At 40.4% G+C, this 121,078-nt stretch overlaps 2 protein-coding genes across 5 annotated transcripts; both read right to left on the bottom strand.

Annotated features, from left to right (window-relative positions):
- Positions 1–10,490: 10,490 nt before the first annotated feature.
- On the bottom strand, positions 10,491–44,525 carry map3k15 (mitogen-activated protein kinase kinase kinase 15). Of its 2 annotated transcripts, none has more exons than XM_066666748.1 (29): positions 42,940–44,525; positions 37,804–37,943; positions 36,875–36,898; positions 33,404–33,597; positions 32,032–32,200; positions 31,836–31,942; positions 30,928–31,098; positions 30,468–30,580; positions 30,071–30,230; positions 29,632–29,782; positions 29,410–29,517; positions 29,095–29,144; positions 28,753–28,848; positions 28,471–28,558; positions 27,818–27,951; positions 27,603–27,730; positions 26,234–26,364; positions 25,954–26,059; positions 24,480–24,637; positions 24,212–24,395; positions 21,994–22,171; positions 20,304–20,478; positions 19,035–19,220; positions 18,636–18,741; positions 18,220–18,451; positions 17,008–17,123; positions 16,765–16,874; positions 16,567–16,643; positions 10,491–13,390 (listed from the first exon to the last, which is right to left on the bottom strand). In XM_066666748.1, the coding sequence occupies exons 1-29, from the start codon at positions 43,256–43,258 to the stop codon at positions 13,294–13,296; spliced, it is 4,008 nt and encodes a 1,335-aa protein (XP_066522845.1). In that variant the 5' UTR covers positions 43,259–44,525; the 3' UTR covers positions 10,491–13,293. The 2 variants fall into 2 exon arrangements, with proteins under 2 accessions (XP_066522845.1, XP_066522854.1); XM_066666757.1 differs by having other exon boundaries at positions 10,492–13,390; positions 16,765–16,871; positions 42,940–43,273.
- A 1,435-nt stretch (positions 44,526–45,960) lies between these two features.
- Positions 45,961–117,674, bottom strand: sh3kbp1 (SH3-domain kinase binding protein 1). Of its 3 annotated transcripts, none has more exons than XM_066666726.1 (18): positions 117,302–117,674; positions 96,367–96,524; positions 74,901–75,024; positions 69,607–69,713; positions 69,039–69,171; positions 66,923–67,116; positions 61,904–61,979; positions 61,717–61,811; positions 58,873–58,974; positions 58,513–58,567; positions 55,718–55,789; positions 55,213–55,372; positions 54,116–54,162; positions 53,587–53,696; positions 50,084–50,230; positions 48,444–48,676; positions 47,571–47,634; positions 45,961–46,752 (listed from the first exon to the last, which is right to left on the bottom strand). In XM_066666726.1, the coding sequence occupies exons 1-18, from the start codon at positions 117,303–117,305 to the stop codon at positions 46,714–46,716; spliced, it is 1,920 nt and encodes a 639-aa protein (XP_066522823.1). In that variant the 5' UTR covers positions 117,306–117,674; the 3' UTR covers positions 45,961–46,713. The 3 variants fall into 3 exon arrangements, with proteins under 3 accessions (XP_066522823.1, XP_066522808.1, XP_066522832.1); XM_066666711.1 differs by having other exon boundaries at positions 61,717–61,814; positions 117,302–117,673; XM_066666735.1 differs by lacking the exons at positions 96,367–96,524; positions 117,302–117,674 and adding an exon at positions 81,214–81,357 and having other exon boundaries at positions 61,717–61,814.
- Between the last annotated feature and the right edge of the window lie 3,404 nt (positions 117,675–121,078).

Here is a 121,078-nt window from a genome sequence, read left to right as displayed (position 1 = left end):
TATTTGAAGTTATTTACTGCTTTTCACTGAAGAAAAAAAAAATCTCACTGTTTATGAACACGAATAGATTTTGGTTCTTTGGTTTCAGAAAGGTATTTGAGAGATTACACTCTGTTACAAATGTTTACACCGAGAAGTAAGTGAGTGGTTTTGCACATTCCTAATTTGAAGTTGCTGGACTGAAACCTGCCCCAGATCCTGTGAAATATTAATCAAATATTAACTTGTAGATATTGTGAGAACGGTCACTCCATTCTTTGACCCCAAGAGTCTGGTCTGCTGTAAAAGCTTCCTTGAGGCCACCCTTGACTTTACAGAGATTGAACTGTTACAGAGATTCAACAGACTTTTCAGTTGAACATACACAGTGTTACTATAAAGACCTAGAAATGCTTCCAAGGCATGGCAAAGAGGTGGCAGGACTTGGTACAAGAGTCAAAGTTTTGGTCTTTGGGCTGTTCAAGCCCTAGTGGTGTCACAGCCCTTTGTGGCCACCTCAAGAAGTCATTCATTCATTCATTACCTGTAACCGCTTTTCCACTTCAGGGTCACTGTTGGTCTGAAGCCTACTCTGAATCATTGGGTGCATGGCTGGAATACACTCTGGAGGGGGTGCCATTCTTTCACGGGGCACTTCAGAAATTCTGTTTGCTAATTAGGAAATGTGCTGAGATCACCAATTGCATTGTGTCTCTTCAGATGAAGCTGGTTGTAGCTTAAACCTTCCTGGGTTGACAGCACTTTGTGACCAGGAATAACACGGCAGATGGTGGAACTGACAAAGAATTAGACTGGATTTAGTTTAGTGACTCATTTTAAATAGTTATATGCTTGGAATGGAAACTATCCGAATACATGTTCAGGGTTTGAAAGAAAAAAGACATTTCAGTAGTATCTGAGTAAACTAAGACAAAGGGCAAGGACACAGTAGTGGAAGACATTCCTTAAATTCTGAAAAGGTGTATCCAGAGACTGTTGCGTAATTGTTCTAAGGTGCTACAGTGAAAGTGATCATTTTTGTAGTGCCAAGAGAAGGCTGTATTTTAATTTTCTGATCTATTTTCTTATGTTAATTTCTAAAATCAACACAAAGGCCTGATTTACATCTTTAGAGAAAGTGCTCACAGGAGACTACCAGTAGAGATTAACGTGATATCGGAAAATAGTAAAATAATAATCAAAATCACAAAACAAAGGCTTTGGTCCTGATAGCTGTTAATTATTTAAACTTCTTGAAGATTTACAGTGACATGTTCAGTAAACCGCCCTGAGGCCACAGACCTAACTAGGTGGTATATTATATAATGACTTCTGTCCTCCATTTCAGTCACTGTCAACCACATATCCAATGTGTTGTGGTTAGGACACAACCTCTGATGGTATCAGTTATCAGAACAGCTTGTATAGAAATACCTTCTTAAGGACACCACAGGTGCATGAAATTTGCGCAATGATTCATGCCTGAGATTTAACTTTAGCAATAGGATTAAACCTTGGCGTGTTGCTGTAATTGAGATGGCTGGTAGTTCACCTACTACTAGACCATATTATCCCTTTTACAACAAACATGAATAAACAAGACAAGTGTGATTTCTTTCTTAAGGAAATTGCAGTGATGGGTTGCTGTTAAATTCCTTTGTATATTGTCAACTACTGGTTGTATTTGTGTATAGTTAATATAATAGGAACTTGCTAAAAATGCTAGCTAAGTCATTCTGAAGAGAGAAGAAGCCTCTGTTGCAGTCTGTTACCTATTACCTGGGGACTTTCTGTCCATGAGTAATTGACTTTATACCGCATTAGAAGCCGTGTTAACACCTAGAACAATGCAGTAAATGATGTAGTGAATTTGAGTTTATAAAAAGAGCTTGGCTCAGTTCCATCAGGATATAAGAAGCTTGCATGCTTTGACACGTTTAAGCAGTGTTTACTGATATTTATATTTCCAGTTTAACAAATACAAAACCATTGAAGTGCAATGGCCCACATGGTATTGTCATGCTAAGTCTACATACAGTGTCTTTGGTGGGCTGTATGTGAGAAAAAGGTGCCCCTTATAGAGCAATTCCTAAACATGAGTGAGTATGTGAATGAGGGAGTGAACTACAAGCCAGTTATGTGAGGTACTTTGCATCTAAAACGTTTTAGTACCCATGGCATGCTGATTTATTCATTCATTGTCTGTAACTACTTATCCAATTCAGGGTCATTGTGAGTCCGGTGCCTACCCAGAATCACTGGGCACAAGGAACACACCCTTGAGGGGGCGCCCGTCCAAAGGGAGACACACACACATGCACATTCACTTACACCTATGGACATTTTTGAATCACCATACTCCTCACAGACAGTCACCCGGAGGAAACCCACGCAGACACAGGGAGAACACACCACACTCCTCACAGACAGTCACCCGGAGGAAACCCACGCAGACACAGGGAGAACACACCACACTCCTCACAGACAGTCACCCGGAGGAAACCCAGCAGACACAGGGAGAACACACCGCACTCCTCACAGACAGTCACCCGGAGGAAATCCACGCAGACACAGGGAGAACACACCACACTCCTCACAGACAGTCACCCGGAGGAAACCCACGCAGACACAGGGAGAACACACCACACTCCTCACAGACAGTCACCCGGAGGAAACCCACGCAGACACAGGGAGAACACACCACACTCCTCACAGACAGTCACCCAGAGGAAACCCAGCAGACACAGGGAGAACACACCGCACTCCTCACAGTCACCCGGAGTGGGATTTGAACCCACAACCTCCAGGTCCCTGAAGCTGTGTGACTGCAACACTACCTGCTGCACCACCATATAGAATGACTGCACTTACTACTACTACTACTACTACCAATATTACAGTTGCTACATACTACTACTGCTGATAGCAGTAGGCCTTCCTAACAGGCTGAACATTATTTTCACCTGTTAGTCCTCTTCTCATGGTGAACTGGTTTATAGATGCTTTATACTATACAGTGATAATATTTTGAGTAGAAAAAAGAAACATGAAAAAACCTATGTCATTTTAATATGCTGTGCAACAAAAAAAACACATAATTTTCATTAACAAATGCTGTGGTTAGAGAAAGAACAAGATAGTTAAGGTGGTTTAACCAAGCAGAGTTAAAGAGGGATCACATATTGACGTAAACAATGTGTGTAATAAAATTTAAATTATAATGCCATTCATCACCTTGCAAACACCATACAACCTCTCTGCCAATAATGGACCTAATACTATGAACCATAGGTCATAATTTACACAAAGCAAATATCACCATTTTTATTTACAGTATGATTTTTAAGTGTTATAATTGTTATAAAGTGAAATTTAATGGGTTGAACTTCCTCACCAGTCAAATAGGCAACAAATGTCATCAACCCAAACATCGCAATTAGCATTTTGTTTGGAAAGAAATGTGCTCTACTTGTCCAATGTCGATTGGAGGATGTTTTAGCGTTTAAGAAGCTTCAGTCCTTAGCACCTAAAACCCATTTAAGTACACTTGAGTGACTGGCATGTAGAAGTCTCAGCCAATTTTGGTGAATACATAATAAAGACTACTACATAGTATTACTACTACATCATTTATAGTGTAAGATAGATATATAGATACTTTATTGATCCCAGAGGGAAATTTAAGAAACAGAAAGCCTTGCTAACATACAGCCCTGGATAGACTGAGGAGATGGAGAAGCCAGGAAGCCAGTATGTAGGATGGCCAGTTTGTCATTTTTAAACTGGACAGTCTAAATTTTCAACTCTTTGTACAGCAGAGGGGGCGGCACGGAGGCGCAGCAGGTAGTGTCGCAGTCACGCAGCTCCAGGGGCCTGGAGGTTGTAGGTTCGATTCCTGGTGACTGTCTGTGAGGAGTTGGTGTGTTCTCCCCATGTCCGCGTGGGTTTCCTCCGGGTGCTCCGGTTTCCTTCCACAGTCCAAAAACACATGTTGGTAGGTGGATTGGCGACTCAAAAGTGTCCATATATATGTGTGTCTGTGTTGCCCTGTGAAGGACTGGCGCCCCCTCCAGGGTGTATTCCCGCCTTGCGCCCATTGATTCCAGGTAGGCTGTGGACCCACCGTGACCCTGAATTGGATAAGCGGTTACAGATAATGAATGAATTTACATCAGAGTGAAATGCTCCTTATAGCCTTTTCAGCATCCTGTGATAATATTTGGTGTGACACTGGCTCACATACCTGTCAAAGAAAATCACGATATGACCTTATAGCTTACCTATTGACTAAGAGCATTCTGGGTAGTCAGCACATGGTGGAAGAAATTTGTTATTTGCTGCCTTTTGCACAATAAGGAAATATGGTGCTAGTGAATGTCTCTGATCCAGAGAAGCACAAGCAAAATGTGTAAGTGCAGGTACATGCTAGCATCATGCTAGGTGCTAGCATCGTTCTGTAGTACTACTACAAAACATGCTAAAACATCTGCTGCTGAACTTTAACAGGTTAATCATGCTGTGAAACACCATCACTCTCACAGCGGTGTGGATATTTAAGCAGAGGAAGGTTTATATTTACTCTTAAGTGGCAACAATGTGACCTGTGGGGAGAGGGAAAAAACATCTCTGGAAACAGTGTGCCCCTACTTCCTTCAGAGACAAATGGCAAATCGCTTTTCCGTGCATTTCTTATCTGTATGAAGTTTTCAAAGCCCATATGGTATAAAACACAAAGGACGCCACATGACTTCCTGTGGCTTCTTCTTTCAAAAAAGTTCCAAACATAATGCCTCTTGAATTATTTATGGTAACCAACGTAAACCATGGTGCTCTGTTACCAACAACACACACATTGCTTTTTATTAACAAACGCTTTGGCGTTAAAAAAGGAACACGCTGCGTTGCTTTAGCCAATAAGGATTCAAGGGGAATTACAGTAGTGTAATATGAAAGCTTTTTTTTGGTTATATTTTCAGTTACAGTAAGCACACCACTGAAAGGCAATGCAGATAATGTACCTGTTATATTTCTTTTAGACCTTTAATCCCTACACCCTGCCCCAAGTTACTTATTAATATTTCAGAATGTTGGCAACCCTGAAGTTTACAGCCCCTTAGCTCTCATAATCACCTCAGAGTTTAACACTCGCTTATTAGAAAAAAATAATTCTGTAACAGTCCTCGGGCGGCACGGTGGTGCAGCAGGTAGTGTTGCAGTCACACAGCTCCAGGGGGTTCAATTCCCGCTCCGAGTGACTGTCTGTGAGGAGTGTGGTGTGTTCTCGCCGTGTCCGCGTGGGTTTCCTCCGGGTGCTCCGGTTTCCTCCCACAGTCCAAAAACACACGTTGGTAGGTGGATTGGCGACTCAAAAAGTGTCCGTAGGTGTGAGTGTGTGAGTGAATGTGTGTGTGTGTGTATGTGTGTCTGTGTTGCCCTGTAAAGGACTGGCGCCCCCTCCAGGGTATACTCCCGCCTTGCACCCAATGATTCCAGGTAGGCTCTGGACCCACTGTGACCCTGAACTGGATAAGCGGTTACAGATAATGAATGAATGAATGTAATAGTCCTAGAGCAGGGAAGTTTACAATTATTCATTCATTCATTGTCTGTAACCCTTGTCCAGTTCAGGGTCGCGGTGGGTCCGGAGCCTACACAGAATCATTGGGCGCAAGGTGGGAATACACCCTGGAGGGGGTGCCAGTCCTTCACAGGGCAGTTAACAATTAGCGAAGGCTATTTAAATAAATATAAATTATGAAATAATTATATTAATTATTACATTAAATAACTATTTATATACATTTGAAAAGACATATTAAAATTAGACTATCATGTTTTACCATTTAATATATTAGTTTTAAGCATTCTTTGCTTATGTCCCAAGCCAAAAACCATTTATCCAGCTTTGACACAGAGATATCGCTAGGTTCATGCAGTGCTTGCTCTATTTATTGTATTCATGCTTGTCTAACATTTCCTAAACCGTTTTAAAGTCTTTATTGTACATTGTCAGATTTGAAAGTGCGGTTCTAGATGCCCACAATACTGATCCAACCTCCACATCTGCATTTTGGATCTTTAATCACACTTTATTTATATATGAATCCTCTGCTGTTCACACCTACAATACGACAAACCAAACCCAAGAATCAAATGTCCCAGCAAATCCACAGTTTACAGCCATTTCTGTGTGGCCATGTTGTTTCTTTTAGACAGTCACCTATTTTCACCAACCATTAACTATGCACTGGGACAAGTTAAAACAGAGTATTCAGTCTACAGAACAACTGATGAACGTTTGTTAATGGGTTGACTTTCCTTTAGGGATAGCCTTGACAACTTCAGTTCACACTTATCTGAGTAATCTTTCCACTGTGCCTAAAGGAAACTAAGAAGGAATGTAGGTGAACTAGTAAAATCATTTTAATATTTATCATGTCTGGCATACAGAAGCTTGTCTGTTGCTGTTTTACCCTTGGGGCCCGGTGCAGGTGTTGAGGGGAGGGGGGGGGGGGCTGTCAGATCATATATATCCTATTTACCTGTTATTATATAATTACAAAATATTCCCCATATTGCCTTTCTACTATTTTACCTTCCAAAATGCCTTTCTACTATTCCAATTAATTAATTAATTAATTAATTGTCTGTAACCTATTAATCCAGTTCAGGGGCGCGGTGGATCCAGAGCCTACCTGGAATTACTGGGCAAGGTGGGATCACACCCTGGAGGGGGCGCCAGTCCTTCACAGGGCAACACATTCACTCACCCCATGGACAGGTTTGACTCGCCAATCCACCTACCAACATGTGTTTTTGGACCGTGGGAGGAAACCGGAGCACCTGGAGGAATCATTTAAGGTGGAAAAAAATTGCAGTGTCACTGTGCACACCAACCAACCCACAACCTCCAGGTCCCTGAAGCTGGATGACTGCGACACTAACTGCTGCACCACCATGCCATGCCCATTCCAAACACTCTAAGTAATTTATAGAATAGTCTAAGTACTCAACTCCGGTTGTACACTGTTGCTGTTCACAAGATGGAGAAGGACTATAAGTTCCTGTGGCAAAACTGCAAAACATAATCAGAAAGTACAAGCAGTTCCGCCACACTATAAAAGGTAACAAATGTTGCCTATTTTTCAACCTCACAGGGCATATTATGACCCTAAAATAAAAACCCTATCGAAGATTCAAATTACTAACCCTAACATATTAACCATCTCTACTCTTTAAATCCATACACTTCTGAAATGCCATGTGAGATAATCTATGCTGTATTCCAACACAAGAAACAGAATAGACAAACACTAGATATCTCTGGCCCAAAATGTATCAGCACGCACAGAGAAGAAACAGTAGTCCTTTGGTTTTAACATTTACTTTTTAAGTTATTAATGTTGCTGTGGGCGGCGCGGTGGCGCAGCAGGTAGGTGTCGCAGTCACACAGCTCCAGGGGCCTGGAGGTTGTGGGTTCGAGGAGTGTGGTGTTCTCTCTGTGTCTGCGTGGGTTTCCTCCGGGTGACTGTCTGGGAGGAGTGTGGTGTTCTCCCTGTGTCTGCGTGGGTTTCCTCTGGGTGACCCTCTGTGAGGAGTGTGGTGTGTTCTCCCTGTGTCTGCGTGGGTTTCCTCTGGGTGACTGTCTGTGAGGAGTGTGGTGTGTTCTCCCTGTGTCTGCGTGGGTTTCCTCTGGGTGACTGTCTGTGAGGAGTGTGGTGTGTTCTCCCTGTGTCTGCGTGGGTTTCCTCTGGGTGACTGTCTGTGAGGAGTGTGGTGTGTTCTCCCTGTGTCTGCGTGGGTTTCCTCCGGGTGACTGTCTGTGAGGAGTTGGTGTGTTCTCCCTGTGTCTGCGTGGGTTTCCTCTGGGTGACCCTCTGTGAGGAGTGTGGTGTGTTCTCCCTGTGTCTGCATGGGTTTCCTTCCACAGTCCAAAAACACACGTTGGTAGGTGGATTGGTGACTCAAAAGTGTCCGTAGGTGTGAGTGAATGTGTGTGTGTGTCTGTGTTGCCCTGTGAAAGACTGGTGTCCCCTCCAGGGTGTATTCCTGCCTTGCGCCCAATGATTCCAGGTAGGCTCTGGACCCACCGCGACCCTGAACTGGATAAGCGCTTACAGATAATGAATGAATGAATGTTGCTGTTTTCTAAGTGTGTTCACGTTCTTTCCATAAGTCCTGTAACCTGTGAATGGCCGTGTGTTAGATTTATGACACAAAATTCCTCTGTGCTGGGTCTTACAGAGTATAATCTGACACTGCTAAGCACAGAAATAGAAAAGCATTAAACATTTCTCTCTGACCCACTTTCTCAAACAAAGCTCTTTCATATTCCATTACCTGGATAGAGACTGCCCTTATTATTATTCCAGGTATATGAAATACATTACAGTGTACTATTAGTTGGTTGACCCCCATCCAAAAACGGATTCTTAAACCTGGAGACACTGAATAAATACACACATCCAGTTCTCAATGGGTGTCTTAATCATTTACAGTCATGCATTCATCAGTGTGCACTTGTTATGTGGTCATAAAGGGGAGAAACATGAGCCTACCAGGCTACATAATAGTACGGACTTTCTCTATGCAAGAACTGGTATGTTGATGCTATGCACACCAAAAATGTCAGGGCCTCACACCTGATGTGTCAAGCAAGTTTAAGAGGCCTAAAGGCTGACTGTGCAGAGAGAAAAGGAAGAAAATTATTTTATTCCAAAATGTTTAAAGCAACTCCTCCTTCACCAATGTATATAAGCAACAACATATTCACTTCAGTAAAGTCATTTTCCACCAATTCACGAAAACAAAGTTGTCGCATAACGTAATCAAGCTTATGGTTTAGAACAACCAACAACCAATCAGATGCTGGAATGCTAAACATATGCAAATAAGTGTAGAATGAATGAATTAATGTTCTTTCATTCACTTATCCAATTCAGGGTCGCGGTGGGTCCGGAGCCTACCCGGAATCATTGGGCGCAAGGGGGAACACACCCTGGAGGGGGCGCCAGTCCTTCACAGGGCAACACACTCACACCTATGGACAATTTTGTGTCACCAATCCACTTACCAACGTATGTTTTTGGAACATGGGAGGAAACCGGAGGAAACCCATGCGAATATTGGGAGAACACACCAAACTCTTCCCTGACAGTTACCCGTAGCGGGACACAAACCCACAACCTCCAGGTCCCTAGAGCTGTGGGACTGAGACACTACCCGCTGCACCACAGTGTAGAATGACTGCGCTAAGTGTAGAATTATTGAGTGGAATTCAAGGTTAGCTACATGGAGTCAAAAAAGGGTCAAAAAGATTTTGAGTTTGTAAAACAATACTCACAAATGTAATGGACTTTGTAACTGCGTTTGAGCAACTACATACACGTAAAACTAAAATCCACAAATGTATTGGAATGCACAAATTTAAAACAACAACAACAACAACAATAATAATTTAAATTAACAAATATGAAAAAAAGATTTGCTTTTGTAAATCAAATGCAGACCTTTTTAAGTTTCCAAATGTGACAGTGAGAGTTTTTGAATGAGGTGGAAAAAATCCACACATTCGCCTTCTCTGCTGCGTGTGTGAATCTTTTTGAAGTTGCGGATTTAAGACCCTGTTTTGACGGACAATTGATGGACCAATAGGAAAGCTGTAGCGGGACCAATCAGATTGCGAGGTTTGTTTAACCAATCAAAACACTGATTTGTTGCTGTCAACCATAGCGCTTTTCCACAAAATGAACTCCGGTTCTTGAACCGGTTCTGTTCCTGATTCTTGGAACCTTGGTTCTTTCCAGTGAACCGCAGCGTTTCTACACGTTCAGAGGGGAATCAGGAATACGTCATGAAGGGGGGGACGCTGCGGCCGAGTTCAGAGGCGTCCTGCTGACCTTGTGAACAGCGGAGAAACGTAACCAAGAGCTCAGAGCTTCATATACAGCGTTATCGCCCAGTGGAGCTTGACGGGGTCATTTACAACGCTTCATATAAATAAATAATAGGACAAAAACAGGAACACGGTTTTATGTGTTTCTGGTGCAGTTAGGCGCGACACCATGCACGTTGGAAAAGCGCTATGGTTGACAGCAACAAATCAGTGTTCCGATTGGTTAAACAAACCTCGCCATCTGAGCTAAAGCTAAAGGTCCAGCTCAAGCTTTCCTATTGGTCCATCAATTGTCCGTCAAAACAGGGTCTTAAATCCGCAACTGCAAAGAGTCCGTTACATTTGTGAGTATTGTTTTACAAACTCAAAATCTTTTTGACCCTTTTTTGACTCCATATAGCTCTGTGTCCTAACTCAAACACTAGCCTAATTTTTGGATGGGGCTTATGGAGAAAATGTGCTGTATGGCAGTCCACTGGTGGTAGAAGCCAGTTTGGATTAATCAGGGAGATAATGTAGTTGTCCAACATCAGGGCAGAAGCATCTTGGTATTTTCCTGAAATTACTGAGAGGAATACTTTGTCTGGGGAGCTCTGGGGGGCACAGAGGCATGGAACACAAGTTGAGAATCGTCAAACCTACACAGTCAGCAGGCGTAAAGGAGGAATTTGTGAAAGGTTTGAGTTTAATTGGTGCTAAAATACGTTATAGGTCAGTCTAGCAGTAGATTCCATGTGAATTCCAGTGCAAAATTTTATAAAGGCCAAAGGCACACACAGAATAATAATTTAAAAGGCACAAGGAGCACACATGATCCAAACATCAACACCTACACTAAACAGATAAATACATTTCATACAGGTGATGTACCAAAACTTGCACAATATGGCAAAGACACAACATGGAATCAAAGAAATACACAAAGTACCGGCACATCAGGTGCTTGGGTCTTACAACTGTTGGACTGTTCCTTTCAGACTACAGTTCAGCGCTGTTGTGTGAAAACGGAACAAAGTCAAATGAAAGTCTTAGGCTCTGGGTTGCAGTATTTTTGTTTGGATATTGCAAAATCCAAGCCCATTGTGAGCCAAACTAAATCAATGAATCCCCCTTTGTCTTATCACTATTATAACTTATCAGTGCTGGGGAAGTTAACGCTGGTTGTGAAGAGGCAATAAGTAAAATGGGTTTGTGATTGTTCAAAGATCACAGAAACATTCCGTCATTCCATTAACACTGAGCTATTGCCTCATGTCTGAGTTGGTATCAATATGCTGCCCCTGACATTGTGGAAGGACATTTCCATGCCCTAATTCCTGGAACACCATTCCAGTTTCAATGAATCATGAGGCCAAACTATATTCAAGTTTCCTGTAGTACACAGTATAACTCTTAAAAATCACATCCCACACATTTTTAGACACAATTCTTAGATCAAATCTAAGTCCAAAATACGTAATTCATCTTAAATAAGTACAAGCTTTCGCCCACAGCTTGGCTCGGTGTATCAACAAAACAGATCTAATCAGAAGAGCTGGTTTAGTGAGGCTAATTAGCCCTGGTCCAAGAGGTTTTGCTTGATGAATTTTTGCAGACATTTCTGAGGAAGCCCCTCAAAGCAACAGTGGGCTGTCAGCCACAGCATCTGAGGCTAGGCTAGGCTAGGTGAATGTAATTTCAGCTGTGGATATTGAGGGAGCAGAAAGCCCAGCTTCTTCCCTCCCTGCTTCCTTGTATTTCCTGTCAATCCTGGGAACTGTACCAATGACCTTCAGGTCCCCAGACTGCCTCTTTAACATTAACTGCCCACGATTCTTAAGATATCGATAATGAATATAAAATATCAGCGAAAGCAGAAATAGGATTTGTCTTTAGAAGTCAGGCTCAGTTTTATGATAAGAATGATGCAAATTATTGAAAGAGGCCATCTACACAATGCATATTGTTTCAAATCAGACTGGATGTATGTGCCATTCAAAAGACAATCCTCATTTCTGTGGGCTGTTTTGCCACTTGTTACTCAGTGAGTGCCCAGTTTAGCGTCAGATTCATATTTCCAGGACTGGTAGCACTGGTGCGGTACCGAGGAACGCAGGCTCTGATGTTTTGTTGTGTTTATGACATAAATGTGATCTTGATAATATTTATAATGTGACAATAACAGAACAATAAATATATATATATATAAAAAACGACATATACATATTAGAACAGAAAAAAATAAACTAAATGAACACCAAGGCCTTTTAGGGCTTCCAGTACATTTCTTCTAAAAACACAACATTCCTCACAACAAATACATGACAATTACTGATGGCTACAATTCTGAATATAAATATGAATCTCATCCCTGTCATAAATATGGAAACCTAAAGGTTTTTACAGTGTCATTGGAATCCACTGTGCAACACTGTATCATTAAAAAACACTGAATTTTTTGGTTAAATATACTATTAACGTAATCGCTGATGTGTTTGGTAAACCACTCTAGACTTAACACACAAGTTGTCTCATGAAATGTAGCTCATAAGAACTACAACCATTAGGACTCTTAGGCACCAAGCTTTTAACATACAATCATCCCTTTTTCTCTGTGAAATACCCGCAAACATTGTGTAATGATTAATAACCCAAATAAAACATCTTTTACATTCCTTTAAAATGACTCTGAGCACTTAAATGCTCACCGTGCCCCTGAAATGGACGAAGTGGCAATGAAAATGATGATGATGATGACTTAAATGCTTGGACTCTTCGATAGATTTAGGTCAACATACATTTTGAATCAGAATAAAGATTATTTATCTATATTCAGAAATATACTTAAATATGTGAACGTATATTTACATTCTTGGACACGTGAATATACACAGACTTTAAAATAACACAGGGTTTATTTGAATATTGCAAAAGGACTAATGTTTGTAGCACTGAGGGTCAGTTCAGAGCATCACTGATGCTAATCACTCTGTTCACACGCCTTGTGGGTTGAAAAGATTAAAAGAAAGTGATTTTCAGGCTTTGGCAAGATATTTGCTTCCATTCTAACATCAAGGGATTGCATCTGCTCCCATTGTATCAATCAATAGAAGTGTTGGAACTGGACTAATGACAAGTGTGAAAACACGAGGCTGGGTCACATTTCAGGAAGTACACTCCTCATGACAGTCAGCAAATCAAAACACAGTAAACAAAACCTCTGGAGTAGAACAAAAGTTTCCCCATAGAAGGTCCACAGGAATTTCAGGGAAAACTGAAACCAAGTTACGCACGCAAATCCAAGGTGCTGAGGAAAAGAAGGATTTTATAGTAGACCCTTTTTTCTGAGGCATTAGAAATGGCAGGTGTTTTGAGGTGGCAATGACAGTTATACAAGTGTGATTTTGATGTCCATCGGAAAGAGAATTTCAAGGGTCTGCTCATCCCTCGACTGTCAACTCATTGCTTCTTATTCTCTTCTGGTCTCTGCTGCGATACCTTTGGATGGCCCTCCATATTCGACACAGTATCCCACCCCTGAAACAAACACACAGTCAAAAATTTATGCTGTGTTTAATGCTTGTTATTATTATCGTTGTTATTATTATTATGCCCTGTGAGGGACTGGCGCCCCCTCCAGGGTGTGTTCCCGCCTTGCGCCCAGTGATTCCAGGTAGGCTCCGGACCCACCGCGACCCTGAATTGGGTACATGGATGCAGACCTTGAATGAACATCCTGAATGTTCTGTCCCCTGTCTGGGTCCTCAGGTTTCTTAATGGCTCATTCATTATTACTTTGATTGTATCCATCCATCATGTTAATAGTCGTTACTGGTCGTCTTGGCCTCTTCCTATTATTTTCAAACATTCCAGGCAGAACTGTCTTTTCTAATTAATTGTTTCTTCTTAAAATTTCTCCAAAAGAAGACGGCTTCAGTTGCCTCATCTGCACAAGTAATGGTCATTTACACAAGAGGCCTGTGTAGACACTGCAGAGATGGATTATCACAGACACTTCCAACGCTCTTTGTTGCCAAGTGCTTGATCTGACTGTCAGTAACTAAACTAAAACGTACTTTCTGCCTAAACTGCCAGCATTCATATAACTGAAATCACAACATGCAAGTCCACCTGATAAGAGTTGCATACGGTCATATCTGATTGTAAAATGAACTACCGGTACATTCTTTTTGGGTTTTTTTTGGGTTTGTTATTTACATGAAACAATTTCAGCAGATCTCTGAGATTAAACTCCTGTCTGGTACAAGAGATTAGTCTGATCAAAGACATGTTTACAGTGTGCTTTCATTTTATAGGCCATATACCATCCACACTTAACCTATAAACACAGCTAGTGCAAATGTAGAAAATAATCACACTATCCATATTAAGTAATAGTATATTAAATAATCCTAAAATCTTTTTTTTCACATTTCATTTCTTCAATTTATTTTTTAACAGTTTAAAACTAATTACTTTGTTCATCAAAACACAGCCTTGTACTGTGTATCAGCACCTGACCTCCCATGACTTTGTAGTCTATGAAATGTAATCTAATGCCAATGCTGAAGACAGGGCTGACTTTACAGTGGGTTAAAGCAACCTCTTTTCAGAAGAGATTTCAAGAAAAAAAAATCTCTGAATTGTTTGAAGAGCAATCGTACAAACATTGGCCACAAAAAAAACCCCCACAATATTTTGTATTATAATAGTCATAAAAAGGGTTTTCAAGATTGTGCCACAAAGAATAAATGCTTAAGAACTGCTTAATTGAAATTCCCCAACATTAAAGGGACATCTAATACTTGATTTTGTAATCTAATATGAAGGGGGAAATAAAGAAAAATTAGGGGAAATTTGTACAATGAACAGATGAAGAAGAAATTGCATATAATTGAGTGAATTTGAGGAAAAGAAGTAGCTCAAGTCTTAAACTCTGATTGACCATGTTTAACACTGCTTTAAAGCACCTGCTTTTCCCAAGAAGAAAATTTTAAGTGTGTGCTGTGTTTTCTTGTGACCTTTAGAAACAGGGTAATCAATACATATAACACATTTTTAATTTAGTTTATTCTTTCTAATTATTTCATTACCATCTCCACCACGGTGAAAAAAAAATGACTTACTTTCTCTAGAACTGGGAATTTCACATTAAACCACGTTGAATTAATTTGGGTGCCACTTTAAAATAAGACTACAATTATAAAAGTTTATAAATGGTTTAGATCCTGTTTACTGCATTGTTATTTTGCTAGTAGGGGCTCAAACGTGGAGGTGAACTCAGAAGTCTTTGGGGAGGAGTAAAGGGTGGCTTATGAATGCGTATGAAGCCGGACCCCCGTTGGATAAATGAATATGAGAAAAGGGTGGAGGTGGGGGCGAGTTTAAAACAGGAGGCTCGGTGGGTTTGATAATGGCCGAACACGGCTCTGAATACGGGGATCAGCAGGAATGACCCAGCACGGAGGAGAGAGCTGACGTAGTGAATCATTTGAGTCGAGATCCGTCTCCTGAACTAAATGAGGCGAGTTTGTCCGACGCGGAAATGACGTGATTTGCGGGGTGTATATAGGGCTGAGAGGAGGAGTTCGGGCGTGGTCCTACTCCCAAAATTATGTTATTACATCAATAATTAGATTGTAAACACAATAAAAATTAACCGTTTGTAACACAGAGATAAAAAGGAAAACAGTGGCCGCTTTTATGTCCAATAGTGAAAGTGACAGAGAACAAGAATAACAAGAATTAAACAATAAGCTTAGACCTGAGAATGTGAATTTAGTCATTTAGCTTATTTACTATTTGGCAAACAACAGGTCACTGTTGCCTTTTCTATCTATGTGTTATAACTGATTATTAATGTATTAACCACATAATTAATAACTATTAAAAAAAGAGATTTTAATCCATGTTTCAGATGGTGGTACCTGAATTTGTTTACATCTATGTAACTGCAACCGTTAAATCAGGCAGAAAATGGAATAGAATTCTCATCTGCCATGGGAAAAATAGGCTAGCTAATGTGAAAAGCTTAGTGATAACATAAATGTTGTTAAAGAACCCACTCAACTAAACCTGTCTGATATCCCACTTTTAGCACACAACTGTCCCCATGGCAGTTTACCCCATATATGATCCATTTCAGAACAGAAGGACTTGTTTTAGAAATACAATGAGAGTCCTTTTATCATTATTTTTCCAAAAGTAGCACAAAAATGTATCAGACACTAATCTTTAACAGGAGTTTACTGGAAAGCCAGATCAGAGCTGCCCTATAGAAGTTTGCCATTAAATGTATTTTGATACAATAGTAAACTGAGTAAACACGAAGATCTTTAACACATTAATTAGAAATTTGTATCTCTTCAAAGAATTGCAGGAGAGCAGCAGCGCCATCTACTGGATAAATAACTTTAAAGACGTGTTACTTTACTGAGAGAAATAACAGCAAATTGTATAATTGTCATATTACAGAGCCTTAGCTGTAGGACAAATATTCAACCTGGAAATCTGGTCTCACACTTCATATTTTTTTTCCCAGAAAAGTGACTGTAAAAATGGTACTGTAAAATATTTAAAAGCATAAATTATTTTAGATATTAAGTATACATTATTAACATAATTACATAATATACCACATTCAATTTGTCAATATCAATATCTTACTCCTAAGTTATGAATAACAGATTATATGATGGAAAATTAGTCCTTACCGCAGCTTCAGGTATCGCAGGTCCTCTTTGGTGACATCATTGAGAATGTCATTCAACGAATATTCCTCCATTATAAACTGGGGAGATGCATGTTGTAATTAACAAGCAGCCATATTATCTATATATTATTATACACTGCAAATTATGTGGACAAAGGAAATATCTGCAAGCAGAAACAGAAAGCTATGCAGTATTCACCTTGTCTATTGTCTCTGAATCTGCGCCCTGCTCCTTCAGCCAGTCTGTCATCTCTTTATCTGCTTGTGGCTCTGAGGGGATGTGGAATATGGAGGGAGAAGGGGACTCTACTGACGAGAGCCAGTAGATATGATTAAGAACAACATCATTCCAGTTATCCAAAATGTGGCATACAAAGGTTTGTGAGTAAACCTGTAGGTGATGCTGCTGTTCCTGTGTGTTCTTATGTTGGTGTTTACCTACCTGTAGAAGTCTGGTTTCTCATTCTGAAAAGCTCCAGATCATGCGCTCTCTGTTGTATAGTCTGTCTCAGTACCTGCTGGTACTCCTTCTCCTTCTGCACCAGTTCCTCAAGGAGTCTGCATAGAGGCACAAAATGGAATTGCAGACGTCTGAGTTTATTTTACATTACAAATGGTACGGGGAGTGTCTCCATAAGTCCATATTCCTCTCTGAACCCAACAGGGCATTTTTGGGATACAGTAGGACAGGATAAATCTGCATTAATTATATGATACTGTTATGCAATTAATGTAAGAAAAAAAATTGGATGTTTCTATATGCAAGTGTATTTAAATATCTGACCACCCCTTGTAAAAGTCTGTGTTATGTTGTTGTAATATCATTGGTGGGTGTGTAGGAGTAGACAAGGAGCAAGGGATGGAGGTATATGCAGCAGGTTTTATTAACAATAAAAGGTAATAAAGAAGCAGGTGCAACATAACTAGACAGAGGTAAGCTAAACAAAAGGGCTAAATACAGAGGCTAAGGAGCTAAACAAAAAGGACTAGGCTAAACTATAAACAGAGCTAAACAAGGCTAAACATAAAATACAAGAGCAAAACACAAAGCAAGACGAAATACAGAGCATTAAACATAGAACAAGGCTAAGGAACATCAAGCAAACATACATACAATGACCCACAAAACAGGAAACACTGACAAGGACTATATAAAGACAGCACAAACAAGAAACACCTGGACACTAATTAAGACACAAGACAGTAGAAACACATGGGAAGGGTATCACATGACCAGGAAACAAGCAGGAAGCAGACACAAGACGGGGAAACAGTCACATGACAAGGGGAGCACAAACAAGGAACAAAAACAGAACAGAACACAAAACTAAGCACATTACAGATGTAGGTGAAAATAAGTACACAACCACACATCTGCAAATGGTAAATTATTATTATTAATATTATTTATGCACTGATTTTCTGTAACCTCTTTTCCTGTTCAGGGACATGGTGGGTCAGTGGTCTGGAGTCACTGGGTGCAAAGAGGGAACAAACCATAGATGGGGCACCATTCCGTTACAGGGCGACACACACTCACACCTATGGACAATCGACCTGCCAAAATGAGTTTTTGGACCAAGGCAGGAAACCAGTTGTAGTCGCTAAACACACAAAGAAAAGCACAGAACAACACTGGGGACTGTGTGCATACCTGCCCGTCTCCTGTTTGAGGCGTGTGAGCTGAGCTCCCATCGGGTGCTGTGTGCGCTGGGAATCATGGGAAATGACAGAGCTGATGGTGCTGACTCCTGAGGTGAGTCCAGTGTCTTCTGGAGCGGCAGTTTCCACTGCTCCGAACTCTCCATCCTCCTCCACATCCACTTCATCCGCATCCTTCTCTGCGCCTTCACTCTCAGACGCTGGTCCAAAATGAGTCTGCAGCTCTGACCAGGGGCACAGAGGGTGTTAAGGGCAGTACAGCGAAGAGTGATTTACTAACAGTTAAGTACAGTGTCTTATTACAGTTATATTCCTTCCGACCCTGAAATCATATATAGGAGCACAGGGAACTGAGAGTCTACTGTTTCTCTCTCTCTACAACACTTACACACACACTTACACACACACCTGGAATTAATATCGTGACTGCAGCCTGTACAGCCCGTCTGATTATATTGTCCATCGCAAACATCCAGTGAGGTTTAATATGGTGATTTCTTAACACTTTATTCACCTGAGAGATAAGACAGATTTAGTCAAATTTATTAAAATGTCAAATTAAAAACAAAAAAATCAATAAAAATGGTTACAACAGTTTCCAAACATATGTGTTTCACAGAATCAGCTGAAATGTAATTAATAAAATGAATTAATTATATCCCAATAAAAATGGGATTGAATTGGGATATTAATACTTTTTGAAATGTCTATTAAAAATGGAAGCTTTAATTTTTTGCTATTTAAATAACTTAACTGTGCACATTCTTATTGAATTCTTACTGAATTATGTATACGCATAACACTTACAGAGTCCTGGAAGCCAAACAGAACCAGCTGGATCTGGTTGATGGAGGTACTGTCAAAATCCAGGTCCAGTTTGAGCTTGGAGATGGTGGAAGCCATGACACGGCGCTCAGGAGAACGGATGAAGTCCCGCAAGATGCAGATGATCTGTTTGATGTGATCTACCGACAGCTTCAGCTCTTCTGTGCCCTAAGAACAGGTGCCATATTGATAACACACTGATCAGCTGTAACTTTATGACCACCTCCTTGTTTTTACACTGGCTGTCCATTCTCTCGACTCCACCGACCATAAAATGGCCTTTATATTTCTACATTTGTTGGCCTGCATGACACCTTTCACCCTGTTACTCAATGGCCAGGACCACATAGAATCAGCAGAGGACAGGTATTATTTATGTAGTGGATCATTCTCTGCAGCACTGCAGTGACACTGACATGGTGCTGGTATGTGTGGATCAGATACAGCAGTGCTGCTGCAGTTTTTTAAAGCAACACATGAACTACAGTCTGTAATATTAGAACCACAGAGTGCTGTGTACGGTGATCCCTCATTTTTCGCGGGGGATGCGTTCCAAGACCACCCGCGAAAAACGAATTTCCGCGAAGTACAGGAAAGATATTTTTTTTATGTATTTAACGAGTATTTGGACTTTTAAAACCCTCCCTGTTACTGTTAACAACCCATCCTTTACATTAAACAGTCATTCTATAATGTTTTTCAGCTGGAACTCCATGTGATATCCTACCAGTTTCTTTAATAGAGTAATTCCTAAGCTGTGATTTAGCGTAAGTAAATTTCACACGGATGTGGACATGAACAACACACGTACTGTATGTAGGAAATACTTGTAAATTATATATTTTGTCACCTACAGGCCTAGTCTAATACATGTAAATAATAAAAAAATCTCCCTTGAAAAAACCCGTGAAGTAGCGAATCCGCGAAAGATGAACCGTGAAGTAGCGAGTGATTACTGTACAGCCAATGGAGCTGCCAGAATGGACAGTGGGTGCAGAAACAAGGATGTGGTCATAAAGCTGTGTCTGAGGGATGGTTGGTTAAACATTGGACCAAAATTATTTATCTGTGTTTGATCGTCTAAATGACTTGATTCATTCAAATACCCATAGAGCACAAACCTGAAACCATGACTGAGTACAATCCTCATGATAAAAAGACCCATGGTTTGTTAGAAGATTTATTTATAAAGATTATGGTAACAAATTATATATTTTGCTCCCTTACACACAGAACTATAGCATCTACTACCTGGATGTGGTTTTCCAGAAGGTTGGAGGTGACTTTGTCCTGGTCTTCGTTGAGGACTTTGTAGAGGATGGCTCGTCTCTCACTGTCTTTTTTTAGTAGGAAGAGGCCAGAGTCGCTGTTCTCAGATGAGGCAGGCGAGCTGCGGTCCTCTGATGTGGGGCTCTCATCAGGAACGCTAAAAATCCAAATTTGAAAGATTTTATTGTATCAAAGTATTGTATTTGACATAATTGTTTTGCATTCTGAAACACAGCGAATGAATAAATGTGGGAAACCCTAGTGTGCCCTCTATCAAACACAAAAAATCTGGCGTACCCAGACCTCTGTACTGCCGCTTTGTGACAAAGGCTGCTGTTAGGTGTGTACAGGAGGTATATATACAGTAAATAAATGAATGATAATGAATCAAAGTGAATTGAGTGCAATACATTGGCCATGCTTTTTTGTTCTTGCGCTCTGAAGTAAGTCTCTTCCTATTTACATTTGTTATTTATTTTTTTGCTTTCAATATATGATTCAACATTTTCTAGTTATATCAACCAGATGTGCAATACTAATAAAGCATGCAGACTCCAGTCTAGTCACTATGAGAAAAGGGAATATATATTTTTAAACATGAATGTAGATTAGTTCGCAAATGTATACTTCTCTGTGTACATCTGTAGCCATGACATAATCTGTTCCATGACGTTTATGGGCAGAATCACAAACAAACACACAGGCTGATGTGATGAATATGCACAGAGGTCATTGGGGCGAGTGCTGCTGTGATAATGGTATATGTAAGTGAGTGTGTGTGTGTGTGTGCCTGCCTGTGGGTATATAAAGGTGAGCCACTGGTCATAAAATGATCAGGTATATGATTTTACAAGCGGCCAGAAAGTACCCGCTGTAAAAGTCATTATCACATCAGTTCTGGCTCATAGAACACAGACTCTCAGATGCACAGACTAACAGACACAATGAGAAACACCTGCCCGGACACCAGGGCACAGTCCACCTGTCCACTCATTCCTCGGTGGCGGTCAAACAGTGTAACCATGACGCTATGGAGCCTGCAGAGTGAGTGCAGATGATTTACAGCTGATGTAAGTGGCAGCTCTGCAATATGCAGTTTCCCTCTGTACACAGTGCTGCTTCATTAGCCTCCCATACATAACTCCAGGCTCAGGTCCCTTTCTCTCTTTTTCTCTCCCATACACACACACATGCCAGGACACATGGCTGTCTCTGAGGAGACTGACCATTACTCTCCCTAAACTCAGTGGGGAAGGTTTGAATGCTCCAGTGTGTTCTGGAGCCATTAAACTCAGTGACCTCCAGTCAGCTGACTGATGACAGGTGATATAGGGGAGCATTGCAACAGACCTACAAGGATTTGAGTGCTGCATTTAATGTCCCTCATGGTTTCAAACTTGAAAGAACAATGATAAGCTTACATATGGACTGTGAAGTCCCCTAAGACTAATGACTTTTTATTTTTGAATAAAAATAGTCTGCAAGACTATTTACGTTTGTTTATGTTATTTATGTTACGTTGTTTGCCATGGACACTGCCACAATCGAGCACCAAAATTTGTCCTCAAGAGAACAAGCCTAGCTCTGTGAGAATAAAATTGATGTCAAGGTGAGCAATGCGGTCATACACTGTGCTGTGGCAAGAGGCTGTGTTTGTGTCTACCAGGTTCACCTGAGGAAGGTGGAAGCGTTGGGCTTGATGAGGTTCTCTGAACCCGAGCGTTTCTTCTTCTCAAAGAAAACATCGTGTTTGGAATCACAGTCTGGTGACACAGAGCCGTGCTCGCTGCTGCTGCTCCCTGTGGCCTCGGACTGCAGCTGCACTGGCAGAGACACACTTCGGATATAGTCTGACCACACGGACACACAAATCAAAGGATAAATCATTCTATTATTAATCATTTAATGGGACATTAATGTCAACGTTCACATAAATTCAATGCACCAAATCCTAAGTAAGTCACAAGTTGAATGTCTCAAGGGCAATGGCAAAATCGCTTCTCACACTGTTTGAAAGCAGATACAGAGGAGCACAAATGGATGGAAAAGGCATGCGAATTAATAGAAAATACCAAGAGGGCTAAAAATGTCTGATTAGAAGTACATGGCCTTGGCCGAGAACACGTAGCACAAATGCGGGGCAGCACAAACCTTGCCACACTGTTACAGAGCACCACGCAGAGCCCATCAGTCACCAGTGGAGAGAGAAGAAGAAGAAATGCAGTTAGTACAACACCTGTGGGTAAAATGCGATCAGATTCCATAAATACACTTATCCATTCATAACAAACACTGACACACATGGTAAAAGGCAACCTGCCAGGTAAGTGTCTGTGAGTACAACAGACTTAGACTGAGAAAGCCGAGACTGATGGATCATTGTTTACTGTTCCATTCCACAGCAATGGAAACAAATCAGATAGGTTTTGTTTGCCTATAGCACCCCCCACCATTTCACCAATGACAGGTGAGAGCTCTAGTCTGTGTGTGTGATATGCAAAAGGATAGAGATATAGCAGATAACACACGTTTCATCTCTTTGTGTTTGGTTTTTATACTATTACATGGGGAAAATATCCTGATTTGGAGGAACAGATATTGTAATTTATACAGTTCTGTGCTAGACAAGAGAACAATTAACAATTAAAATGCCCAATAAGAACTGATAACTTTTCAGAACTAGAAATAAATCCAGAACACCTATTTGCATAATTAATTCAGTTATAAGAAAGCAGCAATAAACCTATATTGTATAAAACCATATTTTTCAAGATGAATCATAGTGGGTGCTACTTCCTGCCTTTCCTGTTCAGTGTTGCTGAAATAATCATTGAGAAACATCATTTGATTTGCTCTTTCTTTTTTTTTTTTTTTAGTAATGGCTTCTTGACAGCTCCTTCTTTATGCAAGTGGATGATCTTAAATTCAATCAGATATTTCTCTCAAATAACTTACTATTTACTAGCTGTTTTGAATGGAAACTGAATACATGTGATCTCAGGGTATACCCAGACTTTACAGGGTATAAAAGCATGACGGTATGTCTGTATGTGCGTGTGTGTGTGGCTGCAAAATTAAATGAAAAACAGAAAAGGTTATGCACAACAAAGTGTTTGAAATCTGTTTGCATTGGGCTTCAGGTGATGTGGGGCCAAATAGGTACCTCCCCCATTCTCACCCTCCATCCCTCTCTCACTCCATCCTCCCCTCACTCCCACACAGAAGTTCAGTGGTTCCCAGCCCTGTGGAGCTGACTCAGTTGGCTGGCTGGTGGCTTTTCAGGAGCAGTCTGAGCCTGTTTGTGTTAGTCTCAGACAGTGCAAACACACACAGGCATTCTCTGCTGCAGGGTATTTGGCAAAACCTTGTGTTAGCTTGAGAGAAACTGTTGGTCAGCACACATGGAGCCTTGAACAGTACAGAAACTGTGGAAACTGTCGGAGGTCTCAGGAATAGGATGAAAATCAGCATTTTATTTGACAATCACAGAATAATCTCAGATATCATCTTGATCAAACTTCTATGGATTGTTTCCTAATGCACAGATTCTTCACTTTACACATTAGTGGAGCAGTTAACTTTTCTCCTTTGAAATTAGAATATAATAAATATTATTTTAGCCACATACTTCAGTTAATATCAATATAATCAATTTAAAGTATGCGTTTATTTTATAATCATTTATATATTATAATTAATTATGACCCATTATAACATTCCAAAACTGACATAGTTGAATTTTCAGGGCCCATGATTGCACTCTAACAACAGTGGCCGTGGTGGTGAAATGGCCTTAGATTTAAACTCATGCCAGAAATTAGATGGATTAAAGTGACCCCTTGGCTTGTCCTAGTCAGCTTTTCATGCAGCTTGATCCATGGTGAATGTACCTGAGGGTTTCAGAGCGATCTTGTTCTTTTTTCCTTTGATGTTGTGGCGCACAAACTGATCCTTGAGAAGGTCACCGGCTGTAGCTCTCTTATTGGGATCAGGCTCGAAGCAGCGCAGAATGAAGGACTTCGCTTCAGGGGACAGAGACTCTGGTATTTCAGGATGGATTTTAAACATCCCAACCTGTCATAAAGCATGAGACAATGGGCTACAAATTCTCTGACTGATGCACTGCTTCAATTCACAAGACATACAGCAAGTCTTTACCTTAAACATTGCAGCCTGGGGCTCCCCCAGCTCATGGAAAGGAGGTTTGCCTGTGGCCATTTCTATAATAGTGCAGCCTAAAGACCATATATCAGCTGGAGCCCCATAACCACGGGGCCCTTTATCAATGATCTCGGGGGCCATGTATTGCAATGTGCCTAGGAGACAAGAAGAGTGTCAGTCAGCAGAGGTGTTCACACTGTCAAAGCTTCATTTTGGTTATCTCTATGTGGTGGGTTAACTCACTTTAATTATGTATAGATTGTGGCATATGACTATGTTAGGTTTATAGATTTTATTTTTGCAGTTAAAGAGAAAAGATGTATGTAAAACAACATTAATATAAGTGATTATATTTAAGTGATTGCAAACTGACAAAAAATATGCATTAAAAACATGGATAAACGAGGTCATACTATATTTTTTACATATATTAGGCAGGACATTTTGCATTAAAAACCACTATAACCATAGACAAAGTGAAAATAAATAAGGGAAAGATGAGCAAAGCGAGGGAGTAAGAGAACGAGTGGGTGGGTGGAGTGGAGGAAAGTGCACCTGCTCTGTGCTACATCAGCCACTAATTACACACAAACACTCTCCCGTTGCAGAACCTAATTGCTCGGCTTATACAGCTGATCTCAAGTTACTGCCACAAGGACAGAAGCCTCATAAACACTCCAGCCTGTCAGGTTGAGAAGGAACAGTTATCTAAACCTTCCACAGTGCCCTTTATTTGACTTCATAGTATGACCTTTCTTGAAGACTTCTTAAAGCCATGCTAAAGACCCGAATAGTGGATCCTAAGTGTTGGTTGGAGGGGTAAAAAGCCCCTCGGCACTGGGCTGTGAAGTAGTGAAACGGCATTCTCCAGATAATGGGGCACCTATCATATCCTTAGGGTTGACTTGGAGTGGCATTTGTGATCCAGAAGTAATCATCTAACATCAGTGTCTAACCTCACAAATGTTCTTGTTGCTGAAAGCCATTAAATGCTCTAAGATATATTCCAAAATCTAGCCTAAAGCCTCTTCAGACAGTAGACATTATTACTGCAATTGAAAGTAGAGCAAAATGATCTTATTTAAACTAACAGGTGAAATATATCAACTGCTGAAATCTGCCTCATCTGAGGCTTATTAATGACACTTTCTCTAATCAGATCTTACAACAGGTTCGGTTTCAATGCCTGGCCAAGGATGAGTGCTGTGAGCCACCATTAGCCATTTTGCTCAAATGAGACAGTGTGCTCTGGCACAGTGAGGGGCTTCTGGGAGGTCTTCCAGTAATCAGACTTAATATGTGGGTGTGTGCATCACAACATGCATGATTGCACAGAGACTGGACAGAACTACTGACACAGCAGAGTTCTGACAAAAAGCTAAAGTAAACAAACAAAAAAAAAAAAAAAAGGAAAGGAAATTGAATGGTAAAACATGGGAATATAGGGGATGAGTGTCAGAGGGAAGTGTACCTGTGAATGTTTCAGTACAGGGATTAACTCCAGCCAGCCTCTTAGACGTGCCAAAGTCAGAAATTTTCAGAACCCCACTATATGTGTTTACCAAGACATTGTCTCCCTGAAGATAAATATACAGTCTGTCAGACAGAACGATGCTTACATTTTTTTTTTCAATTCTTAAAAATAAAAGACCTATTCAGAATTTTTTTCAGTCATTTGAGTAATTCAATATTTATAATAAAAAAAAGGGTTAAAGAAGAGAAACATTTCTTATTCCCCTGGTGGCAATTACCTTAATATCTCGATGAACAATCTGATTTTCATGTAGGTAGCGTAGCCCTTCCAAAATCTGACGAGTGTAAAAGATGATTGTGGCCTCTTTCAGAGGACCCCACTTCGAACGGAGTAGAGCTGACAGACTTCCTGTGAATGGAGAGAGGTGAGTGCTGTAATTTATACGTAAATCTGATTGGTTTCATTAATCTGATGCAAAAAAAATGGTCTTAAATATCTATCAATAAATATATACTACAATTAAAAAATCATATACACAGATTAAACTAATTTTAAGTTCCTGCCAAAATATATTTCATTTAGCAAAATTCACTGTTTGACTTAAGCCCTGTTTGAATGGGATTAGTTTTACCTGTTGACATGGAGTAGTGTAATTATTACCAGAATATATTTGTAGTTTTAATCCTGTCTCAACAGACAACTTCTGTTATTTTTCTAAGTGCATGCTCCCAGTTCATGAAATATTCTTGAGCCTTTAGTCTATGGTAAAGCATGCAATAAAAATAAACCCAGGTAATATTAATCCCATCTGAATCGATAGTCATTGTATACAGGGGTAAATAGGCGTTTGTGAATTTTCCCGAGAATGGAGGCACAGGAAGAGGTATTTAGTGATGAAATATATGGTTCATGATCAAGAATATATTCAGCTGCTTAATGACACACCACGCTCAAATCCAAAAAACAACTTAAAGTATCACTAAGTGGAGAGACATTTCTGCCAACTTTAGGTAGGTTTTGGGGACGACAGCAACCTCCATAAATGTTATGAATGGGTATCCTACTCATTAAGTTATTGCCAAATGATTTATACTATCAGTTATAATAACTGTGTGAGAGATTAATAAAGATTTTGCTTGTAGATCCATTATTTATTTTGAAGGTCTATTGGGGATGGATATTTTGATGAGATGCTGTCCTCCAAACAGCAGGGGCAGGCTAAAAGTCCAGCTGTGTATGATGCACTGTGTGATGGCAATGTGTGAATTGAGTGGTTACTCCAATCTCTATTATTTTCACCAAAATTGCTCATAAAGTGCGAAGGCCCTTTGGTAAAAGTACATTACATTAACTCCCCATGTAACATTATTCCTGTCCAAATAAGGCTTTAGAAAATCCAATATACTTTGTAATTACACCCAGAAATAATCCTTTTACCTACATATTATCCTTCCCTTGTTGCAGCTATGAATTTAAAGTTCTGCCAAAATCTGAATAAATGTACCACCTGGTCAAATGTATTTATGAAATAAAGCACCTCCTGATGTAGAACGGAAATATTCTGGGGTTTAACGTAAAATAAAATCTTTTTTCAATTTTCAACAACTATCTTAATACATAAAATTGCACCTAAACAAATAACAAACCTCCAGGAACTTGCTCCATAAAGATTTTGATGTAGCCGTCTTCGGATACAGAGCCCAGGTACTGGACAATGTTTCTGTGTTTCAGGTATTTGTGGAGGGCAATCTCCTCATGAAGGGGCTGAGAATACCTACAGGTGATACACTGCTAATTATCCGAGCATGACCTCACAAAAAACATGTTTTCACTTCACACCACATGATGGCGCTGTTCTCACCTGCTGTCTCTTTCAGGGATCTCTTTAATGGCGATGCGTACTTGGTTACTGAGATCTCTTCCAGCGTACACCACTCCATAAGTGCCTCTGCCTAGTACCACTCTGTCTCCGTTCTCGTTGTAATCATACTCATACTGCAACACAAGCCAGACTCAAAGTCTCACAGCGACATACAATTTATTCAAATAAAAAAAGGACTATTTCCCAAATGTTTTCATGTCTTCTCGGAATACTATTTTAAAGCTACCCTGATGTTTTATTCTCCAACTGTACTTTTACTTGAGTTAACTTCAAAATCTAGAGGTAGATGGCTTTTGTAGAACTGTGACTTTAATGTTAAAACTTTACTTAAACCTGAAGGTTGAAATTTGAAGCTGTATCCTCACTATGCCCCCTCACACTCTTACGAAGGTCCCTCATCTGTTGTTGTTTGTGGAAACTACTAACAAATCCAAAAATATCCCAATTTTGTCATGTTTAAAAAATAATAATACTCCCAAAATAATACTAAACAATATATATATTATATTAATATTTAAGGCTTATAATAAAATGCGATAGACTTTTCCGAAACTATAATTTACGGATCCCAAAATAACTCATGACTTCTCCAAGCCTGACAACAGAGATTTTAAAATTCACGAGGCACTCACCTCCAGAGTGTCCCCATCTCCCTCTCCCTCCAGCTCCACAGCGTTTCCTGACCCATCTGTGATCACCTCCTTCACCATTGCACAGAATCTAGCACGGAAAAACATACAATTCGGTTTCACAACTTTGGAATTCATTGTCGTACCTACATTTAATTCCAATTATACGCGAGAGGGTAAATATAATCAATTCAGAGTTTTGAATAGTACTAATATTGATATCTGGCTTTTAAAATGTACATTTCTACAACAGTGAGCTGTGTCCCAGTGTGAAGCAGGACCCACCTGCCACATTGGTCCTCGGTGGAGAAATAAATCTGAAAATCATCAGAGTTATCGTGTACATACAGGAAACAGCAGCGCTCATCAAACTTGGAGATGCTGGACAGAAAAAGAATGATGAGAACTAATGACACTGCACTGGGAGATTTCAAGGCAGACACAGACAGCCAACAGCTCTGGAGAGAATTCACTGAGTGGATATTCAAAGGTCACTGCCTGGGGGAAGTATAAATACACACACTCACATGCACAAACAGAGGTGAGTGAGTGAGAGTGTGTGTGAGTGAGAGAGAGAGAGAGAGAGAGAGAGAGAGAGAGAGAGAGAGAGAGAGAGAGACTTCTAACCTGATTCCTTTGATGGATGATGCTGTGAAGTTCCATTCATGAATGCCTTTCTGCATAGGAAAATTAAAAAATAAAGCATTTGATTATATTTTCAAGTTACTTCTTTTACACTAAATATTGAGCATTAATAGCTATTGGTGAATTTTTCGGCTGAAATTGTTACTTTATAACAATCAAGTACAACTATTGACGAAAATCTTTTTATTTCTTCATTGATCATTTATTGACCATACAAAAATAACAAACATTACTGTACAGATGATTAGATTACAGATTACAGTAGACACTGTGCACTGCTAAGTGTGGAATGCTGACCGTTTCAGCGGGAGACACATGCCAAATAGAGACATTCTTCTCTTCTGCTTCACTGTTTATAGACACATAAGAAGGCTGGTACACTTTGGTCGGCTCCAGAATCAACACCTACACAAAAAAGAGGAAGACAAATTGGTTACGGACAATGTTGGAGTATTAGGTTGTGCTCTCACTCTCTCTGAGTGTATTAAGATCGCTGTGTGATTAATGACAGTATAGTACGGGGAAACGTAGGCCATTAGTCGTTCCTTGTGTTGCTTCTACAATGATATCCATCCAGAAGTTGAGCCTCTCTCTCTGAGGGGAATGCTCAGTGCTTTGCTTCTTGAAGTGCTGGATGAGTTTAAGGTTCTGCACCACTGAGCGCAAATACCTGAAAAGGTTTAAGAAAAGAACTATTGTTTTTATCAATATCAAGTTTGATGACATGATTTTCTTATCTGCTAAGTGACAATAAACACACATCCTCTACAGAAAACATACTTCTGCACTTTTTCTCTGAATGTAATATACTGGGGAATAATAAACCGTGCTCTGTACAAATATTATGGCACATATTTTACATAAAAAATAGCCGTATCTGGATCCTAATTCACTTAGCAATCTGTCAATTCAGCAACACACAAACACATTTTAAAAGAAAGTTGTATTAGATGTTTACCAGATTGGAGGCTTCAGTTTGAAGAGTTTCTCAGCAGCCTGCACGGCTTTAGGGATGTCATTGGCCAGCATGCTGACTGTAAAGAACTGCCCCACGTCCCAGTAGTTATTCATTTTCTCTAGACTGCCCTTCCGGCCCAGCAGACTGTTTAGCCTGACACCTGAGAAAAATGGAAGTATCATTAAGAGATGTTTTAATAAAGAAATATATAAAGAATTAGAGATGGCACAGGAAGTCTGCTATTATTACAATTTCAATATATATATTAAAAAAAAAATAATCAAAGGTTCATCAAAGCACCTTTCTAAAAACTGAAAATGAAACGTGTACCATAGTTTTTCTTTTACGGGACTGAGTCAGAATAGAAAGAGTAGTTTGGAATCTTTTCAGATCTCACCTATTTTCCTGAGTTCTATGGAGTTCTCAAACTGCTGTCCAGCAACGATGAGTAGCACAGCCAGGTTGATTCCAGAGTACAGTGTGGGCTGGAGTTCAAAGCCCTTCCGGTACCTGAACAATCAGAATGTAACTGTAGTAAATGGACAACTCCTGTAAAGGGTGTAAATGTATGTCCCTGGAATGTAAAATAAGGAGTGTTAAAGCTACACAAAAACAGTTTTTTCTAATTCCACCAAATATTATGGTTAAACAAGAGTTTTCTTTTAAATAATAAGATACTTCATAGTGAATATGGCCAATGAACTAAAACAATCATTAATTTAGGTTCACATCAAGATAAAAATGTGGTAAAAGTTTGTCCATATAGTTCAATTTTTGAGTTTGTGTGTGTGTTTAATCTAAAGTTTAAAGGCCTGTTTACTTTCACCTTATATATTGTTGGCATTAACTGTTCTCACCATTGAATGGCATCATCTCTGCTTTTGGTATCCTTGCAGTCAGAGTCCAGAAAAATGTCTTTATAGATGCGTCCACACAGACAGAACATATCAGGAGCAGGATGCTCACATGACTCAAGAACCTGCAACATCACCCCTAGAGCCTGTTCTCTGTCTCCTGGGCTGTTCCGCCTGCACATAAACAAAACACCAGCAGAGTCCAAAATGACTTATCCTTTAACTAGGCAATGCAAAAGTCACATCTGGTACCTCGATACCAATTCACATCATTCTCTATTCAAGCAGAATTTAAGCCCAGCCTTGGTTAAATCTTTTACAAGCATCTTATATATTATATACTTTACATTCATTCATTCGTCTGTAACCGCTTATCCAATTCAGGGTCGCGGTGGGTCCATAGCCTACCTGGAATCATTGGGCGCAAGGCGGGAATACACCCTGGAGGGGGCGCCAGTCCTTCACAGGGCAACACACACACATTCACACCTACGGACACTTTTGAGTCACCAATCCACCTACCAACGTGTGTTTTTGGACTGTTTGGAGGAAACCGGAGCACCCAGAGGAAACCCACGTGGACACGAGGAGAACAGACCAAGTCCTCACAGACAGTCACCCGGAGCAGGAATCGAACCCACAACCTCCAGGTCCCTGGAGCTGTGTGACTGCGACACTACCTGCTGCGCCACCGTGCCGCCCTATTATATACTTTACATTTTTTAAAACTTTCCTAATACATACACGTGATTTACACATTTCTCATTCCTGCTCTCCCTGTGCAATCTAGACTTGTCTCAAACATTTGAATGTACATTGTAACTAAAGAAAAAAAAGGGAAAAGAAGAGAAAAGCATCCACCATCTCTATACACTCTATTATATTAATGGTCAATATAGGCTTGTAACTACCTGTTGAGTGCAAAGGCATAATGAAACTGGATCATGGGTTGATTGGCCAGGTCACAGGTGGGCAACATCTCCAGTGTCTGCACCAGTTTCACCATGGCATCATAGTCCTAAAGCAGCGAAGGGATCCAATACATTAAAATATTTTGCACTTGTGAAAAGGCCAGTGGCTCATTGTAAACATCATCAAGAAACATACCTGTATGTCTCTGTAGGAAAAGAGAAGGTTCATCACAATATCTTGAGTGAGAACCTCAGTGTTGTCGATGCGCAGTTTGATCCGAGAGAGCTCCTTGGCCAACTCCTCACCCTGATATTTCTCTCTGGCTTTTCGGATGTCATTCAACAAAGTGTCTTTGAAAGATGCACTGGAAATAGAATGGGAACAGAAGAAAAAGAAATTAAATGTAGCACTTCTGTGTGGGAACTAGGCTCAGCAGACATTTTGTACATTTGTGGATTTGTTGGTAATAAGGTCGATGCAAAAGGACAGACCAGTAAAAGCTGTTTTCCTTGTTTTTTCATTGTTTTTAACAATGCTACTGTACACCACAGCACTACACAATTCAAACAATTCCTATTAGATTTCCAAGTGGCAGATCTGCATTCCTATCATATTACATTATAAAATATACATTTTTCTATGCTTTGATAAGTTTCAGCAAACAAACTGTACAGGCAAATAAAGAAAACAATACTTCTACCATTTGTTACTGATTAAATCAGTTAAATTTTATGTTCAGAAAAGTATATTGTGATGTAATTTGATAAAAATTATTACACTGCGAACAAATGATGGGAACAATTTCAGAATTAACAACACACTTCTTACCACTTCCTTCTTGTTTTCGTTTACTTGAACTGTTATGCAATGACACGTTGCGTAGTAACATGAAATCTGCTTGCATAAGATGAACTCACTGTTGTCAGTGTAATACACTTAAGCATTTTTGAGACACTGCCTTAGATAATCCCACTAGCTGCCATTTTTGGCCAAGTTATTTTGAAATGACGACTGGTGATTTAGACACTGACTTACCTCGCTTTTTTTAATGTATGAAAATATAAATCTACACAAAAAACCAGACTAGCAAAATGCTGCCTTTGTTTTATGAACTACAACTGGAATTAATGTACTTAGTTTACTCAAAAGATTATAAGACAAATGATCTCTGTTAGCATATCAACTTATTTTATTTCTTATAAATGTCCTATTTATCTGATAACAGAATTACAGAGTCAGATTCCGCTCTGCTAGCTGAACGGCCACAAGATGCCAGCAGAAGATAGCTGCTCATCTTCAGTCTTCCAGTAACAACACGTACTGCATTACAACCCTCAAGTCGAGCGTACGACCCTCAAGTACAGCGTACAAGTTTTCTTTGAGGCATGTGAAGTTTGTTGCTTAAGAGGTCAGCTATGACATACTCAAATCGTAGTGCATACCTTAGATTTGAATAAATACCACGCAGTATATGAAACAGAAAAACGGTAGTCACATAAGAAATTACTGGCAACATATTATGCATGCTTCATTTTCTCATTAACTGCTCTGCACTGCAGTCTCATACCAGGAGGTGACGTGGATGTCTTTGAGTAAACTGGCAAAACGGTCTACCAGCGGCACACACAGAGGTCCGAGCAGGTTGTCCCAGCTGGGCTGCATGTACTCAGACGCTCTCCGCTGAGCCACGTTCTCACAGCAGATGTACTCATTATTAGGCGTCATCACGTAAGGGATGAAGTAATAGTTCCCACTGGAGGCCTAGAAAAGGTGGACATAAAACATGAGCTCCCTGTCTGCAGAGAACAGGGCTGTACCTGCATGCTACAAATACTGCCACAGCACACAAAACCAAACTGAGAGACAGCAGAGACTGTGCAGATGTCCTAGACATCTGAGTGAATTAGAGTAAAAATGACTCATCTTTAGGCAAAACATTTTATTTTTTTTTACGTTTACGTGTGGTCTTATCTATCACCAAGTCTTTACTGCACGCAATGGCAAAGACTGGAGCATAGAGAAAGCCAACTGAACTTATTATTGAACTTATATGAAATCACACACCACTATTTCTGATAGCATACAAAACAGGTGTCCTCTTCTCTTAGTGTACTCTGTGTACAAGTGAGATAAGGTTTCCTCAGGGATTAAACCCAAAGAGGCAGTCGTACATTTGGCAGACATTCTCCCAACCTTAGTAGGTTCTATTAGCACCTGTTAAAGCCATGCACTTCATCCAAAATCCAGAGCAGCAAGCACATCTCTTCACTCCACCACATCAACGCCTCCATTGAGCTGGCAGCAAAGAGCTACCATGTCCTTGCTTATAATCAAAATCTTAGTGTCAAGAAGGGCATTGTGTGCCCTTGTTGACATATAACAGACATATTTTAATGTTAGTCTATTTCTAATTGTAGAATGTTTTGACCATTTTTTGGTAACGTCCTATAAAAAGAAAACATCCTTACAGTAAAACAGTGATTAAAGATTTGAAACAAAGTATAAAAGCAAACAGACATGAATTGGCATTATACTATTTAGGGTGGTACAATATGTGCCCTGTGATGGTCCCGTGGATGTTATGCCATTGAAGAACAGGGTGAAAGGGAGTTAACAATGTTCGCAAAGCAACCGACTCACTACTGTTTAAAGTTTTGGCTCACTGAAGTATTTTATGTATTTCAAAGCTGTTAGTAAATTGGTTTTGAGTTCTGCAGAGGTTTTAATTTAAGGTTTTTTAATTTAAGGTTAATTTAAGGACTCACACTGCAGTATCACTAAATATATAATTAATCGTGTTGATTATACGCTAATAGCAAAATGCCAAGTGATGCCTATCTTTCATTCACAGTTAGCACTGTTAATGTTTTGTTTTGTCAGTATATTCCTCACTGCCATCAATCCTAGGCATGTTCACCAGCATGCACCACAGAGTGTGACTACCTACTTTATTCCTCAGACCAGAGCCTCTGTACTCCGGAGGCAACTGAACCCAGGGGAAGCCTATTGTAACGGGCCTTGCAGCCTACTCCAGGCAGACGAGAAAAAAGAGTAAGGGCGAAAAGGAAGAAAAGAATGACAAGCACAGGAAAACAGGCAAGAGGCCAGATGAAAAATTAAAGATAAACATATAGCATATAAGACAAATATTAGGGCTGTCATGTTTGTATAATTAAGTAATTAAAATATACTCTCAACTAGGTAGCCTTGAAAATATCTACAGGAATATCAGGTTTCAAAAAAAGAATGGATGTTTCCATCAGACTCCATTTCATAGTATACAAAGAAAGCAAAAGGAAAGTCTTAAATATGCGTCATGACTATTATGCAAACTGCCAACAACTCGTGGTAAACTTTAATTTATAACATTCTGATTTGGTTAATTCACTGGTTATTGCATTTAAGAATCTTGACAACCCTTAAAAACAACTAACAAAGATAGACACTCTCATGACCCAGCAAGAAAGGGAATGGGAAGATAGAATTTGTAGATAGAAGAACATTTAGTTTGAGCAAAATGTTTTAGTGGTGTAAGAAGCCAATGGTTAAGCCAAAGATGCCTGGTGTTCAAAATATGCTTAATTTGGTTTCCACTGGAGCTACAAGACCAACAAAGCTAATGTAGCTTACAGCTACTAGGTTAGCACTGTGCAAACTGCATGCATACATCATGAAACACTTGACTCTTAAGTGCATCAGCTTAGTTATGTTACCTCAAAGCTACTGGATAATGTTTTAAACCACAGTTGTCACACAATAAATTAGACCAAACCATAAGCAAACCCCTTCTTTATGAATAGGAAAGCAGGAAGATGTCAATGAGCTACCAGCTCCAAGACCACAAGTTACTAGAGTTTTCAAATTTGCTGTTGCCTCAAGGAGACGTCCTCTGCTGCAGAAACCAGCAGACGTAATTCTCTGAGATGCCTATTTAAAGACATGGCTTCAGCGATCGGGCATTCAGTATCAAGCAGTCAGCTTCGCTGTCATCATTTCTAACACCTCCTAAAACCTCCTAACTGACTAAGGCATATGGACACCCAGTAAATCTCCAACATACATGCCAGAATAACTTTAGCACTCTTCCAGGAGAATGATTTCAACTGACATGCATTAACACATTACAGGTAGATGACAGCAAGCAGCATACGACCCCTGTACCCAAACAAACCAGAGCATACAATTTGTTGTTGAAAAAAGAAAGCTCCAGAAATAGCCACACAGTTCAGAGCACAGTGAGATTCCATTTTTATCATCCATGTTGACAGCGTGACAGTAGCCTGGCAAAACCCAGGCCTGAATCTCATGATTCAGTTAGACATCAGATCATAAGCATGCTGTTACAAGCCAGTGCTGAACTAGTCAGGGTGTTCACGCTCTTGTGAATCAGTAATGAAAAGAAAAAGCTGTTTAACTTTTGAGACAGAAGATTATGGCGTAGTACCATTAAAAAAATGGTTACTGCTACCATTTCCAATTTAGTTATGCTTTGAAAGTAAATGTGGCTTAAACCAGAAAGTGTAATGTTGAAGACAAACCAAGAAATGCTAAAAAATACAACAACATAAATACATGCTGAATGTAGCTCTGACAGTCAATCATCAGCCTAGATTTGGAACAACTATGATCATTAGTGCTTACAAATCCAATAACTTCAAATTTGATATAGGAATGTTACAATAATCAACCGTATACAGAGATGTTGGTGAGTGTAAAGTACTTAGTTTTAATACGTAACGCTACTGGTGTATATATATTTGCAGTTTGGCTGTATCCAAACTTATAAATACCTAAGTAAGAACAACCCCAAAAGTTTTTGCTCTTCTTATGACTGGACTCAGCAAGATATTAAAGTAGGTTTAGCAGCTTGCTCCACAGCTCAGAAAAGACAGAGACTAATAGTAGTGAAAGCTTTCAAAACTCAGGAAGTCTCTCTTTTAAATTCAGCTCCCATGACAATGCCTGTGACTTCAGTTCCCAAGAAAATGTGACGGAAAAAGCATGCTATAAAAAGCTACCACTCTGATTTGATACTTACTGTGTTTTTCTGTGCCACCATGTCCTTGAGGAAAAAGACAAAATAATAAATTACAAATGGCACAACAATTATTGGATTAATTCAGAATAAAAATAAACACAGTATGGTGAATGAGGGCTATAATTTATGGACAAATGTACAGCAAGGAGACAAATGCTATTCTATTCTATTCTTGACTGAGATCCAGGCATGTGTGCCATGGCATCCCAGGCCCTTCACAGCACATTCTCTTACTGCATCCCTTTGGCAACTTGGCTGTGAGCAGCTGCCTGAGGCCCAGATGCCTGCAGCCAGATCCAGCACATGCTGTTTAGGGGCAGGCAAATCCATGGTCACAAGCCCAGTGCAGACAACACCTCCCTGTGCTGGAAATAGCTGGCAGGCAACACAGACACGGAGTGCTTCTTTTGCTTTGATACCAGGAAGCGTGTAATGATCTACAAAACACCAATGAGACTTTGGTACTCTCTTCTCATTCTCAAAATAAGCATGAGTTCAGTGACACAGAGTTGTAAGTAAGTTATTGTTAGTTTGTATGCTCAATTGCTGGAAATTTTATCTGGTACACCTACGATACAGGGGCATTTATTGTAGAAAAAAGAGGACCATTTCTGACAGCAGTCTAATTGTGGACAAATTTATCAACCCTTATCTACCATATTCATGAACTGACAATGTCTGCTATAGAACCAACATGACAAGGTACTTATAAAGGATATTGTTACTAATATGGTTGATAAAGTGTGCAGACACAGATGTATTAGTGTCATGTAAAGTGTTTGGTAAAACATTGCCATGTTTAGTGTAATACTAATTCCTCAGAAAGTTGGAAAAAGACACTTTACCAAAGATTATACATTCTTATAAACAGAAAACAAACAGTAGAGTAGGATATGATGTGTGTGTTTGTGTACATGAGGTAGCCTCACCTTTAGTGACTGGGCTGTGTCAGGGTCTGTGTCATGGTAAAGGATGACATTGTTGGCCATGTCGAAACTCTCACGCACCCCCAGATGGTAGAAGAGAGATGGCTGTCTGAACACATCACTCATGTCCACAACTGCAATATCTGCAAAAAGATTTGCGGTGAACAGAGAAATATTTATGCTCTATTTTATGTATGCTTTCCTTTATACAAAATTGCCTCAAGGAGAAATTCCATGCATGTTTCTTGAAGATGGTTCCACATGAAATAACCATTCGTACACAACTAAGCACTGGCCTTACTCACTCGCTTAGGTTTTGAACCAAAGATTCATTCATTCATTATCTGTAAGCACTTATCCAGTTCAGGGTCACGGTGGGTCCAGAGCCTACCCACACACCCTGGAGGGGGCGCCAGTCCTTCACAGGGAAACACACACACACGCTCACACATTCACACCTACGGACACTTTTTGAGTCGCCAATACATCTACCAATGTGTGTTTTTGGACTGTGGGAGGAAACCAGAGCACCCGGTGGAAACCCACGCAGACACAGAGAGAACACACCACACTCCTCGCAGACAGTCACCCGGAGGAAACCCACGCAGACACAGGGAGAACACACCACACTCCTCTCAGTCAGTCACCCGGAGGAAACCCACGCAGACACAGGGAGAACACACCACACTCCTCTCAGTCAGTCACCCGGAGGAAACCCACGCAGGCACAGAGAGAACACACCACACTCCTCACAGACAGTCACCCGGAGGAAACCCACGCAGACACAGAGAGAACACACCACACTCCTCACAGACAGTCACCCGGAGGAAACCCACACAGACACAGGGAGAACACACCGCACTCCTCACAGAGAGTCACCTGGAGGAAACCCACGCAGACACAGGGAGAACACACCACACTCCTCACAGACAGTCACCCGGAGGAAACCCACGCAGACACAGGGAGAACACACCACACTCCTCACAGACAGTCACCCGGAGGAAACCCACACAGACACAGGGAGAACACACCACACTCCTCACAGACAGTCACCCGGAGGAAACCCACACAGACACAGGGAGAACACACCACACTCCTCACAGACAGTCACCTGGAGCGGGAGTCAAACCGACAACCTCCAGGTCCCTGGAGCTGTGTGACTGCGACACATACCTGCTGCACCACCATGCTGCTGAACCAAAGATGCTTCATCAGGATTGGTTTAGATGGGAGTCTGCTCATTTTTTTCTCAACAAGCAACTGCCAATATTATTTAGATGTCATATAATGCAAGTAACATACAGTCATGCCCAAAATGTTGGCACCCCTGAAATTTCCCAGAAAATTATTGCAAACACACATTTTGCTATACACATTTCCTTTGTGTGTATTTGAACAACACATGCAACTTTTAAAATTTTTTTCAGGTATGTGATGCTCGTTTAAACTAGCCTGTGAAAAATAACAGGTGTAGGCAATATAAAAATAACACCTGAAACCACATAAAAAAGAGACTGTGTGCCTGTGTGTGCCACACTAAGCCTGGAGAACAGAAAGAGGAAAAGAGAACTGTCTGACCAAAATTCCAAGTCCATAATAAAGAAATTTACAACCCATGGCACTGTAGCTAATGTCCCTGGATGTAGACAGAAGAGAAAAATTGACGAAAGTTTGCGATGCAGGATAGTCCAGATGGTGGATAAGCAGCCCCAATCAAGTTCCAAAGAAATTCAAGCTGTCCGGCAGGCTCAGGGTGCACCATTGTCAGCGCAAACTATCTGTCAACATTTGAACAAAATGAAACGCTATGGCAGGAGACCCAGGAGGACCACACTGCTGACACAGAGACATAAAAATGCTAGACTGCAGTTTGACCAAATGTACCTGAGTAAGCCAAAATCCTTCTGGGAAAACATCTTGTGGAAAGCAGAGACCAAGATAGAGCTTTTAGGTAAAGCGCATCATTCTACTGTTTACTGAAAACAACAACAACAACAACAACAATATAGTACCTACAGTTAAATATGGTGGCTGTTCAAATATGTTTTGGGTTGTTTTGCTGCCTCTGGCATTGGGAGCCTTGACTGTGTGCAAGGCATCATGAAATCTGAAGATTACCAAAGGATTTTGGGGTGCAATATAGACTCAGTGTCAGAAAGCTGGGCTTGCATCCTAGGTCATGGGGTCTTCCAGCAGGACAATGACCCCAAACATGCTTTAAAAAAGCACCCAGAACTGGATTGAAACAAAGAGCTGGAAAGTTCTGAAGTGGCCAGCAATGAGTCTGGATCTAAATCCCATTGGACACCTGTGGAGAGATCTTTAAATTGCTGTTGGGAGAAGGTACCCTTCAAATATGAGAGACCTGGAGCAGTTTTCAAAAAAAGAGAAGAGTGGTCCAAAATTCCAGTTGAGAGGTGTAAGAAGCTTGTTGATGGTTATAGAAAGTGTGTACAACCAAATATTATGTTGAGGGTGCCAATAATTGTTTTAAGTCCGGCCCATTTTTGGAGTTTTGTGTGAAATTATATCAATTTTGGCTTTTTTCCCTTTGTTTTTGTTGTGTTGTTCCAATAGACACAAAGGAAATAAACATGTGTATAACAAAACATCTGTAATTGCTATAGTTTTCTGGAAATATTTCAGGGGTGGCAACACTTTTGGCTATGACTGTAAAAGAGCAAGTAATATGGTACTGTACTAATAAGACAAATGCTTTTTGCTTCATAACACTATACTTTTATACACCTTTATGACACAAAGAAAATACCACTGTGGCCCATTAAAGAGCGAATTATTTGGTTTATATTTAATATTTGACCAACAGAATACACTTGGAATGTAGCAGTATTTTTGATGCAGTTATTTAGCCTACGTAATAATCCACCTTATCTGCAAAAATGTGTAATCAGATTCAAAATGATTAAACCATGATGGTGTCAAGATGAGCATGGGCCTCAGCAGTCAGACAACGCAGGAACATCATGTAATCCAAATCACATGTGAGAACATCTATCATGGATTTGCATTCAGAAAAGAACAAGGCATATTTCACATTAGGGCGGCACGGTGGCGCAGCAGGTCACACAGCTCCAGGGACCTGGAGGTTGTGGGTTCGATTCCTGCTCCGGGTGACTGGTTGTGAGGAGTTGGTGTGTTGTCCGCGTGGGTTTCCTCTGGGTGCTCCGGTTTCCTCCCACAGTCCAAAAACACACGTTGGTAGGTGGATTGGCGACTCAAAATTGTCCGTAGGTGTGAGTGTGTGAGCGAATGTGTGTGTGTGTCTGTGTTGCCCTGTGAAGGACTGGCGGCCCCTCCAGGGTGTATTCCTGCCTTGTGCCCAATGATTCCAGGTAGGCTCTGGACCCACCGCGACCCTGAACTGGATAAGCGCTTACAGATAATGAATGAATGAATGAATGAATATTTCACATTTATATGAGGCATTTATTTTAAATATATGTGAATATACTACAATGGTCTCTCAGCTTTCTCTATGTGTCTTCTCTTTTTGAACAAGTATTAAAAAAAAAACATGGGAGAAATTTCTCACTGACCTAGTTACCTGAGCCTAGTGAAACTTTCAAATCATTTCTCTCTTCTGTAACCACTTCAGTAAGAGTATACTGCACTGTAAGCACAATCGCCCATGTTGCAGTTTTACAAATCGCTGCTGTCCAATCAAAACATTTTAATTTTACTCCATCATTGAAACACACGATGAATGAACCAATAGAAATGCTCTAAAATTACATTAAATAAAACTTTTTTTTTTTTTACACTGACGTCCATTGAAATTTCAGAAGGTTTTTTCCTGGGAGATACAGGTTTTGATAGGACAGAGTTGATATACAAAGCTGCCCTGTCACCTCATCAGCTGTTTACCTGCTAATTGGGTAAGAAACTGAGGCCTAAATGAGGAAAACAAATACATTGAGACCTGTCCTGTGTGTGCAGCTGCTTAGATCTCAGCTCTACAGCAGGACAAGCTTGGATCATGTGTTACATGCTTCTTATAACGGACAAGTTCTCGTTAAATTTGGTCCATTATTGTCACAGTTTTACTGTCTCAGAATGAATGATGGTCCTCCAAAATTAAAGGAAGTGAGTTAAAGCATTGGAAACAACTTACAGCTGTGAAAAAATGAAAAAAACTCACACAAATTTCTGTCTTTATCCCTTTTTCAATTTATTTGTACTGTAAATGTAAACTGTACTTCTTGGCAGCCTGCTGTTATCTTCAAATCATAGCAGACACAGCCTATTACTCATTACCTTTAGCATTTTTTGTGGTTGAACTTTGAATTTTTTTTTTGTGACAAAACCCTCTCAAAGCCCTGAGGCAACATCCTCAAGTCCTTACATGTGAGCCTTTCTGCAGAAAGCTTTGTGGGAGAAACGCAGTTCTGGACATGCCTGGAAACACAACACGACTACGCTGAAATTCATTTCTGGGACTACTGATACCATGGGTGAGATGTGTGAGTGAACTCGTCTATTGGGAGGGGGCATAAACCTAAAAATTGGTAATGGGAATGGGTACAGCAAATTTGGAAATATTTCTGTCCCCTTTATATGAAAACAAATTACGTTTGTAGACATACCTTCTAATTAATTAATTCAGCTACCTTTAGGTGCTCACGCTATGCGTTCAGTTTGTACGGTGTCCATGCAATTAGCACGGCATTAACTGGGACACTCAGTGGCACAACGCTCAGTGACAAACCTCAGCCAAAAGGAATTTAGCCCCGCCTTCTCTGGAGTGAGTGGTGGTGCGGCATGCAATACTTTTTTATGATGATGATCTGGAGTGAAGTTTGTGCTCAAAAACAAATCGTCCAACACTTGGCCCCATTATCTATATATGGTTTAACTGCATCAAATACTCACAGCAATGTTCCAAAATCAAGTGTCAACTCTTTTCAGAAGAACACTAACAGTTGCTGAAGCAATGGGGGGTCAAATTACTTATAAATATCCTGCACATCAGGAAGACTGTTGGATGAGATGCCCAACCATTTACATACATTCAGGTGGAAGCCGAGTCATTTTTATCAGTTTAGATAAAGTTTGCAAGAAATTAAAAATTGCTTTAAAACGTCCCGTGAAACGTTGACTCTACTTCTGTCCTAAAGTTACCTGCATCGTAGAAGGAGTCCAGCACGGACGTTTCCCCGAAGTCTAGCCGGCCGAAGGTGACGGTGGTGAGGATGGCGCTCTCGGCGTCGCAGGCTCTCTGGAGACACTGCAGCGCTCCGGACTCGGGGCTGTTCGCCGCCACTGCCTTCAGCCCGTCGTTCAGGACGTACACGGCGCGGAGAGAGCGCTGTTTGCTCAGAGGACTCGGGCTGCTCACCTCCGCCCTCTCCGCCGCGGACACCGACACATTGGCGGCGTGCTCTCCGCCGCCGCACAGCCCCCCGCTCTCCCCCGCCGCCTGCCCCGACATCCCCTCCATAACGCTCCGCTTCAGCTCTCAACTCCTGCGGCACTTCCTTCGCCTTGGTCAACAGACGCTGACTAACGTGAGCAACCGGCTGCCGTTCCCGTCCAGCGACTCACGCTTAATAAAGTCCAGTTTCATCACTAACGTTAGCAGAGCAGGTATCTGAAGTCGTTTAACGGTTTTTTTTTGTTTGTCCTTCTACACTCAGTTTTCTCCAGAAAGAACCCACAAGCCCCTTGGAGTCCCTGCGGCAGTTAGGTTTAACTCAAGAAGTGTAATTAATAATAAAAAACACTAAAAATGAACTTCTCCTAGATTTGCTACCTCACAAACCGTTATTTAAGAATATCCGCGAACAACTTTTGTCAGTTCTGCGTTCATAAATCCGGTTTTGCAACTACTGTAAGTATTTGATGTGTTGTCGGTCGTGTGTCGCGTCCCAAACCGCACTGCCGCACACTACACCGCGAGTAATGAAGAGCAGCGCATCTCTGTTAAAAGCGCATTGATTGGTGCAGTGCGTAACGTATAATAATAGCGCGGTTTGAGACACGGCCAGTCAGATAGTTTCTCGTCAGAAAGTGTCTTAGTAACGTTTCTGACGTACAGGGGACACCGGACTTTGAATCATATTCTATTCTTTTAGTGAGAAACGAGAAGTAATATGCTGAAGAAAGACGTAAATTCCTTAGATACGAAATAGATGAAATTCAAATGTGTTTCGCCCATTTATTGTCGAAAACGACGTCGCTCCTGATCGGCGCTTTCCGTTTCCCACCGCAGTGGAGAGCCTCCGTGTCCAATCCCGGTCTGTGCTGTCGGATAGATTTAATAAAGCGCCCGCTTTCATTGGCACCTTGACAGTGGAACAGTTATTTCTGTGTACACGCCTTAACTGCTCCGTTCTTAGGTGTAAAGCTCTGGCCAAAACACAGTGGCTGAGATACCTGCGAATCCACACCGAAAACACCGGCTGGAAGCTGAGCAAACGACACTTGATCCGTGAGAAATATTCTTCCTCCTTGGCTCCTCCTGTTCACGTCTGACGCTTCGTTTGACAACACTAGGCTACTTCGAGCCTGCTTTTACAGAGACTGTGGAAGACAATCTCCCCGTTTATGAGAAGCGGACGGGCATTTGAAGTTGTATACTTATGAGATTGTGTAGAAAATCGACTCAGACTCAGATATACCAGTCTAGAGGCAACATTACCGTTTACATTCTAGAGAGCACCTACTAAAGTAGGAGTAAAGCACTCCCTCAGTTTAATAATTCATACTCAGCCGGTGCCGTTTAATAACGTGTTCTCTCCGTTGTATAAACCGTTACCCCAGTTAAACAGTCTCAGCAGTCTCAAGGGAAACTACAGTCCATTTGACTAACTGCCGGAAAAATTGGCGGGAATATGGAGAATATGAGGGGGCACTTTAGTCAAACTGAGGGAATGACTTTTTAAACGAACACATTTTTTAAGCTTCTGTCTGTTACACAATGCGGACTTTGTGATTTGAAAATGTCACTCTTGCATATTGCAATTTCGATATGGACACAATCTTTCAGCCCTTTTAAAGAGGAACCTGTAAATAACCTCAAGTTAAACACATGACTTTTCATTTGAATTTTGACTAACTTGTGTATATTACAATCTTTTAATTACAATACTCCCTCTGAGTGATAGAAGAGAGAAAGGTTGTACAAAACAGCATATAACATCTTTTGTGACCAGTAGATGTTGCATTACTTACTCAAGTTTTATATTAGAAGACCCTGACTTATTGTTTTAACTGTTTTGGTAGGTTTAGAAGTTTTTACTACATTTGTATAATACTTCTACATGACTGTATCGTTAGATTACTTACATTTGGCCTTACTTAACCTTAGCCTGGATCATGCTTCATGTTATTTGTCTCTCAACTCTGTAAGGGTTTCTGTGTTATATGACTATGTGCTGAGCTCATGTTTCCCTGAAGTGTTCCCTGACAGCAGGCCGGACCAGACTGTTCTTGCGTTTCTCTGCAGGGAGACACAGCCATCTGCAGGCCTCAGTGGGCAGCAGCCAGGTCAGCAGAGCCCACATTAACAGAGCCAATACAATAAAGATCAATGAGGTGTTAAGGGTTCACCTGAGCGTGACTCAGAGAAGAATGCATGGGAAGGGGGCTGTGTATACTGATGTTCATTGTGTGTGTGTGTGTGTGTGTGTGAAATTTATGGGACAAGACTTGTGATGATATACTAAACTCTAGAGGAGTGAACTCTGAATGAACCAACACATATCAGCCTACAAATATCTGACCATTGCAAAATATTAAGTCCCTTCTACTGCCGACATAAATAATCACTGAAAATCAACGGTTTTAAAGGAATAGTTCAGTGTTTTGTAATCTAATTTCTATCTTCTACAAAGCTAGTTTACATCTGATTACCACAAACAACACTTTAAAATTATTCTCTATGTAAAATATCAACAATAAAACAAAGGCTTCAAAGAACTTTTATAACAGAAAACTGGCAGATGGTGAAACACCTTCCTATTCACCTGTTATCAGGGTGTTTTTTTTTTCATTTAGTGGCAGTTAATCATATGGTTCAGACAGATTTTTAAACTAGAAATAATTACAGATGATGCTTACACCAATGATGCTGATGGCATTAGATGAAAAATTGCTGTAATTATAGCAGAAACCCACATTTAAACATTATATTTTGGTATATTCTTTTTTAATAAAATTTGCACACATAAATGCATTTTTAGTACATTAAAATATAAAAGTATGTATAGAAGACTTTCTTAAAAGAATGTAACAGCATCAAGAAAACAAAACAAGAGTTTTCTCATTGTCGTCACTGACGAAAAAAGACAAAAGAAAAGTTATGAGTTTTGAATATTCCAAATAAAGAAGGCCTCAGTGTGGGATCGCTGTGGGAACCGCATTATTCTGCAGTTAGACACACCCACCAGAAAAAAGAAACTGAAAACAAAAGGCCACAAAGGTGAGGCAAAGAAAAGAACTTAAGGTGAGCCGTACTGAAGTCAAACACCAGTTTCTCCTTCAACGTTGCTTATGCACAGGGCTACTCTATGGAAAGCAGTACCACCAAAACTGTTCAGGTCATTCACTTACACCTCAGTGTAAAACCTTTCTGTGGACCAGCCTATCGTTGCGGCCCAGGGAACCTGGGTCACATGGCCCATGGTGAGGCCACACCCAGGCACTGTGTGTATGTGTGTGTGTGCGCGCGCTCAGTCCATGCATTACACAAAAAGCCATTACAAAAAGAAAAAGAAAATAACAGACCAACAAAAGAGTAAAGTCTTAAGTGGTGGGGGGCAGTCGTTTGTTTTCTCTATGCTGTTGTTGTATATATTTGTTCATTTATTTTTTTTTGGCACAGATTCCTTCGGCTGGGCTTCGGCTTTGAACCTTGGCCAAATGTTGGTGTCGTACATCCAGCGTGAAGTGGGTTCACTTGGAGAGAAGTTTCTTTATATGTTCTACCTCCATCTGAAACAGAAAAAATGACATGTTCACCTATCACTGATAACAGTTTGGATGGTATTTCCCGTCATTAACTTGGGGAAAAACTACATAAATTTTTTCGCAAAAACAAGCTGAACCACAGCACACATTACGTCACATTTCATCTGAGATGAGTCTGGGCCCAAAGACGTTGTTAGGGCTTCCACATATAATTTATGTATGGCTTTCTCCTTGTGTAATAGAGCTCCAAGTTTTATTTCTTAATGCAGTGGCATACTCTGGTAGGTGACAACTGTTTTTATACTCCCAATCCTGAATCATTTCACAACATTAGGTACAGCAGATTAAATAGTGTATTGAAAAATGTTCTGTTTGACATTTCATATCTGTTTGCAAAGACTGAAGTTTTGGTTAATGCTAATGTTTTTTTATATTCACCTGCTTATAGTGTAATGCTTCAAAAATTTCCCAACTTTTTTGGAATATGTTGCTGGCATCGGCAGTATATACTTACAAAAACACAAAGAAGTATGTCTGTGAATACATTAAAAATCTTTCCCATGTAGTTTTCTTAGTTAAAATGTCAGTTATAGAAATGTTTGAGGGGATGTAGAAAAATCACAGTTTCTTGTCTTTCATTGCATTTCTCAAAATATCTCAACTTTTCTGGAAAAGCTGTTTGTATTTGAACCTCAAGGAACAAGATGAATATAAAATCAAACTTCTTTGATCAATAAGCAAGAACGTTACTGGAAAAAATGGCATGTGGAAGGGTAAGAGCAAAACATTGAATTCCGATATAAGAACCTGTAAAACAAGTTTTATTCCCACCCCAAAGTCACCTGCAAGGATAAGCGTATCCTCTTCTCATCGTCCAGTTCACTCACCAGCTGCTTCATCTCTTGTCTGAGAAATGAGTGAATAAAAACAGGAGTAAGAACCTGAGAAACGCAGGCCAGAAGGTTGAGAGTATAGACGAAGTTTTGGGATTAAACTGCTTTATCGTTGATGAAAATCTGGAAAGAATAACAGCCTATTTTCTGTTTGTATTAGCAGAAAAACACCTATTGTTAGGTTATACTATAAATTTAATGCTAATACAAATAGGAAACCTTTTACTACCCCACGATAAATGAGATTTATGGCAATACTGCAAAAGTTGTATACATCCAAAATGTAGTTTGTCTATGTTTGCCCCAGATGAATCAGAATCAGTTCCAGTTATTAACTGGGACTCTACCAGTCACACAGTGCTAACAAGCTACAAGAGTCAACTTCAGCACATGCTTCCTCCAAGGCTGAAATCTTTCTGATCTGCTGGTAAAACAACACCATAGGTCAGCTCAATACTCTTCGGTATGTTTGCTGAAGTACACGGACATTGGCTAAAATCATGCTGAGTGATGGGGTATGAGGGTGAACCATTCAGTGAGAGTGCTGTCATGGACCCCTGGCCATGGATCACTGGTTTCTGTTGTTGGGAGTCAATGGGTTTTGTGTTTTTTTTTTTAAAGAACCAAAATCAGTAATCAGTCACGCATACAACTTTTCAGTAAAAGTGATTGTTTGGGTGAAAAACATTCAACCATCAGCACCCACGCAGCACAAAGCTCAAACTCCGCCCATGCTCACAAGAAACATCTGGTGTCTCAATTGGACCTCTGCAAACCCCTCCCTTTAAACATCCCCCGCCCTTGAAACATGTTTCTTCCTACTTGTGCTGACTCTTCATGAGTTCCACGGTGGCCCGCAGCTCTCGGAGCTGAGTTCGTAGCTCTTCTAGCGTGGAGCCTTGCTCGCCCTTCCCCTTGACCTCCATTGAGGGGGAGTGGGGTCTAAGGGTGGTGCTGAAGGCCTGGACCTGTGATGGTTGAAGATGGGCCCCGGTGTGGCTGGAAGACGAAGGGAGGGATGAGGGCTTGGGAGGCAGGGAGCTCTTCTCAGGAACCTGCAGATACATATCCAGAGAGTTTAGGTTGTCCTTAAAGATCCACACAATTGTTCTCATGCTGCCAACATGTGCTATTGAAGTGATCATAAATACAAAAGAAAAACAAAAAAAAAAGTCTTTAAAGTTTTAATTAGAAGCCCAAGGATGTGATTTGTTACTTACCATTACTCAATCACTGTAAAAACTCTTTTAAGTGGACAATGCTAGGCAGTACTTTATTTTCTGAAGGTAGGGTTTCGTAGACAATGATTAAGCCATGTGTTGACACAAGTGCACTGTAGCTGCGTCCCAATTGCGCACTTAATACTAACTAGTGTTTGAGTGTATAGTATGTAGTATATTTAAGTGTCAAATTTGATTATAATAACAAAAATCCAGTTGGTTTTTAGTATGGAAATGATGCATTCTATTGTCCCACAATCCAATGAGAAGTAGAAAGGGAGAAGCTTATCACATTTGGAAAATTTGGGCTCTGTCCCAAATAGTGGCCATCTATTACACTCAGAGGGACAGGTTACATTTAATATGAATAATTACATTACACTAATGCAGAAACCATTTTTATGACCTACACTATGCACTACACATTGTGGAGGGAGATATTTGAGTTTCAGCCTTTAAAAAAATGGCAGACAGACAATGTTGCAACTGCAGCTTGGTGTGACGTTCATTATCATAGCAACAGTTCATCACTTGATGAAGGTGTAGTATGTTAATATTTTGTGTAATAGCCTGCAGAACTCACATTTTAGGGTTAGTATATAGTCTATAGCATTAATGTGTAACACACAATTGGAACAAAGCCTATATCTCCCAAAGCAATGGTTCCCAAAGTATGGCAAAGGCAAATGAATGAGAGACATTTTACTTTTAATAATTCCACTGCAAACATGAATGTCGCCATGTTTTTTCGCCATGCCAAAAAAGTTGCAGTTTTGTTTAAAAAATATTCCTTTTGAGTCAAGCTATCCTTCATTTTAGAAGACATTTTGGTAGAGATTTTTCCTGCTATACTTGCCTGTGTCCAGATACAACATAATAGGAGTTGTCCATTTTAACACTCTATTACATGAGCAATGTTGGCCGGTCAAGCTCCAAAAATCTTTCAGTCATAATATATGTGTAGGATGAGCTACTATATCCTCAATGTCATATAAACAAAGTATAAAAACACTGGTAAAGACTTCTCAGGTTGTAATTAAGATCCTCAAAAGCACATGAATTTAGCAATAGAACAATGTGGCTCTTGCTGGTTTTACCGTCAGTGTGGGTCCTTTAAAAGGCCTCAGTCTCCGTGTGTATGGCGCCCCCTTGTGTTTGGACAAGGGACGTGCATGCAAAAAAGGAAAGGAGAACACAACAAAGGAAATGGGTGGGTTGATGCTGGGATGGGGAGGGGCTTACTGTTATAACAGGCACTGCCTTGGGCATCTTCCTGGAGTTGTCAAGACATTTGGGAGTGAATGAGTCCTGCTCCTCTTTTCCCTTCTCCCTCTCTCTCCGCTCCTCTGGAGAGGGGGATTCCAGGAGGTCAGGACTAGAGAGAGAGGACTAAGGAGGAGAGAGAGAGAGACAGTAGATAATAACAGAAAGCCCACAGACAGGCCAAACACGGTGAGCTGGTCCTGCAGACACAGTAGATGTTTCATGTCCACTGCAGCTGAAACACATCTACTGTGTGTGAGCCACTGTCTCAACACACATTAGTGTTTTATAGGAAATTAGAATAGTGAAAATTATAGTTTCCCCTTACATCAGATGTTTCATTCTTTAGATTTGCAATGGCAGTCTAAGTCTAAAGTAGCTCAGGTAGTGAAAATTAATTTATATAAAGAAGCATCATGCAAAATTAGCATATTTTAATAATCACAAGGTGGCACGGTGGCGCAGCAGGTAGTGTCTCAGTCACACAGCTCCAGGGACCTGAAGGCTGTGGACTCAAGTCCCGCTCCGGGTGACTGTCTGTGAGGAGTGTGGTGTGTTCTCCCTGTGTCTGCGTGGGTTTCCTCCGGGTGACTGTCTGTGAGGAGTGTGGTGTATTCTCCCTGTGTTTGCGTGGGTTTCCTCCGGGTGCTCCGGTTTCCACCCACTATCCAAAAACACACGTTGGTAGGTGGATTGGTGACTCTAATGTGTCCATATGTGTAAGTGAATGTGTTAGTATGTGAAGCACTGGCGCCCCCTCCAGGGTGTGTTCCTGCCTTGCGCTCAATGATTTTGGGTAGGCTCTGGACCCACCGCAGCCCTGAACTGGATAAGCGGTTAGACAATGAATGAATAATCACACAATTATCTCAAACCAATCTTGTCATTAAAATGTAATATTTATATCTTAAATGTTACTTATGCAGTCCCTATACCGCACTTCTCCAAATGATCAAAGTTAGCTATGTAAAAAATAACAATTGATGTGGAACAAAGCAGAAACGTAATTGATAGTTTGTTTGTTGGTTCATTCATTCACTCTTTATACCTGTAATTGCTTCATCCTTTTCAGGGCCTCTGGGGGTGCTAAGCCTACGTGGAATTATTGATCTCAAGGCAGGAACAAACTCTGGACAAGGCTTCAGTCAGTTGCTGGGCATCTCACATGCACCCAGTCACACAGACTGACACCTGTGGGCCATTTCACACACTCACCCAGTCATTCACATTCATCCATTTATACATATCTGTGGATTTCACACACACTCCCTGTCACTCACGCACTGACACCTGTGGTCTATTTCACACAGCCTCTCCACCTACCCACACATGTTACTGGATTGTGGGAGGAAACCAAAGCACCTGGAAGCAAAAATTAAACACATGAACCCAAGACCCTAGAGCCACTTGGCTCTTACACTACCTCAGTGGTTCTCAAACTTTTTCTATCACTCCCCATCTCAGAAGAAGGGGACTTTCTGCACCCTACCTATCCCAATATTGCCCCCCATAAATGGTATTAAAATACACGAGCAAGTTTACAATTCTCTAAATTATTCAAGTAACATCAACTTCTATCTTTAAATCAGTAGCTTAACATTATAACACCACATACAACATTAGCATCAGTGTTCAAAAACTCAAAAGTACAGGAAATTGACATAATATTTAAACTGTTTCTCACTTTTCAATCTTTGCAAAAATGAGCAAAGGCAGGTGCAAGGATATAGGAGTGAGTTTGATATTGGGGGGGTTCCTATGATTCCTATGTAGATAAGGCAGTAAAATACTGCTTTTATAATGACGTGGAACAGCTTTTGATTAACGTTAACGTTAGAGGCGCTGTGTCCCAAACAACACAATATGGAATTTTACTTACTACACTACAGAAAGCACTGCTAAAGGTGGTAGCTATACATGTATTTTCCTATCAGTATTCCTCCTTTTTCCGACCGTCCCCTAACTCCGGGCACTGCCGTATATGGTGCAATTCCGCTCTCTGTCTTCGCCAATCGCATTGGGTAAAACAATAAAACATAAGATCAAGCCCCAGTAGGGCATCATCAGTCTTGCAAGAAATCACATATCTAAACAATATTTAAGTATCTCTAATAGTGTTGTAATTCTTTGTGTGCAAAACTGCATGTGGAACACAACACATTTCCATTTCGCGACAGATATTTCCCTCAGTGTAAAAGTTATCTTACCGGTTAGCTTCCTTTTCTCTGAGGGGAAAATCTACCGCCACTGTAATCCTTACATGTAGAGTACGGATACCAACACAGGACAAACATGATCTCATTGTGAACCTCTCAAAATCACAGAATGTGTTAGGAACTGTCTCTTTGACTGTCACAAACAGGGGAGGTGGCCGAAGTTAGGGGGCACCAATAATCTTAGCAGTGTTGGCACCTACCTGAACAAAAGCGTTTTTATCTAAAAACATATTTTCTTTCAAAGTCAAGCAAGTCTTGGACATTAATCTACACATATTTGACTCCTGAAAATGTTGATTTGAATGAGTAAAGTACTTCTATTTATTTACAGTTAGCTAAGATTTCCAATATTGTAATTAAAGTGGCCGGAAGTTGGGGTAATTACGCTACTATTCAGAGCAGCAGTGTACAGCTTGGGACATGACCAGAGACTAACATTAACTTGCTGCATATTTATAGTGCTTTCTCACACCCTGAACACAGCTAATATTAACGTTAACTAACTCTCAGACCCTCCTCTGTTTCCCTAAAAGTTATATACATGCCGCGTTCATAAATATAATTATATGTCATTGTTACCTGTTGTGCTCTCTTAACTGAGCAGCTTTATATTTGAACAGGCGCCTTAATGAAGGCTTAAAGAAGACCCTTCTCAGACTAGCTGCCAAAACAGGTTCATCTCTGTGGCGCATTTTCAAAATAAAAGTTTGCGAATAACAGGTTATTTTTGTTCCAGGCAAGCTAAATATTTCTGGTCTCCCATCTAATGTTCTTTTATTATGTTTAGGGGCTATTAATGATTCCATTGTGAGTGAGTACATTTTTATGAGTAAGCTTTATAGGCAAAACCAAAAGGCATTAATAAAGACAGGCTCATTATTTAAGAAATGCGCATTTCTCCAGATTCTTTGCGCCCCACCTGCAATACCTACAGGCCCCACTAGGGGCGCGCACCCCACACTTTGAGAAACGCTGCACACTTTTTTATTCTGAACATTCACCAATCGTTCTTACATTTTCAAATGTACTTGATAAGTTGATTTTCATACGTATGCTTGCTTCTTACAATGCTAACTTGTGGTAATATGCCTGCATCACTTAGCTACATTAGCTCAGAAGGTGAAGGAACACTTGAAGTAAGGGGAAAATTGTGCAAATTAAATTTCTTAAGCAAATGAAAGTCACTGTTTAACATCATCAACAACAACAAAAACCAATGTGTGTACATTAGCATATGAGTGTGAGGAACACTGCGTGTGGACTCACAGACGTGAAGATCTGCGAACGTGGCCGGCGGTCTGTCACTCGGGGTCTGGATGCTGTGGGATGGTTCAGCTTCTCTGAGGATGTGACGACACTGTCGAAGTCTTCCACATCTTCCATTCAGCAGAGATGCACACACATAGATAACACGCAGTATTACCAAGAGAAAAAATGAACACTGCACGAGTGTTAACGCACATGATGTCACCTGACTGAATGTATCTGAATGGATGCTGTCATGTTGAAAATTACTTGATCTTTAAACTTTCAGTGAAGAACAAATCCATTCTAATTTACATATACCTTTACGGCATTGAGCAGATGCTCTTATTCAGAGTGACTCTTAGCTTTATTCCTGCTATAGATGTAGGTGAATGTAATGTTAGGACTCTTGAACATGTAGCAGTGTGTTTACTGAAGCAGGGCATTGAAACATAGTCTAATGTACAGAAATGAGTCTCAGTAATATACAAAACAAAGCTTATGATTGAGTTGTGTCAAAGAAATCAGCACTGATATTTTTTTTACTCACCTAAATCATTTGGTTTCTCTGAAAAGGGCCGGTCTGGACTGTCACACCTGCATGGGCAACAAAACACGGCAAGGGATTTACGTGCAGGTTTTTCATAATAGATTTTTTTTTGACAAAAACACTCAAAATCTCTCCATTTTAGGGTTTTTAAAATGTCTGCTGGAATACTAATCTTCCTAATTAACAACAGTAACTTTCATTATAAAGTATGAATGTATTTTCATTCTCCTTTGAGTAAAATAAAACATTTTGTTCTATATGCTGCCTTACTTTAATCTGAGATACACGTAGCCTGTCAATTAAAGGCCCCATTCTCATTTTTGCTCCTCCCCTTAGGTCCATTTATGACCACTGTATGGTGTCATAATTCAGTTTCACATAACCGTTTCCAATCTGTCTGTAAAACCTCTTATTGTTACCAGGCTTTTACCTTCTGTTATGTGTAATTCAACTGGCTCAGTCCAGACTCCAGTGTCCAGTCTATAGCAAATTCTTTCATGCAGCCAAGGAAAACACAACATTGTCTGCAGTAGTAACACTCTTCACAACTTGTACTAACTAAGACTTGTAACTAACCACAGTGTCCTATGACCACTGATGAAGAACTACAGGATGACTGCACAAAACCCCAAACTGTGCAGCGACAGATGAGCTGCTGTCTCTGACTTTACATCTATAATGTGGTCCAACAATGTAGCTGTGTCTAATAGAGAGGACCGTGGGTGGACACTGTTTAAAACCTTCAGCAGCCCTGCTATGTCTGATCCACTCAGACCAGCGCCACGCACACTAACACACCACCACTACCACGTCAGCTTCACTGCAGTGCTGAGAACGATCCATCACAAAATCATGCTTACTCTGTGGGGGTCCTGACCTTTGAACTACAGGGTGACGAGAGGTAAATATATGCAGAAAAATAGATGAGCTACAGTGTGCAATTTTAGAATTACATAGTGCACATACGCTATATAGCCAGTGGAGATGATCAAACAAGATTTTAATACTATGGCTGATTGGTGTATTATGAATGTGTTTTCGTAAATAAATGGCAAAAAATGTTTAAGCGAGTGAGTTATTGTGAAGATAATACTGACTGCACATTGGGTACTGCCGGTCTCTCAGGTCTCTCAGGACGTTTGGGTGGCAACGAGGAGGGCCGATTCAGGCAGTTGTTGTTCTTTGGAGGCAAAGGTTTCTTGGGGGGGATGACAGGCAGGGTTGGCTTCTGGAACTCTGCTGACTTTATCTCTTCACCTACACATCATCATCATCATTATTGTCTTCATCATTCTAACAAAGTGAGATGATCTCAGAAAGGGAAGTAATCCACTGTGTACAGAAGCATTGCAGCAAGAAAGTCAAGAAAAGCACGTGTGAGAGCTATAAGATAACTGTTATTTTTACAGGAGGGAAGTAAGTCTCTCTCTCTCTCTCTCTCTCTCTCTCTCTCTCTCGCTCTCTCTCTCACACACACACACACAAAACAGCCGTTCAGCAGGAAGCGCATTGCAGTAAGAGCAGGATAAGAAGCAGAGTTAAGTGCAGTGTTAAGCTAATCACAGTGATGCTGGCTGTGCTGTTACAGAAAGCCTCCACTACCTTTCTCCTCCGCTCGCTGTGGAAGGGTCTCTGGACGCTCGGGGGGAACCTTTTTACCCTCTGGCTTTTTGTCTGAGGAGCGGTACACAAAGTACAGTCAAGGACAGAAGGCTGAAATTTATTTAGGCCTAAAGTTATAATCTCACTATGAATAAAACTCAAGAATGTTCTCTGCTCAAGTCAGACGTCTGACTCAGATCACAGAACCAAGATCAGAGACCTACTCAAACCCAGTCTAAACAAAAAACCCCATCATATTCTATCCAAACCCAATTACAGTCTGACACCATTCTGCTCAAACCTGATTACGCCGCAACCAAAATGGTCTGAATAATTTTGTCAGAATACACCGCAGCCCAGTTACAGTCTTAAAAAAATCAGTCCAAACTTGATTGAAATGCAGGCAGACTGTGGCTCGACACAACTATGTATGAACTGAACTATAGGCCCCAAAAGGTCTGTCTGATCCCAGTTACAGTTGATCAAAATCATATATTGACATGACTCTAGCCTTCATAAACTGATTTGAACCTGTTATTTGTTTTGACTAAGTTCTTTCCAAATCTGTGGCTTAAATAAAGTCCCATATGTTCTTGACTAAAGTCTGAAAATTCTGCCCAAATCCAACTGTAGAAACCCACCTCAAACAAATCACTGGTTCATTTTCAGTTCTTCTAGAAATAACGTCAGGCTAATATCAGCTCTCATCTGTTTTAATGGAACAATTTGAACCTCATCTGAGAAGTATACCATAATCATACTCAACTAAATAGACATGAAGAGTCAAGTCCAGTTTGGTTGGGACAAACATCTCAAGCTGTGTCCAACAGACTGGACAGGCAGTGGCAGATGGGCCTGCTGCTAATAACAGCATGTAATGGTTTTATTCTTTCACTGCTGCTTGTTCTTCTGTATTTGTGTTTGTGCTTTTAAATGAGCCCTGGTATGGGGCTGTGATGATAAGGGCACCTGAGCCCAGGGCTTTTTTTCTCTTTCTCGTCTCTATTGTGCTTTCCACCCTCTCTCTCTCTCTCTCTCTCTCTCTCTCTCTCTCTCTGGGGAGTCTTTAGGACTGTAATTTGTAAGGGCAGAAAAAAACAGACTTTCTGTAGTAGACTCAGAGCTCATTAGCATTCATGGAGCTGTGTGTGCTCTCTCTCCTGTTCACTCTATCAGGACTCATTACAGCAATTTGGATCCATTACAACCACAAGGGGGGAGCAGAGGGTTAATTACACTCTTCTTCTTCCCTCACCCTCCACAGGGCACACCACATGTCTAAACGCTTGGAGACAACACAGTTATATTTCTGTGTAATAAAAATAAATTAAAATAATATTTTAGGATTTAAGAAAGAAATCTAATTCTGAAGAAATGTTGGAGGCTCCACCATCTTTCATCCATTATTAACACAGGCCACTATTTCTGGAATCATGTCGCTGAGGTCTGTTACTACAGGTCATTTGTATTGTGTACTGTTATCTGTATAAGGCTCCATTAAGTTGGTGGAGTGGATTCTGGAAAAAGATCCATGTGGAAACCATGAGTTGTCATCTGTGACAACGTTTTGAAGTCAAGAAAGAGCAGAGGGCTGTGAATATTTATGGGCAGGGTTTTTGTTTTCTTTTTTTCAGCTTGACTCTTGTTAATCCACTGCAGAAAAAAGAAGCATGCTCAGTGGAATCCATGTCCTGTAAAAAAAAGTGCCATTCTCAGCAGAATACACCTGACACAATTTATAGATTAATCACGCGTAAAGCCCAGACTAGCTTTGGATGCTGTACAGCTCACATTTAAATCTACCTATTGTGTGATATTGCTAATGGTTAATAGAGCACTCCTTTAAAATAGTGATACATGTTAAAAGTCCCAGTGCTGTTCTGTTCTTCATCAGTATAAATGGAATGCCACTTGTCCAGTCAGATTACTTGGTTGGAACTAAGTGCTGTATAATGTTCAGCATTGTTCTCCTGGGGAACATTTTAAGGCTGTACTAAATACTAACACATTCATTTGCATATATATGGATTTTTTTTCATGGAACCAATTTTTTTTTATGTGAATACTGGCTGAGATGTTGACACAAAGGCTGGAGGACACTGCTCATTGCATATTCACAATCAATACTCCCTTCTCCAGCAATCTATTTCAACATGGCAGGTAATAACAGAGCACACTGCTTATACAATAAAAAGTAAACCTGCTTTGTTTGTAATTTGATACTACAGTGCCTTTCTTCTTGGTGTAGTCTGGTAGTTCTTGGCACACTACATCCAAAGGTATGTAGACAACCCCCAAAATGTGTTAATTCTGCAATTATTGTAATGTGGGCGCATTGTGGACACATTGTTCGATAATGAAATCACAGCTTGTACAGAAAAGCACGGAGAAGTAGAGACTAAGCAAAGCCTCATCCTCTGTGTTTATTTTTTCTTTCTTTCTATCGTTGGATGCAATCAAATCCTCACAGGAATGTACTAATATTCAGTTCATCGCTTTCCCAGAAGAGAAGAACCCAGATTTCAGAATGAATATTGGATGAATAGTTGTCCACAAATGTTTAGCCTTAGTGTGTATATAGTGTCCTGATTTTCTCATGATTATTCACACTAGGACAACTGATCAATGTGCATTGAGTGTTGCATTTTTAAGGCTAAAAAAAAAAAAAATAAATACCAGAGAAAAAATAATATAAGATAAACCGAATTAGGGCAGATAATAAAAAAGATGGTCAACGAGAATATCTGAGACTGAAGTGATCCAGAGAAGGTACACATAAGAGATAAGAGTGTTACCTGTGATGTGTTGCTTAGTTGTTGGCGCTGCTGGAGGAGGAGGTTTCTTAGGCCTCTGTAAGCACACATACACAGAGTTAAACACACACACACACACACAGACACACACACATACAGCATCTATTAAAACAGCTCCTTTAGGCAACGCACAGCCCTCAGACATCAAAGGACATTCACTTTATCAGGCACGGGTAATCAGGGAGGCAAAGGAACAGGACAGAAGGGTGCATGTGTGTCCGTATTTCCACAGCTCTCACACTCACCAGAGACTGAGGCCCCGCAGCCCTGGACTCAGGAAGAATATGTGTGTTTTTTGTTTATGTTTGTGTGTGTATGTGTGTATGAGTGGATAGACCTTACCTCTTTCTCGATCTCAGGAATGAACAGCTTCACAAAATTGTCGGGAAACACACCCCGTTTTCCGTTGAGCTCACCTAGCCACCAGCCAGTGTCGGCACATTCCTAAACAAACGACATGCATTAAAAAAATGACTTTTATAGTAGTATTACTTAGGCTGAGGGATTGTCGCTACAGTTGTGTAGTGTGTGTGTGTTTAAATATATAAATAAATTCCAGAAAGTTCCATAAAGCAAATATTCACAAAAATACAGTAGAGCAGTTATTTACAACATTGTATTAGATTTGATCTATAATCTATAGGTGAGTTAAAGTGCTGAACAATACGGCCAAAATATACATCACAATATGTTTCGAAATTTCATTCTAATTGTATAATATTATATAATTCCAATATCGACATAAAAGCCATAGATAAACTGCACAGAACAAACAAGAAACATGACATCACCTTCAAACATAAACCTCTTGGTTTTGTCAATATTAATATTTTCAAACTAACTTTAAAATTGATGGCAGTGAACTGGACAGCGCCCTGTAATTAACATCAGCCAATGACAGATGCTTTAAATAATGTATATTGAAACAGTGTTTAAAAATCATATCATTGTTATTCAAACATTTTATATTGCAATATATATATATAGATAATGAATCACCAGCCCTAAGTGTATGTGGGCAGTTTATATGTAACTACTACATTTTTTTTATATAAGGGACCTGAGTATTGTCAGAATATGGTATCCACATTGGACCCTGGAACCAATGCCCTGTGGATAGAAATGGAAAACTGCCTTTAGTGTCATTCCCATATTCTAAATTCCAGGTCTACCCCAGATTTTCAGTGGAGGAATTAATGGGTATTGTTCACACATTATGCAGATTTTGAACCACACTGCTTTAACAAAAAAGGCCACACAAGGTCACTGTGAATGTTTGTTACAAGTCACTCAACATGCACGTGTGTGTGTCTTAATTTCACTTCCCTCTAACAGTACCTCACTGATGTCTTTACTATAAATAAATGAAACATTGTCTGTTCAGAAGGCAAGAAAAACAGGGCATTCAAAGTTAAAAAAAAACACGTTGTAATCCTTAGGTTTAGCTCATAACCTGGGGCTGATTTTGGTGTAAGGTTAAATGCACTGAGTTGTAAATGCGCTGATGTTGTGATTTTACCATCCAGCTTTAATTTGACTCGATTAAACAAGAGTTTTTACAGCAAACACTGCATGTGACTGCTCAGTCTCAGTTCTATCAAGAGATCAGGTACACTGTCAGGAAAACTGTCACTGTGGTGGTACCTTTTGCAGTTTCTGTACCTTTCAGTACCTTTAATTAGGGAATGTATTTGTAACTTTAAAGTTGTAACTATAAATTCTAACTGTAGATTTTAAAATTGTGTTGGCTCCGATTTCCTCCCACAGTCCAGTAATACAGGGTTGTAGGTGGATTGGCTACTCAAAAGTGTCCATAAGTGATGGTGTGTGAATGAATGTGTGAGTCTGTGTTGCCCTGTGAAGGACTGGCGCCCCCTCCAGGGTGTGTTCCCAGTGATTCTGGGTAGGCTTCAGACCTAAAGCCTGACAATGAATGAATGAATTAAAAACTGTGGTGATTTCATTCATTCATTATCTGTAACCGCTTATCCAATTCCAGGGTTGCGGTGGGTCCAGAGCCTACCTGGAATCATTGGGCGCAAGGCGGGAATACACCCTGGAGGGGGCGCCAGTCCTTCACAGGGGAAGACAGTTAACACACACACACACCTACGGACACTTTTGAGTCGGCAATTCCACCTGCAACGTGTGTTTTTGGACTGTGGGAGGAAACCGGAGCACCCGGAGGAAACCCACGCAGACACAGGGAGAACACACCAACTCCTCACAGACAGTCACCCGGGGCGGGAATCGAATCCACAACCTCCAGGCCCTTGGAGCTGTGTGACTGCGGCACTACCTGCTGCGCCACCGTGCTGCTCCTGTGGTGATTTCATATGCCCCATTTCATCTCAATGACTTATATTATGTTGTTTTATGTAACACAATTCTATAATGAAACATTACAAACACTCACCTCTTTCTGGAGAACAGAATGCAATGTACTTTTAAGGTACACAGCTAGGCTTTTACACCACTGTTGTATTTTTTAAGGTATATTTAAACTGTTTGTACATTTAGTGACCAACAATGTACCACTACCATTCCTAGTTTTCTGAGAGTGTAGGCTACAAACTTACATTAAGGAGACACACTCTTTACCAGGCATTAGGGAAACTCACATGTTAATACAACTATTTTAAAAACGCTGATCTCAAATTTTGGCCATCACTACACTCTTTATATGAAACTTTGTTTTTAAAATGTGATTCAAGTGGAGGTGCTGGTTTGTACACCACTACACAGGACACTTACAATGTTAACATAGAGTCTAAATTAACTGTAGGACCTAATCTTTGTATCTACAAAACATTATGTTCCAAGAAAATAATCATAAAAAAATGATGCTATGTAAAATTATAGAAGTTATTATAATTCCAAGGTATTACTGACAATTTCTACTGCTCCATTCAACATGAATATTTCCCATAATGCAATCGGCAGCTGACATTTTTTCAAAACAATGAAATCTCAGCGCACCATACACTGGGATGAGACAGAACTACTTTTTTAAACAATGATAAAAATGTTCATGAGGCTTGTCTTGTTCCTCACACACACACACACACACACACACACACACACACACACACACACACAGAGAGTGACGTTACTTCATTATTCATTATAATATGTTGCTCATTCTACTGGACACTTATGGTTCTCAGTAATGAGACAGCTGCTCACCTTATTAATAATGGTGACAATGTCTCCCTCTTTGATTGACAGCTCGTCTTCATTTTGTGCGTCGTATGGGAATAACACTTTGCAGAACTCTTTTGCTGCTGGACGAATGGAACAAAGCAAGCCTTTATCAAATGGAACTGATCTCACTAATGATCTACCACTGAACTAACAGATCTCATCCCTTTACCTTTGGCCTTGTTGTCAGGCTCCGTCTTCATGGTTTCGTTGACAGCAGCCGGGGCCGATTTCTTAGCTGTCAGTTGCTGTGGAAAAAGGAGGACGTGGTCAGTTACTCATCACACTAACACATATACACACACAGTCACACCCAATAATACCAAATAATCTCATGTTTTCTGATTTGGGCAGCACACAAAACACTGACTGGATGGTCTTATTTCACAGTTTGTAGATCGGTTGGCTCCAGAGCCCCAAATTAACGTGCAAGCACTGAATTAGTCATTTTTCATAATATGTCCCCTTTAAAAGTCTATTTAGAGTCTATGTTCATTCAGAAATGAAAGTGAGTTAAAAGTGAGAGATGGGGGACATGGAGGGCCATTCTGACCATGGATGGCTCTGACTTCACTGGATAACAAAGTGTCTGTCTCCTGACAACAGCACCAATGCATGACATAATGCTCTGATATCCAATCAGAAAGGTTCTACTTAAACTGTACATAATTATTATAGTGTTACTGTTGTATTGTTGTCCACTGCAGTAGAGGAAGAAAGAGAGAGAGTGTGAGAGAGAGAGAGACTTACAGAGAAAGACAGAATTAAAGGAGTGAGAGAATGAATAGCACACTGTACATATGGCAACACTCCTTCCACAAACATGGACCAAGGGGATCCTTTCCAGCTCCACATAAAAAAAGCTCTTTAATTCACTCTCTCTCTCTCTCTCTCTCTCAGTATAGCACAAACACACACATATACACATACTCTCACACTCACTGCTCTGTTCAGTCAGGAAAAAAATCGTCCCTCCTTCAACTCTTCCCTGTCCTCCACCCTCTTCCACCCTCTCCCAACCATTCCCCCACTCCTCCCATTTAGGCCAGTCATGGCGGAGACCAGCTAACGAGAGTCATGTGGCGGACAAGCATTACAACGGCAATGTGGGAACATCATGGTAACATCTGAGCAACATCTGGATCCTAGCCGAGCCCCTTAGGGCCTACACTTCTGATTGGCCTCCCCTGCTGTGGCGACCCTCACTTCCAGAACATACAAGACTTACATCCCCCATAAATATATTCATCATCGCCTTAGCAACCACAACACCGGCTCAATAAATAGCACTTGCGAGAGCTCAGCGCTAACAATGTAGTCTGTGCAGGAAGACAGAAGAACCACAGGAAAGAAGGGTACAGGCCAGAGAGAAAGGAAAGAGAGAGACATTGAGAAAAGAAAGAGAGTGATACTGGCAAAAGGTATGTTTCTTTACCTGAGTTTGTCCCCTCACAGACAGTCCATGTTAGTAAAACAAATCCACCACAAAAAATGAACTCCAGGTGACTGAACCTTTGTGTCGGAGTGTGTTTACGTGTGCCTTGGTGGGAAAATGTAAGAGCAAGACCGGCCCAGAACTTTCAGCCTCTCTGTTCACTCCCCCTGAGTCATACGACACACTCTGTGTTAGTTCTGCTTTAGTGCAGTGACGGAGAGACACTGACATAGAGAGAGAGAGAGAGAGAGAGAGACAGAGGTCTGGGGTGGGGAGGGGGGAGTGTTGGGGGCCGGATTATGAAAAGCAGGCACTTTCAAATACCCAAACACATTTGTATGTGGGCAGTGGAGGCTAAACAGAAAAGCTGCATCTTCATTTTCAGCACAGCGCTGCTTTTGCATGGAAAAATGATGCCAACGAGTCAATACGTTTGGACATAGATAGCACAAATAAGCACAGGAACCACAGGTACGGGGCTGTGGAGCAGTGACACTGCCTCCTCTGGAGCGATGGACCACAGGAGTGCTGTATAAGATCTACAACTGATGATTCCGCATCAGCAACTAATCTCAGAACCCTGATGTTCTCCTAGCTGAACACCACCAGATCTTCACAGAATGTTACAAACTCCGATGTGAAGTCTTTCAGGACGTGCTATTAGTACTCTACATTGCAGAAGTGTAACCTAAAAAAAACAGAAAACTGCTAACTACAGAAAAAGCCCACTGGATTCTATTATAAGATTCTATTATCTTTTGAGTCATCACTTTTTGGTTCGTTTTTGGATTCTGGGAAGACAATGGAATTTTAGCCTTTGGTAACAAGCTGCATCCGTGACAGACAGATAGAGACTGGGTGGGAAAATGGTTGAATATTGCTTTATGATGATGGAAAAACCCATTCAGTTAGGTGTGTCTATTATTTCACCTGGTAACAAAAGCCCCGAAATAAAAGTGAGCTCAGTTCAGAGAGGAGGAAATCTAAAGATGTCTTCCTCTTCCTTCTAAATGTGGCCAATTAGGAGGATGAAGATGGGACAACCCACCCTTTTCTCACCCATCCACACCACAAATGGCCTGCAGCTTCAAATGTGCTTCCTGAGTGACCCATTATCCACAAGCCTCTCACCTACACACACAGACACACACACACACACACACCACACACACACACACACACACACACACACACACACACACACACACACACACACACACACACACAGGAAACAGACATAAACCCACATGGTGGACATAAATACAAGCACACAAACACACACAAAACAGTAGGGGGTTACACACACACTGAGAGGAAACAAGCCTTCAGACAGCTTTGTTTGTATTTTTTAATTTCCCCCGACTCATATGTCCACCTCAGACTTTAACACAATGCCTCCTGACTTGTGTAAGTTTTGTACTTGTAAATAAACACAAAAAAGCACAAAAAGGAAAATATTATAGTCCTTTTCCACAAGTTAGCACAGCTCCCTGGTGAAATGCTTTGCTTAAAATAAAAATAAAAATGATATTATTTTTTAGCTGTTTTCGCTCGGTTCTCTTTCTTCTCTGTTCTCGTTTTCTCCAGATTTAGTCAGTATACTTAATCTCTGCACAAGTTTTTGTCTGATTTGCTCGGTTTAACCTAGTCTTTGCACTCTCACATAAATGTGGAACCAGCGCTGTGATTGGACAGTCTCGCATGAGGAGGCAGGATGATTCTAAACTCTATGAGCTCTCCATATGAAGCAGCAAAAAATTTGGGCAGCCCACAAAACACTGAGGGGTTGGTATTATTTCACAGTTTGTGGTGTAGTGGGCTTCAAATCCCCCCAAAATAATACTGATGGGGAAAATATAATGTGATCTAAATAGACTTCAGGACTTTCTGAAAATAATGCTTATAAAAAAATCCCAAATTTTATCAGTTTTGATCAACTGATGAGACCATAAATGGAGAAATGGAAGTGGGAAGATAAAGATAAGGGGGGATGAGACTACATCTAGTGAGAGGATGAAGGTTTTACCAAGTTAATGACTCCAGTCACACCACCAAAATAGCACAAAATCACAGAAGAGAAAAAAAGACAGAGAAATATCACTGAAAATGGGAGACACTTTTTTTTTTACTAAACTCATTCTCGGGAGTCCACTTCTGAAAACTTGATTGTTAAAAGTATTTAACAAATTACTAAATTACGAATATAACTGATGGTGACAGTCCTATTTTGAAATTGCAATTAGAACTTAATCTGATATTTCATGGTGCATTAAACCCTCTCCCAATGAATCAGAATTAAACTGAACTGTGTTCAGATCACACTATGAATCATTAGCTTCGCTGCACTGGAATTCACTTCACTTCACTGGAGACTACACCAAATGACCTGAGAACCTCATCACATTTCAATTGCAAATCTCTGTCTCCCTGACAGTGAGCAGACTGCCCCAACACTGAGATAAGAGAGCGATGGGGGACACAAACTATGATGATGTATCAGTCAGAGGTCTGCCGCAGTCAGAAGTGTGAGACAGAAGAAAAGACAGAGGTGGGCAGCTTTCTTCAACCGTAAAACAAAACAAAACAAATAAAAAAACAGTGGCTGCACATTCATTAATATAAAAAATAACAGTAAGAACACTGAACACCTGATCAAAGACCTGATATATCACCACAACTCCGGTAAACTGTGCTTAAAATATTAATCAGATAAGCCGTACTTAAAGTGTTCGTGTATGAGAGACAGGAAAGACAATGAAGCTTGACTCAACACCCATGGAGCTCCAGGAAGCTGCTACTGAGAAGGGGAAGCTGACAAAAAATAAGAAGAATTATGCAAATTATGCAAAAAAAGAAGCTGCTGTTGTTTCTCGGAAACATGAACTGCCCACCCCAGAGCACAGTCCCTAACATCTTGGAATATGCTGGGCACTACTTGAACTTTGACAAGCAGAAAATGCAGCCAACTTCTAAGATGGAACTTCAGTTGTCTGGATAATTATCACTGACCCAGCAGACAGAAACTCTACGACAGTCTTTTGAAACATTAATATGACCTCACTGTTATCTGCACTCAATGCCCATGTCGGCTTCTCTGACCTTACAGGAACACTTTGTAGTTCTACAATTACCCACTGAGGTCCATCTGTTGCTCTGCATATGTACAAAGCCCCATTTCGGCCTGTTCTTCAATGAGAGGAACACCACAGGATCACCACAGAGCCGGCATGTTTTTGTGAATCTGTGGTGGTGGTGGTGATGTGTTAATGTGCATTGCATTGATACATGGATCAGACACAGCAGTGCTGCTTCTGGTATTTAACAAGGTGGTCACAGGACACTGTAAGCTCTACATTTTTGTTGGTGGACAATTCACAGTTTGGCAGTAACATAAAAGGGATTAAAACTCCAGCAGGACTGCTGTGTCTGATCCAGTCATACTAGAACCTAACAAACTAACACATCAGTGTCACTGCGGCGCTGAGAGTGATCCACCACCCAAATCATACCTGCTCTGCGATGGTCCTGAATACTGAAGAACAAGGTGTAGAAGAGTGCTAATAAAGTGTGCAGAAATACACACGGGCCACGGTGTGTGATGGTAGAAATACAAAGCAGACGTAATGAAACAGGACAGTGAAGTGATGTTTTGGATGAACAGTGCAGAGTAATCCAGTGCATGGGTGGGAGGGGGTGCTTCTAGAAGCACGGTGCTCACCCACAAACACTCCCTCGCCCCGCGTTTTAAAGTCTGACCTTGTCCACCTCATTGTCCAAATCCATGGACCGAGGGCGGAGCTTGATGGGCTGATCTTTGAAGATGTCTCCAAAGCCAAAGCCTCGTACTTTCTTGGGCTGGATCTCCGAGCTGGAGGCCACACTGCCTGCGTCAGAACGAGCGCTGCTGCTGTCTCCGCCATCACTTTCTGAGCCTGTGCTGTCTTTAACACCTACACACACACACAAACACACAAGTAAATTTGTGGAATTTGGCATAGACTTGATTCCATAGCAGCTTACAAAGTGAGGCAAGCAAATGTAGCATTAGCAGTCTTGCCCAAGGACTGTTTTACTGTTACAGCATGGTGTACCCACCCGAGAGGGGAATCAAACTGTAGCCTACTGTATAGAGGCCAGTGCTTTTATACCATGAATCCTGTATGTGTAATTCTAAGTATGTGATGTGTAAATATTATATTTATTTCACAGGAAACACCAAATTAACAAATAAATACTAATCTGTCACTGGGGTGGCACACTCGAGGGTTCATTTTGAGTATTTTTACTTAAAAAACATAACTGCACCATATCCCATTGTAATACTTTTTTTTTTTTGATGTACTGACTCCATACATCTGGCTTTTTATTTTCTCAGGGACCTGGAGGTTGAGGGTTCGATTCCCGCTCCAGGTGACTGTCTGTGAGGAGTTGGTGTGTTATCCCCGTGTCCGCATGGGTTTCCTCCGGGTGCTCCGGTTTCCTCCCACAGTCCAAAAACACACGTTGGTAGGTGGATTGGCGACTCAAAAGTGTCCGTAGGTGTGAGTTTGTGAGTGAATGTGTGTGTGTCTGTGTTGCCCTGTGAAGGACTGGCGTCCCCTCCAGGGTGTATTCCCGCCTTGTGCCCAATGATTCCAGGTAGGCTCTGGACCCACCGCGACCCTGAATTGGATAAGCAGTTACAGATAATGAATGAATAATCCAGTTATTTTAATAGGACTGTTTATGTTTGGGTGCACATAAGGCTTGTACCTCGATGAACAAAATGGAAAAAGTGTATTTTTTATTTTGAGAGTGTTTGTAAAGTAAGCTTAAAAAAAGTCATAAAATCTTATGCCCAACACAGCTCATTCTTTCACACAGGATAGTCCAAGGTTAAAGGAAGGAGTCTCAGAGACACACACACACACAAGCGCGCGCACGCAAGCGCACACACACACACACACACACACACACACACACACACACACACACACAACCACAAAAAGACCAAATGAATCAGATGGAACTTAAAGTATATAAAAGGAAACATAAAGACAATATGTGTGTGAGTGCGTGTGTGTATTTGTGTGTTCAGGTTTAACACTCAAAGTGACTAGCTATCTAGTTCTGTCTCAGGACTGACTCATTATAATGTAGGTTAAATCTTGAGCTGAAGACACACACACACACACACACACACACACACACACACACACACACACACATCTGTTTCCACTCTAAATTAGAGCCAGCACTGCATTGTCTTTGAGTTTCAGTTCCATCTCTGGGGAGCTGTGATGTTACACTTGGGCCTGGCTAAGACCCGACTAGGCCAGTGGGCTGAACTCATTCAGAACAAACGCCTTCTAGAGGCTTTGATGAGTATGTTATTTTTTTCTATGAGTACAAAATTATTATAAACCAATGCAAACTTTAATATTTCTGTTGCAAACATAAAGCTCACTTGACACCGGGTTGTTATTGGATGTAACAAATATTACTTTTAGGACAAATTTTAAGTTCTACACTGGATTTTCCATTTGCTTCAATGGTCATAAATGAACAATGACCATCTACAATGTACTACCTGTAGTAGTTCCTGTTGCGACGAGTGCTGAACAACGTTTACGCTGTGATGCTCCACTGTCAGTTGCATTACATTGCAACATATTTAAATAAACATGGTTTGTTTGATCGTTTATTCTGTATATGCACAATAATTTTAAAATAGGTTGAATGAAAAATTAAATTTTTCCCATTCAGTATTCTGTAAAACCTATCTGACCTAGCAACAGTTGCCATGGGAGAATTCCTTTGTGGGCAAAGTATTAATAGGTCAAGTGGTTAACTGGGTAAGAACTGAGAAGTGTGGGTTGTATTTTTGACTGACTGGTCTTTGTGCTGCGAGGATCTTCTGTTGGGGTTGCCAGATCCTCTTCGTCAGCCAGAATCTCTTTAGTAAAATTGGAGGGGAACATTCCTGTCTTGCCATTGAGAGAGCCTTCCCACCAGCCTTCCTCCACCTACAACACATTAGCACAAATTTATTCAGAATAGATTAACATGAAACAAGCTATTGTACACAAGCTGTGAGAAAGCTTCACACTTATGGTGTTAGGAACCTGACATCCAAGGACTTTATTGTTTCTAAAACTTACATCATGAAAGTTATTAAATTAAATACTTATGAATATTCTGTTTGAGGTCTTAAACCATTTAAAAACATTAATGGCATATAGATTTATAAAGAGTGTGGTAAGACAAAATAATCACTGCAAAAATCGTATATTTTAGATATATCACTTTTTTATGCCTCTTTGTTTAACCATTATCAACATTACATATAAACATTAAGAAGACATGTGTCATTTTGGGACGATACTAAGGCTGGATTTAAGTGTTGTGGATGTTGTGGTTCCAAAGAGAAATATGGGGAGAGTTAATATTATCACACATACCTCTCCCAGAATTTCAATAACGTCTCCAATCTTAAGCTCCAACTCGTCTTCATTCTGTGGGACGTAACTAAAGGCAGCTTTGCAACGCCTCTTCCGGATGGCCTCCCCTGTCACACAGACACACAAATAAAGGTGAATAAGTTGATACATGAGTAAAAAATAATGATATGTTTATTTTACCCAGATTAATTAGGCTCCAAAACATCTGGCCAAATACTTCAATGGTTTCTCCAGTGCTTTCAGAAAAGATGCATGTAAACACCAACAATTAACTATTGTTGTTCAACAACCAGTGAATAGTAACTGTATACAACTATATGGCAACAAACAACTGATTGGGTGTTGGTCTGCTGTGTCAGTATTTTTTGTTATTGTTTACCAGTTGTGTCTTTTCCTGTTGTTTCTTGCAGTTTGTTTTCGCAAACACTGAATTAAACAAGGAGACAAAGTGTCATTTATATAAAGCACAAAAGTGGAGCAGTGAATGAGTAAGTATGTGAGTGACTACGCATGGGTGTGTGCATATGTGAATGTGTGTGAGTCTGTAAGTGAATGAGTATGTGAGTGAGCGAGTGAATTTGTGTGTGAGTGGACGAATGTGGGAGTGAGTGAGTGTGTGTATGCGTGAGTGAATGAGCTTGAACTTAAGGCAGCCCTGTACACTGTCAGTGTTTGATGGAAGATTAGGGGCCTATTCTGATTTGAGTTGGGTGTTTTCCCAACTGTGTGATTCAGGCTGTTCATCACCTCACTAAGCCGGTCACTAAGCATTCTCACAGCGACAAATTGCACGGTCCATTTAGCACAGGCTGCAGCAATGTTTCACTTCTCCCTCTGTGCATGAGCGAAAATAGCTGCTCTAACTACAACTGACTATTCATCAGGTCAGCGTGGATCCACCCCAGAATAACCAAAGAGCATGAGCAGATCTACCTCTAACTGATGAACTCATTAACAGTTTTCATCTTAAATCAACATTCAGACCCAGGAGGACACCCTTCATACTTTCACAATCAATCACAGTAACACTTAAAGCACCAATCATTTGCATGATGGAGGATGGGTGCCAAATTTGCATTCAACCAACCATCACCTGCGTCACTGTGAGCATATTCTCCTCAGTAAATAACTCAGCAATGCCTCAGTAACAAAATCGTAAGAGAAATGGCATATTCTCAGACTCATTTAATGCATACGGTATTTAAAATGGTATGGTGGTAATGTAGTATGACACTGTAATATAATTTGTGATAACACCATCAACACTACAGTTTTTTTGGCATACTTTAACATGTTCATTCATTGGGAACAAGGTTTCACTGATGTTTATGGGTATAAAAACTGCTTCTAAACTGTTTATTTTTTAAGAAAAAAAAAAGCATTTAAAGCCCTGTGGACTGGCGCCCCCTCCAGGGTGTGTTCCTGCCTTGCGCCCTATGATTCCAGGTAGGCTCTGGACCCACCCCGACCCTGAACTGGATAAGGGTTACAGATAGTGAATGAATGAATGAAAGTATTTAAAAAAAACAAGGTTAAAAAGATATATAGACACCTTGAGCAATAGAAAATATTTTTTTAACGCCATTAAAATACTGATGAGATTCTGCCCTGGGAAGAGACTGAATTTTCATGGATCAAATAAAAATGGATCACCTTAATATTTACGTTCTTTGAAACGCCACGGCGGACTGGGCACTAACCCGACGCAATTTACACCAGGACGTTCAGCAATGTCCGCACGATCCCCCCCCCCCTTTATTTATTTATTTATTAAAAATAAAAAACACCATTATGTTTACTTCAAATACATTTCATTAATAAGGTCACACCCATGACCTTTCTGACCTTATGTACTAACTTAAGTCCAACTATTCACTTCATTTTCTTTCATTATTTATCAGCCTGACATTTATTTGGGCCTAATGCCCAGTACATGTTTTCACTACTGCATGATCTTGGCTGATGTGTATATTAGCATCCCTAAAAGATTCCTAAAAACTCCTATGTGGTTTTGGAAAACACACACATAGCCCACTCTGTACAAAGGCCCTGTGATAGACCGGCGCCCTGTTCAGGGTGTGTTCCTGCCTCATGCCCAGGGATTCCAGGAAGGCTCTGGACACATTGTGACCTTGATCAGAATGAAGAGATTAGAGAATGTGAATGAATTAAGGAAAGCCCCATTCAAACAACTACTGCTGGTTCCTATCACCATCTGAGTGGGCTGATTCTGTACAAGGAACCCCTGACCATTATTTAATTACTGACTAATGGTCTTCATTCATACCAGTGCAATCTCTTTAGAATATCATGGAAAACAAAGGCCAAGCGATTTGGAGTCATCAGTGAAAAGATGTGCTTTAATGAGATGAACACATGAGGGCAGCATGTGCTGTTCATCTGGGTCACTTTGACTAGGGTCAAAAGTCTGCTGAAACCCTCTTAGCTAGCTAATATTAACAGGATGCCTGTCCCCTTTGCTGTAGCCTCTGGGAAGGCTTTTTACATAAGAGGCTGGAATGTTGCTGTCTGGATTTGATGGCAGTCAGCCATAAGAACAATACTGAGGTCAAGTACTGATGTTGGACTGGTGACTTTAAGAGCATGTGGTGCTACTCCAGAAAACCCCATGTTCTTTCTTCCTTTTCTAGAGAGATTACAGGCTGATCTTCCACAGCTGGGATGTCTGTTTCCACATTTAAACCCTAAAACCCTAAAAGCTCGAATCATAAGGAGTGTCTAAAATGTCTGGAAATGATTAGGATTAATTATTAATTAATTGTTGATTAGATGAACTTGTATGCGCGTGCACACACACACATACAGACACACACACACACACACACACACACACACACACACACACACACACACACGTGGTGTATGAATGGGCCATTTTAATAGATATTTTGAAACATTTGTAATATGTGCATAGACCACAAATCTCATTTGATGTTTATAAGAACTGTAGACTAATAAAAAAAACAGAACACAGGTGGAAATTGATTGCTCTGTAATGTAATTTGTTATTATATTACTGCTCTAGACTATTACTCAGAAGACTGAGGGTCATCTGTCTGAACGTCAAAGCTAATAAAACGCCTGTCTGAGATAACACTGCCAAGGCCAACACCTTCTGATACATGACACAGGTCACTGCTGCCTCTCTCTCTCTCTCTCTCTCTCTCTCTCTCTCTCACACACACACACACACACACACTTTCCCTAAGCCACTGACATTAATTTAACTCTAAGAGTATGATCTGCAGAGCTGCTCTAATTGACTTTGAGAATGCTTTAATTAATAGCACACACACACACACACACACACAAATTACATTCAACTGAATCTCACTATCCTTGATCGTACTCCAATGTACCTCTATAGTGCAGCATCAACCTTCTTTAACCTTCTTGTTCACTCACAGCTTCAAGCTGAGAAATGCAGTATGGATGTGTCCACAAGTGTGTGTGACTGACTGTGTAAAACTGTTCAGGGGAGTGTGTGTGTGTGTGTGTGTGTGTGTGTGTGTGTGTAAGAGAGATAGTGACTGGGTCTGTTAACTCAATTTGGTGTGATTACAGTGTGTAAAATATGAAATAAAAATCACTGAGTTGTTGGCTAATATAACAGAGTTTGGCAGTTATCATTCTCATCCATGGGCACTGAGCTGCCCAGAGGCACTGTGTTAGCAGCGGCACAAAACAGAGCAATGGCAGGCTTCAGTAACCTCAGGAGAAGCATGTGCTTGCCTTCAGCCTCCCAGCTCAGTAGCACTGTTTGTTTGAAGGGGCCTACACTAAACATGAAATCAGGTTTCATTAAGACTGTAGCATCTCAGCCACCTTAAGACTATTAGAACTGACCTACCCCTCAACTACAAGCTCAATATAAGGGTCATTAATATTGGCACCCAATAAATTTGGATTATAATTTGAACTTGAATTATAAAAACATTGTAACATACTGCCTGAAACATGTGGAATAAAGAATATTTTTTTATCATGTGCCCAAGAGTTGCAAATGGCCTGGATTTCACTGGAACCCCATTCCAAAAGTAAAAGTCAAGGCCTGAAGGGGTTCGGGCACATATCTACAAAATTAGTATTAGTATTTTCAAAGGAAAACCATAAGCTGTTGCAGATTTTCAGCCAATGAGGAATTCAAGCATCTCCTTTAAAAAAATCTTCCATTCGACTTTAAATGTTGCTGAATCAAAGTGTTTATGGTTAAAGGGACTGTGATGAACATGTTGAGGCAGAACCGAGTTATGTTCATTTACAGCCAAGAATAAATCTTCCGTTGACCATAGTTTTCATTTCAAACATAAGCAGATACAGACTCTACAGGCAGGCAGTAAAGTGGTAGAGATCTAATCTGTGGTATCTGTAGTTTTTATGTAGATTAAATGGAGTCTGTGCAATCTGTACAAACCTCAAGTGTGTGCTTGTTTAGACACTTGTACACATTTGTGTTTTTTTTCTGGTGGTCAATTTCTTGGTGACTGTTGAAGTAATAAAATGTTAAATATAATATGAAATAATCATGTTTACACCTTTATTGGGCATGTCTTTCAGGTAGACAGTTATCCAAACGTTGTGAACCGAAGACATACAGAGAAAAAGACGCTAAGGGTTGGACTGATTCTTGACTGGGATCATATCCACTGAACTCTGTGAACCTAGCTGTTCTCTGGCTTTCTTGCTGACATCTGATTTTTCAACAAACCAAAAAAAAAGAGACTGTTCATCCTGTCCATTTAGACGTCTGTTTTCCATTCATACTTCATCCTTCCTACACTACAGAGCTCTGGAACTGGACCGACACTGATTGCCCCAGCTGCTCTTGGTCAGTTTATATGATCAACATTTGGGTTTTTAAAAAAAACTCAGCGGATATGAAAACATAAATACACAACTCTCTGCCCCTCAATGTGCGGGCAAAGCAGCTCAGTCAAGGACAAATGAAAGGTCTATGACAAACAAAAACAACTCTCTGTCCATTCTTCCACTAAAACTACTTTGATTCCAAAATTGTTCCACTGGGTCTCATTCAAAACCGGAAGTAGTGTCTGTCAAGGGATTGCTGGAAGTTGCGGTGACCCCTGTAGTGAATTCTGAAGCCCCTTTTTTTCCAGTATAGTGTAAGAGTAACTACATTTATATGTGAACATTTAACAGGTCCCGTGAGTAATGCTTTTCAGTGGTTTTTCAGTGACAACCCCACACAGAAAACACACAGAACACATAAAAGACCTTGTGTACATTTGCATAAGGCTGTAATTGAATTTTACCTTTTTTGGCTGTTCTGAGGCAGGATTCTGATCCAGGGCTGGCGCTGCCATTGGAAAGGTCAGATTTGGGGCCGGATGTCTGGGATGCTGGACTTGCCTCCTTCTTCACCTCCTTCTTAATCTCCTACAAGAGACAGAACATAGAACAAAAATGTTTTTAGTAGCCAGTAGAGGGAGCAAGAGCCCATTATCTTTTATTATGTTATGACAGAGAACTAGAGGTAGAAAAAATTGAGAGTGAGGGAATGTGTGTGTGTGTGTGTGTGTGTGTGTGTGAGAGAGAGAGAGAGAGAGAGAGAGAGAGAGAGAGAGAGAGAGAGAGAGAGAGCGAGAGAGAGAGAGAATTAGTCCTTCATGCAGCAGAGCAGAGCTGGACTCATTTCCTGCATGCAGTGACTCAGAGGAGCAGTCAACCTCTCTCTCTCTCTCTCTCTCTCTCTCTCTCTCTCTCTCTCTCTCTCACACACACACACACACACACACACACACACACACAAACACACACACAGCCTTAAGCGCTTCTCCATCTGTGAGTCTCACAAAAGCCCCTCGTTCTCTGCTTTTCTTTCTCCCTCCACAGTGATGGTGAGGTAAATGTCCCTGAAGGAACTGTACAGTGCAAAATCTACAAATCTAATGCACATCATTTTCCCTTGACCTCAGATATCATCAGTCACATCTAAGACATGTTTGTTCCCTAAACTTTACTTCTTTAATTCTGCACCAGAGCCACAAGACTAAAGAGCTTTTGAAAGTTCACTATTTTCAGTTAGCATTGTTGCGTTATTAGCAAGTCTTTAACTACTTCTCTCAGATCATTGATCTCAAGGTGCGACAACTTTGATAATGAAATTTATAGGAAATAACCCTTCTCTCTCTCTCTCTCTCTCTCTCTCTCTCTCTCTCTCTCTCTCTCTCTGTGTGTTTGTGTGTGTATGTGTGAAGGCTACTTTATGAGGTAAAGGCTTTCATTAAATGCTAGCTTCATTAGTCTTGTAGCTCCACTACAAAACTCGGGATGATTTACTACATTTGGGGTGAGGGGTCAATTGTCTGATAGCTATTATTGTAAATAATGTTCTCCGGTATTAAATTACATACCTAGGTCACCTCACCCTCCTCCGCCCTCTCTCTCCACCCACTCGTCTCTATTTATCTCCATATCTCTTGCTCTTTCCTCTCTGAATGACAGAGCAGTTAATTGAGGAAAGCAGCAGACACTATGTTTGCACAAACCAATGTTTCATTAATGCAGAATAAGCTTTGTACTCTGAAGGTGGGCAGCATCTTGACTGACAGGTGCCCACCACATCCATAATAAGCAGCCAGCCACACTGCAGACCCACACACACACACACACACACACACACACACACATACACACACACACACACACACACTTGGACACCTTTGCACAAAACACAATACAGGTTTTTTTATTCTCACAAATCAAATCAAATCAAATGATGGAAGGCAGTTGCTGTGCTTACGGAACTGTCCTGATTTCTCACCAGTTTTAGGTTACAGCTGCACACCAAAGACAAATGTCCTAAGCACAGGGGCTACAGTGGCCTAAAGGTTAGTGAAGTTGATTTGGTACCAGAAGGATGCAGGTTTGATCCCTCAATTGGCAGGAAATTTAGGGGTGGGGGGACTGAAGGAACAACACTATATCACACCTCAGTCCATGGCTGAGGTGCCAACTAACCCCAGGAAAAATGCTCCCTGGACACAGAGGAGCACTGTGTGTGTGTGTGTGTGAATGTGAGTGTTCACTGCCAGGGATGGGTTAAATGCAGAGGTCAAATTTCAATGCACTTTTGTACAATGGCAATTAGTTTCAATCATAAAATCTTTTGAGGCTCAAAGGCTTGGCACTTACTATTAGTGCTGGGTAAAAAATTGAATGTTATTTTCAGTGACAATTTTGGCCACCAGCGATTATGAAAACCAAACAATTACTGTGCAGTTTTCTGTTTTGTAATATTAGTTGTTTTGTCTAGTGGAAAAAATCCAGGGCACCTTTTTCCTGTACAGTACTGCACATTGTGCCCTTGAAGTCGAAACTCCTGCTCAAACCCACGTAACACAGCCACGTAACAGATATGAACTGTGTAACAATTCGGATTTGGCCAATGAAATTCTACACTGAACACAATACTATGAGAATTGTAGCCATATCTATTTCTAAAGCCCAAATCCAAACTAAACCTACTCTACATTCAGTGTATAAACGCAGGGGAGGGCTGGATGATACGGCAAAAATTGATATCACGATACATTTCTTCATTTGGGTCGATACTGTATAATTCTAATATTGATATAAACAGTACAAAGAAAAGCATGCAAGAACAAACAAGAAACCTGACATCATCAAGCATAAACCTATCGGTTTTGTCAATATTGATATTTTTAAGCTAAAATTTAAATTGAGTGCACTGAACTGACTACAGCGCCCTGTAATGAACATCAGTCAGTGACAGATGCGGTAAATAATGACAAATGTGTTTAAAAATCGTATCATTGTTATTGAAACATTTCATATTGCGTTATATATTGATACTGGATTATTGTCCAGCCCTAACACGGGGTACATTTGATATCACTGCCGCATGACGTCAATTGTTGACTGACATAAACAACTTCAGCTTGGTCAAAGTAATGAAACTTCAGCAGGGTTGTGAAAATGACCACTGACACAAAAGAAGCAGCAAGGGTGTGTGAAATTAAAGCTTTGTATTAGTCACAAAAAATGAGCTATTCCAATCTTGTGCACTTGCTGTATTAACTTAATTTGAGCATAATGTGTGCTTTTTTGATTTGGCCCTTAATTCTGATGCACAGTTATGTTTTATTTGTTCAGCTTTATATTTCACAGTAAATCACACTGTACCTCAACTGTTAATTTAGAACAGGGCCATATGGCTTAGGGTGTAATTTGTAGCAGGCCTTGACTTTGATTATTGATGTTTGCTAATGAAGGCATGTGGAAATACAGATATGAGATATCAGTATTACTCAGGAGTGTAACTATGGAAGGACAATATGGTCAAAACATGTATCATGATATAATTCTTAATTTTGGTCGGTACAATATTCCTCAGTTATCGATGTGAAGAACAAACAAGAAACATGACATCACCATCAAACATAATCCTATTGGCTTTGTCGATATTAATATGTTTTTAAACAAAATTTTAAACTGAGTGCACTGAACTGATGACAGCGCCCTGTAATGAACGTCAGTCAGTGACAGATGTGGTAAATAATGTACATTGAAAAATTTAAAATGTGTTTAAAATCAATAATTGTTATTGAAACATTTTACATTGCGATATATTTTGATATTGAACTACTGTCCAGCCCTAAGTGTAACTTGAGCTCGTTTGGTAAAACATTTTTTAAACTCAGGATAACACACACACACACACACACACACACACACACACACACACACACACACACAGAGCCCAAGCATGTTTAGATAATGAGCTGTATTCACATTCATCCATGATTAATGAGTGGGAGAGATCAGAGGGCAGTTAGTACACTCTGACCTTCTGCAACACACACAATAGAAGCAGTGAAGAGAAAATTCTGGGTCAGAATCCCAGCAAAATGAGATTGAACAAAAACGGATGAACAAAAAAACTAAAAGGATATTATTAAAAAAGAATTATTATTTCATTTCTTGTTGACCAATGAGAACTTAATGCCTGTAAACTGTATAGGCCTGCCTCAATATATATATATATGGATGAAAAAACATGAAATTAAACAGAAGACCAGGTTAGACAGCTGGCCAAAGGTGATACACATCATGTAAACAAGCCCGTCTGCTTATCTGAAACATGAAAAAATTAATGATTCATTAGAGAGACTACAAAAACTAAACCAAAACCTTTATTAGGTTTTTCATTAAAGGCCGATAGCCCTGGTACTAAAGCCAGTATCCATCCAAAAATGACACCCTACTGGCTGTGTGAATGCGTGCCTTTAGATAACCACAAATCAGAGATAACTCGGAGTGCCTTTTCTCGTTTATTCATCATCTACAAAGGCCCACATACTGAAAAAAAGAATCATCTCACGTCACTGTTACATAATCACACATGCACCAAAAAGAACCCCTCTACCTTCAACTCACTGTGATATTCATACAGATTGTTATAAATATACAATGCATAGGGTTGCTGTTGGGAGGCAAACGTTATTTCTTATCAATGTTGAAATTGAAATCATCTTAGTCAATATCCAATTAAAAACACGTATCTCCATTTCTGTTGATTTTTAGTTTACAACATCGTTTGAACACAGCAGCAGTCTTTCACATTGTGTAAAAATGTTATGATGAACGGACCAATAGAAATGCTCCAAAATATCTTTTTACATTCACTTCCATGCTGGTATACAAAAAACCTAATTGACTGGAAATATTTTACACCTTAAAATCAGAAGCTTCTATGTCCTGAGGCTTACTATTCAGTAATCACATGAAAAGGAGGTATTTTTAGGTAAACAGAAAAGAATAATGGAAGCTTGGATCCCTCTGGACATTTAATGGTTTAAAACATATCAGAGAACCCTGGCTTTCATACAAGTACTGATTCTGTTTGAGAAAGCATCATGGTAAAAAAAAAATCAGAAGGAGAGAGAGAGAAAAGTGAGGGAGGGACGGGGATATCTCTGCGAGGAATTTTGGAGAGAGAAGAAAGACAAGAAGAGAGAGAAAAAAGGGAGAGTGTGAGGGAAGAGAGAAAGTTATCCTACTGCAGGTATCTGATAACATAAACAGTGACACACACACACACACACACACACAGACACAAAAGCAAAAAAATAATGACTAAGAAGGTAGATGAAATAAAAGCATCAGAAGGTCAACCTTGAGAAAAAGATCAGGGAACATCTTGTCTGAATAAAACGTAAAGAGATGTCGCTGAACGCTACATTAGCAAGCGGAGCACTTCAACAGCTCTGAAAAAGTTACAAAACACAGTACTTTACAGAAAAGCACAAATTACACAACTCTATCTTTTAGACAGAAGAATAGATGAAGGTTGCACAACTTAGTATGTAGAAACAAAAACGCATCCTACAATAAAATGTCAAATTAACCAATGAAATGCTTGTCTTGGACACCAAATATTGACACAATTTTTAAAAAAATCTTCATTTTAATGTTTGGAACTTGCTCCTGTAGTTTATGTTGAAAAGTGCATGCTAGTGTAGCAAACAGCAATGGTAGATAACTAGTTGCTAACTAGCATTAAGCACACCTCATGCTAAATCACACTAAAACCACACAACTAAATCAGGTCCCAGTGAGCTTTGTTCTGGAGCTCGTTGCTAAATTGTGCTGTACATTGTAGAGAAAATATATAATGTTTAAAAAAAGTGTTTCTGTAGGTGAACTAGTCACACGTCAAATATTATTTAAACCGTATAAATGCATACTCTTACTGGCATGTTACAATACTATGTATTATCTTGATTTAATATTTCAATATTTCATTTGTGTCATTATCTGGCTATTTAAACACGCAAAACAAAAAATAATGTAAAAAGTGTTATCGTGGGTCAGCGCTAGAAGACCTAGAGATAGACTTAAGAAAAAAAAGGAGCTCATTGTCTGCCCCACACTGACCTCAGATCAGTTCATTTTGGGTATATCCCTTTAGGAAACTTAGGAACTTTATCCCAAGTCGATTTAAATAATATACTGCATACAAAACCTGTTTTCACAGCAGTGTGATTTAGGTAATAAACGCAGCAAGCTATTTTCACTTAATTCTAAATAGGCAGAAAATACGTTTACGGCAATCAATCAGTCAGTCAATAAATAAAACAAATAAATAAGCATACTATATTTAATATCATCATGATCAATACTAAATGTCTACAAACAACTGTAAAAATCATAACTGATGTGGTTGATTCTAGAGAGTCTACAGGGAATTTTGAACCAGTGCCAATATCGATACTTATTTTTTACTAAATGCAGACGTAGCCTGCCTTAAATATGTCATCAAATCAAATTCTGCTCAGTGCAAAATGCAATTTAACAAATATAAAATAGAGGTTTAAAAACATTTTCAAGTGACATTAATAGATATTAGGTATTTTAGTTTTATCTTTTGCTTCTCTTGTGAAGTTCTCTTGCGCAAAAGCCACTTCTGAGGAGCTCTTACAACAAGGTTATAACACTGCATTCTTGTGGCAATATTAAGCCATATTTTAGCTATAAATAAATGAGCTAATGAATTGCTGCCATAGGAGCACTGTATGTAAAGCGCTGGTGAACTGGACTCACCTTAGATTGGCGTCCACTCATTAAAATGTCCTCTATATAGTTCCTCTAAGGTGAATTTGTGCTCAGACGCTTCATGATGCAGCAGTGTAATGTGCAGGCCCCAGAGGGGCTCAAAGAGCAGGTTGTGGGTTGGGGAATTCTGTCTTTCTCTCTCTCTCTTTCTCTCTCTCACACACACACATACACTCCTGAAACTGACAGAGGAAGACAGTGATAGAGTAGACTGTACTAAACCCTCTGTGTGTTCAGCAGTACAGCTTTTATAATGCAGACATCAACAGAATGTAACGAATCACAACCTTCTCTACTTATTTTTTCTTCTTTCTTTCTTTTTTGCCTCTCAATGAGCAGCGGCTGCACCACGCATTTTAAAATACATACTTCCAACACACACTTCCTGCCTGTAGCTCAGGCTGTGACAGACCCACTGTCTAACCACAGTCTGTAGCTGCAAACATCTGCATAAGCCACCAACAGCACACACACACACACACACAAACACACACACACACGGAAGCACCAGCTGATACAAACACACATACATACATTTACACATGAATATACATACTGACCCCTCCATACTGACACACACCCCCTCAGATTTACCAGTTGCTTTAATGCAACCATTAACCCAGCCGAACAGAAATGTTAAAATCCCACTAAAAAGCATAAAAACAAACACCTGAAGGTATTAATAGGCATGTTTTTGCTTTTCTGGGAAAGCTGGAACATCTAGAGCAAATCTGATGGAGGTAATCCTCAAAAGCACTGATAATAACACATGGGATAATTATCAACAATGCTTTTGTTGCTTAACAGTGTTTCTGTATACATTCAGATTCACATAGAACACTACAAATCATCCAAAAGCTATGGATTCAAGCTCCATCGCTTGTTGGTCATGTGGAACATGTTTTAGAATATTGAGGTTCTTTTTATTTGACTAGCCAAGTTACGAGCAAACAGACTGACCTGAGGTCATTTGCACAAGCCACGCTTCTGTTTTATTCTAAATTCTCTTTAGAAAAAGGCATGTCATCATCACAATATGTGCATGATTTATGGTGTGTTCACATTAGATGGAAGGAACATCCAGCGGCCTACAGCAGTCTATTGTGCAAGTGTCAGGTAATCTGACATTCACTTATGATGCACGGTGAAATCAGCTGAATTTATGTTGGCAGGTTTTGACCAACAATTAAAATAAGGGGAAAAAAACATTAGTAGCTTTCATAATTGACTATGATTAGGGGCTGGGTACCAAAAGAAGTACCTTTAGCCTTTTTACTGTAGGGTAAGATATCTTCAGTTACTAATTACTAATAATGAACATATATATGTACACACACACACACACACACACACACACACACACACACACACACACACACACAAATGTAGTATAGTACAGTAATGTGAAAATATACATCAGGTATTAAAATGCAGATTTCACTTCCTATTGAACGAGTTTAAACATCTGACTCACATGTCCAACACTTTCGGTGGTCTCTTAAAGGGCTCAGACAGCATGCATAGTGTGAATTATGTGAGTTTATAGCCCAGGGCGCTAGATTAAACTTTAGCACTCGTAACTAACAAAAGTTATTTCCACCCAAATTTTCATCTGCATCGCATTTAAAGGCTAAGCAGCAGCTATATGAAAGTGTCAAACAAATAAATACAGTGGAATTTGAGTTCCTAAATTGTGTTTATTGATAGTCAGAAAACATGTTATTTCTTACTAATTGAAGGAATAAGGTTTAAAAGGCCGTTGTCCCCCCCCAAACGGTGTTCGTAAACTCTAATAGGCGTCTTGCCTGTGACGTAGATGGTGGACAACAACTCAAGAAGATGAACTTAATTTAATGCAAAATGATGAAAAGGCGTGTTGTTTTTGGCTGCAATCATTCAATGTGCAGTGGGACATTGTGCACAAATGGCCCAAAGATCCCAAAATATCCAGAAAATTGACTAAATTTGTCAACTTTAAACGGGCACTTTGGAAAGGACCATCCCCTCACTCCGTTATCTGTAGCTCATTTCACTGGCGCTTTTCCAACAATATGAGCATGTAAGGAAACCAACGAAAGGTGTTCAAGAGCCTCTGTAACATGGAGGTAAACAGGGTAAGTACACATACTTCGCCTGTTTTAGTTGGTGTTAGTTAACGTTAGCTTGACTTGCTAAACTTGGTGGCTCATTATACTAAGCTACATAGTTGCATTACGGAGGTTTATAGTGTCGGATGAATTCGAGTTCGACTTCGATCACATTTACAAGAATAACGGTACCTCTAAATTTGAGTTTAGCTTATTGCTAGGCTATTGTCATGAATAATGTTGGTTATTTAGCTAGTGATAGTCCGTCATAACGGTGTTTTACCGCAGCATTGTTCAGCTGTTGTCCACCAGTGACGTCACGGTTGCGTTCAAGAATTTCCGTAACGAGCTCGGGTTTTTCCGTCAATTTAATGAAATTGTCAGTTTTAAAGTAAATTAAGCTGCTATTTTCATTTTAATTCATACTTATATATGTCAGTAACTAAAATAATGTGAAATATTCATGGAGGTCCATTAAATGGTGCTTAGCCTTCAACACAGCAGTTTTACATGTTCTTTTACAAGGGGCCCTCCTACCTGAACTCTGAGCAAAAATGTGATCATTTTTTGACAGTTGCACCTGACTATCCACTAGTACTCTCTAAGAATAAATAGCCAGCTATATACCGAAAAAAATCAGCCCTCCAGCATGCAAGTCAGCATTTGTCTGATTCTGTAACACCTCCAGTCCTTAAGGTGGAATAGAAGAAAAAGAAGCAAACGTAGCTGTTTATACTCCAGCTTGCAGCTTTGTGTCACCTTAAATTATGCAGTAGTTTTGTCCAGGCGCCTATAACTGCTTCATTGTTTAAACTTCAAATACACTGAATACACACAGCGTTAAATGTGGAACTGAAAGATAGAAGAATTTAACATAACTCTTTAGATTTAAAAATTTAAAAATTAAGGTATTAAAACATAGGTATATGTTCACGTTTTAACTTTTCTGCTTCAAAGTTTGGTTCTGTGTTAGTACTGTAATTAAGGCTGCGAGGCTTTTAAGGTCATGGACAGCAGTTGTGCTGTACACGCCACCTCTAAATATATTCCTGCGGCTGTGTTCGTAGACTATTATTTATTAACAATCCAAACTCGAAAAGAACCGTCACGGGTTTACCTCACTGCTTTTCCTGCAACTCAATCTCGTGGAGTCTTTTTTTTCCTCTTTCATATCCTGAAATATAGTTTCTCTACATCTTCTGATGATACACAAACTCTCCCTAACTTTAGATGAGGAGACCTTCATTAATTTTTCGAGGCTCTATGCAATGTGTGTATTGAGTGTATAGGGCGGTCAGGCTCTGGGCCTAGGCTTCTCACCTCTCGGCTCTGTCTGACTGCAGCACACGCTTTTTCAAATGTACACACATGTACGGGAATATCTAGACCATTGCCAATCAGAGGTGACGTCCTGCCCTTCACTATCTCTGATTGCTTTAGACCATGCTGAACCATAAGGAGACTTTCACTTAGTCACTTAGACTTTTTTGTTGTCCCCTCGAACGGTTGGTTGCACCAATGCAACCTTAGATTTTTGTTGTTGCATCATTGTGGAATTAGGTTGCACTCTAGGGCCCTGTAGCCCCAATGCCATTATTATATTTTAAGACTTCAGCTGTTTAGGTGAATGGACATTGATCAGATCCAATAATCCAGTTTAGGAAAACACTTAAATGTGCTACTTCATTCATTATCTGTAACCACTTATCCAGTTCAGGATCACGGTGGGTCCAGAGCCTACCTGGAATCATTGGGCGCCAGTCCTTCACAGGGCAACACAGACACACACGCATTCACTCACACGGACAATTTTGAGTCGCCAATCCACCTACCAACGTGTGTTTTTGGACTGTGGGAGGAAACCGGAGGAAACCGACACTGACACGGGGAGAACACACCAAACTCCTCACAGACAGTCACCCAGAGCGGGAATCGAACCCACAACCTCCAGGCCCCTGGAGCTGTGTGACTGCGACACTACCTGCTGCACCACCGCGCCTCCCTATGCTACTTCTAAATGTTTTACTTTTCTATTATCTATATATATATATATATATCTATATATTATGATATATACCCCACTGTGTTCACTTTGAGATGAGTATTTTTTTTGCGCCTCTCAGTACATCCCATGATGTTGTCACTGTTTGTAATTGAAAAAAATTTTTTTTTGTTATTACTGAGAATGTACAGAAAGAATGCACCGTTATCACTTTCCAAAGTGAACTGTACACAACTCTAATTGTCAGTGCTGATTCAGAAAATACGTTTCAGGACAGAATGGTGCCACACCTACAAATCGACCCAATCGACTGGCAGATTTATTCAAATTTCCGCTTTACAATTCAACAATATCTTTTGTTTGTACAACACAATGTAATGGAAGACTACCTCTCTAGCAAGACTGCACACTCACACAAAAGTACAAAAAAAAAAAAAAACACAAGTGAAGAAACAAAAGTGATGAACACAGTTTTCCCACAGCACTATTGGAGATGACTCTTACTTTGGCAGAGCTACAGCCCTGATCCTGATCCGAGATCAGCCTGTCTCCTCCGTTCATAAAACCAGGAAACAATGGGCCAACTCACCTCTGCTGCATTAGTCACGCACTGCCATACTCACTCTAAAGCTGTTATCCTGTTAACACAGACATGCTGCAGAGCCGTGAATCCTCTCTGCTCTGTCACAAGACTCTGCTGAACCCTGCTCCAGTAGCAGTAAGCACAAATATTCATTTGACAGCTGTCTTTAAAGTGCCCATACCATGGAGATTGAATATCCTAGGTTTTTCATTTAAAATATTTATATTATTCCTAAGCAGGGGCGGCACGGTGGCGCAGCAGTTAGTGTCGCAGTCCTGCTCCAGGTGACTGTCTGTGAGGAGTGTGGTGTGTTCTCCCTGTGACTGCGTGGGTTTCCTCCGGATGACTGTCTGTGAGGAGCATGGTGTGTTCTCCCTGTGTCTGCGTGGGTTTCCTCTGGGTGACTGTCTGTGAGGAGTGTGGTGTGTTCTCCCTGTGACTGCGTAGGTTTCCTTCAGGTGACTGTCTGTGAGGAGTGTGGTGTGTTCTCACTGTGTCTGCGTGGGTTTCCTCCGGGTGACTGTCTGTGAGAAGTGTGGTGTGTTCTCCCTGTGTCTGCGTGGGTTTCCTCCAGGTGACTATCTATGAGGAGTGTAGCGTGTTCTCTCTGTGTCTGCGTGGGTTTCCTCCAGGTGCTCCTGTTTCCTCCCACAGTCCAAAAACACATGTTGGTAGGTGGATTGGTAACTCATAAGTGTCCATAGGTGTGAGTGTGTGAGTGAATGTGTGTGTGTTGCCCTGTGAAGGACTGGTGCCCCCTCCAGGGTGTATTCCCGTCTTGCGTCCAATGATTCCAGGTAGGCTCTGGACCCACTGCGACCCTGAACTGGATAAGCGCTTACAGATAATGAATGAATGAATAAATGAATTCCTAAGCTCACATATAGAAGCTAACATACAAATGACTGATCTCACCATGAATACCTATATATATGACCATTCCTCTGGCCTACAGCATTTCCACCTGCCCATTTATATTAAAGTGATAAGGAGCAATGATACTGCAGGCAGTATCTAGCAGGAAAATGATTAAGTGTTGTGCTGTTCCTGGCTGTCAGGTGACAAAGTATCACCCAGAAAAGATACATCAGAGTAGATCTATTGTTTCCATTCTTTCCCAAAAACATCCTTAAGATTTGAATTTGAAAATAATAACACAATTTAGTTGAGTTAAAAAAGAATGAAACACTGGCCCTTAAATGAGAATGTACTTCAGAAAGTCTGCTAACTTCCCTATCCCTGTGTTTGCCACACAATTGTAATGCATGAATGAGGATATTATTTTATTAGCTGGAAATCCTCTGACTGTTTCTTAATACACGTCCGTGGGCGTGTGAGGTACTTCTATATAAAAGTGATTCACATTCTCAGTCTTTACGGTCAGAACTGGTCAGTGGTCTCTAGAGACGTGGTTCATTTCTCCAGCGTCTCATTGGCCTAACACCACAAATGGTAACCATGGAAACTGCACCACAGATATCGGCCAGGGTGGGGTCCAACACTGAGTAGTTACCATTTACGTACACACACACACACACACACACACACACACACACACACAAACATCATCACATCTGTGTTATGCTTTCAGAACAAAATGCTCTACAGGACTCTAACAGCCCTGACCTTGCTCAGCCTGGTGTTGGTCAGCCAAGCTGGACAGCACAGTGAACAATAATAAAAAAAAAAGACTTATTGGGATGAATATTAAGATATTTCCTACTCTTTTTTGATGCCTAATACCCAGTTGCTTTTCACTACAACAGCGCCTCCCCCCAAAAAAATGTAGCTGGTGAGGTCACAAATCACCATCTCTAATGAGAACATTGGACTCTGGAAACCACAGCAACAGTTAAACTGTTTACTAATTGTGTATTTGCATGTTATTTTTGTTTTTTGGGACTAAACATGGCTTAGCCGTGAATAAACTCAGATCAGCGTAGTTTAATCTTTCCTTATTGCCCCGTCCAGCTCTAGCTGGATTCTTTCATTGGCCACAAATCCAAGGAATGTTCAAACACCATGGAGTAATTTTATAAGCTGCCATTGTGAGTCGGATAAAAACCAATGTGATCGCTACTGTAGCTTGGAGATTTTACAAATGACAAGTTTGTGCTGGATGTCTGCGTTTTGTTATGATTGACAAGTCTCTGTGGCCAATCACCACTCTGCAAGGTTTACACATCACGGTTTAGTCCCTACTCAACTCAACTGGAAAAACTATCGAGCAGGTAATAATCAAGGACCCGGTTCCAGGGAACAGGTACCAAAATTGCCTGATTAAAAGTCTAAAAGGACAGTGGAGCCAAGTCAAATAAAACTGACAGCATGCAGTGGAAAAGTGCCCTATAGCCCTATAGAACTGGGCAGAACAACAGTAGAACAGCGTCTTCTGAAGCGGAGAAATGGAGCTCCATCCAATACATTCAGACTGAGTTGGAGTGAAGTTTGTTATCCAAAACTAATCATCCAGGATCAGAAGCAAACCTCATTAATCTTCTTGAGTCTGAATGCCACAATTTAGTCTGAGGCCGTCTTAAAAAACCTTGATATCTGAAGAAACTTTGAAAATGGATCTTGTAGAAGGTTTAATATCTAGTTACATTAGCGACCTGATTAGAAGGCACTGTGTTTACCCGCATTTACAGTTCTTCTGTAAAGAGGATAAAATTAGAAGGTGAGAGAGGGAAGCCTCGTTTGGAGCAGCATAAAAATGGCATTCTACTCTGAGCTACAGCAGCTCTACTGGGTTTATCTGTTCATGTTCGAATGTGTGACAGCAGGCCGGTGCTGGGGGCCGGTGAGGTCTAGCAATTTGGACAGTGGGGATCAGACCACTGCGTTCGAGCCCTCCTCAGATCATTCAGCATGACACTGCTTCATAATCCACTGCCCACGGCCTATCAGCTCAGCCGAGCGGACACACAGCAAAAGAGAGAGTGTGTGTGAGAGAAAGAGAGAGAGAAAGAGAGAGAAAGTGCAAGTGAGAGAGAAGTCCCACCCCAAAGACACTCAAAGAAAGTCAGATAACTACATAATCTGACTGACAGAGAGAGCGAGAGTGAGAGAGGGAGCGAGAGAGAGGGAGAGAGAGAGAGAGAGAGAGAGAGAGAGAGAGAGAGAGAGAGAGAAAGCGAGCGAGATGCTCCAACTCATCCCAGAAATATTGGCTGGCGAACACAGTTCCACTGCTCCTCAGCCCAATGTTGAAGTGCTTTATATCCCTCGATCCCACACTGGCACTGGGCATGGTGACATTAGGAGACCCAAGAGAGATTATATAGCTATGAGACCAGCTTAATATCTCTGTCCACAATCTGTGCACTTCAGTTTAGGAAATATATCCTCATTGGCTGAAATATACAGTTACTGTTTCTGTCACTGGATAAACTGCTAAATACAGTTACAACTAGAAACTGGCGTAAGCCTGCGGTAATCATAACAATGCAATTAATTATAATTTAGTCATTTAATTGTTTGATACGTGAGGTGTTTTTATTGTTTGCGCAAACGTAGAGAGAAAGGGTCAAGTGAATGAATGAGCGAGCAAGCCAGTGTATGAGAGAGAGAGAGAGAGAGAGAGAGAGAGAGGGAGAGAGAGAGAAAGAAATAATGAGAGTCTCTTGCTCCACTCTAATATTAACGTGAATGTAACTCACAGAGGAGAAACAGGACCTCTACCGTTTTCTCTTCCTGCTCCAAATTAGGGGGCTGAGGGGGGAAGGGAAGGGAAGGGAAGGGGGGAGAGAGAGAGAGAGAGAGAGAGAGAGAGAGAGAGAGAGAGAGAGAGAGAGAGAGAAAGGTTTTCTATCTCACACAGATACTGTGGGTTAATCCCTGAGCCAACATTATTGAAAATGTGCTACAGCACACAGGCCATTCCCTGCTGCATTAATGCGAATCTGACAGAGACAGAGAGAGAGAGAAAGAAAGAGAGAGAGAGAGAGAGAGCGGAGGAGGCTGAACAAATTTGACCGTTCTAATGCTCTGTTTGAGCCTCCCCCAAATTATACCTCTCATTTACACTCATAAAAGCTCAAATTATCTTGGGTTATCACGTCAGCGCGGCAGGAAGCAGAACGCACGACTGACTGAACAAAATCACACAGGCAGGAAGACTGCTGTGATGCAGCCCACCGCCTCAAACACACAGGCCCTAATCCAATCACAGTGTGGCTTACAACTGTTTTTTGTGTGCCACTGTAACACTGCCATCATTTCCTCCGAGCAAGAAACACAATCAATAAAAAATTTTCAGGGGATAATGAGGTTGGAGTGGGAGTGGCTTAAAGAAAAAAGCATTTATATTCAAATATTCATGTATTTCTATCCTTATGAGATATAAACGTGGTCACATGGTTATTCACAAGTCACGAGATTAGGCTTTGCATTGAGTGAAGGGTGCCCTAGAAGTCAGCCTTTTTAAAACACTGGCCTGGAACCTGGATCCAAGATTCAGATTTGAACACCTCTGTCATATATGTTATTTATACATTGTGTACTCATTAACTAGCCCCCCTTTTACCCTTTCAATCCACAGTCTGTACCCCTATAAGGTCACCACTGAGCAGGAATTACCACATATATCTTAAAGTAAGAGGAGAATGTTTGCTGGCAGCAAATTTAAAGAGAAACTTTGTAACACTGAGCTCATTGGCGTCACCTTAGGTGGTAAAACCACCCTCAAGTGAAGATGGGCATATGTGCAATAGTCTAAACAGCCGACTTCAAACATGTGCCTGAGAAGGTTTCAGATTCAGATTAAAGATTTCTCTACATTCAAAGAGATATTAGCCTAGACTGTAAATAACTGTTAAAAAAGTGACCTGTGATCTTACAGGTTGGTGCACGGTGATGTAGTGAAAGATCAGAAGATACTGCAGAGGAAGCACTGCATTTTCCTTGAAGATTACAAACACATCAATTATGTTAAGATGGATTATACTTCAAGGTGGCACTGTTGTGCTACAAGTAGTGGCACTGTCACACAGTTCCAGTATTCTGGGGTTGTGTGTTCAATCACTGCCTTGTCTGTGTGGGTTTCTCCCGGGTGCTCAGCTGTCTTCCCATAGTAAAAAAAATAATAATAATAATGAGTAAATAAACAATTTAAAAATAAATATAAATAATAAAATAAAATAAAATAAGATAAAATAAAATACAGGGCACTGAAGCTGTGTGACTGCGACACTACCTGCTGCGCCACCATGTCGCCCACGCCGTGAAAGATGAATAGCCAAACTAAGTTTTTTATTATTTATATGTATTAGACTAGGCCTGTAAGTGACAAAATATATCATTCACAAGTATTTCTTACGTACAGTACATGTGTTGTTCATGTCCACATCCGAGTGAAATTTACTTACGCTAAATCACAGCTTAGGAATGACTCTACTAAAGAAACTGGTAGGATATCACATGTAGTTCCAGCTGAAAAACATTACAGAATGACTGTTTAATGCAAAGGGTGGGTTGTTAACAGCAAAGTGAGGGTTTTAAAAGTCCAAATACTCGTTAAATACATAAAAAAATATCTTTCCTGTACGTCTCGGAAATTTGTTTTTTGCGGGTGGTCTTGGAACGCATCCCACGCAAAAAACGAGGAATCACTGTACTCCCAATATAACAGTATGCATACACAGCAATTTACAGTGACTTAGCAAACTGTAGCAACATAGTTTAGTGAATAAGTACACAAATGATTTTGTCCTGTGCATATTAAGCAAATTAAAACTGAAAAATAAACATATATTTGCTGATTTTATAAGAGTTAGCTCAAGAGTTCTACAAACAGGATAATGGTGAGATTTTTAGACAGTACTACTGTAGAACAGGAAACACCTGTGGATAAGTCTTTTCATCTCTCCCCCTTCTCAGAAACACACACAAACACTTACGCAGGCACACACACACACACTCACAAATCTTTACGTACGAGACCAATTTATTAAGGGGCTTCAACCGTAGATCAGATAGGAGCAAGGCTAGTTTTTGAAGCAGCTGTTTACACACAGTCTGAAAACATTCCTACACTCATTTGAGATAAGAATAGATTTGTCAGAGGAAAGCATAGAAACTGTAGAAACTGATATTGAAACCTTAAACACTGGCAGATGTCTGATTTGTCTTGTTAAGAATCTGCTAAACTCATTTATAACTTTGTATTATTTGATGGACTACACGTAAAGGAAACGTCTGCACAAATGTGGGGAAGCTCTGCTTTTTTAAGGTGGAACTGTGTGTTTTAGGGGAAAAAAAACAACTGTTGTTTGTATGTGGCTGAAGTTTAACTTTTTATTCACTGTTTGAATGACCACAGAAACTCATTTGCAACTTGAGTTGTTTAGTTTTGTAGCACTTTCGCTAATGCAGTTAGCCGTCTCTGGAGTTCTGAGACATTTCCACCTTAAGTGATCTGAAACAGCAAAAATAAGTCAATATTACCCACCTATGGAGCAGGAATAGAGCAATCCTCATTTCCGTTTGTGCTTTTCAACGTTTTCTAAGAAAACTCCAGAAGCCCCTGCCATGAGCTGAGAGATAAAGCCTAGCATACCAAACCGAGACAATTCTTTTATTTACTCATTTACAGACACTTCGTAAACATATCAGACCTGATTTTAGCATGCAAACAGGCCAGAGAGCTAGCAAACGGTCAGGAAACATCTTCTGAATTCAAAAAAGTGTCCGCTCCGGGTGTCCATATGTCTGTGTGTGTGAGTGTGTGTGTCGTCCTGTGAAGGACTGGCGCCCCCCCAGGGTGTGTTCCTGCCTTGTGCCCAATGATTCCGGGTAGGCTCCGGACCCACCACGACCCTGAATTGGATAAGCGCTTACAGATAATGAATGAATGAATGTTCTTACAAATCCCACAAAATGAAAAATATTCATTCATTCATTCATTATCTGTAACAGCTTATCCAATTCAGGGTCGCGGTGGGTCCAGAGCCTACCTGGAATCATTGGGCGCAAGGCAGGAATACACCCTGGAGGGGGCGCCAGTCCTTCACAGGGCAATGAAAAATATTCAAAAAAATAAATAGATTTATAAGGGTTTGTTAGACTGCTCCAGAACTAGTTGCAGGATCTACACACACCACATTCAAAGGACAAACCCACAGAACGAAAATAACCTATGGAACATCACACACAGAAAAATACTGCTCAGCTGAAGAAACACACACACACACACATTCACAAAAACCCAGACAGACACATCTCTGCAGTTCAAAAAGTTCACAAGTGCAGTATGAGTCACATTAACTCAGACCAAATCCTCCTCTTCCTCCTCCTCTCTCTCTTTCTTTCTCAAGAATTTCTTTCTCTAGAACAAAGTAGTTTGTCTTATAGAGCAGGTCCCCCCTGTTTATGCATCACAATTATCCCTGCATTCACACAAGTGGCTTGGATTCTGTTGTTCAATGAAATCTTCAATCTCCAAAGCCCAGTGCTAGAAGCTGGTTGCACTGATAAACTCATACACAGAGCTTTATATACTTAGCCTTGACTTTGACCAGGAACACTAATGATGGTTTATTTGATGACAGATGTCCTAGTTTGATCACTGTGGCTGGGGTTTTAAGGGGTGATTATGTTCTCAACACTGCTTGGAAAGCAGCACTGCAAGCGATAGCCTCCTAAGTGAATTATCATTACATGGATATACAAAGCCAACATGTAAACAAATGTCTTACAAATCAAAAATACGCCCTATCTGTAAACAATAAGAGTCTTAAACACACTGCCGTCCTTCCATCAACCCAGAAAACACTAGTAGCCAGTGCTGAGTTGTTTTTATGCAAGAAGCTGAATGTGTGTCCAGTAAATGTTTCACAGTCTCACAGTCTGGAGTGTTCACGATCTGTCCCTGAACCCTGCTCCTCAACAGAAAAGGACCTTCGTACTACTACCACTGGTCAGATATTATTTGGTTGGGCCAAATGGATAAATTCTCAGCACAACAGGGACAGGGACAATTTTGTTATAATTCACACCTTACCCTACCAGTTACACAGTGCGTTTTCAGCAGTGCTGAGCCTGGTGTAGTAGTGACAGAGGCTCTGTTCTCCCGATTACAGGTCAGTGGAGGATCACAGTGATTTTGATGTTGTCATTTTAAGATAAAAACACTACACACACTTTCTTTCATTGCAATAAAACTTGATTTTGCTCTGGTGTATGACCGTAAATGTCAGACAGCATTTCTCTGTCGCTGTCACTCTTCGTTTCTGCTGCCGTCACACTCTCTCTTCCTGTTCCTGTTCATCAGAGGAAGTCCACACTTCCCTCTTTTGGCTGCATAACGAAGAGGAAATGGCAGCAAAGCAACAATTACACAGCGAGTAACACACTTCCGCTCAAAGCCAGTTAACCTTCACCCAGAACCAGTGTCATACTGCACAAACACTGAAGGAAAATGGAAAGGAAATGTGCGTTTGTCTCTACAGCCAGCTAATCACTGCTCTATCCCTGGTCTGCTTACATCATAAACTGAAAGGGAAGTATGGGTTGATCTGAAAGGCTTAATTATAAACCACTTGATTATCATTATCACACTTCTGGCCAATCAAATCACAAAAGACTTTAATATTTATATGAACCTTTGTGGTGGAAGGATCTTGATCAATCCCAGGTACCTCACACTACTCCTATAAGAGTCCTTGGGGAAGATTCCTCATGCTGCATCAGCCTCCCTCAGTAATATGATGAAATTAGCTTGTCAATTTGGATAAGAACATCTGCAACATGCCATAAACAAAAATTATAACCAGTAAAAAAAAAAACCCAAATTGTACTATTAAATTTATGATACCATTCAAACAGGTCAAGTCAGAATAAGAGCTCTAATGTCAACATTAACTTCATGCACCTCTTTAAGCGCTGGCTGAAATATCATCACATCAGCTCACTGCACTATATTTGGATAAATATTATAATGACATTGTTGTCTATCGGTTTCACCAAGCACTAACTGTAGGTTCCTCTTTTACAGATTAAAACTCTCTGTGCTTCTCCTGAAACAGAAATAGAAAAGATGTGTAGCACTAGCGTCAGAGCTGGCATTTATCTGAGCTGTACACATGGATTTTACTAGCATCGTTTGTAAGTCGCTAAGGATGAAAGTATCTGCCAAAGGAATAAATGTAAATGTATCCTGCTGTTTAAGCTAGACTTATCTTAATACTGCTGCTATCTGAGGTCAGAGAGAGAGAGAGAGAAAAAGAGAGACAGAGAGAGAGAGAGAGAGAGAGAGAGTAATGCCAAACTGTAAAGGACTCAGTGATATCCATGGTTGTGTCCATGTCTGATCTGTTTATAAGAGTAGAAACAAAGGACAGACGAGGATTTTGTTACAAAATGTCAGAAGTTCAGGCTCACTTTTGAAATATTAAAAACCCAGACAATCAGGACTAGATCCAGGGATCATTAAAAACAATCAGTACCAATACCATCACTGATAGTTTAAAGGAACACTAAGTAATATTTTAACTTTGACAGCAATTCAAAATGACACTTTGGTTGAATAGCACTCTAAACCTGGGTGTGGCTTACACCAGAAATGGGAGGGAGGTGTTAGACATTGGTCATTTTACTGACAAACAGCACCCTGCAAACTAACGTATTAATGCTAACTTTAAGAACGTGCATAGGGTATGTTTTACAGACAGCCAATCACAAGTCTAGATTTTTGGAAGAAGCATGCCTGGTGAATTACACTGATGAATCATGACATTATTGCATGCATCTCTCTCTCTCTCTCTCTCTCTCTCTCTCTCTCTTTCTCACTTTCTCTCACACACTCATACACTCACACACACACACACACACACACACATACAAAGAAAGGCAAACACCACTGGCAGAGCATCCTGTTCACATCAGTGCATTTTGCAGTGCTGCAAGTCAACCACCCGTGCTCTTACATTCAGCATTCACAGTTTAGCTCGCATTAACACACAAACGGGTTAGTGGTGATAACAGCTCTTTTACTGCCTGTCACAGGCTCATAGATGGTGGTAAACAAGCATTTCACCAAGGCCAAACCATCTAGTGTAATTTGGCCCTCGGGGGCCTGGAGCCTCAGGATACAAAGCAGACAAACAGGGGATACAGGAAAACATTCCAATATTGTTCATCCAGATCTGCTGCAGCTGCATCATGCATTCAATTACCACAGACAATAATGTCAACGGAGATCTAGCCCTGAAACAACACAGGGAGCTACATCTAAAATTAGTAAGAGTTAGTAGCATGCTCTGGATTTTAGAAAATGTAACAATCTTTAGTGGATTAAACTGTTATCAGAAAGGGTTTGGAAAAATGTCCTGATATGACCTGCATGCTGAGCTATGAAATCATGGATGGATGGATGGATGGATGGATGGACAGATAGATGAATAGATGGACAGATGGATAGATAAAAACAAACCAATCAAGTCAGAAGGTATGCGAGAAAACTGCTAACTCACCCTGACAAAGTTATCTGGAAATAGGCCCCTTCGGCCTTCCAACTCTCCTTCCCACCAGCCCCCCTCATCCTTTCTGATGTTGCTGATGATATCACCGATGGCGATGGTCAACTCATCATCGTGCTGGGCCTGGTAGTCAAACTCCACAATGGCCTCCACTGCGAGGAAGAGAGAGAGAGGTGGGGGGGGGGGGGGGTTTAAAAAACAAAGAGCAAAGGGAGAAAAGAAAAAAAGAAAATCTTTGAAACGGTGGTGAGAGAGTGAAAAAAAGCCAAAGGCAAAGCTGCGCATCACATGTTTTCGCTTCTGCAGCGCGTCCTGTGGGAAAGATGAAAAGAACTGGTGCCAGGGAAAAACCGAGAGCAGAGGGGCTGCAGAACAGATCACAGCCACAGACTGTCCCTCATGAGCCAAGGGTTACTGAGTACAGTCAGCAAGCCGCATGTACACCGGCTTCCAACATTAGCATGTAGAGTTGTGATAGAATAAAATATAACTAGTAGGAATACAAGATGCCATTAGCATGCAGAGCTGTGTAAGTAGAAAAACAAAATAACATTAGCATTTAAAGTTGTGTAGAAATACAAAACAACTTTAGGAATAAAAAGTGGAAGCATTATGTGGACTTGTGATGAAATAAACAGCAGCATTGGAATTGTATTATCATCTGGAGTTCTGAAGGAATATGCAGTAGCATTAGCATGTGGGGAGAAATACAAAATAACATAGCATTTAAAGTCATGTATGATATCATTAGCATGTGGGTTAGTGTAGAAATACAAAACATTGGTGAAGTTGTGTAGAAGCACAAATAACCACTAGTGTGCGTAGATGTGTAGGAATACATCATAGCATTAGCATGAGACTGTGTAGGAACACATTAGCGTTAACGTGGAGATGTGCAGGAGTACACAGTAGCATTAGAATGATGCAGTAGCTACAATCAGCCTTACATTATTTTAATAATCTGTGGTTAATGTCTGTTATTGTAGTCAAGAAGAAGTGTGCTTGCAATATAAAAAGCAGCTGGCGGTGTGAGAAAAATAAAAACCAAAGAAATGAGGTGAAGTGGCTTTGGATTTTTCTTATGATAGCAACTGTTAGCAAATGGGGGTGGTGTGGGATGTGTGTGTGTGTGTGGGGGGGGGGTGCTGGGGGTTCAATAAAGCATATATACCAGTTGTAATGAACGGTATAAACAGTTGAGGAGCCATAACAACAATCGTGTTTCCATCCAGCTGTTGAATTAATCTCAGATATATAACTGACGTTCTGTATAAGAAAATACAACTTTATACAACAGGCTCAGATATATATCACAAACACAAGGAAATCTTTAATGCTGGTTAACTAGTGTTTCATTTTATAGCTCTATTTCACTTTGTGAAAAAGATGTTGTATGTCAGAATTACTGTTTTTTCTGCTTCGATAAGATGAGTAAACAGGAGTTTGGTTCCTTCTGTCATGTTTTCTAGAAAAGCCTAGCGTAACAGATCATTCACATGACTTAATTTTATTCTAATTCATGCTATTTATTGGCGAATGTATTTCTACCATAAGTTATTATGTTTATTTTTGTTCACCATATGAAGTGAAACTCTGAAACCCAGAAAAATATAGGGCTTAATCATCTCATAACTGAACTGTAATGTGCTTATTGCATTACTGTAAATGTCGAAAGCTTCCTCTCTCCCTCTCTCTCCCCACCTCACCAAAAGCACCAGGCTGGCTGCTGAGGTCAGCACATGCTCCTGGTCATTCTTCTACAGGGTTTTAATGCAAGCCTAATCACATCCACCTGATTCCTACATGGAGATGCTTTTGAAGGCTTTGTGAACTAAGTCAGCTGAGTTATATTTGGAGTTTGTCAATAAAAAAAATTAAAAGCAATCAGTGGAAGGAATATAAACAGAGATAATGTCTATGCACTGTAATGTGCTGATAGCATTACTGTAAATGTCAAAGTCTTCCGTTCCCCTCCCTTTCGCCAACTGCACACAGCAGGCCGCTGAGGCCAGCACGCCTTTTTTTTTCCTCCTTCAAAGCAAAACAAGCACATAGAAACACTTACTCCCCCATAGCCTCACACAGAGCAGAAACTGCCCACAGAGCAACGATGCAGCCTGTTGTAGATGAGCCAGCGAGTGGAGTTACCATGCACAATGACACAATCGGATAGAAAGCAAAAGAGAGCAAGATCCCGCCAGCATTGGGTCATGGAGTAGTGGAGCAGTTCTTATTTGGGTGTAGACCCACAACCAGTACCTTTAGGACGTGTTGGAGTGGTGTTTGTGACCCAAAACTAATCATCTAACATCAGACCTCATTATGATTTAATGATACAACCATTTTTAGACTTGACAAGAGCCCACAAACATGACTGAGTGAGTTTGATTTGAAATTTGTCTGCATTATCTGGACTAAGTGCGGAGTTACAAAGCCGCCTCATTGAGTTCCAGTGCTCTGTGAGCGGGGTCAGGGTAGTCAGGGGGTTGCGGGGTGAGGAGGAGGAGTAACCATGGGAACAGCAGTATGAGATGAGGAGGAGCTGATGAGCATCATGTTGATGTGGTCATGAGTCACTTACTGAGCCTATCTGAGACCACCGGCTCACACCCACTTCTGTTTCCAACACACACACGCACACACACACATCAGCTGCAGTATTCATCTAACTCAGGACCTCTGTACTGTGTTAGATGGTAGCTCAGAGGAAAAGGGGCCTGCTGAGTAGAGTGAGAAACCATTTATCTTCAGTACAAAAACATGTCCACTCAAGGGTCTGATTTAGCATAACATGAGATGACAGTGATGAATGTTCCTTTTGTTTACTTCACACATACACACACAAAGACTTTAATTCAAGCTCCATGACAGCTGCTACTACTGTTCTAAGTGATGTGATGAACCTGTGTACGGTTTGTATTGATACGGTACATCACACGGGCAGCAGAAACACCACAAACAAGTTTATTGTTATTATTTTTTCACATTACATTTTATTGTCTACACAACCTGATCAGAAAATTTAAAATCAACAATAGTGCACAAAACACTATATCACTCACAGCTTCCTAATATCTATTTATCACCTGCGTGTAGCACCTCATGGTCTTTACTGATTACTATCTGTTATTTGCTGTTATATCTAATAGTCATATGCCCTTGATGCTTGTCACTATCCCCTGCCTTGCATGCTTAGTATTCCCGCTTAAGTTTACGTTTTGAGCTCCATGTAAGTCCTACATGTATACATGTCTATATGTTGCATGTCAGGTCTAGGAGGAACGTTATTTCATCTCACTGTGTGCTGCATTGTGTATAGCTCTATCCAGCCCCTTTCACACCTGCATGGTAACGCATGTGAGAGTGTTTACCCAGAGGAGTTGTATGTGTGAACACAAACCACCCACAACATTTTTCCTGAACTTTACACAGACTTTATCCTGCGAGAACCCTAGTAAAGACTTGTCTGTAAAGTCTGTAAACTTGGTTAATATTCTGGAGGATTGTGCTAGTTTTCTGGAATCAGAGCAGGTTTTTTATTTATTTATTTATTTTTTAACAGCTGGACAGCCTGAATACAATTGGAGAGGAGTGTTGCCTTTATCAATAGCCTTATATATTCATTCATTCATTCATTATCTGTAACCGCTTATCCAAGTCAGGGTCGCGGTGGGTCCAGAGCCTACCTGGAATCATTGGGCACAAGGCGGGAATACACCCTGGAGGGGGCGCCAGTCCTTCACAGGGCAACACACACACACACATTCATTCACTCACTCACACACTCACACCTACGGACACTTTGAAGTCGCCAATCCACCTACCAACGTGTGTTTTTGGACTGTGGGAGGAAACCGGAGCACCCGGAGGAAACCCACGCAGACTCAGAGAAAACACACCAACTCCTCACAGGAGCAGGAATCGAACCCACAACCTCCGGGTTCCTGGAGCTGTGTGACTGCGACACTACCTGCTGCGCCACCGTGCCACCCCAGCCTTATATATGCAAATTAAAAAACAAAACAAAAACAAATATCTGAATCTCAAGATTTAAAAAATTAAAACCTAACCAACAAACAAATATCCAACTATTTTTCCGGGGCTAACCCTAGTAGCTGCAGAACAGTTCCTGCACCCTACTAACAAAGAATGGAGGAGACTCTTGTGATTATTTCTGTCAAAATAAATAGAGTTGCTCTTTATGTCATCAACCTTTCAACCTAAATGTAGATAAAGGACTACTACTGACACCCTAAGTGGCTACATGAACTGGTTTTGGACCGGAATTCAAATGCTGCTTGGAAAGTGCTGCAGATGGTGCTCTCTGGAAGCAAAGTGATATGCATGTCTGGCATGAATTAATGATGTGTTCACATTGTTAGACTCTTAGCTATAAAGTCAAGTAGCAAACTCTGGATAAAAAACATGCCTTGGCTGATCAACCATAGTTGAGGTAAGAGGAAGATGTGTACATTTTTTCTTTTTAGTGTTTCAACTGGCTGAGGATCTTCTTCATCTTCCTTATCTAGAAGCTTCTAGCAGGTTTTTTCGAGGTTGTGGATTGAGGGAGAAAGCACACAGGAGGCATATATAAACTCTGATTGTCTGCAGTCATAACACACCCAGAGACACGCACATAAATTCCTGCACTGAACACACTAACACTCCTGAACATCTGGACACAAGGTACTGATGAACACACACACACACACACACACACACACACACACACACACACACACACACATACATAAATAATGAGAATAAAACACCTACAGCCAAGCGCCCACGCACACCATATGCAAAAAGAAAGTATGCTGCTTCTTTGTAACATTAGGAGGCATTTCAGACCCATGTCCATTATATTCTGAGGCCCTTCAGTGAGTCCTTGGTCAATTCATTTGCCTGAAGGAAACAGCCTTGAGCTTCAACGCACAAAGATCCCACACCTTCCACAGCTGAATGGAAATCTGTTCAGAGGCTTAGCAGAGTTGGTCTGAAATGTTAATTAAGAGGATTGTATGATTCTTGTGGGGAGAAAATGATGACTTTTAACTTGTAGTGTATTTTAGGCCTTACTCTAGCAAGTGCTATTTACAAATACGTGGATATGTCTGCTAATATGTTATAGCATTATGATACACTGCAGTTCTGTTGGCTCATTTACATACTTCTTTCATTACACATTTATGTAAAGACCCCCTCCAGTGTAAATCAAGTGTTTAACTTGGTAGATGACACATCATGAGAGGAATAAGCAGCCAACACCACGGCTTAGCATTTCCATTTTGAAACTGATTGTTCCAAAGGCAGTTTAGGATGGGTAAATTCAGTCAGCCATGGATTTTTACATAAAAAAAAATAGGCAAGGCATGGCTTTCTAGCTGGGGGTAAGGCATGTAGGGGTTTAATCAATGTAGAGAAGATAGCTTTAAAGCTACAGATATTTCTGTTAAGATCCAGACTACGACTATGAACAACAGACTAAGCCCTAAGTGAGCAAATACTTAGCCAGGGCAGAATTAGCGCTTCTTGAGCTGATGCTAGACAAATAGCTAAAGTGGCGATAGCCCCTTTCACATATAAACTCCAGAGAAACTGTAGAGTAACTATGGCGTATAAGGTCCTGGAATGACCCTTTTGCAGATCACAGTGTGAGCTTTTCTGTTTCAGATACGTTCTCATGGCAGGAACTGCTCGCATGCTTTAGGCATGAGGCGGCGCCTCTGGAGCTTTAGCGGCTATGTTCACACATGCGCTGACTTGGACTTCACCCTGAGATTCTAGTAGGGGGCTAGAGGGATAAAGTCTGGGACAAATGCACACATACAGTCCCTTCACAAATGCACACATACACGAAATAAAATTAGATACACCACTAAACACGTTAAATAGTTAGCCAACTAAATTAGCATATACAGAAAGATTATTAGCTTTGTCAGTTTAAACATGTAACTGGAGCGTACTCTATCCAAAATGTTTTCTTTGTACAAATAAACATTCACCTTCAGCGTGAGCTACATCACAGAGTTAACTAGCTAACTTAACTACTTTACTCTCTAGCAGGCTTACTTCCACCAATACTTCTTTGCCCAGTCTGGTTAGATAGACTTGTGTGAACAAAACCGTTATACAGAGTAAACCTAAACTTTTATGGAGACTCATTGACATTTTGGCAAAGACTAAGAAGATGAAATGCCAGCTCTGCAAATAATGTTTTACTTACAGTACAATAAATGATAGTCCAAAGCTACATATAAATCTACAGTCCATGTTTTCCAGAATGGAATGTTTGGGATGTTAAAAAAATCTGGCCTTTTAGTAAATCAAGTAAATCCAGTCAGGAACAACCTCAATGTATACGATAACTCAATATCTTACAGTATATGTCCTTGTCCCTTTCCTGTTTATTAAGTCAGACTCTCTCTCTCTCTCTCTCTCTCTCTCTCTCTCTCTCCAGCTGCTGCTTAGGGTTTGGATTAAAGAAGAAAAATGTGACATTAAGCACAGCTGCCGTGTTTATAGTGAGACATCTTCCAAAAAAAGCCACACACATATACACACAGCCACACACACAAACTGCTGGAATTCCTCTTGAATCTGGGTCTCCCTCTCCCACACTTGGTTTTTCGCTTGATTTTGGCTGGCTGCCTCTCCATGACCTCTTCTTTATCTCCCCACCACCAAATGCAGACATATTCAGACTTATTTATATCTTTGAAAAAATATATCTGTTTTATATGTTTTTGGTGAAGCCTATTTTTTCAGAAAACACCTTCTTAAATTTGAATGGAAGTCAATGTAGAAAGATTATATTCAAAGTTATTTAAAGCATTTCTATAGATCCATTCTTCATTAAATTAACACACAATGTGAAGGACAAACACTGTATTCAAATGATGTAGAAAAACTTAAAAATACCTGTTTTTCTTTGGACATTGAAGATATATCTAACAACAGGGAATAGTATTATTTATCACAATACGGATAGCACATTACCTCATAGGCAACCTCTAGTGTGTGTGTGTCACAATTCTTGCATTTTTGTCACACCATCCCTGACCATCTACTTGGCACTGCTATAAATAAATATCACACTTATTAGCCACTGCAGTTTGGGAGTGTGTGTTGTGCTGATTCATACACACGAAGAGTCAAATGCTCTATGCCATCAGGACAGCCACGAGGACACTCTCGCCCACTCTCTGAGATACCCCTTCCTCTCCCTTTTTGTATTGGCCTCCATAACGAACCATCTCCACTCGCTCCCCATCTTCCTTATTAGATTCTTTATTTAGCCTGGCTGAAGCTTAATGGCTAAAGTGTCCCATTAGGGTAACCATGTGGAGTCTCCAGTGACATGGCTGAAGATTATATTATGCAGACAGAAAGGCAAACATTGTTTCCCTGCTAAAAGGCCACTTCTGTTCAGGGCTGTTTACACAAGCCCGGAACTCATTAACCTAAATGGAAAGAATCTGTTAAAGCAGTAAACACCTCCGAAACAGACCTGAGTCTCTTGACCATCCAGATAGATGCCGAACTAGGACTGAGGACTGAGAAATGAAGAGGCCACCAGTAAGCCATTTCTTAAAGCAGTAAAACTACCTACATTTACTACAATGAGTATGGAAAAAACACCACAAGGCTAAAAATAGCACACAAACAAACTAGACGGCCCAGACGCAATTAGCCATGACAGCCCGCTGCGAATTGATGTAAAAGATTGTGTCACAGGCACTACATTTAGAATACCGAGATCAAACACACAACACTGACCCATTTCCACTGAGCACCAAGTCACAAACCAGAGCAGCAGAGCAGCCTGGCCTTCATACTCTGCTATACAGCTTCACAATCCAATCAGCATTGCGTTTCAGTCTGAGTTTAAGGGTTAGATTGCACTTTCCCCAAACTCCGAGGCTAGGTTCACTTTACCAGGCTGAAGTGACTCAAAACTGATTTTTTACATTTTTTGACACAGATCTGATTTTTTTTCACTGTGTACACAGGTCACATCTGAACTTTTCTTTAAAAAAATAAGATTTGAGTCATATATGGTCTTGGATCCGATATGTACAGGGGTTGGACAATGAAACTGAAACACCTGGTTTTAGACCACAATAATTTATTAGTATGGTGTAGGCCACCTTTTGCAGCCAATACAGCATCAATTCATCTTGGGAATGACATACAAGTCCTGCACAGTGGTCAGAGGGATTGTAAGCCATTCTTCTTGCAGGACAGTGGCCAGGTCACTACGTGATGCTGGTGGAGGAAAACGTTTCCTGACTCGCTCCTCCTCCAAAACACCCCAAAGTGGCTCAGTAATATTTAGATCTGGTGACTGTGCAGGCCATGGGAGATGTTCAACTTCACTTTCATGTTCATCAAACCAATCTTTCACCAGTCTTGCTGTGTGTATTGGTGCATTGTCGTCCTGATACACGGCACCGCCTTCAGGACACAATGAACTATTGGATGCACATGGTCTTACTGGTGCAATGTGCAATTAATGAAGATTGGCCACCAGACTGCTCCAATTTAACCATGAAACCTCCCACACTAAAATGACAGGTGTTTCAGTTTCATTGTCTATCCCCTGTATCCGATTAATGGACATCCAACATGAATGCAATGGTTAGATCAGATTTCAAACACTGAAATGCAGGCTGTGTCTCAAATGGCACAATTCTTCTTATAATTCACACAGACACAAATGTATTTACAGGTGATACAGGTTTATTGGCATTAGCTAGGTTGGGGCCATGCCTATAAAAAAAATAACAAGTCATATGAAATTTAAGTGTAACTTCTAAAACAAATGTATTTTTTCTTAGTTCTAACACCTCAGTGTTTCTTCCTTTAAACTTAAGCGGTGTGTATTTTGAGTTTGGAGCTAACAACAGACAGCCTCAGAGCAAGAAGTTGCAAACAAAGAACAAAAAAGAACAACAAAAAAAAATTCTTTGACAGTTAATCACTTTCTTAAAATATCATAACCTGCCTGCTAGTTTGTGTAGTTTAGAAAAAGACTTCAAAATGGCTCCTACTAATGTTTTTAATGCCCTTCTGTCAATTTCTGTAGGTGACAATAAGTCTTATGTGTTATGAACTACATAAACAAGTCTATTTGGGATTACTTTACAACTTCATTCAGTCTGAGGTATGTGTGTACTGATATACCAACAAAAGTTAGCTTCTTTAGCCTTATAGCTAATGCTGAATATCAAATGTCATATGATTCAAAATCCAATCACATTAAAATGACTGCATTAATTTTAACTGGAAAAACAGGATATATGCTGCTATGTATAATGGTAAGTATTAGGTTAAACACACAGATGACACTTTATTTTAAAGAACATACGAAAGCATTGTTCTTTTCTCAATAAAGCATGGATTCCTCAAAGTTTTTGAAACTTACTACGAACTTCATTTGTGGAATCTGAAACAGAAGTAATAACCCTCTAATTAAGGCTAACAAAATACAATATGTTAGTCTTCTTAACTACCTTAAATAGATTTAGTGGAGTGCTTGTTTTTGACCGAAAGCATGTCGTATACGTATGCAAACCATAACGTTTTACATTTTCAGGCTCTGTTTGATTGATGATGTCTCACCACAGGAAGGAAATGCCTGACAAATTCAGAAACCAGATTTTAAAACTTCATAAAAATGAAAAAACAAAACAAAAAAGCAAACAAAAATCATTAGTAAGCTTCTACACATTCCCTAAAAAACTTTGCTGTGGTCATCTGGCTTTGGAAGAGACATTACAGTTAACCAAATTCATAGCAGTTGTTCTTGAAAGATGAAAAAGCACGCTGTCTGACATTAATACAATCAACTGCTGCAAAACAGGTGGCCCACTCCTTTCAGCCTAGCACAAAACTTTTCATCACAGCCTCCAGACGGAGCGTGAAGTTAACCTCTATGGATGGTGCCATAGATGAAAAGTAATAACTAATTACTAATAAATAAGAAAAAAACATGAATAGATGCCTGAAAAGAACACTGGCAGCACATTCTCTGGTCAGATGAAATAATAAAAACTTTTATGGAGCAGTTGTTTCAGCATGTTTGGTAAGAACTTCACAAAGAGCATCACAGTAATTGCATAGTGCCAATGGTGAAACATGTGTTAGAAAGTCCGATAATATGGTGGTATAGGTGCCACCATGAACAACTGTGTGTACAACAAAATACTACATAAAAAAATAATATATTTCATGTTTTGAAAAAGTCAGCAGGTTTAGCAGGAAATGAATATTTCAACAAGAAAACGACCCTAAACACACAGCAAAAAGCACACAACTGTTTCTAAAGAAGAAGGCAGTAAAAGGTGACCAGCTGCATCATCTGACCTGAAACCCACAGAGCACCTTGGCATTATTTTTCAAAGTGGGAAGTAGAGACTCATAAGCCCATAGATCTGTAATAAACTCGTGTCCTCTATGCCAGTGGCAAATGAGCTATGCAGGTTAGTGCACTGACAGCAAAAGATGGACAAGTTTGCGAGAGCTAAACATGCAGCAGATGATGAGACCACAAGTTCCAAAGGGAAATCAAGAAAATATGATGAGGCATATATCAAAGCAAGCTCATACCAGCCACTAAAGAGATGAGGGGATTAAATGTGTCATTTGTGCAGTGAAAACGTGCAGGTTTTAGGCTTTTTCTCTCAGGAAGCCGTTTTATATGTATTTTTTTTAATGCAGGAAGCATTCATTCATTATCTGTAAGGGCTTATCCATTTCAGGGTCGCGGTGGATCCAGAGACTACCTGGAATCACTGGGCACAAGGCGGGAATACACCCTTGAGAGGGCGCCAGTCCTTCACAGGGCAACACACACCTTCACTCACACACTCACACCTACAGACACTTTTGAGTCGCCAATCCACCTACCAATGTGTGTTTTTTTTTTTTTTTTTTTTTTGGACTGTGGGAGGAAACCGGAGCACCCAGAGGAAACCCACGCGGACATGGGGAAAACACACCAACTCCTCACAGTCAGTCACCCGGAGCGGGTCCCTGGAGCTGTGCGACTGCGCCACTGTGCCGCCCTGCAGGAAAGCAATTAGAAGCAAATAGGTCTAACAATGATTGTTAAGATTTGGGGGTGGAGGGAGTGGGAGCAAATATTCTCATCCACAAAAGGGGGGCACGGCAGAAAATGTTTGGGAACCAATGCTCTGTGCCAAAGATGCTTCAATCTGTTGCAACAAACAAGGAAAAATATTTTTGTTTAGATTGTACAGAATTTGTTGATTTTTTTTTGTGTGTGGACCCTTCAGTGCTGTTTAACCATCAGCATGGTGCTTGATGATATGACTGAAAGTTATAGCATGATTTTTATTTTTTATTTTTTTTTTTTTGTGAAAAATTGATTAAAAAATTATTTTCAACTACGAACAAGACTCATCAATAACTCTAAAGTTACAAACCCCCCATTTCATGGTTTTGTGGTGCTGAAACGATGGCTCTGCTGATACAATATAATTCTGACATTAATATGAACAACATAAAAGCCACAGAAAAACTGCCAAAAACAAACAAGAAACATGACATCACCATCAAACATAAACCTCTTGGCTTTGTCAATATTAAAGTAACTTTAAAATTGAGTGAAATGAACAGACATCAGCGTGATAATGAACGTCATTCATGTTTATATTGTAATTTGCTGTAATAATTAGTTCTTTAAATACTAAAAAATAAAGCATTACTACAACAAATCTAATTTTCATTTATGTTACATTGTATTGACATGAAATGGGGGTGTATTGACTTTTGTTATATACTGAAAATAGTGGCTGCTCATCTACACTTGTGGTAAGTGGGAAAACGTGCCAAACTATTGTTGCAACTGCATTCATCTCTCAAGATTAGTGACACAGGAAGTGCCAGCTGCTGAATATTCATGAGCCATCTGATCAAGCCTGGGCATGTTCTCTCTTTGTGCAGTACCTGGCTAAAGCACATGAAAATAAAATGCCCATCATTCTCGTCACCATGGGGCCCTGATGCCAAATAATGGTTACCATGGAGACCCAAGTGTGCATCATGTTATCCCTCCTCCCAGTTCACCAAAAGCAGGCGTCTGGGCTTGCATCTCATCAAGAGCTGAAACAAAAGGCAGACTGTGTGAGGCTGATGAACAGGGGGCATGGAGGATTGGATGGAGTGGGGCATATTTGATAGGACTGAGCGGGGCGTCTCCTGGAAGCTCCGTAACAGGCTCGCTTTCACACCCATCACATGACTGAAAAAAAGTGCCGTTCACAGCCAATCCAGACTCCAGATGGTTCTAATACAGAGCTCAGTGTTTAGACTATGAGTCCAAAGCTGAGCAATGCATGCACTGATTCATTGTGTGTGAGTGGATGGTGGTAATTAAGCAGAAGCAAAATGCACAGCAACAATTTAGATTACAATACATTTTTTATATATATTCCCAGGCTTCTTAACAGCCCTTCTGAAGCAGAACAAGAAAGCCCACCAAGCCTGTTTCTGAGAGAATGTAGAAAAAAATCCGAAGATGCCTCACAGTCTTGTGGGAGATAAGAATGGGACGCCGGCGGAGCTGTCAGAGAGATAGACCCTCAGAGACATCTCCATGCACCGTGACATTTAAAGCAACACCGTTACCCACAAAGCTTCCAGTGCTCTGTACAGCCCACCATTACACCCCCTTCGATACATGTCCATGCATGGTTAGCATGATCCAGATCATTCAAGAAAACAGAGGCATTCCAGTTAGTGCTGCTCAATGAATTGACTGTCAGGATATAGACCACCGAAATGGTGTAAACCACTTGTGAAATGTTTTCTGTGCACTGTAAAGGTTTTGAAGCTTGGGCGATTGAGACATTCAAATAAACATGAAAGATAATGAAATGTGTACATCCAGTCACGAAAACTGACTACTGTGCAAGAGTGCAAGAGCACAGTGGTGTTTTGTGTATATTATGTAGTCTCTGACAGACATACTTCACAACTGTCAACACAAAACTGAAAATGTAATGTCACGTTTTCTCCAATACCTTGTAAGAATGCACAAAAACATAAATGCATAAATGTCTTTCGGAGAAATACTTTAAAAATATATCTTTCATTACCTAATGAAACATCCGGTGCAGATAAAGATCAGTAAGTCAAAGCCAGCCCACAGGGAGGGACGACTGACAAGAGAGAGTTCCTTTCTGCTTCACATCTGACACTGCTTCACATCTGACAAGCAAATATCGGTGCGCTCATGCTGGCCAATGGCTGGTTAGACTGAAGTCCATATAAGGCCATGTGTGTTGTATACATAGCTCTTTGCAAGTGTTAGCAAACCTTATTTTTAATACACTCTCTGAACAAAACAAAAAAACTGAAAGAATCATTTTAGCCAAAATGAGTTCAAAATTATTGCTCTCTCCATTTTTGCTTTCCATTTTCTGACATAATTTGAAAATACCTTCTGCCTGTTGATGAAGAATGGACCAACAGAAATGGTTGAAATAGTATCTCTCTACATTAACTTCCATTAAAATATAATAATGTTGACCTTTCATTGTAAAGTTGACATTTTTACAGACAGTGGATTTAAACAGTGGAGAGTTTAGCCATTAATATCGCCTTAAGTTTAAAGCCATGATTCATTAGTGCAACATCAACCAGCCCGAACTCTGCAATCAGAAATATGATTAACCCATACGAATATCTCATCTTACTACAAGATATACAAGTACTAACATATAAAGTATGTTATTATATATATATTTCTTAGTTTCTGTCTATATGATATAATTCCGATATTGACAGGAATAATAATAAAAATAAAAAAAAACACAGAAAAACTGCCAGGAACTGAAAACAACATGCCTTCACCATTAAGCAAAAACCTCTTGGCTTTGTCAATATAAATATTTTTAAGGCAACTTTAAAAATATACATATAAAACTATATATATATATTTTTTTTTTTCCAGCATCTGTACCATATGGTTAGGACAGCATTTTTGATTAATTTTACTTTACGGTTTGCACTAAAAAGAACTGGAAACTTGGAAACATCTGCCGTTCTTTAACTCGACACAGAAGCACCACAGAAGCCTATGGGCAGAAGCCAAAGCTACAGATGTAGCAGACCGATTTTAAGCTGACCTTAGAGTACTCCTCTAACTGATCTTACAGATTGCCCGGTGTTATAGTAAAGGTTAATTTAAATGCAGTGTGCGTCATCTTGGTAGATTCTGTAAGTCCTTTACAGTTACGTTGTGGCCCTGTTGCACTAGCCACAGTTAACTGTCAGTCAGCTACAGAAGAATAAAAGCTCTGATAAAAGAGAAAAACACCCTGAGCTCTGGGGGCAGAATTTGGAGAAGCAAGGTTACAACCAAACCGTGAGCTCTTCTTCAAAGGGAGAACTATTTCGCAAAACATAACCACTTATCTCTGACCTCTTCCCTCATGTGAGCAATGGAAATAATAGCCACGTGTCCATCAGCGTTGATCTCACAAACCTGCAAACAAGAGCTCCCAGAATTCAAATGCACTGTTACCGCTGGGCCTTCTGGAAGACTGTCCTTAATTGAGATCAATTATGTATTCACCAAGACACTGTGGGGCAGATTTGTGAACATGAACACGGCTAAATGTGCAATGCTGATGACCATTCATCTTTAGAAACCCACTGCTAATATGACTTCACACTATGGACAAAAACACATACTGTAATACACTTTACAATACGTAAAAAAAACCAGTGTTGAATATATATAATACCTCGGCAAAAAAAGGAAAAAGACCACAAAGAAACACATCTACTAGAACTGTGACTGGTCAAAATGCTTAAAGCACATTGTAAAATGCAACTTTGTGATTGGTTAATGGGCTCATCTGAATTCTGCAGTCTTTGGATATTCAGGTTAAAGGGAATACCACAGATTCTTTTTAAATATTTATGTATAATTCAATCATTGATACAGACATGAATGTCATACTGTAGAGGAGCGTGCCTGTTCTAATTGATATTGACATAATTTAGTTGCAACATAAATACATAGAACGTTTGGTATTTCTGAGTATAATTATTATAATTAAAACTGCTAATAATAAAGTAATATTATTACTGGTACTATTTTGTTTATTTATATGAATTTACTTATTATGAATGAATATAATAAACATATATATCAATGAATATGTTATAGGCCAAAAATACTGATTAATATCTTGCTGGAAGGAAAATGGGGACATATTTAAAAAAAAAAAACTAAATATGAAGTAAACAGAGGTGAAAGAGAAGCCAGTGAAAATGCCTAAAAGTCAGTGTTTCTGCTCCTTGCTCCTCACTCCTGGGCTCTCGCTCTGAACTGAGCTGTGGCTCATTCTCATTTAAAGGAACGGGAGCTGTAAATGGTCATTCTGTACAGTGACTGTTTAGACAGACATCCAAATAAGATCACAGAGTGTTCACTTGTGGAAAGAGGGCAGAATATGTCTCCTTCAAAAAGAAAATAAACACTAAAAACACGTGTGGTCCTTATCACACTGTAAACAAATCTGACTCAGCATCACATTTCACATTAAACCAAACAAATGGATTATAGAGAAATCTGGGAAACTGTCATATTACTCATTACACAGTTTACACAGAGTGGAACCCTACTTTTCATTGCTTAGAGAGGCCTAAAATTAGCCTGGGATTTGTCAGTGGAAATTCAAATGTATGTAAAGTCTACTTACAGACCAAAGACGACATATCCCATCAGCGAACGCAACACAAGATGAAAAGCCTGCAATGTAGCTTTAGTAATGATGTCAGTCAAAATGTCCATCAACAGAGACTGGTGCACCAGGGGATTATGTAAGTGCATACTATGTATTATTCACCTTTAAGAGAAGAGGACCTGCTGAGACACGACTTCTGATAAGCGTACATGCTGAGTATTAAAGAAGGTGTGAAGAACCATTCAGAGAAATAAGCCTGTGCTCTTCTGCACAGAAAATAAAGTCAGGAGTGTAATGAATACAAGTGTGACAGTGTCTATTAACATAAATTTACCACATAACAACTGCCATGATCAGCCTAATTAATACTGAACGACAAACAACCCTGCCCTCAAGACAAATGAATATGAACTTGATCAGATTAAATGACTCACCCAACTGTAAGCAAAACATACAACAGAAAAACAGTAATGTGTAATGTGTAATGTTGTAATGTGGTACAGGCTTCCTTCAACAAAATGCACTTAATGTTATAGAATGCTAAGAGCATTTCTTTTTGTACTGGTATATCAAATATCTGTTCTGTCCATATAATAGGAAGGACTTGAATTTATCTGGTATCATCTTTCTGCCTTCGTTCTTGTTCCACGGAAAGACTGGAAATCAACCTTTCATTCATTATCTGTAAGCGCTTATCCAGTTCAGGGTCGCGGTGGGTCCAGAGCCTACCTGGAATCATTGGGCGCAAGGCGGGAACACACCCTGGACGGGGCGCCAGTCCTTCACTGGGCAACACACACATTTACTCAAACACTCACACCTACGGACACTTTTGAGTCGCCAATCCACCGTGGGACCGTGGAAGGAAACTGGGGAGAAAACCAAAGCACCCGGAGGAAACCCACGCAGACACAGAGAGAACATACCACACTCCTCACAGACAGTCACCTGGAGGAAACCCACGCAGACACAATGACAATTGTGGATATTAATACTACACAACAGGTCCAAAGTTAATAGCCTACATATAATCTATTAGAACAGCTTCCAGATATGTCTATGATAAGAGCAGCCATATGAAATTTCCTTCAATTATTCCCCTATCACACTGTGGGGAGATTAATATCATGCAGCAGGCTCGGGCCCAGGGTACACATGCACTGTGCAGACTTTAAGAGGATTGTGGCTATAATTCCTCAGCATATGCACCAATATGTAATTCTGCAGAGCCTCCATAAGGCTGAACCTTTGTTATGGTACATAGTGTTACTGTCAGAACAAAGCCTCAGACATTCATACTTTTGATGTAAGTCAATGTAAAGAGATTTTCTATTTTCTAAGAACCAGAAGCACCCAGGGAAACCCACACAGACACTGGGAGAACACACCAAGCTCCTCAAGCCTAGAAGACCAGATACTAAGACCTAGTATGTGGTCTCCCTTCCAAAAGTTGACCAAACCATGCCCTGCTTAGCTTCAGAAACCAAAACCACATCAAGCATTCTGAGCTAGGGCAGACTGTAAATTACATTCAATAACAATAAATGAATGAATGAACAAACAAAGGAATGACTGGGAAAAAAATGCCTAATCAATTTAAGTTAGGTTTAGGGCACCTCTGGGTTCTATGTCCACTAGAGCAGAACACAGCAGACTAGAGTAATACAAATAATACACTAGAAAACTTTGTGATACAGACTTTAAAAAGGCCAAAGTCTGACACCCTCTCACATTCAAAGATAGTGTCACATATACCATTTCTTATTCACACACACCATTTCTGAAAGACTCTGGGTCACTATGTGCATGAAGCAAGAATACATTCTTATGACAATATGCAAAAAATATGAAAAAAAAAATGAAATAAAGAAAGATAGAAAGAAATTGCAGACCACCTTAACCAAATGAGTGAGACCGGCATAAGACAGTGAACGACAATCTTGTGAAAGCTCCATCTACCACGAGCTCACAGCCAGTGTAACTTATAATAACTTGAAATATAAGCTCTTACTGTGCTGCTGCACGGCTTCTTTGAGAGGTTGTCTACCTCTAGCATCAGTTAACCTTGAGCTTAAACTGATATCATCAAAACACTGTGATAGTTTTGCTGAGATGTGTCATTTACTGTGAATTGCCATGCTTTCTTTCATTTCATTCATGTGCCTCATCTACATTTCTATCGCTTCTCCTTCATTTAAACATTCTCTTAGTTCGTACCGGTGTTTAAAAATAAAATTTGATCGAATGCAATCTTCCTACTGCAAGGTTTCTGCTTTGAGATTAGTCTACGTTATCAGCAAGGTATTATCTTGTATTAGCTTTTAAGTAGGAAAATGTAACCAACTTACACAGATCTTGCGAACAGCTTGTAGATCATTTTGACTGTTGAGGAGCAGAAAAACACCCATGTGTGGTTTATGTGACAGCAGAAGTACAAAGACTCTTTAAACCTCAAAAGCCTGAAATATTGGACTTCATTGAAAGTATCCTTCATTCACATTCTGTGACCGCTTCATTCCGTTCAGGGTCTGGAGCCTCCCCTGAACCACTGGGTAAGGCAGGAACACACCCTGGACAGGGTCACCAGTACATCACACGGCGTCTATCACACTCTCCCATTCCCTCACACACTCACTACTTTGGCCAGTTTCACACAGCCAATCCACTGACAGGAGAACAGACCAAACTCCTCAGAGACAGTGTCAAGGGATGGAATTAAACACAGGGCTCTAAGATCAACTCAAAATATTGATCAGATCACAGCGTGAAATTTTCCCAAGTCATTCAGCTCTACCCACCCACAGAGACCCAGGCTGAAGAAACACAAAGGTTTAGACTTGAGAGGACAGGAGCTTTGGACATAGGAGGTTTGAGATTGAGTCTAAATGATCTGTACTGACACAACTTAAAACAATGATGACTATATATCTTAACAACACAAAGCTTGTGTACTGCCCGTAGACGAGTTTGACCAAACACACTTGCTTTGTGACATCACAACCATCACTGACTGCTACATTCAAACAAACCACAAAAAAGTGAGTGGATATCATTACTGTCCAAAGAAAAACATGCATCTCCAAAATATTAATTTTTTAGGAGAAGGAAAAACCTCATTCATTCATTGCCTGTAAGCGCTTATCCAGTTCAGGGTTGCGGTGGGTCCAGAGCCTACCTGGAATCACACCACATTCCTCACAGACAGTCACCCGAAGGAAACCCACGCAGACACAGGGAGAACACACCACACTCCTCACAGCCAGTCACCCGGAGCAGGAATCGAACCCACAACCTCCAGATCCCTGGAGCTGTGTGACTGCGACACTACCTGCTGCACCACCGTGCCAGCCAAAGAAAAACCTCCTTCCCCTTTAATGAAAGTCAGTAAACAGATAGTATTCCAAGTAATTTGAGCATTTCTATTGCTCTATTCATCATGTAAAGTTCACAAAATGTGAAGAATAGCTGCTGTGTTCAAGTGATTATAGTAAAAAACAAAAATTCATCAAAACGGAGATACATGTTTTATTTGAAGAGCTACGTAATGCTGGTCTTGTGGCTGAAAAATAAACCCGGACGATGTTTTGCAAAAATACCTTGAGTACTCTGCAAAAGTCTTAGGCTCCTAAGGTTTTTATTATTCAAAATAATTTATCCTATCAATAAGGATGGTGCTTGTAAAAATAAATAAATAAATAAATAAGTAAAACATTCGCACTAAATACAAAAATATAAATACAGTAACAGAAAAGGATTTTTTTCTAATCATTAGTAGCAGTGTTGTGTACAAGTATGAAGAACAACGTTTATTTTCAGATGTTCTCTGTGATCGTATGAATTTTTAAAACCGACAGCCCATCTGATTTAACATAATGTAGTATGTAATAACTGGCTAAACTAGGTATTTGTGTTATAACCTCAAATAATACTGGTCTTGCCACAAGGAGAGGTTTAGAAAGGGTTAAGCCAACATATTCACACACAGTACATCACTAATTACTGTAAACATATATTGGTTTTTTTTCTAATAGGTTTTACATTCACTGTTCTGTTAAAGAGCTTTTTATATCTCATTTTCTCAAGTGTCTAAAGTACTTTATGTTATTGTAAGTCATACGCAAATTAGCATATATACCCCCCCCCCCCCAATAACATAGGCCTATCTATAAATAGGCTAATTAAAATAAATATTTTTTAATTGAGAAATGAAGTGGGAAATATAAGTGTTGATTTTCCAGACCTACAGTTTGCACATCATACGCCATCTGTGCAGACGCGGATAATGAGAAGTCGCAGCATCAGTTATCCCCAGCTACACTATGTGGCCAAAAAGTTCATAGACACCTACTCATCCAACATTTCTCCTAAATCCAGGGGTATTATTGAGCACCTACCCTACATTTTGCTGTAGTAACAGCATCTACTATTCCGAGAAGGCTTTAGACCAGATGTTGGAAAATTTCTGTGAGAATCTGTGGCCAAGGACAGATGTTGGATGTGTATTTTTGGATCATACCTCCAATTCATCCCAAAGGTACTGAATGATGCTCCACTGCAGAGGTAGGACACAGCTCCACTGCTAAAACCATCCCAGCTCTGGAGGGGGGCTTACACCCCTCTAGCCAAGACTTAGCACTGAGCGCGGTGAATTGAACTTCAGCTCATGTGCAGACCTTCCAGAGCATCCCGTTTAGTTTCATGCTTTTCTTGTCAGACCAACCAAGATGTGAATGCACAGAACTTGTGTAGGTAAATTCACACACTATAATGACCATCTGTAAACTTTTTCCAGCCCAAGACGAGAAGTACAAGAGCAGAAGCTCCAGGCCCTGAGTGAGGCTAAAATATTTACCCTATCCTCATGAAAGCAGAGAAGATTCCTCACCCAGGCCAGCTGGACTGTGTGGGAGCTGGGGACAGAAATTCTGCTGGAGTTAACATTCTGAGATCCTTCTGAAGAGGGAGGGACGGATTGAAGGAAGATGTAAACGTGGTAAACGTGTCCATATATTGAAGCCATCCTATTCAAGTTGGGCAAACAGAGATAGTTCGAGTTCTAGGAAAATAAAATACCAGCTACTTCGCAAGGCACCAACAAAAAGAAGTAACGGTACACTTAAATTTGAAATGGGGACCCATTTCACTTTTTTTTCTTTGCTGTAGAGTCGTTGAGAATAGTCAAACAGCTTTGCTGCTCTACTCACCCATTTATAAACTTGTTCTCGCAGCGTGGTCCTCCAGGAGATTGATATTTGCAGGAGAAGAGGGAGAAAAAGGAGGAGTAAATCCTCAGTTGGAGGCTAGGGAAGCCCGGAACGCCAGCTCGAGTGGAGGGAGATAACGGTAGCGCTGCTGCGGCTGCTGGAGAGAGGCTTAAACAGGCGGGGCACGATGGGGAAGCATAGTCCGTTACTCGGTGTCTTTATTCTCCTTTCTCACACGCAAAACGGGAGACAACAAAGCCAAAGGGGACGCGGTGTGTTTATGTGTGTGTGTGTGTGGGTTAGTGCCCCGTTACAGGGTCCGGTTGCACCGCTTCGTTTCGGCTCCTCCAGCCCGCCCTGCCTCCGTGTTCTCGCGAGAGATCCTGCCCTCTCAGCCCGTCCCTTCGGCGAGCGTGCTCCCCTCACCAGTCGGCGTCTAATTCCAATTTTCCGGTCCACATTAAATGGTGCCCTAGTTATATTGTGGCGCCTTGAATACACAGTCTGACTACTTTATAAAACGCCATATTTATATAGCTACACTGTATTCAGGTAACAAAACAAAACCCCAAGTTTGTTTTGGACGTAATGTATCATTAAAATATTCTATTTCACCTTAAATGCAGCTGTTTTGGGGTTTCTTGAATTCACAGTTCATGAAAGCCAGCACTCCTGAGTGGGGCTTCCGAGTTCAACATGCTACAAGAGGGGCATATGGGCTCAGGGTGGGTTGGTACATGGGTTACCGGTGGGGCCCAAGGTATTATAACTCAGTAAGTAAACCTGTTATCTTCCTACAGAGAGATTTAGTGTTTAACGTGTAAAGCCCAGATAGGTCCAGTGTTTAACTAATCTTCGTTCCATCACTGACCTTGGAGGGCAAATATAGGTAGGGGCAGCATTTAATGCTGGTATCCCCTGAGCTGCCCAATACAGGCCACTTAGTTGTGTTGATATGGAAACATTGGAGTACTGACATTCAGTTAGAAAAAAAGTGAATATGGAATATGGTTTTGTTTGTTTGTAGTTGGACAAATGTCTTTACCGAAAGATCTGTGTTGTTCAAAGTATTAGATCAGGCCACGTTGAATGGACTTGTGGCAACTACAGCACCAGCTAAATGAGATTTTACACATTTTGGTGTATATCACACAGTTGTATACTTTAGTATTACAGATTGGAAACATAATTATAAAGATTGATTTATTTATTTTTAGAATTTTTCTTAGCTCTCTGCTGCCACCGTGCGGCCAAAAGCTGAAACCACCAGTATTGTTTGCTCCATATTCTAACACAGACAGTCACCATTCTACATAATTTCTCCTCGAATGCATAATGTCTCTGTTCGTGTGGGCTTGTGTATGTCCATATTGTGCTGGGTTTGACTGATAGGGCTTAGCTTCCCCGCTATTGGTCTAAGCCCAGTGTTTGTGCGACTGGCACCCACTTAGTAGGGAATGTGCTTTGGGCAGCAGAAAGTCTGAAAGCCTGGGTTGGTTTAGTTATTGGGTTTAGAGACAGGGCGATACAGTGAGGAGGGGAGAGAGAGAGAGAGAGAGAGAGAGAGAGAGAGAGAGAGAGAGAGAGAGAGAGAGAGAGTAAACAGGACAGATACACATTAGGTCAGTAAACATGTATGGACACAGGATCCTAATGCTCGGTCACAATGAGATAATAACTTACCTCTGTTTACGTAAGGGCGGCACGGTGGCGCAGCAGGTAGTGTCGCAGTCACTCAGCTCCAGTGACCTGGAGGTTGCAGGTTGTGAGGAGGTTGGTGTGTTTTCCCTGTGTCTGCGTGGGTTTCCTCTGGGTGTGCTGGTTTCCTCCCACAGTCCAAAAACACACGTTGGTAGGTGGATTGACTACTGACAAGTGGCCATAGGTGTGTGTGTGAGTGTGTGTCACCCTGTGGTGGACTGGCGCCCCCTACAGGGTGTGTTCCTGTCTTGCACCCAGTGATTCCGGGTAGGCTCCGGACCCACAACGACCCTGAACTGGATAAGTTGTTACAGACAATGAATGAATGAATGTTTACGTAAGGCATAGAAATGCCCTAACTATCACGTTCTCCTATTGTATTAAGCTATGTTATTGATTCCTGCTGGTGATATTGCTTTATGATAAAAATTCTTTCATTCATTCATTCATTATCTCTAAGCGCTTATCCAATTCAGGGTCGCGGTGGGTCCAGAGCCTACCTTAGGTGCAAGGCGGGGATACACCCTGGAGGGGGCGCTAGTCCTTCACAGGGCAACACATACACACACACACATTCACTCACACACTCACACCTGCAGACACTTTTTTGAGTCGCCAATCCACCTACCAACATGTGTTTTTGGACCATGGGAGGAAACCGGAGCACCCGGAGGAAACCCACGCGGACACGGGGAGAACACACCAACTCCTCACAGATGATAAAAATTAATGTGTGCAAATCATTTAAGAATGCAAAAGAGAATTAATAATGGAAATGGCATTATAATTAATGATAACAACTTAGTGCATGGGTGTGAGTTCTAAATGCATGGGAACAATTAAATAAGGCATGGGAACAAGATTATAATATGTAGGAACTACTTAATAAGGGGTGGGAATGAGATCCCAGTGCAGGGGAGAAGCTTAGTAGGGTGTGGGATAGATTCTGTTAAATATTTATTTTCTGTCCATGCATTAAATATATTGTTCCTATGCGATATTAGATTATTTACATGCATTCAATTTATTATGAAGACATGTCACCAGCAGGGCTTTGTGTAATGACTCTGTATTTTAATTAATTAATTTATTATTATAATTATTATTTTTTTCTTTCTGTTCTGTTTTATATACTACATTTTTAATAGTACTGTATACCAGTTTTTTTTTTCAGTAATACATCAGTTTTCCACCAGTGGCCACTCCAGCAGAGGGGAGTGTTGATACATTGTAGAAGAGTCAAACAAAAACATTCTGTTGTTCACCAGGAGTGAGTGATGTTATGGGATGTTTGAGCGACACAGCACAACTAAGCATAACACAACACATCTCCAGCTCTACTGCATCACTACCTGCCTTCTTTTCCTTTTTTCCTTGAAGCAGTTCCTGAAATTCACAGAAGGTTTCAGAAATGTACCCTTGGGCCTCTAGATGACACAGATCAGAAAGAGCCCTGTTTTTTCTCTCTCTCTGTGTTTCCTGGAACAGAATTTGGAGGACTTTTCAGTGAATGAAACCTCAGACTAATAGTAATTGATTTGTTGTGAGGAGAACATCTGTCGTGGGTGAACATTATGTACAAGACTATGGGGGCATTCCACAAGGCAGGGTTTCTCTGTTTAACCAGGTAACTTTAGCCCACTGTAGAATACGAAAGAGCAGATGGACATTCCTATGGAGAAAATAATTCTCTCTCTCTCTCTCTCTCTCTCTCTCTCTCTCTCTCTCTCTCTCTCTCTCTATCTATCTATTTATCTATCTGTCTATCTGTTTATCTATGTCTTTTTCTTTGGAACTGGCATCAGCACGCGCACTCTGTACCCAAAAAAACCCCCCTGCAAAACTGCAAATATAAAGATTACCCCCCCCCCCCCCCCCAAACTATACTACATTTCTTACACTGCTTTCTTATGAAATTATTAATATCCTTTATTTTGACAGAAATGTTCAATAAACAAGTGTGATTGTGTTTATGAACTGTGGATGGTAGGCAGTATTGTAGTTGTGGCAGTTCATCAACATTAATGTTTTAACTCTAATATAAGCACTTAGTATGGTTAATACAATACCAATGTA

The sequence above is a fragment of the Hoplias malabaricus genome, chromosome 1 (genome assembly GCF_029633855.1).
Source record: "Hoplias malabaricus isolate fHopMal1 chromosome 1, fHopMal1.hap1, whole genome shotgun sequence".
Taxonomy (NCBI): domain Eukaryota; kingdom Metazoa; phylum Chordata; class Actinopteri; order Characiformes; family Erythrinidae; genus Hoplias; species Hoplias malabaricus.
Note: the sequence above shows the minus strand (reverse complement) of the source record. Positions and strands in the feature narration are given on the sequence as shown.

Excerpts from the sequence above, each read along its gene's own strand:
- sh3kbp1 (XM_066666711.1), bottom strand. Across the intron at positions 50,231-53,586 it reads GTTCGCAGATCTTCACGTCT|TCCTCTCTCTCTAGTCCTGA; the intron begins GTGAGTCCACAC and ends TCTCCTCCTTAG. Across the intron at positions 46,753-47,570 it reads GGATACGCTTATCCTTGCAG|ATGGAGGTAGAACATATAAA; the intron begins GTGACTTTGGGG and ends TTTCTGTTTCAG.
- map3k15 (XM_066666748.1), bottom strand. The coding sequence starts at position 43,258 with ATGGAGGGGATGTCGGGGCAGGCGGCGGGGGAGAGCGGGGGGCTGTGC. Across the intron at positions 26,365-27,602 it reads TATGGAGCAAGTTCCTGGAG|GAAGTCTGTCAGCTCTACTC; the intron begins GTTTGTTATTTG and ends CTCCATTCACAG. Across the intron at positions 20,479-21,993 it reads AACGCTTCCACCTTCCTCAG|CGTTCCTGATGAGAGCCCCA; the intron begins GTGAACCTGGTA and ends TTGGATTTTTAG.